The sequence below is a fragment of the Gymnoscopelus microlampas genome (assembly GCF_963454915.1).
Source record: "Gymnoscopelus microlampas genome assembly, chromosome: 16".
NCBI classification, from domain to species: Eukaryota; Metazoa; Chordata; class Actinopteri; order Myctophiformes; family Myctophidae; genus Gymnoscopelus; species Gymnoscopelus microlampas.
Window position 1 is genome coordinate 30949690 of NC_139953.1, and position 144179 is coordinate 31093868.

The following is a 144179-nucleotide window of genomic DNA, read 5'->3' on the forward strand; positions in this document are numbered from 1 at the left end:
CATCACTTGTACACCTGACTTTTAATACTTTAATACACTTAGGAAACCTGAACTTGATGTAGTTAACTTGACATAGAATAGACTGTGGCCAAAATGGCAATGGGTTTTCTACAGTATACTGTGTACAAATGTAAGCAAATGGCCTGGTAAGGGTCCATTTGCACACCGTTTCAAATGGATAAATTAACATCACTGAGGATTTTATCGTCTATGTACTTTTGCTTTTTGAGAATTTCGACAACTGTCTATGCTTGGAGAAAGATATCAAATTAAATGTGTTCCACCACCTGAATAATGGAAGAACTGCACGTGAAATTAAGTCAAACAGACGGCGTGTTCATTTATTTTACTTTTTTTTAAGACTTAGAGCAAAAGCAGGCATTTGGCGCCCGTCTCAAAGCATTAAAGAGGAACAACAACAGAAAAGAAGTTCCATCCATAATGGAACCCTTGTCACACACTACAGCTGCCAGCAGGGTTCTTCTGAGATGTTTTGGAACATTCTCTGCCTCTCTGCCTCTGTCCACACAGTAAAATCTCAGTTACAGGTCCATTTGGTGCCATTTGTCAACTCGTCAGAGTTACATTAACACTAAGGATTTCAGGGGGATGACTGGAGAAAAATAAACAGTAGTAAAGGACAGAGAAGTCAGACACCAAACCGATGTTGGAGAGTTGAAGAGGCGAGTAAACATGTATGACAAACCTCTGCCTCTGTGTACACACACACACACACACACACACACACACACACACACACACACACACACACACACACACACACACACACACACACACACACACACACACACACACTCACACACATTGTATCACAGAAAAAAGAAAATAAACACTATGAAAAGGCCTTGACGTAAAAGTCACTTGTACTTCAGAGGTGATTTAAAAGATGACAATGACTTTACTAGCTTTAGAGCCTCATATAGGGCCCTCTAAAGCCTATAGGTGCCAGGGCCGCAAAAGCCCAATTGCCCCAGGTAATGAGGTGAGTTTTAATCCTAGTTCATACCAGTTTTGCGACAAGATAAAGCTGCTGTAAGCCCGATTTATATTTCATCATACATCAAACTAGAAATCGAGGTATAAATTGATCTACAAGCTCACAATACTGGATTCACATAACAGCTAAATACCCCACCCTTTCTTTGTTTTGAACTATACCTTCATTACAGTGAAACTAGTCTAGAGACATGCCCACTCAACCACTTAAAGCCCTATATACTTTCTTGTATTATGAATAGATAAAACATTTTTTAAACGATCTACAAGCTCACAATGCATTGTGATGCAATGAAATTGTGAGCTTGTAGATAGTAGATATTTTCCCTCTCTTTAAAAAGTTTATGAAAATAAATATTTAAAATGTTCGGGGAAAAGTCCCTATAATGACATGCCCAAAATCGGTTGAATGTGGTGAAGCGTAAACATATGATGCGTATGTTTCTAATGATGTTTTCACCGTTCTCCTCATTCCCATCATCATTCCACATAGGTGACCAAAGTCACCATTTTCCCCTCAGAACATTCAACATTCCTGTTTAGAGTTCACCAGGTGCACTCGCTGCCCCCGGTTCAGAGTTCGTGCCTCTTCCTAGTCAGGAATCCCACTGCGAATGCCAACAATCACAGAAACCTTATTGTTCTGCGTGGGGAATTATTTTATGGGCCCCTAAGGGGCAGGACAGTATCAGAACAGCATCCATGGTGTGGCCGTTATGTCACAAATACTGACATAATCAACAGAAACATGTCTTTGTTTCATTATTGCCATGCTACACAGTACTAATAGTTATACTGGTAGAATGGTTTATCACAGTGTGGTAACCCTGGGATTAAATCTGAAAGTTGAGCCCTGAAGGTAGGCTACCTGTTCTATCGTCCAGTGGCTTTCAAAGTGGGGGCCCCCCCAGAGGGCGCCAGGGGGCTCAATTGCCAGTTTAACCACTTTCAACCTGGCATTCCTATATTCCTAGTATGTCATTATTATAAAAAAAAACACTAATACAGACTTAGAACAAGTACTGAATGTAGGTTTTCAACACTCTGTTATTGAGATGCCCCCCCCCCGCGCGTGCTACCTCACACACACCACACACACACACACACACACACACACACACACACACACACACCATTAATACCATAATGAAAAGAAAATTCCTGGTCTTAAACCACATTCCAGCCCTATTTTCACTGAGACTCTCTAAGCCTTTATTGTTCATAAAAATGTTTTTCTACGCCTATTTGAGTCTCAAATACTGTATGCACAGGTGGTCTCTGTAGAACTATAGAGGCTCGATTCTTCCAACCCATGGCATTCCAGTGCTTATAGAGCCCTGCGGTAGCTGGGGGATGAAATAGGATTCAGTGGGGGGTCTTCCACATCTTAATGTAGGACTATAACACTTCAATAAACATCAACAAAGTACAAAGGTGTTGAATGAGAGACGAAATGAGACCAGACCAAATGCAATGTTTGGGGTCTGAGGTCTTGCGGCAATGGGTCCTGGAATGGGAGTGCACTTTACCCACTTCCAGGGGTGGATTACAGTAACTAAATATAAAGGCTTTGTACTGTAAGTCTAGGGGGTGGATGGCCTTTGTTCCGTTCTTGAACACTTTGCCTTAGTCACTGACTCACTACAATTCACGGGCCGTTTTGATTTCCTTTGCAGTGAATGACTTGCTAACACACTATTTCCTGGCTCATTAAAGGTAGTGGTGATAATTGGACGGGTCCTCTGCACTTTGGTCTGTCATTACTACTCCGGGGTGAGTTGTGATGGTTGGAGCTTGTGATTTGAAAGGTTTGGAGCCCTGGACCTGCTTTAAACTCCTGGCAAAGAGAAAAGAGAGACATGGTCTCTGCTCTCTCAAGAACTTTCATGTCAATGGTGTCCTAGAATCTACAAGCGCCTTTGTTTTTCATTTTTCTTTTACTAGAGTAGCCAATAATTCTTTCCCCCTCATCTGCCAAATTAGTTGTTATGCCAATTCTCAAATTCTCCACACACTTATGTGTTATTGTTGCTGCTGTCCGGGAGGACGTAGCATGTCTAGAGAAATACACTGCTCCTCTTCGTTCAACACCACTCTGACCCCACTGATAGGCAGCGCCCCAGTCCGTATGAGTCACTGCGGTGATATCCCTCCCCAGTCCCCATCTGGCTTCTCTGCGTGCGTGAACACTGCCGATTTTGTTCAAATGGACACTCAGCCAAGCCAGAGGCACCACGGAGGATTCGAACCCCTAGTCTGTGTGTGGACAGGAACTTTCCCCCTGTGCCGCCCGAGTGCCCGGGGTCTAAAGGCCCTGACACACAACAAGCGTCATTGATACGAGTGTCCCTGACGCTCGTCAAGTTGGGTCAAATTGTCTCAATATTGTTTTATTTTGTATTGAGCCTCCGTACCTGCTGTGTTGTCCCTCATTGCTCCCTGTAACTTGTCTTCTGCACCAGCACAACAGTCAGAAAATAAACAGTCTACTACTGTGTAGCACTTGTCCTATAAATATATTACAGGCTGCAATTATTAATAATTTGAACTGCATCTCACCAATCCAAATTAGACGAGGAACCTACCAAAACGCACGTACACACACACACACACACACACACACACACACACACACACACACACACACACACACACACACACACACACACACACACACACACGCAAGTATGCTCAATTCACTCTCTTCTCCTCCTCTCTCTCTCTGGTTTGTGCTGTGCGTCGATGCTCAAAAATAGAACCACGCTCTGGAGATGGGTCAACAGGTTTTATCGCATCCACTTGACGCCTCCAGTGTGGCTGCAGCCATTGTAAACGATGGGTGCATTTGATGACACACACTTTGACGCTTGCAGTGTGTCAGGCCAAAGTGTCCAAAGTGCTAGTAAAAATTTTGCAGATGAAAACAACACATTTTGCTCAGTTATTTTCGCATTAGTGGTGGTAACAAGAATGAACTTGCGATGAATGGAATGATTGGCGACGAGTCATGCCCATTACCACCATAGATGGCGCTCTTGAACCTCTCTCTTATTGTGTCCGCCAGGCCGAAAGGCATGGCGAGAGAGTATGTTTTACCCCCTGTCCGTCCGTCCGTCCGTCCGTGTGTCCGTCCGCCCGTGTGTCCGTCCGTCCTGTCCGTCCGTTAGCAGCTAATCTCTGGCACCGTTGGCCCGGCCGCTGCGAAACTGTGCACGCACACTCCCTGGATGCCAATTCAGAACCTCTGCCCCAATGTTTTCAGATTGGCCTGTTATAGCGCCACCAGGAGGCAGATATGTGCAAAACACATTTATTGATATTACTCCTACAGATTTTGTCCAAACATCACACAAATTGGTATCTCTATAGTCATGTGATCAACACGGATTTATCCGATTTCCCATATTCCATCCTGATCGCCTAAGATTGGCTTCCAAAGTTTGCAGGATTGGTCCGTTTTGAACAAAATGCCTCAAATCATGAACGCAGCTTGCGATTTCCCTGAAATTTCACACGCACATTTCTATTAGGCAGAGGAAGAAATGCCACCCTTTTCACATTGGCCTGTTATAGCGCCACCAGCAGGTCTAATTTTGCAAAACACATTTTCGGAACAAAATGCCTCAAATGATGAATGCAGTGTCCGATTGCAGTGAAAAGCCCTCGAACAAATGGCACCCTTTTCACATTGGCCTATTATAGCGCCACCAGGAGGCCACAATAACGTACCTGACCTGGCGGAGACCTGTGCTCCGAGGAGCACTTTTTCTAGTTTTTGTAGAGCAACGCGTCTGTGCGACAAAGTATAAATTAGGCTGAAGTCTCTCTTTGGCAGACGGTTTCTAACCGTCGATCCATGGATCATTGCTGAAGTTGCTAACAAGGTTATACTTGGTGCTGCAGTGATCATGTACTGTATACTGTACACTTTAAGTTGGCTAAGTAAGAACTCTGTGACATGGTGTGGACTCTGTAACCTTCGTGACATGGTGCAGCCTCTGTAACCTCTGTGATGATGCTCGATCGTCACACATTCTATGCAAGACTGTGAGTCAACAGAGGGCATTTGAGGATAGTAGGCCAAACAACCAATCAATGAACAGTTAAATAGGTAGTATTAACCACTTTCAACTCGCCGTCCCTATTTTGTGTATGTCATTATTGTCCAAAATTGTGGAAAATGTATTAAAGTTGTCCAAAATAGTCAATATGGGCGGCAGTGGCTCAGGGGTAGAGTGGCCGGTAGAGTGGCCGGATGGCAACCGCAAGGTTCCCGGTTCGATCCCGGGCTCCCCCAGAGTTAGTGTCGAAGTGTCCTTAAGCAAGACACTGAACCCCTAACTGCTCCCGATGAGCAGGTTTGTGCCTTGCATGGTTTCCTCTGCCATCGGTGTGTGAATGTGTGTGTGAATGGGTGAAATGTAATGCACAATCATTGTAAAGCGCGTTGGATAAAAACTGCTACATAAATGCACCATTTACCAATCTACTGTACAAGCTCATAATGTATTGCGGCACGCTGTGAACTTGTAAATTGGCTATTTCAGCGATTTTTTTGCTATTTCCATCATACGATGAAGTATAAAATAGGGCTTAAGTGGTTAAGATACAGTATTTTGACTGAAATGTCACTACATATTCTTTATCTGGGCATCACCATGCAGTAGCTGTAGGTGTATGATTAAGGGCTCGTCTAAGAATACCGGTCTTGACAACTGAATTACTTCACTCCCGTACACGGCCCAAAGCCTGCCTGTCAATGTCAAGCTTTGTGTCTGCCTACTATTTGCTCTCTGTGTTCTTTAACCCGAGCACTCAAAGGTCTGCCCAGGATCACAGTGAGTACGGAAACATCAAGCTGAGGAAGAGAGCGCGGTGCCACATTCCTCACGTGGCCCACATCACAGGCCATGTGTGCCTTTAGTAGTGGTAAAGGCCTGTATGCATTTCCCTCATTTGTATCTCTAACCTGTCAGCCACATTTCAACCACGTATGCCCTATTTCATGCAGCGAAAATTGCGGATCTGCAAGCTCACAACGCATCGCATCGTGCCGTGTTCTGAGCTTGTAGATCGCCATTTTTTGGCGTTTTTTTTTAAAGTTCTGAAATGTCGAAAGTTTTGCACATCGAAAATAGGAACACCAGGTTGAAAGTAGTTAACTTAGTGTACATTCATACTTCTGCACATGTAACAGGCTCTTGCAGATTCCTGGCTGGAAGAAGAGTGGTGTGAGACAGCTACCAGTGAGGAATTTAATGCAAGACATGCTTGCATCAGCACAGCTGTAGCTAATCAATATGATACTGTCGTCTTGATGGTTAGTTTCATTGCCAAGTTTTCCTATCGGAAAAAAAGTCCCTTGACAACATGGATGGATAAAATTATGACTTACTAGTCAGTTACAAATAATAACAATCTTATCAATTTGAAGATGAAAAATGTACACAAGCATAGACTTTTAACAACTATTTATTGTTCTGGAAGTACGTAACAAAATAATCGCTATGGATAGAAACAGCATTTTGCATTGTACAACTAAGTAAAAATGTTTACAAACAAGCAACACTAATTGTACAAAAATAATGGTGACAATGGTACACAATAACAAAAAAGTAAAAACGATACAGAACATCCTCACGTCAGTGTGCAAACCGTTTATACAGATGGACACGCCCCCTTAATTTGGTGACGGATCCCGATAAATTATTTAAATAGCATTTATCTACACACTCATACACACAAATCAACCTCTCACAAACAGCTAGGACAAAACAGAACAATAATTTATCTGCTAAAAAGAGCATTGGACATACATAATAGAGCACAAATCATTTATATATATATAAAAAAAACTCTCCCATTGTACTGTATTTTCCACTGGGGTGGGTCATGGAGGAGGAAGTGGGGGTCTGGGATTTTAAAAGAAACATAATACTATTTACAGCTCATGTTACAGTAGCAGTAAGATGTCAATCATTTTGAAAGCTAATGAAAAAAGTACTTAGGTTGTTTTTTTGTTTGATCAAATTATATAACAGCAATGAGGTAATATTTGTACATCATAAGTATCCTTTGTTTTTCATCTCTCTCTGAAGAAAAGGCACACAGGTCACATACGTATTATACTAAGTAGACCTACCTTAGGAATCACCTAATACCTAATTTGCTTTATAGAGAAGGATATGATAGACATTGTCCAGAGCGTGCTTCTTATTTACGACACCATTATGGCTGACTGTACCTGAATTTGGGTCACTGTTCAACATGAGGTTTTGGGGGAGTCTCAGCTTTTTTTTTAAGAATTCAAATTCATTTTGCTGCCTACATTGTAGGCAAGAGTTAATAAATTACATTTATTTACATATTTTCAAATTCAAAGCCTCATACGCTGAGGGAGATGCCCCTTATTTGATGTCTGAGTCGGGGGCAGTGTTGCCAGGTCTGCTTATTATAATTTCCCCCCAAGAGTTTATTTGAAAATAGCAGATCTACAAGCTTGTTTTGTCCAAGCAACCTGGTTGCTTGTTTCTCTCACAGAATCTGGCAACACTGGTCGGGGGGAGTGTTTCAGAGGCCTCAATATAACTGGCTCTGGCTTTGTCTTGTTTAACATTTGCATGGTACCGCCATGGTTTTTCTTTCTCTGTACTGGTTTGATATGCTAAGATGGTTATTTCCATCTCACCCTGAGAATACTGTTCAGTCAACCAACATAGATCATTCTAATATCTGCCACAAAGCCAGTGATACTGGAAGCCCGGTATGTTTTCAAAAACACTTACAAGCAAATTGCCACGTTACTTTAATAATTCTGTCTCCGCCAACTCTTCTCTATTCTATCTATTCTTGCCCTGATGGGTCAAAGCAAGCAGGTTTCATGTTACATCTATGACCATTCTTCCACATACACACATACACACAAACATACACAACATAATGTTCCCTCCAATTCTTGCTCACTCCTAATGGATTCTTAAAATAGAAAAAAGGGGAAAAAAGTGTTCTGTGACAGAAAAAAGAAACAAATGTCTTATTGCTTTCTTCATCCTCCGACGCCTCAGTGCTGCGTCATTCTGTAATCTACATCCTGGTAGATTTGTAAAGCGAAAGGAATCATTTCATCAGTCTTTTCTTTGGGACGTCCATCCAGAGAGAGAGAGAGAGAGAGTGAGAGAGAGAGAGAGAGGGGGAGAGAGAGAGAGAGAGAGGGAGGCGCTTGCAAGTGCATAGTCATCTATGGGGAGCTGCTCCCGCACAGCGATGAACGAGGTCTTTCAGAGAACGAGACAGAGTGAGGAGAGCTGGGGACAGAGAGGTGTTGGGTCTCCCTGCTCATGCAAAGCAACAGGGCAAGGTTTATTTGTTTCCCTAGCTTCCCCTTCTCTCTGTAGATGGCAGGGTCAGGGAGAAGGGTGGCAGGTGGGGGGGGCTCTCTGATCCTCAACTGGCAGTCAGCCGGTTGGTGCTGTACTCCAACCAGCTTCAAGTTACCCTGAGGCTGACCACACGTGCCCATTCGCTCCATCCGTGTGCGTGCGTGCGTGCCCGCGGAAGAAAGAGTTTCGGAGATAAATCGGTCCCTGGACTTTGCATCGGAATACATCAAGTTCATACTTTATACAGAAAGGTGCATTCCTCAGAGCTTCCTGTGCAGCGCATTTATGCATCTGTGAGGACAAAAGTAGTATTAGTCAAAATATATTTTCTTTTATCATGATCTATTCTATTGATTGCCATTTTATTGACTATTTAATGGCCGGTAAAATTAGCATGTTGTTTTTGTTCACCAACTTATACAATATAAATGTAGCACAATATCAATATAAACCTATAATCCTTACCTCTGCATTCATACTTGAGGTCAGAGAAGTATACCATCTCTTGTGAGAAGACAAAAAGGCCTAGTCGCCCACCGGCGTACGTCTTGTCATAGATGCTACCAGTGTCTGCCATGATCTTCTTACCCTCGTACATCACAACTCTGTAGAAGTAAAGCACATTAAATGTTAAATTACAATAAATCCCATAACGACTTGAATAATGAGTGTGAAGTAATCTTTCTGATCTCTTCTAATCTTTTTTCCTACCACTACAAGGGACCAAAGCTAGGCTCTAGCTCACCTAATATGTCCTGTTCTCGGTCTGTGGATTAGGTGCCATCTGTAGGCGGTGAAGTCTTTCCATCCAACATTCTTAGGGTCGTGCCAGAGAGTTCGCACCTAAGGATGGGACACATGACCGGACAACGTTGATTTTACTCACTATGAATCCAACACAGTTACACTATTACAAAAACAAAACATTTTATTACACTGTGAATTAGGAAACAAAATATATATATTTCTTCCTTTAGTTTATATGACTATGCTCTGACGTCATGTCCCATATCTTACCTGTCCTGGGGTATTGCCTGTGTGCCACAGAGCATTCCTGAGGTGCTCTCCTGGGCCAGTAGTGGAGTTTACCACCTTGATGGACAAGCCAGAGTAGCCCTGTGCCTTGGTGGGCTTGTTGGACCAGTAGGTCTGAGTGATCTGCTTCCACATGACCACATAGAACCTGGAGCTGGACTGGTAGCCGAACACAAAGCCAGCGTAATCGTCGTCCCGCTCAGTATTGATGAAAAAGGTGCCACTGAAGTCCACTGCGTTGAACTCATCGTAACCTGTCGAGAGAGAACAGTGAGAAAATGACACTGTTGCTGTGGCACACTAATTTAGAAATTAAAGGTGCTGTTTGAGAGACTTTTTTGGTTGAAACTAAGTTTTTTGTTAAAAGGTTAAAGCTCTATATACTCTGATAGTAATCATTGCTACAGTAACTGGGGTCTCCCGTCTCTCCAGCTCTTTAATAAACAGAAAATCCATTTTAGGTGGGTCACCGATTGTATCCAATCAGGAGAGAGAACCCTTTTATCAGCTTGTTTCATCACTTATACCAATGATTACTATGGAAATGTAAAGCTATTTAACACACAAAAAACATGCCCTTAACATTTTTGCACCCTGTCTGGCTATGTTCATGATTTGTCAGTCAACTTGTTTTGAGTGATCAGTTTGTAATACACTAGTATCATCTGAGTAGTGAATGTTGACTGTATAATGCAAAGTATGACATATTGTTTATAGAATCAATCGCTCAGTTTATCCACTGGCTTACTTACCGACAGCGATGCCAGGGTCACAGTTAACAGTCTGGACCAGCTCTTTGCCCTGGTGGCGAACCACCCAGTTGGGGTCGATTTGGGAAGTGCCTTTGGGATCCAGCGGTACCATCTGGAACTTGCGGAAGTCCGTCTCGCTGATGTCATAGTTCTCCGGACACACATCGTAGATGTCTGGCACGTTGTCTTGGTCGAAGTCATCTTTGCAAGCATCTCCACGGCCATCACCTGTAAAATATAGCACATAATATACAGTATATTGATTAAATATATTCTCTGTCCTGGTACTGAGTTGGAGGATGTGTGCAATTTACTCCAATCCAAGTACTAAACATAAATACTTAATATAAATAATACTTAATAACCCAAGCCTGGTGATAAACTGAATCAGCTCAGGTCTAAAACTAAATTCTATTTAGGTGTTCACTAAAAACAACTGATTCGGTTATTTTCCATAACTGATTCAGTTATTTTCGGCTTAACCGCATGAACCGCAGTGTCCCTATTCTGGGGCAAACCTTCTGCGAAAATATCAGATCTACAACGCATCACACAACATGATGCGTTGTGAGCTTGTAGATCTAATATTTTCTGCAAGGGAAAAAAGAGGGGGCCTAGTAAAGACCCCTGGGGGACTTCGGTCAACAAACGCGTATGTAGAAATTTAAGTACTAAATTAAATAAGTAGCTAAGCTCCAACTCACCATCGGAGTCCAGCTGGTCAGGGTTGAAGGCGAGTCTGCAGTTGTCCTTGTCATCGGGGATGCCGTCGTTATCGTCGTCGTGGTCACAAGCATCTCCCTTGCCGTCCTTGTCGTGGTCAGCCTGGTTGGCGTTGGGGATGTAGGGGCAGTTGTCCAGGTTGTTCTGGTGGCCGTCCTCGTCGATGTCCTGGTTGCTGTCACACTTATCTCCCACGCGGTCGTCATCTGAATCCACCTGAGAGGTTGGGAGTAGAGGAGCGAACATCATCACCACCAAATGAGTTACTTTGGCATTGGTGATTAACCACTTAAACTCTCTATACTTAGTGAACTAATGCTTAGTCAATCGGCGGTCGGTTCTGTATTTGTCTACCCTTTTTTTTTCCCCTTGAGATTTTGTCACAGATGCTTTTTTTGTATATCTGCTATTTTCTGCAATTGTTCGCCCCCTGAATAGGGATGCTTAGGATTCAAGAGATACATTTCACAGCACTTGGTTCATTACAACACTGTGCTGTTCAACATGCCTTCTTGCCAACTCCTCTCCTCTTCCTGCTTTCATTTTGTTCTTAGGCCTTCCAATTATTTTCTCCTTTCTAAAGCTGCCAGTTTGTCCGAAGTATGTCGCCGTTCTTCATCTCCTGACAATCAAAAGTCCCACCACATGACTCACTGTTCCTCCTACACCAATTTGCTTGGCACTAGAAGCGTCCTTACTGCAGGTATACAGGACTACGCACTCGTCCCGTTGACATGAGGCTGGAGTTAAGTGATGGAGGGAATCAATGAGGGTGTTGCGAGGGGCATTGTCTTAATAGGGCCAAAACATTTGGACAAAATATTTCACACGTGTACTTTTCAAAGAACAAAACCCTTTGAAACAACTTGTTGAAACTACACCCCCCACCCCCTTTTTACAGAGGCCTACTGTTCCAGCATTCCTACTCTTCAGTGTACCGTGGCACAGGTGGACTGGGCCAGGCCATAGTTTGCTGATGGAGCATGCACACAGCACAGGGCCAGCCTTTTCCACAGCAATTGACCATATTCACGTGGTGGATATTTTACTCTTACGTCATACTCGGGGGCGACACACACACACACACACACACACACACACACACACACACACACACACACACACACACACACACACACCCCACAATGTCTGATTATGGTCAATAACCAGCCACGGGCCTCTTCTCGCACTCTGGCAACGTCAACTAACGTCAATGGGCCATTGAAAAGGTCCCCCGCCCCTAGCATGCCTTATTGAACTAATGTGCCCTTGGGCTTTGCACGGGATTTGCGCCCCTTCCACGTTGCGTGCTAAAGCCTAGACGGCTGCACATCAGAAATGCTCAATTTATGCTCTGTCGCGCGCCAAAAATAGCAGACCTACACGCTCACAAAGCGTTGCAGATGTGACGTGTTGTGAGCTTGCAGGTCGACGATTTTTGCTGTGCGACGCATGAATCGGGCTTAAGGCTCCCTTTCAGCTGAAAAAGAGAGGGATGCTGAGCTATAGAGAAAGGCAGAAAGATCTTAGTCGGTGGGTGAAGTGGAATGAAACGGGGAAGGGTGGAGTGTGTGTGTGTGTGTGTGTGTGTGCGTGCCTGTGTGTGTACACACCTGGTCAGGATTATGTTCCAGGGGGCAGTTATCGCACATGTCTCCAACACCGTCCAGGTCCGTGTCCCTCTGGTCAACGTTGTACACATAAGGACAGTTGTCCTTCTCATTCAGAATGCCTGACGGATAAATACATCATCTATGTTAAAACAGACACTGTTACTCAGTGGTCCCACCCACTGTTATTATAGCTTTAACACATTCAATCTGGGAACACATCTACATGTCTTCTGAATCCTAACTGGTTTCTGAAAAACTTATGTTGCTATAATATCAGTTGTGCTAAAAATATATTTGGCCTCGGACCCCCCATCTTAAAATATTTTGTTCCAGGGACCCTTCCAGAAGCAAAGATTTGAGTTACAAAATATATATATACGTAAATATATATTCAAAGATTCGAACAAAATAATGTTCACGATTTCTTTTTTAAGTAGCCCAAAGACATCTAAAATGACATGGATGCATTCCCGGATTGAATGGGTTAATTTTTACATTATTATTTTGTGAGTTTTCAGTGTGGTTTACAAAGTATGTTACATTCACCCATTCACACACTGACAACAGAAGCAACAATGCAAAGCACCACCTGCTCATGGGTTCAGTGCCTTGCTCAGGGAAACTTTGACAAGGAGCCAGGAGGAGCCGGGGGCCGAACCGGGAACCTTCTGATTCTCAGACGGCCGTCCAACCTGCTAAGGCACTGCCGCATACTGCCAACATACTGTATTTCTGTCTTAGATTTTCATATATTTCAGTTTTAGTTTGACTCATCTTAGTTCCAGGGTCAGATCGAATGATATGCAGCAATTCTTTTCCATGTCTGATTTGATCTAAAAACCAGGTAAAGTAGATAAAGTAGGTACTTCATCTGACATAATGTGAGAGTCAGTGGTCATACTGAAGAAGTTATTCAGTTTTTGATAACCCATTCACTCTTTTGGCGTTAGTTACCGTTAATAACAACACTGGTTCCAACAGACAGGGTTTGATTTGTAAAAAAGAAAACACTTAAGCTCTAGTCTACACATTCTTTGTATGACCCAAAATAACCGATCAAGCAGCAATTTGTGATGGTTTGAGATGACACAGATTTAGAAAATTTGCAAACATCAGACAGTCTACATTTCCCAAATGGAAATGCATGTATTTAATTCAGTCTGATCAGAAGCAGGGAGAAAACATATTCCCACTGGCCAGAAAAATGATCAAAAGCAGAGGTCCCCCCCCCTCCCCCAGCAAATCAACCTTGCCAACAGACAGAGACATCATCCTCACCATCTCCATCAATGTCCACAGCGCAGGCATCTCCCTCTCCGTTGTTGTCCGTGTCTGTCTGATCGGGGTTGCTGTTGTAGGGGCAGTTGTCGCACCGGTCGCCCACATCGTCGCGGTCGTAGTCGTACTGCCTGGGGTTGTAGATGAACGGGCAGTTGTCCTGTTTTCGAGGGACAAGGGTGATGAACGACAGCAAGGTTAAGTCGTTTTCTTTGGACGGTGACAGGGAACGAGGCAGATCGCTGACTTTCAGCCAGAAAGAACTAACCACTTTCACGGTTTCCGCCCCCTAACATCTTAAACCCTCTATACCAGTGGTTCTCAACCAGTGGTCAAGGGACCACCAGTGGTCCTTGAGGGGGTTCCAGGTGGTCCCCAGCAAAATGATGGAGAGTTGGTAACCAAATGGACCCTTATAGATCTTCTCTTGAGGGTGTAAAATGCATTTTACGCTCTCAAGAGTTAAATTATTCTGCAGTCTACACAATTAGAGAATAATTGTTATTTTGATCAACGTTTGCCTGTTATCTCTCCTATGGTACAAACATCAATACAGCATGGACTTGTGGACAAAATCAAATCAAACGATAACAATATATTTTAGTTTTTTGGGGTCTGAGAGTCTAAATCTCATCAAACGGTGGTCCGTGGCTCAAATGCACAATAAATAATGGACCTTGATATGAAAAGGGTTGAAAACCACTGCTCTATACTTTTACACTGAACTCTGCACTCTGATACATAGACTGGCTATTTTTGCCGAATGTACGCCCCAGAATAGGGACGCAGTGGTTTGTGTGGTTGGAATCACACCAGATGCAAATTTTTCTGATTCGGTGCTCGTCACTCGCTGTGGCTCTATTTTACAGCTTGGAGGGGGAGAATGGCGATGAAAGGGTTTCTTTATTTTTAGTCCCCCCAATGCCCCCACACACAACGCCCCCAGGGCCCAAATCTAACGGTTGGATTAGCAGGACACACTGTGGCTCCTTCAGAGTTTTACCTCTGTGCTGGAATTTGAGGTTTGGCTCAGAGCAAGGGAGAAACATTCACCTTCCTGCTGCTGCATCACCCATCCCCCCCCCCCCCCCCCCCCCCCACACACACACTTTTATGTGACATGAATGATGACTCTATAAAATGAAATTCCTGGCTTATTACCCGCTACGAAAACCTGCTACACACACACACACACACACACACACACACACACACACACACACACACACACACACACACACACACACACACACACACACACACACACACACACAATGACTAAGCCAAACCTTTATCATCACTTGACTATTTGATAGCTGCTTACCCTGTCATCAGGAATGCCATCGTTGTCATCGTCATCATCACAAGCGTCTCCAATGCCGTCCTTGTCATAGTCTTCCTGCCCTGAGTTGGGGAGGTTGGGGCAGTTGTCCTAGAGTAGAGAAAAACACCAGGTTAGATGTAACGTCACAGTCAGACATTATGACGGACATAATTTATATTCTGTAAAGCGCATTTAACCATTAACCCTCAATGACAGCTTTGGCCTGCTGGCTTAACCTTAAAGAAAACAAAGTCTGTCTCTGTCTGACTCTCCTAGACTTAACTCAGACCTAAAAGGCTCTGGAGCGAAAACCTCGCCATACCACTAACTACATAGTTACTTTACACCACTGCCACTAACTACAGTATCTACCTTCTTGCAACTATCAAATAATTGTAGTGGAGTAAAAAGTGCAATATTTGCCTCTGAGATGTAGTGTAATGGAAATACTCAAGTAAAGTAAAAGTACCTCAGAATTGTACTGAAGTACCGTACTTGAGTAAATGCACTATTGGTACCTACCTTCTTGCAGTGGTAGGTGGCGTTCTCCACGCACACCAGGTCAGCGTTAGGCCATCCGTCCAGATCGGTGTCCTCCCCACAGATGTGTCCGTTCCCGGCGTAGCCAGGCTTGCACTCGCAGCGGAACATTGGGTCAGCGAAGTGTCCCAGGTAGTTGCAGCGGGCGTTCTTGTTGCAGTCGTGGCTTCCGTCCAGGCAAGGGTTGCGGGGCGTACACACCTGGATGACGTGGGGAGGAGAGGTACGTTGAGTTGTTTGACCGATTGTTCACGGAGGGTTCAGATCCAGAGCATTCTGTTCTTGGCTCCGAGGAGTGCCCATTGATCAAAAGGTGTCAGGCACTGTGTCAGGTTTCTATCTGTCAACCATTGAATAAACTAGGCCTGGGCGATATGACTTCAAATTAGTATCACGATTATTTAAAACTTTTGTCTTGATTACGATTATTGAACGATTCTTATTTTTGAAATAGTGAAAATATCTACAAGTTCACAACATGTTGTGATGCTACGCGTTGTGATGCTTCACGCTGGGATCTTGTAGACCGGCTATTTTCGCCACCATTGTGCAACAGAGTATATATAATACAGGGTTTAAGTGGTTAATCAGACTAATCAACTTAATTGATGCACAGTGACGGCTCCATAGACAAGAAAACAAAGAAAGACAAACAGACAGACAAAACGGTACGTGCCTGTTTCTTAGCAGCAGCTTCCTCCACTCCCTTGCCGAACGGCTGGGGTCCAGAGTAGCGGGGCGGGCAGGGCAGGCAGTTGTAACCAGGGTTGGTGTTCTCACAGCGGTGAGCGCCATTGAACTCGAAGCAAGCGTCGGGGACCTCTTTACACTGTTTTTATGTATACAAAACATAGATCGCAGATGTCACAAAGTGAAAAATAAAGACCTAACAGACAAATAAACAAATGTTTTGAAAGTGTAAGAAATCTCACCTCATCAATGTCCTTGCATTTGATGCCATTGCCGGTATAGCCAGCCGGACACTTCCCACACTTCCAAGAGCCATCGGGTAAGCTGGTGCACTTGGCTCCAGCAAAGCAGGGGTTGGACAGACACCCGTCTGAAAACAAGAATATTTATGAGTGTGATATGATCTACCAAAGACTCTCAGGAAAGATAGAGATCTACTAAAGACTCTCATGAAAGACACAAAATGTCATTTAATGACATTTAAATTGCTATGTGAGACTACAGTGACTCACCGATGGGACAGGTTTTCTTATTGCAGACCTGGGTGTCCTTGGCATCACCAACACACTCTTTGCCACCATATTTGGGTCCAGGGTCATTGCACAGACGTTTACGTGTCTGGACCCCACCTCCACAGGTGACTGTGCAGCTATCCCACGGTGCCCACGGTCCCCAGTTGCCATTGACTGAGGAAGACACAAAATACGACATGATCATTTGTTATGCTGAACACGTGAATGCAGCTGGCTGGTAAACCCAGTAATATAAACTAGTGTAAATAGGTTAAATCAGTGGTTCTCGACGTGGGGTCCTTAAGGGAGTTCCAGGGGGTTCCCAGCTAAATGATTGATAGTTAGAAACCAAATGGACCCTTACAGGTCTAACTCCAAGAGTGTACAAATGGATCACTCCATTTGTTCACTCTCAGAGTTTAAATAACACTGTGCCCTGAAACTCCTTGAAATGAAAGACATTGAGGATCACTGGGTTATCACTGAGTTAAATCAGTTGAGTTAAACCTACTGGGACATGGAGATTTCTGGCACTTCTCAGTCTGCCGGCCCTCTCCCTCGCAGTCTTTGCCTCCCAGCTGGGGGGTGGGGGAGTTACAGAGGCGGATACGGGTGATGCCGCCGGCACCGCAGGTGACAGAGCAGGACGACCAGGGCGACCAGTGGCTCCAGCTGCCGTCTTGCTTGACTGGAGGTCACAAAAACAGGTCAAAGGTCAGAGATTAGAAGGCAGAGGGAACAGACTGGAAGGGCAAGTGCAAAGTGAGGTCAAATTCGGCATGTTGATTGTCATGGACTATGTGACTGGTGGATGTGAGCGGGGTTCGTGTGTTTGTACTCACAACGCTTGTCGCACTCCTGGAGGTAGCAGTCGCGGGTCTGCACAGAGGTGCCCTCGCAGTTGTTGTTGATGCGGTCGCAGGAGCGCCCGCGCTGCTGGATGCCCCGCCCACATGATACGGAACAATGGGTCCATTCAGACCAGGGGGACCAGCCGTCCTCTGCATAGTCACTCGCTAAGGGAGAGGAGGAGGGAGGAGAGAGAGAGAAAGAGACAATAAAAGAGCTATTTCAGCAAGGGAATGAAAGTCCCCCCCTCACCTCCTCCCCGAAAGCCCTAAATGAGGAGGGAAAAGCTCTTAAAGCAGAGGGCTAATGGTGTGTATTTAGCTGGGTCTCTGGGACAGAGAGAGGGTTCACTGTTGAGAGGGAGGGCAGAGACCAATGTGTTGAGAGAGCCAGTGAAGAAATAGAGAGAGCCACTGTCCTCAGAACACACAGGGATGTCCCACTGACTTACGTTTTCCTAAAGAGGAAACACATTTTGCAAACATGGCCCCGGGGCAATGTAATGACTTCAACAAGGCACCAAGGTAGCGATGAACGCGGCTCCCGCTGTTTATTTAGTTTTTTGGGAACCACCGCGGCCCAGCCCACATAGGTATGTGGAACATGTCACTTCTCCTTGCGTGGAAGATGTCTTCACTAAAAACAGCCGACCAATTTTCCATCCCACTTTAACCAATTTGGCCAATTGCAGCCATTACAACTTGAAGATTCAAAGATGTTTCAGGGCACAAAGCGCCAATGTTCCATACACATATTACCGGGATGTTATTGCAGTTAAATCATCACTAAAATCAACATGGTTTTCACTTTGGTAGAAACTATACATCTAGGGAAATAACTGTGGGTTTTCGTTTTATATGGCAAATAACATACAAATGGGTTTGAGTAAATAGAGCCGCATTTGAATGGCCCGTCTGTTTAAGAAACGTATATATCAATTCTGGATTAGATGGTCTATTCATACAGTAGCAATATAGTAGCAACCTACATAACCGCAGTTATAAGTTGCATATGGCTACATAGATTCACAGGGTAGAACAGAGGAGAGAAATGCTTTCTGTGCAGTTCTTACGTGTTCCACAGCGAGGACAACACTCTCCATCAGGCACAGTAGCGTTGGCACAGGGGATCAGGGGGCAGGAGATCTTGCGGCACACAGTAGCAGAATTCTACAGAAGTACAGAAATAAAGTTCAAGGTGGATCGTATGCTCAAACATATGGATATATACCCAGTGCAATGCTACAGGTTTACTCCATAGTGGAGGTGGAGTGGATGATGTCTCCATTTCAGCATGTCGTTTCATCGACACAGCTTTGATTATTGTGTAAACCAATTAGTGGACAATTTTAAACTTTGTACCAGGCTTAATCCATGTCCGTGCAACCAACTCGTTAAGGATTCCATTCTTTATCAGAGTTTGTCTCGGTCTCCAGTGCCAGGGAAACTAAGAAGGGGAATTTTGGCTGCAAACAGAGACCCCTGCGGACATCCACCTGCCTACTGGGTCAGGGGAGGGTGGGAAAAAGGCCAACATCCTAATAATGGATGTTAGTTTCACTTTGGAACTAAACTGGGCACTGAGCGCCAAACGGGTAACGCCTGCCTGTGAAAATCAGGTCAATAAATGTAAAACATAAATGGACCTTACACTACACCTATACCGTAGGTATTTTTCTCCTAAGCTCTTCTATCCTAGCCACTTATCTGAGCCAAGTCTTAATTATAGGCAAGAATCCTGCAAGAATCCTGCCGTGGCACTAGTCAAGTCCCTCTTGGCAACACTAGAAATGAGACAATCACTTAGCACTCGAAACGACAATAACCCTCTTTGGCTTGCTGCCAGACATTCACACTACAAGCAATTACTGGCTGGAGGAGCTGGGGGGCGGTGAGTGAGTGTCTGCAACTTAATGCATGTGTCTGTCTTTTTCTGCATGTGTGTGCACACATGCATGGTTCGATTTGGAAAAAAACAGAGGGGGGCATTCTCTGCCTGTGGTATGACAAACAGTGAACAACACAAATAGCTCACAAGCTTGTAGAATTTCTTTGATTTTGAACATGCATGTATTTAATTCAGTCTGACCAAGGATGCAAGGATTCAATTTATCCCCTACAGTGATAGAAATGATTGGCCAGAGAGGGGATATCAAAAGTAGAGGCAATGAAAATGCGAACACTGCACACGTGCATTAAAGGGTCTGCAACATGTGCAATTGTGCATGCATGTGAATTACCTGACAAGTACACTCAGTACAGTCATCAACGGTCCACTCGTCCCTGTTCTTGCGCACAATGCCGTTGTGAATGCAGACCCCGCTGTGAATGCCGATGCGGTTCTTTATCAGCTTGTTCTCATCCGTCTGGGGGGGTGGGGGGTGGGGGGACAAACAGGAAGACAGACATGAATATGGAATGAAGGACGCATGCTATCTGCATAATACATCACAGGGCCCTCTGTGTCGTCAGTGTTTACAAAACACACACAGACAGTCAGACAGACATTCAGAGAGATGGACGGACAAACAGAAAGACAGACAGACAGATGGACGGACATACAGAGAGACAAAGAGAGGGACGGACGGATGGACAGACAGACAGACAGACAGACAGACAGACAGACAGAGGGACAGAGGGACATAGGGACAGAGGGACAGATGGACAGATGGACAAACAGACAGACAGACAGAGATATGGACAGATGGATGGACGGACAGGTGTCAAGACAGACAGAGACAGAGACAGAGACAGTGTCTTACCAGTTTGCGGAGATCGTTGGACAGCTCTTTGACCACCACACCCAGTCCCTTCAGCTCCTTGAACATGCTGGCCAGGTCCTCACAGGAGAAGCCACACACCATCTGCAGATCTGGACACACACGCACACACGCACACACACACACACACACACACACACACACACACACACACACACACACACACACACACACACACACACACACACACACACACACAGTCAGCGCTTGTGGATTGTGCTTGGTTTATAGGCAGTTTATTTTTATTTACATGTGAACTTCAAAAGTAAATTATTATTGTTGTGTTCTATTTTATTTTTAGTGGTCATTTTAGTTTTACTTTTAGGCTTATTCTGGTCAGTTATATGTTACTGTTGTCTTAACTCCAGATTAGAACCAGACTGGCGGAGGAACACAGCAATACAATGTGAGTAAATGCACATGGCACAGCCTCAGCAGCAGTGTTTACCTTTAGTCTTATGGCCAGTGTACTCTGTCCTGATAGCTGAGGAGCCATTGAGATTCTCCAGGATGATGGTATCAGTCGGTATTGCTGAAAAGGACCACAACAACAAAAAGATAATGTAAGTAGTATCACATAAATTGAGCCTCAAGCAAACTCTCTCCAGGTTCATTTAAGGAATTTAAGTGCATTACGCATGACAGGAAAATTGTTACTGGTGTAGTAGTAGGGTATTACACACACCCACATTATCTTAAATCACAACGAAGGGGATTAAGGCAATGTGTTCCATCCCAGAGAATGGCACTTTGAATACATACTCAACCTAAATGTTTGCAAACTGAGTTAACCACTTAAACCCCAGCATTCGCTGAATATAGCAGATCGACAAGCTCACAACGCGACACGTTGCGTGGCATTGTGAGCTTGTCGACCTGCTATTTTCATCGAAAGCTTTCCCCACAATAACAAAAAACAGAAAATACACTAATATTGAGCCCTGAGGGACTCCAGTTACCCATATGGGCTTTAAGTGGTTAATGAGAGGTAAACACTTCCTTGGGAGGACTTCACTATAAGGCGGCTGTACACATTCCTTAACTAAGGGGATTTGGCAAAGCAGAAGGAAGCATAAATGATGCTTAAATACAAAAGAGGTTTATTGCTCATGATTATACTCACAGTTCTGGCAGCCTTTGTTGCGCAGGATGGCGTCCAGAGTGGTTCCAAAGACAAAGCGCACGTTTTGCAGCACCCCCTGCAAGCATCAGTGCTGACTTTAGCTGTGTGAGCTGCACAATACCGAACCCTCCCAAAATTACAACACAACACCAACACAGAAACCGCCGATAAATCATCACATTATGGGCGCTGCGCTGCTGCTGCTGCTGCGTATGCGCGCCTGAGGCGTCTGAACACATCTACTGTCTGTGCGCACGGCATTTCATAGGAATCTCTCTCTCACGCAATAATATCACACTTCAAAGTCATAAATCAATCCATATTCGCCTAATTGGTCTGCACTCAGGAAAAACCATCAGTGTCATCCTCATCCCTATCCCATAGTGTTAAAGGAGTAGTTCACCGCAAAAAGGACTTATTTTCTATCAATTACACACCCCATGAAGCCTAAACTTTATGGAGATTTTTGAGTCTCCCTCTGAGACTAGATTTTGATTATTATTACAAAACATACATTAACCTCTTCAGCCCTCGATCTTTCTGCATAATGAGTGGCCTACTACTTTTTTTTACCAATACTTTTGTACTTTTACTCAAGTAAACTTTGAATTCTACCAAAATGTGAGTACTTGTAACTTTCCCCACCACCACCACTGGTTCTCATCTCACCATGAATCGGTCCTTCACGGCTCCCTTGCCGATGCGGAGCTGCGCGCTCCCCGGTGTCTCCAGTGTCAGGATGCTCTGGATGGGAACGTCCAGCTCCGCGGTGTTCACCTCCTCGCACCCGGCGTACAGCTGAGCCCGGTCCTCCTGCACGAACAGCGTGATGTTCTTCCAGTGGCCCGTGGCCAGGTCCGCGTCCTCGATAGACACCACCTGCTGCTTGTTCTCCGTGGAGTAGACGATGTCCAGCGTGTTGGCCTTGCCGTTGGACACGATCTCGAAGACGGGACCCGAGCCGTCCCGCTTCTCCACGGTCAGCAGGCTGCCGCGGGTCCGCTTGAACTGCTTGAAGTTGAGCAGGAGGAGGAAGCCCCTCTCGGCGTGGATGGAGTCGATCAGGTCCCTGAAGGCTGTCTCGGGGACCGGGGGGATCAGGTCCGGGTTGAGGATCTTGTAGGCGGGGCTGTAGGGGTCGTCTCCCTTCACCAGGGTCACCCCGTGGTTCTTCTTGGGGACTTGCACCCGTTCGAACAGGTCGAACACGCTGTTGTCATCTCGGCTCTCTATGCAGCACGGATGATAAAGCAGTCAGCCTTTTGTTTGGCATGGCACTGATTGATTGAACAATGAACGTTTTCAAACCAGTGATTTATTTTGATATCCAATACGGTAACAAGTGGGCACTAGGGTCATCTGGGCACCTTTAAAATTGGTTATTTTGTCCAAAATTATTTAAAAAAAAATGTTTTTAAGGAAAGTATACATGATTAGACCATGCTTAAACATTCGACAATTGAGGTCTAATAGTTCTACATTTGCTACAAATTGCTACAAAACCTGTGTATCCAGTCATTTTGGGGCATATCAAGAAGTTGAAGGATAACTTTAAGTCTGATAATGATGCACCGTGCATGTCCACATCATGTATAGGCTACTTTACATTACTTAAGACCATAAATATATATAGAGGCAATGAAAACAGGGACGATATATATTTCTTTACATTTTGGACAAAATAGCCAATTTTACATCGAGGTTCCCAGATGTCCCTAGTGCCCACCTATCCTGTATCCAACAATATCATCTTTAAAAAATAATTAATTAAACCTATATCAAAGCTTACGTTAAAATAGCATGACTAAACTCACCTGCTACTCTTGCGCTCTCGCAGGTCCAAAGCATCAATAACAAAAATATCCCTGTCAATTTCATGATCGAACAATATGTCGGTGCCTATGATGACAGAAAATGAACAGTTGTCAATTATTCACTTGATGTCAATGTCAAAAAATAGAAATCCACTTGTGAATCAATTAGGCTGGATTTTGAAGGATTCAATAAATAAATGATGTCACAGTCACATATCTGTAGTGTATATAATAGGCTACTAGGCTATATATCATTGCTTACCCACCTGTTTAACGAAAGCAGCCGACAAAAAATATATAAAATCCACAAATATATAGAAATCCAATGATAGTCCTCGAGAATAAAGAAGAAAAAAGAAAACAATGTTTCAATGAAAAGGTCCAAATTTTCAGTGCAGTTAAATCCTAGGGGGTTTTATTTATAATATTATTGATTGGAAGTTGTCCTTGGTGTTGTTAATCGGCCGCTAAAAAGCGAAGTTTAAGCCGAAGGGACAAAGTGCTATTTAAATAGTTTCGTGAAATTCCTAAGAAGTCGTCTCGTCCAATCACATCGTGGGGAGAAAAAGGGACGAGCCTATAGCCCCGTACCTCACAGCGAGTAGGAGAAGAGAAGAGAACAGAGAAAAAAACACATTCCACGATGGGATGAGGGACCAAATTCCATTACTGGACTCATACTTTATTTATTAGACTGGCGTTTCCGGTCACTGGGCCTTTCATCACTTTTTTTTTGCGTTATGATTGTACATTTTCCATTGCTCTGATCTTTTAATAGGCATAACCTTTATTGACTTTTATGCTATTCCACATCCACTTAATTATTCACACAATATCGATTGATTGATTACTTTATTAGTTTGCCCAAAAAAAGCACAGAAAGTACAGTTCTAGACAATAGGATGCTAAAAGGATTAAAACCCAAGAAAGCACTATGGCTTGTTTCCATTGGGGTCCATGTGTATTCAATTCATCGAAACATTGCACGCTTTTACGTGGTATAGATAGGCCTGCTATAACATAGCCTATATTAGATTCGAATGGTTTCATTTAAAGTCAAACGGTGATGATTTTTTTCTTTAAATTATATCCCCCATGATGATGGAGCAGACAGGCTGAAATAGAGTTGTCTCCATGAGGATGCTCTGGTTGCCTGTTGCTATACTAGGTTTGTCCACTAGGAGCCGACGTGAGTTCACTGGTGGAGCCTGAGGCTGTGCGAGGTGTTGTTGAATGAGCACACCTGGATTTGTCATGCACACCTTCTCCTCTGCTCTGCCATGGATAGACATGTGACTGCCTTGTTGTGGAAATAGCTTTATGTAGGCTATGTCCATTACATTAAATGCTTATTCAATTTATTAACCAATTAAGACCTGAGGCCGATTCGACAAATGCCTTCTAAATCAGTAGTTCTCACACTTTCAATATTTTTCATAAATGGTAAAAAATAGCAGATGTACATGCTCGCAGTTCTGTGAGCTTGCATATCTGCTATTTTTGAATAGCCAACGCAAAAATCTAAAATGTCACAGATGATTTCCTGGTTTCATAGGGTTATTCTGTTTTTGGAATTGAATTGAACCTATTGAACCTTGAATTGAAAGTATAGGGCCAATGAAATATTACAAAATTACAAAAGATCAGTGTAGAATTTTGGAACGTAAATACTATTATGCCTTGTGACAAAAGCCATGATTGTCTTTATTTAGTCATTTTGTTAGTACTGTACATCCACTTGCAATGCATCCGTATGGGTATCTGCTATTAGCCTATACAGTTTCTTTCCTGCTGTATCTTTTTTGGTGTTTTGGTTTTTGAACCGCATGCACCCACCCATCCAGGTCAACTATCAATAACCTGGAACCATGTGGTTTTCCATCAGCGTCTGTGGATCAAGTCATCTTGTAGGGGAGCGCGATGGTCAGTGATGTCTTTTACAGAGTGTCCCCGCTGTGTCTCCACTACTCTTCTTCTGCCAGGCTCATAATACCCCCCTCTTTATCTTAATCCAGGAGAGTTATTAAAAAGGGGGATGAAAAGAAAGGGAGGGGGGCTTACTTCGAAAGCAAGTGTTCTGTCTCCTCTGCCCCTAACGCATTCTCCAAACAGACAGACAGTGTTTTGACTGACAACGGTAGAAACATCAGATGGAGATACCCCCCTTTGACGGACAAGTAATCAAGCCTCTTGCCTTTCATCATGACACTTGGCTGCTCGGAGCAGTGTAATATATCAAGTCAATGGCTAAGACAGATGTGTTTAGGACTTTTAAGGACAGTTGTTCACTATTGGCGTACACTGCATCTAGGGGGTCTGGGCTGTAGAGTCCGTGATTTGCTGGTTTGCACTCACTGACAGGTGAGTGAGGTGTCTGGCAAATCCCGGAGGGGTCCTACTTGAGGTTGGGGTTTAGGTGGCTATGCTGGTGCCTGTCGGTCTCTGGCTCAGGTCAGGACCCCTGATGGAACTTAGATGGATTGTTTAAAATATACAGTCAATGTGGCTCAGGTTTTGAGACAGTGCAAGTAAATAAATAAGTTTAGTAAGTGCTTCACATAACAAAAGTGTGAGACACAAAAACATAGAGCAATGTAATATGGGTTTAAGGTTGAATGATGTGTGTGTGTGTGTGTGTGGCTAAACAACAACACTGGCTCTTTGGCTTTTTATGATGATCTTTAATTGACCTCCACTCCTCCAGGTAAAAAACGAAAAAGAGGAAAAAAGGTTTACAGCAATATTACACTACTGTACATTAGTGTATGTAAATTTTGGCTCAGGTCTCCTACTTTGTGTGAGAGTCACTGGAGGAAGGTCTCCACGACAGAAACGTTGCTTCGATATTAAAACTTTTCTCTTGTAGTGTTCAAGTTTTGGCAGTGTGCGCGTTTCTTCTTTTATTGTTGATGTCGCCTGCTGCTCTTTGCCTACGCACCTGCTTTTACAGTATATCTTTTAATCTAGGTGTGCGAAAGCTTTTTTATACAAGTCTGACAGTCACTGAAATGATCTGCACATACAGATAAACTAAAGTAAAATACACTTGCTCACTACAACATCCACAGTGTTGATTTAACTATGAGAGTGTGAAAATAGACCCGTAAGGTCACCAATGTTTGCTCTCACTGATGACTCTCCAGAGGATAAAATCACCAGTCCCATCAAACGTGTGTGTGTGTGTGTGTGTGTGTGTGTGTGTGTGTGTGTGTGTGTGTGTGTGTGTGTGTGTGTGTGTGTGTGTGTGTGTGTGTGTGTGTGTGTGTGTGTGTGTGTGTGTGTGTGTGTGTGTGTGTGTGTGTGTGTGTGTGTGTGTGTGTGTGTCTCTCTCTCACTTTCTGTTTGTGCGTGTGTTTTGTAAATACTGTCATGGTCCCTTGTGTACCTTTGGCCAAATGACGACACAGAGAGCCCTGTGACGTGTGGGGGGCACCTTTCTTTTGTGCACAGATAGCATAACATCCCCCTGTCTGTTGTTAAGCAGTTGGCCTGGGTGATCATAGAGGTTTCCCAGCTTGTCTAAGCTCATTGAAGAGTCATGTTGGTGTTCAGTGCAGTTGTTATTCTGTATGTTAAGCCAGTGAAGATGGAGAGGAGCTGTGTGCTGAAGCCAGCCAGGATTCTAGCGCTGCACTGTCTGTGCTACTGTAGTGCTGTTCTTGGCAGGAAAAACATAAGCAATAGGATCATGAGAAAAGTCCTCTAAATACACAGACATATTTTCATACAGACACATCAAGTCCACCTGCATGCGCATGGGTATACTTGCTTGTAGTATACACTATACACGCACGCGCACACACACACACACACACACACACACACACACACACACACACACACACACACACACACGCACACACACGCACACACACGCACACACACGCACACATGCACACATGCACATCTGTGCACAGATACACACATACGTATGCATGCTTGCTGGTACAGTATGGTACAAATCTCCTTTCCTTTCCTCTCCTATCCTTCTCTGTCCCCTGTTCCTCTCTCTGAATACTCCATGCCATATGGATGCCTCTTAATGATCAGTGTGTGTAATATTTTAGGACAGCTCCTCTCGTCTGGTGCCAAGGCTCATCATCACGGACAGGTTCAGACTCAGTTACACACAGCGCATTCACGGCACTCTGGCTCATAGACATAACACACCTCTGAAAAGTCATCCATCGTTATAGTGATGGGAATCAAGTGATTCAATGGTTGGGAATCAAAGGTGGCCAGTGTGAGACATCTTCGTCATCGGGGCGGACAGGCTGTCAACTTATTCAGTTGTTGAAGTCAAAGCCAATTTTGTTTTAAGTTGGACTTGATATACAGTACATGTCTTGCTTGGAGATGGCTGAATTGGCTCTGTTGTGATTTGTCAGGTTGTATATTGCTCTGGAGAATGTGACATGACACTTCGCATATACCACCAGTTTAGTAAGGACCATCACTCAGGTAGAGGCTGGAATCACTCTCCTCTTCTTCTACTCTTCCAATGGCACAGGAGGATGCATGGATGTACAGGTGTGTGTGTGTGTGTGTGTGTGTGTGTGTGTGTGTGTGTGTGTGTGTGTGTGTGTGTGTGTGTGTGTGTGTGTGTGTGTGTGTGTGTGTGTGTGTGTGTGTGTGTGTGTGTGTGTGGGCATGCATAGTACATGCACACACACAAACCTGCCAGTGCGAAATATGTAAGACTTACTGTATGTGAATATACTTGTGTGCATATGCACTATACTGTATACCTGTGGGAGTTTCCCCAGTCACTGACAGTGGGTACATGTGCATTTGCCAGTGATCAACAGTGATAAGCAATATGCAATGCCTTCGGCTGGTGGTCCCCAGGTGCCAAGTTTATTTAAGCAATGAGCTAGAACACTCTGTCCTTCCTTATTCATGACAATGAATACCCTGCCAGGTTCTGGTGAAAAAAAAAACTTTGTTGTGGTTGTGTAATCTATCTGGTATTTTCTGGTATCTATTTGGTATTTTTCTAGTCTAGTTATCATCGTAGTTTTTAGGATCGCAGGTGTCAAATGAAAGGTTGCGTCTTATGAATAAAAAACTGTGGTTATGTTCTAACCATACCGCAGTCAGAGGAATGTGTCTTTGTTATTTGCTGGAGTGTCCCAACAGGGTGACCTTGTCTCAGGCACAAACCCCCTGCAGAGATCATTACTGTTGTACAGCTCAACAAAATACACATAAGCACACGTTTCTTTTTTGCATTTTATCCTTCTGACTGACGTATGTACATGTATCTGCATTTCTGTCAATACAAACATCAATCAATCAAAAAAGAAGCACACATAAGCCTAACCCCTGCCCCTAATTACCATTGTTATTAACCAGCACACATCATACAATCACAAATTGTTTGCCAGGCCCTCCCCAGGGCCTGGCAGAACTCCAGAGGCCAAAGTATGGCCGCACCCACTCACTTTTCAGCTATTACTAAAATTATGTTTCGAATTGGACCGAGAGTGATAAGAATGGATCTTTGAACGGGAATGTCTTGCTCTTTTAATGCATGAACTTGCTGCAGCCACATATACACTGTATTGGTGCACTCTTCACCTTTTTTAAATCAGAAAACAAATAAGCACATTCTTTTTACTCAGCTGGAGGCTACATCAGACACAGGAATCACTTTGTACATGGCATGTAAAGGGGTAGACAGTAGATGGCATTTTATATGCCATATTGAAAGATCATTTCCCGGAGGTCTGGACCCACTGTTGACCAGCTGTGTCTCTTTCAGTCAGCCCCCACTTTCCCCTCGTCCCACTAATTCCTAATAAACTACTCATTCGAGTGTTCACCCGTGACATTGCTGTGCCCGTGCCAGGGCCATTGGCTGGACTGGAGACATTTGTTGCCACAGGCTGAGCCACTCTGTGTGATTTCTAAATATCTACGTAATAGTGTCCAAGAATGTGCTCTTGATCCGGCTCCATATTCTGCCTATTAGGAGGGTTTTTTGTCTCGGTGTGCCAGCTTCTTTTCATGGGCTGCTATGGACAATGTCATTTGCATTCCAGGCCTCGGTGGGGAGGGGAGACGTTTGGTTGTTCTGAATCATCTGATATAATTGCTGCTGAGAGCGTAACTGCCGATTCTATTTAATTCTAACGAGGGCCTCTGGTGAAGTGTTTTCTCCAAATTAGGGGAATCGGTTGAACAGCCTCATATGAGCATTAGCAATATAACAGCTGTTAAAAAAACCAACAATTTAGGTGGTCATAAATCTGTTCTGAATCCTGTCCCTGGTAGCAGATCAGTAAATGTTACCATAGGTTCCTACTGGTTGTGAGTAAGACTCATTTTCCTTAAACATTAGTTTTTCAGTGGTACTTCGACTGGAACATTAGACAAAATGTTTAGATGCCAGGCTGCAGTTATGAAGCTAAAAGCTTTTTCGCCAACAAAGCACACAAAAGTAGAGATAGGTATGATAATTGCCTATTCATGATTCATAGTAGATCGGGTGCACCTTATATGTCCTTTGGGCTTTCTGGTGCGGTATAAAAACCATCAGTTCTAAAGAGTGTACTGTAATCATTACTTCACATAATATGTGAAGGCACTCATTGCTTATCTCCTAATTTCATTTTCCCCTCTGCAGAATTTGCTGAGACATCATCTGCTGGATGGATAGGGAAACCCAATATAGAACCGCTAGTGCATAATCATGCATCCCCAGCTGGCTGTGAAGATGTATTTCCTCCCAGGCTCTGCAGGACATGATGTGTTTTTAATAGTGTGTTTCCTGCCTTTTGGACTCTCCCCTTAGATAGCCAGGCACGCACGCACGCACGCACGCACACACACAGACAGACAGACAGACAGACAGACAGACAGACAGACAGACAGACAGACAGACAGACAGACAGACAGACAGACAGACTCTTGCACGAAAAGCACACACAAGCGCAAACTCATGGACACACAAACATATCTCATGTCCAATAGTTTCCCCATTCATTTGTACATAGTATTGCATCTGTAGAGAATTTCAAACAGTGGACCTCCGTTATGGCTCTGCACACATTCCTCTAGCAAACAAACACACACTGTGGTGACCTGGGGAATAGCAGTAATATACAACCGTCAAGTGGCCTTATTTGGAGATATAGAAAGGTCACCTGCCACGTTCACATTCCTGACATTGCTCCGCACCATAGATAAATATCCCTGGAGACTTGTTCCATATGCCTTCCGCTGTTTATCTGCCATGGTCTCGGACCAAAATTGCTAATGATTGCCCCTTGGCTCACTCAACACAACAACGCAGAGGCACCCGGCAACACCACTCCCTGTCCTGTGTCGTCTGTGAGAGTCTGAACTCGTCAAGGATGTTTTCCTGCAGCCGTTTCTGATTGACTTTGTGTAAAGGCCTGTCACGATGGCTAGCGGCCTTGTTTTTAGGTTTCGAGAGCCTATCAGGCTTCGAACCCTATTACATCTGTAAGAATTCATGATCTTCCGCCGTTTTTGCCAGTTCTGGCCTAACCGCGTGGTCACTTTTTATGAAATTCGGCAATATGGTAGAGGGCTATGCCAAACGGCGAAAACCCGAAACTCACAACCATTGGCCAAAGGGTGGCGCTGTAGCACTCAATTGAAATATGCCAACTTTGAACAGGTACAGCTCATGCCCTGTTCGACCTACAGCCATGAAACTTCGATACACACATGCGTCTCCTCATGCCTAACAACTTTCACTGTTTGACTTTTGACCTCTGACCTTTAGATCTCCCACCATTTCGAATTCTATGAAAAGCAGTAAAAAGCAGTAAAAAAATCACTTCTCCTGGGATTTATGAGCAATCTGTACGAAACTGTATACACATGAACTTTGGACCAATGCCGACAAACGTAACTTAGCGGATTTTCCATAAGTGAAAACGTTAAGCTTTTATAAGCCAATGAAAATTGCAGCTTTTTTTAAATTATTCATCTGCCCCTAACACATACATGCAGACTCACATTTGTTTGACACTTTGCAATATTGTAGAGGGTCCTTCCAAGTATCACTGAAACCAATCTTACTCCAATTGGTCAAAGGGGGGCGCTATAGCAATTTTTTGAAAATGCAAACTTTAAACAGGCAAAAGTCATGCCTCGTTTGGCCGACAGCCGTTAAACCTGCTTACACATGTGCCTTGACTCATGAGGAACACATGTATCACTTTGACCAGTAAGCTCTGCCCTTAGATTGTCTGCAATTTTGAGCAGTTTGAAAAACATTTAAATCCAGGATTTCTGAGCAATTTGCATGAAACTGTGTCAAATACATGTTTGAGGCCCTTTTTCACAGGTTCAGGTGTGTTGGTTCAATAGCTTGATCGCTTAATCATCTGCCTTGAAACCATAGGGTAGCCGGTTCGAATCCCACCTCAGGTAGACTTAATTAGGTTTCGAGAGCCATCAGGCTTCGAAAGCTATTACATCTCTACACTTTCACTATTATTAGGTTTCGAGAGCCTATCAGGCTTCGAACCCTATTACATCTCTACACTTTCATTAAGTTTCGAGAGCCATCAGGCTTCGAAAGCTATTACATCTCTACACTTTCACTATTATTATTATTCTTCCGCCGTTTTTGCCAGTTCTGGCCTAACCGCCTGGTCACTTCTTATGAAATTCGGCAATATGGTAGAGGGCTATGCCAAGCGGCGAAAACCCGAAACTCACAACCATTGGCCAAAGGGTGGCGCTGTAGCACTCAATTGAAAATGCCAACTTTGAACAGGTACAGCTCATGCCCTGTTCGACCTACAGCCATGAAACTTCGATACACACATGCGTCTCCTCATGCCTAACAACTTTCACTGTTTGACTTTTGACCTCTGACCTTTAGATCTCCCACCATTTCGAATTCTATGAAAAGCAGTAAAAAGCAGTAAAAAGCCTACTCCTCCTGGGATTTATGAGCAATCTGTACGAAACTGTATACACATGAACTTTGGACCAATGCCGACAGACGTAACCAAGCGGATTTTCCATAAGTGAAAACGTTAAGCTTTTATAAGCCAATGAAAATTGCAGCTTTTTTTAAATTATTCATCTGCCCCTAACACATACATGCAGACTCACATTTGTTTGACACTTTGCAATATTGTAGAGGGTCCTTCCAAGTATCACTGAAACCAATCTTACTCCAATTGGTCAAAGGGGGGCGCTATAGCAATTTTTTGAAAATGCAAACTTTAAACAGGCAAAAGCCATGCCTCGTTTGGCCGACAGCCGTTAAACCTGCTTACACATGTGCCTTGACTCATGAGGAACACATGTATCACTTTGACCAGTAAGCTCTGCCCTTAGATTGTCTGCAATTTTGAGCAGTTTGAAAAATATTTAAATCCAGGATTTCTGAGCAATTTGCATGAAACTGTGTCAAATACATGTTTGAGGCCCTTGTTCACAGGTTCAGGTGTGTTGGTTCAATAGCTTGATCGCTTAATCATCTGCCTTGAAACCATAGGGTAGCCGGTTCGAATCCCACCTCAGGTAGACTTCATTATAATTGCATTGCACACAACATGACTATATCAATGAATACATGTGCAATTGTTAAAGATGACGAGAAATGCATACTTGAAAGTAGTTATTTTCAATGTTTGACGTACTTCATTCGCGCTTTTGTTTTGTTTTGTTGGATTCTCCCTTTTCACTGTCTAAGGCTCTGTATTAGATAGCTCCACCAGTAGAGTGTGAGTCTTATGTGCCGAAGGTCCCTGGTTCGAATCCCACTTATTACAGTTCACATTTAAATTGCATTGTACAAAACATGACCCTGTTAATTCAGACATGTGCAATGTTTAGACAATAACACGAAATGCTTTTGAGAGTAGTTGTTTTTTATGTATGACATACTTTCTTGTGAAAATAGCCGATCCACAATCTCACACCTTTTTAGATAGCAACGCGTTGTGAGCTTGTAGATCGACTATTTTCCACTAGTTTCCATTCCGAAATATATTGAGCAGTTTGAAAAACATTTAAACCAAGGATTTCTGAGCAATTTGCGTGAAAGTGTGTCATGTGTGTGAACTCCCTTTTCACTAGTACAGGTCTGTTGGCCCAATGGCTTAATCATCTGCCTTGAAAACACAGGGTTCCTGGTGCGAATCCCACGTCATGTAGAATTCATTATAATTGCATTGCACACAACATGACTGTATCAATGAATGCATGTGCAATTGTTAACCAGTAAACTCCGCCCTTAGATTGTCTGCAATTTTGAGCAGTTTGAAAAACATTTAAATCCAGTATTTCTGAGCAATTTGCGTGAAAGTGTGTCATGTGTGTGAACTCCCTTTTCATCAGTTCGGGTCTGTTGGCCCAATGGCTTAATCATCTGCCTTGATACCAGAGGGTCGCCGGTTCAAATCACACCTCATGCAGACCTCAACTCAATTGCATTGCACACAACATGACTGTATCAATGAATAAACATGCAATTGTTAGTTGTTGTTGTTAGTTGTTTTTTATGTATGACATACTTTCTTGTGAAAATAGCTGATCTACAATCTCACACCGGAAGAACCTATAGGACGGAAAAACCTATAGATATCAACAGACACCATCAGGGAGGCCATATCTTTAGCTCAATGAGAAGAGAGGCAGCCTGTGAATCCATAGGTCGCTGGTTCGATCCCTGTCCCCAACAATGCGTTGAGGTGATCATCATTTGGAATTCCCCCTATTCCCATGGATTGGATCCACCCCTCTCACCTGCTCTCACTCATCACCAATCACACCTGCCACATGCACAGTACAATTTTTAGGTACTTTTACTTTACTACTCTACTCTACTCCAATTACAGCAGATGACAGCTTTAGTTACTTGTTACTTTGCAGATGTAATTATTAATACAACACCTACAGTAACCACATACAGCCGATCTACAATGTGACGCGTTATGAGCTTGTATGTATATAATAAGCAACCCATGCTGTATGATAACTTACCACATATGAAATCCAATTCTGTCTATCCAATGGCTCAGTCTGTACTGTGGCCATAGCTGAGTGGTTAGTGAGCCCACCTAGGGAGCCAGAGGCCGTGGTTGCCCCAGGTACGAATCCAGGCCAGGCCAGCAAATGTGTCGATGAAATGAAATGTGTCCCTGAGCAAGACTCTTAACCCCTAATTGCTCACAGGCCCTCATTGGAAACAAGACCGCAAGGACTTTCATGAACGGACCTGGAATTATCCTTATCCTTTACACTGTCTACCCACAAGTCTATAGGTCCCTGGTTCAAACCCCAATTTAACCGGTCCAAATATAATTTACTGAACAAAAATCATGACTTTGTTAATTAATGCATGTTCACTTCTTCTCTCTCGCTCTCTCTCTTACTGCCTCTCTTTCTCACTGCCTCTCTCTCTCTCTCTCTCTCTCTCTCTCTCTCTCTCTCTCTCTCTCCCACTCTGTCACTGTCTGTCTGTCTGCCAGTCTGCCACTCTGTCACTGTCTGTCTGTCTGCCACTCTGTCACTGTCTGTCTGTCTGTCTGTCTGTCTGTCTGCCAGTCTGCCACTCTGTCACTTTGTCACTCTGTCACAGTCTGTCTGTCTGCCAGTCTGCCACTCTGTCACTGTCTGTCTGTCTGCCAGTCTGCCACTCTGTCACTGTCTGTCTGTCTGCCAGTCTGCCACTCTGTCACAGTCTGTCTGTCTGTCTGCCAGTCTGCCACTGTCTGTCTGTCTGCCAGTCTGCCAGTCTGCCACAGTCTGTCTGTCTGCCAGTCTGCCAGTCTGCCACTCTGTCACTGTCTGTCTGTCTGCCAGTCTGCCACTCTGCCACTCTGTCACAGTCTGTCTGTTTGTCTGTCTGCCACTCTGTCACAGTCTGCCAGTCTGCCAGTCTGTCACAGTCTGCCAGTCTGCCAGTCTGCCACTCTGTCACTGTCTGTCTGTCTGTCTGTCTGTCTGCCAGTCTGCCAGTCTGCCACAGTCTGTCACAGTCTGCCAGTCTGCCAGTCTGCCACTCTGTCACAGTCTGCCAGTCTGCCAGTCTGCCACTCTGTCAAAGTCTGCCAGTCTGCCAGTCTGCCACTCTGTCACAGTCTGCCAGTCTGCCATTATTCTCGAAACCGCTCATTGCTGCTTGCAGCTATATTTTTCTTTTCTTTTTGTACGTGTGCTTTGTTTATGACCACTCCAAACTCTGACTTCACATTTTGGGAACACCCTAAATGTCACCTCTGCTATGGCCCTGCAGCTCATTCCTGAGAACATTTTGCATCATGAGTTATGAGGTTACAGCAAGAGCTAGGGAGAGAGGGATGAGAGATGGAGGCAGAGAGAGCGCGAGAGCGAGAGAGAGAAAGAGAGAGAGAAAGAGAGCGAGAGAAAGCTGAGAGTGCATTGAAGGGAGGATTGGTCCAGACCTGCACAGCTTTGAACAGCTCAGCCAAATCCAGGAACGCACAATTAGATGAGTGTCTCAAATACCGGCATTCGCTGCAACGAGAATGGGCGTGGATCAGGGCGTGGCAGTCACAAGCGAAATACAAGAAATACCCTCTCACTGGGCACTTGTTTGCACACCACCACCTCCAGGTGTTGTATTCCACACCCCTGGCACTGCATTATCGCTCATCTGAAAAAATCCCGGTGTTGTTGACATCAGGTGTAATGGTTTTACTGAAGGACATGCACCACACCTCGTTTGCTCTATAGTCTAATCTCTGTCGGATGCCCTGCCCACAGTCTGCAGTGAATTTGGCTCGAGGTGCTGTTTTTCTGCCTGGCTGGTTGAGGTAGTATTTGTGGCCCTCGGGCTGGGAGCTTTGCACGCTGGGTACCGGGGATGAGTTAGACGAGATGCCCTAAATGCCTGCTTTCAGCGGGAATTAAGTGCATGACTGAACTGTCTGTTTCTCTGACCACCTGCCATTGTGAGGATGTCAGTGATTCTCAATCTCTTAAATTTCAAGGATCCCCAGTTTGATAATGCATGATTAGATCATGAACTCCCGTTCAGTACAATTTTCTTTTTTATTTCTGGGACCCAATCTCCGCTGTAAAATCCTTGTGTTATTTTAACTCTGAGAGTATACTGGTCCATTTGGATCCATGTGTACACTCTAAGTTACAGACCTGTAAGGGTCTATTTGGTTTCTAACTATCAATCATTAGGTCAGGGGCCCCCTAGAACGATCTCAAGGACCCCTGGGGGTCCTCGTACACCACGTTGAGATCCACCAGATCTATAGATTTTCTCTCATCATCACTTGGGTTTGAAATGCAGCTATACAATAGGGCACATGTGCGTCTCTTTGGGACACTGCAGTGTTTACCAAAGGCTGGGAATATATAGATGAGAACATTTCAGTGTTCACTCACAGAAATGTTATCTCTCATCATCACTTGGGTTTGAAATGCAGCTATACAATAGGGCACATGTGCATCTCTTTGGGACACTGCAGTGTTTACCAAAGGCTGGGAATATCAAGATGAGAACGTTTCAGTGTTCGCTGCCAGAAGTCCTTTGTCTGCTAAGACTGTCTGATAAAATAGAACAGACAGAAAAGTCTGTCAGGCAGATAATCGGTCAGGTGTTTACTGAAAGCTCACATATTTGTGGTTTTCTGTTTTCTATCCTCTGCTTTTGACGTTAGTATAAAAAAGTATTTTAATACTATTTTCTTTTTCCTGACTAGACTTGTTAGCTGCTACAAAAGGACATTTCAGCATTTCCTATGGTCTATTTTACAGAAATTCGTAGATGCTTTTTGACGCGTCTATTGTGACGCCTAGGCAGCTGAAAACCAGCCGAACAAAGGCAAAGTTACTGCCACTTCTTCAACCTCTCCTACCTCCTGACCCGACATAGGGTACAGTATGTCTACACTGGGGTATTTACTGTTTTTTAAATGTATTAAACTTACCAAACCATTTATGGATGGTGGCCCATGCTGTGTATGGAAACGGAAACAGCCTGACATCACGCGGAACGTGACCACTTCTGGGGAAAGGATGCACAGTATACTGTATACGTCAGTGAGTCCGTTTTTGGAATCACAACATTCTATGACTTCCAGCGTGACTGCGGGCCTCAATAAAAACCACGATAAAGTTTGGGTGCAGGCTTAATTTGTTTTCCTCCCAGGATGCAGTGGTCCGTGCTAAATGAAAAATTACATTTCTGTCGATGCTTTGAAACGATACTCTTGACTTGTCATTTCCTTTACAAGGTATCTACACCACACTGTAAAAAGCTATCAAAAGTCTGACAATCTCTGAACCGTTCTCTCGTTATTTAAAATGATTGTTTACTGCCACCCAAGTTTTCTCCACATTTAAAACAAAGCACCACATAACCATTTCATTAAATGCAGAATTGCTTATTTTTGTTAAATTCCCCCCGTTTACTGAAGTATGACTGCATCGATATTATGATTATGTGACACGTGATGTTTTATCAGATATGTCATTTTGTCCCTTGCAGTGGACTATGGTTGATAGAAACCAGGCTATCGGAGACACTGTTGATGTGGTTGCTAGACAACAGTGGGATACAGCCTGAACCTCAGCATGATACCAAGAGCTGTTCCAGGGTTATGACCCCATAGAGAAGAGATACAAATGGAAACTGAAAGCAATTGGGAAACATTTTGACATGTTGTGCCATGGTCTCGTCTCAAGGATCATATCGAGGGTTTGGCAATGAACTCTGTCAACCTTCATGGTAAGTGCCATAGCCAACAGGGCAGTCAGATGATTGCCTATACCAGGGAGTCAGACGTTAAATGTTATGTACTGTACGTACACAGGCTCGAGAACTGTACTAGCCTTACTCCCTGTCTGTCCACCCATCCATCCTTGGAGCAAGTGAAACAGAGAGGCTATCATTGGAGTGGCTTCTGATCTCCTCTGGCTAATATTAGTGTGTGTCAATATACTGTATTAAGTAAGTACTGATGGTTGCATTTACTTAAAATCCTTTATTGAGAGAGGATATGCCTTGTAGCTCTCACAGGTCTGATGGTGCTGTCAGCTGCCCAGTTTGAGCTGTTTAACATGCTTGGGTCATCGGGATTAACTTTTCAAACAAGTTGTCGCTTTAATTTCATCTGCTCCAGCCTCCCTGAGGACACTCCATGTTTCCAAAATGGATGTGTGTTGTTGCTTTGTCTTCACGAGTAGCCTACTCACCCGACCGTGACACACTGATTTGTGACAGGGATTTACGTTTCCTGGAGGTGGGTGACAGGGCTTGAAATGCTTGTCAGATTTTGAGCAGCACGGGTGGAATGAAATTATGATTTGTCACTCATGATGTGTTTTGGTGGTTTTATTTCGTTTCACATCGACGCCGATGGAATTCCTCCATAGGAATCATTTTAACCCACTTCTTCACTTGCCTCAGTCTCTCTAATCAACTCTAGGTTTTGTTGCATGCAGATATTAAAACCACAGTTGACATAATTTGCTTAAAAGTGGCGTCTCTACAATTCTCCTTAGTAATAGTAAGACATGCAGTGTCTCCGGGCGCACCAATAAGCAGTGTTGGGAAGTGGGAAGCTAGCAGGGGATAGTGTCCTTGTTGAGGCACTAGAGATTCTTACTGGTTGATCGGGGAGGGAATCAGGGGGGAGATAGTGTGAACCTCTGTGTGCCTTACCTGGTGAAACTCCATGCTGTCAGCTACTGTTGATTTCGTCGACTAAAACTATGACGAATAATGTTTGTCGACTAAAAACGAAATAAAAACTAAGCTATGATGACTAAAACTTTGACTAAATATATTGACAATTTCGTCAACAAATAAAAACTAGACTAAAATGTTAGTGAGGGACTAGTGGAGAAGAGATCTAGTAGAACTAAAAGACAAGTCATTTTATGTTTGGTTGCACTCTGAAAATAGCAGATCGTGGTTAGCAATACAAGCTCACAACACGCGTTGTGAGCTTGTAGATCGGCTATCTTCAGCATGCAACCAAGTGTAAAATCAGCCATTACAACGCCATCAAGGCACCGCCAAACATTCATTTTAGTGAATGTATAATCTTGGGAAATCTTAATCTTATGATATTTAGTTGACTAAAACTAGTCAAACTAAAACATTTCAGATGACTAAAATATGACTAAAACTAAATGAAATTTGATTCAAAAGACTATGACTAAAACTAAATCAAAAATTTCAGTCAAAATCAACACTACTGTCAGCTGAAGAGAAGCGGCTGGCAACTCCATGTTTATAACATTTGTTTGTCTACAGTGGGGGTTGGCAGCAAGGGACCGCAGTGGATGGGGGGAATTGGCAATTAGGAAATATTGTAAAACAAAACAACTAGCACATAAATCAGGGATAAGCTGCGACCAGCTCTTATTTGCGCTTCGACAGACAGACCAACCAACCAACAGAGTGGCTTACTACAGGAGCTGCGTAGCTGCAGCTAAAAATACTCCCTGACCTCACATGAGAGGCACACATACCTGTAACAGCCTATTTTGCACTGTACACCTTGTGTTTCGCTCATTTCACATCAACCCTACAGGCCAGTCTCGCCTGTGGAGGGTCGTGAGGTCACAGTGTCAGCGCACTGTGACAAGAGGAACAAGCAAGGTGCCTAAACCCGAATACCAGAACTATAATGAGAACATGCTTATGTACCCAGCTGCTGACCCTGCAGTGGAACACCAGAGCAGAACTTGGGGCCAGAGGTGACAATCATATAGGGGAGAATGGGGGCTGGCAGGTCTGCCTGCATGGGCCACGTGACACAGAGCTATGATCGGTGGACCTGACTGAGATCAGGGCATTTAGGTGCCAAGACAGTCATCCTTACTCAGGGCTTTTATCAATTCTAGATTTTCAGGCCGCTACGCAGCCTTCAAATCCAGTCCTATATTGCGCTGATCAGAGCAATGGTCACAGAGTTATGGTAATTTGAAATGTTAGACACTGCTGTAGTGCCCCATATGTGTGCAATTACATTTTTCTTTGGTGTGACTATTGTCATGGCAGACCCGGTGTGCCTGTGGCCCCGGGGGGCCCTTAACGTGACAGGGTTTCTCAATCTTTTGTAACTCGAGGCCCACCCGGGTAAGCGTCAAGATGGTCAGGGCCCAAATACCGAAATAACACTTACATACACAATAAATATAGGGGCATTATTCTGCTTTTCAGGTGTGTATACGCTCATCTTTTTCTGACGAGGTTAGTCTATATAGATAGAACTTAGGCTGTTTTTCCAGTGCATTTGGAAGTCGGCTGCAAATCAGTGTGACAGGCCTGCAAATCACCTTTGTGAACTTGTACTTGTGTACTTATTAGCATGTACTGTATATGTGCTTGTTAAAAGCAACATTTGATTATGCTATGACAGTAGGCCTAATTCGTCTGAAAAATCGCAATTTTGTAAAACAAAATGTAAATGTCTCTATCTATACATTTTAATTAAGAGTTTAAACTATTTGGGCAGCACCTCCGCAGCCCACTGGGAGGTGCTCTGAAGGCCCACCAGTTGAGAATGGCTATTCGAGAATGAACAGGACCTGTAATCAGTATTCAGAAGGGGGTCATGGGTCAGGTGCTCCATCGTGAAACATGCATTTCAGCTTTCAGCTGTGGTGTGTTTGTTATTATCATTACAGTATTTATATGGGAGTCAATGCTACAATTACCGTTATTTGTTCAACTAATTAACTTAAACTATGTAGTACATTTTTGCTTTCAGTGTTTTATGTCTGTTTCTTCCTCTCAGCGAGAGGTTGTGTTGTGTTGACAGTTAGTCCCATGCAAACCACAAGAACAATAAAACTGTGATAACTAGACTCTTGAATATACAGTACTACAGTACTGCATGCTACAGTATATAGACCAATTGTCTCAATAAAGTTACGGTTTTATAAACCAAGAATGTTATTAAATAATGATCCTCAATCAATATGTGAACTCTGACTTTTATTCTGACCATTAAGTTGTCAGCATCTTTCTCTTTTCTATTGTTGAGTCCTGTGTTTATGAGTGCTCTCTCTCTCTCTCTCTCTCTCTCTCTCTCTCTCTCTCTGCGTGACTATTGTCGCATTGCTCAAGGAAGTCATTAGAAGTGTTGCAGGGCGGAGTGGTACTGAGCACACTTTGAACATGTAGCAAATAATGCTGCCACAAAACTCATTAATTGTTGTTGACTTCAACTGGGACTTTGTTTAACAGATTTTACAGCCATATTACGACCAGCTAGCTGCTAGCAAGTAGAGTTTCACTCCCTCGTGTGATCTCTCTCGACTTCAAAGTATTAAAATCCTATTCCAAAATTGCATTTACCAGGTGGATTAATCCAACTCGGCATCAACGTCCTTCACAAATACATATAAATCAATCCTTGTGTTTAGAAATGTTAGAGCTTGAGGCCCCTCAACAAGTGCCCTTCTTTGAAAGCAGCTGGCTGGCTTGACTCTTGTGAGATCAGCATCACTAACCTTTCTGAGATGTGCTCTTGGAGACCGCTCAGTGGAATGTGTCAGTCCCCAGAGTAGAGGTCCTAATTAACAAGTCCCTCTTTTACGACTGCAATAACTCTTGCAGGGAGAACACGATCTTGCTGCTACTACAATATATCTGCTTCATCTAACCTTGTTAGGAGAGCAGAAGTGGAACTTGGCTCTTGGTCCCCTATGCTACAGTAACTGTGCAAACACATGCATAGTAATCTAGCACAAACTGTTCCTTGCTGAATTCAGCTGATATCCACAATAACAAGAGGGACTTGTTTGGTGTGGTGATATGGGAGATGATTTGTGATATACTGTAATTAATAGCCAAGCCAGAGGATATGATTTTCACTTGGATTTGTATTTATTGACTGTATCTGAGTCTCTCCTAGAAAATGCTGATTTTTCTCTTCGACCAGACACATCTTTTTTGGGCAATCCTGTCAGAGCCTGAACAGCTCCATCCTCTGCAGTCTCATCTACGCAACAGAGCCTGAACAGTTCTATCCTCTGCTGTCTCATCTACACCGCAGTAAACAGAGCCTGAACAGTTCTATCCTTTGCTGTCCCATCTACACAAAGGTAAACAATGTCAAAACACAAGGAAAATCTTTCGAGACCTACAGTATTATGGAAATAATTCACTGCTTTGGGAGACAGTTTGCAGTAGATCAACTGCCCTGTCAGTGATAAAATAACCATGAAGAACGTTCGACATAAAGAGATGTCTGCTTTTATGCTTAGGATTCATTGCACTTCAAAAGGACTTCAAACACTGTGTGACAGTACGTCGTAGCCTTGAGGTGGTGACACATTTTGTACTTCAAACTACTAAACAGCTAAATAGCTTTACCCATGGAGAAAGTTTTTAGCACATCTACAAGCTCACAACATTGCGATGTGTTGAGCGCTAACAGATCAGCTATTTTCGGCAATTAGATTTGGTGTAGGCGGGAAAAGGAGGATACCAAGTATACACCCCTGGGGACCCCAGTCAACTATTTTTATACGGTTTAAGTGGTTATGGTCTCTCTTTCTGGGTGCCTCCTATCTAATCATAATACATAACGAGAACCTGTCTTTTCTGGACAGTAATAATAACCCCCCATTCATGCATACTGTAGTTCATTTTCTCTTTACTTCAGTTCTGGGACAAACTCCTATAAAACTTCATTCCAAAGTGACCATAAAACTCTGGCCCCTTTCGTTCCCAGGTTGCAGAAGTCTGTTGTCAATCTGAAAATTATTACATGATAGACTGTTGCCATAACAACCAGGAGTCATTCTTTGCAGCCCTCTGGCGTCTAACCAATTTATACCTCCTCCTCCACGGGGTCTTACTGAGAAATAGTGGCAAAAGAATCCCTCTTCATGGTGCTTTGGCATGGCCCCAAAAGCAGCGGAATCCTGAATGGAAATGTCTTGTGTCTGCGGTGAGCTTTATATGGCACTGCCTCTCTGCTGTGGGAGACAGCGGGGTCATGTTTGTGTGGATATCAACAGGATTTACTGCACAATAGCAGTCAAGACCTCTGCTTTGATCCTCAATGTGTGACACAGGGAGCACGTTGAATTTGTTTCTGCCTGACTCCCCGCTGCTTTTGTCATCTCTTCTTTGTGCGGGGGGGAGAAATAATTTTGAGTTGTAGCCCAAGTGAAAGGGTCATTTACTGGGATGTTTTTATGTTTCTTTTTCATTATCATGACTCCGGAACAGCTCTTAAAGTTAAAATATATCACTCCCTAGCGTAGCCTATAGTTATGTTGCAAAGAGCTCACGCTCAACAGCTTTTCCTCATAATTAGCATTTAATGCCTGTGGCAATGAGCTGTTTCATTCCTAAAGGGGCAATAATGCAACATTTCATTGTAATGCAATTGCGTACTTATGTTTGTTGATAGTAGCAACATTATCATATATTTTATTATATTATTATTTTCATTCTTAGGACACCAACAATAACTCAAATAAACATTAAGCATCAATTTTCTTTTCACAGAAACACATATTTGACTTGATGAAAATAGTTTAGTTTTTCTGCAAATGTCATAAACTTCAGGTTAAGTTGGTCAGAATATGGATTTTTTGTTCCTCTCATCTAATCCATTAATTCTACTTTCAGTGGTAGTGGAAGACAATAGAAATAAAGATTTGATAAAAATGTACATGAGCACTGCACTGTTACACATGGCTGGGTGAAGCCTTGAATGTACACTCACATGCACACCTCCTGTGGGCGTAGTTTGTCCATCTCTCTCTCTCTCTCTCTCTCTCTCTCTCTCTCTCTCTCTCTCTCTCTCTCTCTCTCTCTCTCTCTCTCGCTCGCTCTCACCTGCATTTATTTTACCCATCATCAGGTTAAAAGGAGAGTGGAAGAGTACTGCAGGACAGAGATGCAACCAAAAAGACACTGCAACAGTGTGGTGGGAACTTCTGTAGTTTCCCCTCTTTGTTTTTCTTGCTTTTCGTTTTGTTATTTTATTTTCAGGTGTGAGATCTTTGTAGTCTAGTTTTCAGTTTTTGTTTTAGTAGTTTCAGTTTCAGTTTGGTAGATTAGATTTCTTTCAGTTGTGGTAGGTTCAATTTGTTTCCATTTTGGAAGGTTTTTGGCTTGGATCTACCACCCCTTATGTTTGGTATTATATCGTTTTTCCTCTTTTGCTTTAAATAAAAGCACATTTTGCTGCTGTCTCAGTTGAGCCTGTTAAATGGAGCAGCCATAACAAGCACAGTTTATATACCCTATACCCTGGGAATCCATGCGTCCGTGAAACACACTTTGTTGTCAGCTGGGTACTAGAAACTGTACTGTAGGTGTTAATTTGCATGTTGTATAAGGCTACTGGTGATTGCATGCGCAAATGACCCTCTGAGATACCACGGATACAGCCATCAGTTTTTTTTGTTTTTAGATTGTTTTGGGGCTTTTTTAGCAGCCTTTATTTAGAGAGGGATAGGGAAAGTAGGCTGACTGGAAATGGGGAGAGAGAATGGGGGGGTGATACGCAGCAAAGGTCGTCGGGAACGGTAGTTGAACCCCGCGACACGTTGTCAGGCTGGCATTGCAGCCTAGGGTGCCTGGACCGTCACGCTACAGCCCAGGCCACATGCCATTAGTTTTGACCTTGACTTAGGCACAATATTGTACGTTTGTACATATTTGGCTAGAAGGTTGAATACTGTATTCCTCACACAAAGTACAATTTCAGTTCCTGTATTCTGTGTCATTTCATGTCATTTCACTTGCCTTTCATGCCTTACTATTGATACAGTAGCCTATAGCTCTAGTTTGTTCTACAGCCAGTCAATTTCTTATAACACATTTATACAATATCCATCCATATATAAAATGTACACATACCATTCTACACAGTAAATGGTATGTAAAAAAGTAGTATTTTTTTTCTCTGAGAGTTAAAATTGCTTATTTGTACAGGAGTTACAAATGGATAAATCAATACTAAGAAATGTACTGTGCAGACCTACATCTTATTCTCCAATGCTATCTGATGCAATTTTCTTCTTAGGGCTTTGTGAGGTGAGGTGTTTTCCCTACAAAGCAGAGATAGTAAACATCAGTATTTGCTCACAGAGCGTGACCCTCTTTCATACCAATAACATTTCTCTCCTATGACTCCCTATGGAAATAATCCTGAAATCTCACGTTTCTGCAGGTGTTTCACGCTGTCTCGATACAGATCAGATAGGGCCTTTTCCTCTTTGCTCTCCTGCATCTGGTATAGCGTAATCCCTGTGAAAGACTGAAGGAATGCCCGTTGAATCAGAAGCAATGAAGACATGCTGAGATAATATCTCTTATTATGATTATTGTTAACACAGTTCTGGGTATCATATCGGGTCATCCAGTAGCTCACAGATGAGATGCCAGTACAAAAATAGTTCATGGCTTAAACGGTATTGTTCTTCAGGCTTCACTGGCATCATCCATCATCACCCTGCGATGATGAAAATAAGGACTGGATTAATGACCATAAACCTTTAGATGATAATCGTAGTGTAGAGATTAACACATTTATTGGACTGTTTTTCTCTTTATGCATTTTTTTTACCCAGACTGACTAGTACAGGTGACCCAGTGTAAATCCGTCACTATTACATTGTCAGGTTTTTTACATTATGCTCTTCCACTGAGCCCATTCACTCGACTGCAGTCTAAATCTAAGTAAGTCTCATTTTGGTTTAAAAAGCCCCTCCAGAAAATTTGAATCAATTTACTGTATATCACACCAAGGTACCACTATATCTTGTCTGCTTTAACACTTTAAAACCTAGGTATATATTTAAATAGCCAATCTACAAGCTTGTAGATCGGCTATTTTTGGCAAATGTTTGGCACCACGCTAGGGTTCATGTGGTTAAACATCTTATATTGAGGAATGGGAAGCCAATGTTGCACTTGTACACCAGCTGTGCATGTTTGATTTGAGTGAAGCTTCTCCCTTACATTTCTTGTCTGCGGCTTTTGATCATTCAAACTGTATTCAAAACAAGGGTGCAGCTTCCTGGTCTGAAATTGAGTCCATACAGGAAGTGAGTTCAAGTGACAGTTCATATGAATGGCCTGTAGTTTCGCTGTTTTACCCCTGCTGGTGTCAGAAAGAATTTCTCTCAATGCAAGTGGGTGGGTTTTTGACGAACTTTAGACTTGATTTTTTTTACCTTAATAAACATTGTCATAAATACTATATGCTTCCAGTTGCTAGTTTAAAGTCTTCTTTCAATCATCATGATATGCGTTTTGGTAAATTATTGTCCCATTTATTTTAAAATTGATTATGCTCTAGGGGCGGGATGATTTGATTGACAAGCAACCCAACCAATAGCATTCATTTAGCGATTGATTTCCAGTTGCTTTTTTGTATTAAAGATGGCGGATTTGAAATCGTTGAAAAATAGCCTCCATTTACGGTCTGTAGAGTCTGGGGGTGTGACTTTGTCCATCTCTTTTATACAGTCTATGATTCAAAACTCATCTGTTTATCTGCTATTTTCAGTTGCACTGAAAAATATGCAGGCAGCTTTTGTCAAGTTACCCAGCTACTGTACATACATGGTGAAATAAAATACCGTAATTACTTGAAAGCTACATCATTCTGAAAGTAGTGAAGCTACCAGAAAGCTACTGAGAAATGTAGTTAAGCTTGTAGCTTAACAGCTAAGCTGGTGCCCAAGACTGGTGGCTGAAGGTGTAGTTAAAATTTTATGAACTCTTACGATATGTCTTTTCAACTGAGCCTTTTTTGTGTGGTAACGTTCACCGTTGCATGGAAATGATTAGTCAAGCCATTGTGCAATAAAATTAATTGACATTAATGCACAGAGGTTGTCATCTGTTGAGTTCAAAGCATAATAATGATTGTAAAATCTGTTCAACTTCCAGGGGCATCAAAGAAAGAAACTGCCGAGGATCAAGCTGTAAAGCCTGATGTATACTTAGTTGCGCGCCTGTGTCGTGCATCAAAAAGAGCAGATCTATAAGCTCACAACGTGTCGCATCACATTGCATTATGAGCTTGTAGATTGGCTTTTTGTGGTGCGCGACACGACGCGCAACCAAGTATAAATCAGGCGTAATCTGTTGCACATGTGGTTTTACCAGCATCCCAGGCACTGTAAGGCCTGCACTCCAGCAGCCTTTGTAGAGTTGAGCTACAGCGTGGCCAAAACAGGAACCCGACACACAAGGCTCATAAAAACTCACTACCCGTGGCTATAGTCATGGCAACAATGAAACAAAAATACTATCAGCGGCCATTTCTCACACAATGTGCCTGCTAATTTTACACTTCCACAGTACCGCTTTGACATCCTGTTGAAAGAAATCATGGTCCAAATGTCAGTGTTTTAGATGGAAATGATATATTTGAGATAATTTGAGAGGACTCGGTTTCTTTTCACTGTGTGCGTGTGTGTGTGTGTGTGTGTGTGTGTGTGTGTGTGTGTGTGTGTGTGTGTGTGTGTGTGTGTGTGTGTGTGTGTGTGTGTGTGTGTGTGTGTGTGTGTGTGTGTGTGTGTGTGTGTGTGTGTGTGAGAGACAAGGACAGGGCAGGCTAAAGTCCAAGTATTATGACACTTATTAACAATGGGGAATTCCACTTACCAGCAGAACACTCAAGGGGGGTAATAGCTGAGTCCCGGTGGGGGTTACAGATTACAGAAATAAGGACTTGCTGTGCTAAACCAGTCAGTGTTGAATCCCTGTGATTTAGTGCCATGCCTTCGGCCATATTATTGTACAGTATATATGCAGGTAAGCCTATTCCCTCCAACCTGCCATTTACACCGCAGGTGGATATAAGCCCTCCAAGTATGTGAAGTATTTGTCACAGAGATTGGGCATGTAAAGACTAAAAAATATTTAAAACAATATCAACCGAAGCTGATAAAAGAACCAAAGGCACCCCTCAAATCCTGTTTATGTATGTACAGACATGGTGACTGTACATACTGTGTGTGTGTGTGTGTGTGCGTGCGTGCGTGCGTGCGTGCGTGCGTGCGTGTGTGCGTGAGTGTGCATGAATGCACGAGTGCACATGTTTATTATTTCACAGATTCATTGCATAATGTGTTACCTCTTGCAACAGTGTGTGACTATATAGTCCAGCACTAGCTGGGATAATGTGAGTAAAATCAGGGAAACTAGAAATACTGCATCGCAGTTGTATTCCTTCGCCAACCAGTTGCCGTTTACATCCATGTCTGTCCAGACTCATATAGTATAGGTAGGTAGTGAATACTTTGAAGGAATTTAACGAATGTGTTTGTAAGGTCACAGTCACCTTGGCCTTTAACCTTTGACCACTTACTTATAATCCGTTCAAGTCCAAGATTATATTTGTGCCAAATGTCACCAAATTCCCTCAAGGCACTCCCGAGATATTGCTTTCACAAGGTTGAGACGTACAGTAACGCAAGGCAAGTTTATTTTTGTAGAGCACATTTCAACAGCAAAGGCAATTCAAACCTTAAGCAAAGGAATCACATTATAAAAGGACATTTGAATTTAGTAAAAACGAAGAAGAAACAAAAAAAAAGAACAATAAACACCTATTCAGGACACCGAGCAGTACGGACATGTGGACGGATGTATGTACGTTCATACCTACACATAATAGTGGCGGCCTTCAGTCTCGAGGGGCCATGGCACATAGTGCGCACTTGGATTAGATCAGGTGGTGCTAAGGGAGCAATGATTAGTATGGTTGTAAAGTCTCACTCACAAACGACGAGTCTCTCTGGTAGTGATTGCACTTGAATGCACTGTTGCCTGCTGAGGCTGATTGAGGTGCTTTTTGCTGTGCTCTCCTTTCTGCTGCTGCTTGACTCAGCACACTTTCACTGTGTGCACTACAATGTGTAAAAGATACAAATGAATGGCGATGGAGAATTCTCTCTTTTATGTGATGTTACAAACTGCACTCAAAACGTATCTGTTGTGCAATTTTATGTTGATGTGAAAATGTAGATGTAGCTTTTGTCAAGCTACCCAGCTAGTATGCTTAAGCTTAATTAGGCGTATTGATTCATTTGGAAAGTAAAACACCCGCCCTTGGTTCTGGTGACTCATCCTGCCCTCCTAATACTTGAGGGGCCGTGTTTTCTTGATTACTTTTTTCATTGATTTTTTTTATTGTATTTTTTGTTTTGTTTTTCCCCCAAAAATATAAAAAATGAAAAAAGTAATTGAAAACGTATTACGTATTAGAAGGACAATATCAGTCACCAGTGTTTCCGATTAATCTAACATGGTTAAAAGGAAGTTTGAAGTTAATGGGTTTGTATAGGAAGGGGGCGTGTCTGATAAAATGAATATCAAATATCTAAATACTCAATCAAGCAACTTAAAAACTGTCCGGGGTGCTCCCAAAAGCCTGAGTAGACGATGAAATGACAACATTTTTTTAAGAGAAATATCCCTTGCCTGAGTAGACGATAAAATGACAACATTTTTTTAAAGACGCACTGAAGTGACATTTTCGGTCATTTTATTTTGAAGGTTCAGCCTGAAACGTCGGCTCAACGACTCTAAACCAGAGCCTTCTATTAGAGAGTTGCGCCAATGAGGGGTCAGAAACAGCGTCGGTCACGTGGTTCATGTAGCTGGAAATAGTGACAAGGAGCCGTCGACTTCAATGCATTCCATGAACTTCCGGTTTAGGGATTTGTCACTATTCGCCAATGTATGTGTATGCAGAAGACCTGGCCCGAAGAAGTGAACGGAGTTGGCGTAACTCTCTAATGGATGGCACTGCTCTAAACCAATCAGAAGGTCCCATCCCTTCAGGCTATGGGACGTTGGATCTCAATCACTTCAGCCGTGTGCAACACGGCTAGTGTTTGTTGACAAGTGAGAGAGAGACGGCCAGTGAAGCACGTTTGCTACTACCTGGCTTATTTCTAACCTATAATGTTTTCAGATACATATTTTAGTGTGCAGATGAAGTTTAAAATGAGTAATACACTCATCTTCAATGAGATTCAAAACGGAGTATCTCTGTAATTAAAATCAGCTGTGTTTGAAGAACGTGCAGCTATGGGAATCAAACAGGTGCATGTAATCAAGATTCATTTATTTTCATGAAGGCTGAGTTATGTCATCACGCAGCACGTTTTCGTTTACAGGAAGTAATTAAGATTGGCTTTTTAGGGACTTTAGATGTAAAAATACACAAAAAGGTTTTTTTTTTTCTTTTTTTTTGGCATCTATTGTTAGGTATGCCCATATGATGACCACGGATATGCTCTAAAAGTGTGAAAAACATATTTTTCATTTCACTACACCTTTAAAGAGAAATATCCCTTTAACTATAGGCTCCATTAATCTGTCAGTTTGTTAGAGACGCCACATCAATTATCCTAATGTGTTTATTGTGTCCTGATTTTGATTGGTTATTGCCAATTGTTAGTTCACTCTGATCACAGACGCTCGTCATTTTCATTAAGCTAGTCTACCAGCTGTTACTGATTGACGGTTTTCTAGTTTTGACCTGGCTGGGAGTTTGTTTCTCTCTTCAGTTTATGTAAGACGATGCACAAAGCTGAGTGTTTGTTATTGTGGACTTCTAGGCATTGCAGTGTTTGTTTGGTGATATGTGTTTATATGCCTTGTTTGTATGTTATGAGCAAATTGTTTGTTACTTATCTTACAGTCCTTGGTTTCATATACAGTATGCATGCACAATATTTAGTTATTTACCATATTAATGTGATTTTTGTTGTATCATTGTTGTGTCTTTAGAATCAGAATCAGAATCAGAATCAGTTTTATTGTCACATCACAGGTTTACAAGGTAAAAAAGTGGGTGAAATTCGTTTTTTTTTACATCATTCCCATCGCAACGTTAATTTCCATAGAAAGAAGAGGGGGGGGGGGGGAGAAGAAGGGGGGTAAGTGGGAAGGAGATCAGACAAGAGAACAGAAAGGCCAAACAAGTTATCTACATATTTACAAGAGTACCTGAGATAAGAAACAAGCTAAGGTGCCTGAGCATAGCAGCAATGTATGTATACTGTGCATGATATACTTATGGACGTTAAGGTGCTTAGAGAAAAAAAGAGCACAATAAAAAAAGACAAAAGTCAGTGCGTTATACATGGGATTAAGGTGCAAAAGGTCAGTGCGTGTCCCTGAAGGTGGACTGACCCTGGTATAATCCTTTATTTGCATCATTCATTGTACATTATTTTGTTTACAGTCCATATCAATATAGGCCTATTCAGTAATATACATGCTGTATGTACTGTATGTTGTTTCAAACCACAGCTTTATATAAAGCTCCTCCATTCGGAAAATGTGTTTCTTCCGTGTCCTACACGGGGACGGTTACATGGCGGCTTTCCGACATGTCGCCTTTCCGACGTTAACGAACCCTATACCTAAACCTCACCCTAACCCTAACCGCACGCGGAAGCCACTAGTCGGAGTGGCGAGATGTCGGCGTGGAAGACGGTTACCCACGGGGACTGCCCATAAGTCCGACATCCCATTACTCCGACTACGTGGCTTCCGCGTGCGGTTAAGGTTAGGGTTAGGGTTAGGTATAGGGTTAGTATAGTAACCGTCGGAACAATGAGCCGTCGGAACAATAAGCCGTCGGAACAATAAGCCGTCGGAACAATGACATGGCACCTCCTACACACACCCATACTGTACATGCAACTCTAAGCTCCTTTTCGGAGTTCATTATTCTATTCTACTCATGATGGGTTCACATTTTCTGAATAGTGAAGCCACTAGCTAATAGTTTAAGATTATAAGGTTGTTTGTGCGATTTAGCTCTAACATTAATTATTTTTAAAAGGTAGGCTAAGAAGAATAGTGTTTTGTGTAGGCAGTCACAGTAAGTGACAGATACAGAAACATAGATCAAATGGTTTAATCGTAGGTTGGCTATTAGCTTTGGCCGTGGCGTGCACAAAAAAAAAAATTTTTTTTACACGTTTGTGTCAGACAGATTTTGCCTGTCTTGTCTAGATCTTGTATTTCTATGTTATGTTCTTGTTCTTGTTTTCATGGTTCTATGTTCATGTCTTCCACAGGTGTTTCTCATGTGTAATCAGCCCTTGTGTGTATATTAGTCTTGTTCCCCAATAACCTCCATCACCAGTCTTTCCACCGTTCCCCAATGAGTCCTTGTCCAGTCCTTGTTTGGTGTCACATCATGTTTAGTGTTCTATCTTGTTCATTTGTAATTGTGAAGTTTTCCCTGTTATGAAATCACCCAATCATGGGTTTTGAACTCTGCCTGCCTTGCTGTCCTGCATTTGGGTCCTCACCACACCACCAGATCGTGACAGTTTGTTGTTTTTATTTTCTTCCCCAATTTAGTAATTGCCAGTTGCCCCATGTGTGCTGTGGTCCCTGCAGCTGACAACCTACACTGTAGTCCTGTGGAGATTGTAGACCAGTGGTTCCCAAACCAAACGGTACGTGTGCCAAGGCGGAGGCACACTGGGCTATGCTGTGGAACAAGTCCAGGTAAGCATTTGGGATTTTACATTATTATTGCCATACTGAATATATACAACTATACAAAAAGTTGTGAATTTAGTTTTTGCTTTACAATATCAGTACTTTGTGCACACTCATTTCCCCATATCAGGCAACTTCTATACCATAACAAACAAATATTGTAACCACTTTCAACCTAGCCTGGATTGGAAACCAGATGAATCTGCCAGTGCAAAAAAAAATAGCCCTCGGCAGATTAGTCTGGCTCCGCTCGGTTGTGATTGGATTTCACTGCCCCCGGAGTTGTGGGGCACCAATCAGGAACCAGTATGCAAATTTGGGGCGGGTTTATCACCAGAATATTTTTTTTATCCGCCCCTTGGAAGTGCAGGTTCCACACAGAGATTCCAGGCTAATATTTACGCAGTGATATTATTCTGGCCATGCCAGGCTACTTTCAACCTACTGTAGCTATGAATTATTTGTGCTATGCCATATGCTATGGAATTTGTGCTATCAATACAGGTGTGCCTTGATATTTTGACTTGCCCATTGCCATTGGTGTGCTTTGGGCACAAAAAGATAGAAAACCACTGACAACCACATGTCTGCTCTGATACACATGGAGTCCGCATGCTCCATGTGTATCCTCTTTTCAGAGTTTCACCAGAAGAGCCTAATTCATATGAATGTCTACGCTATCTTCCCAGTTCCTCTCCCTGCTGAATGGGCGCCCTGACAAATCAGTAGGAGTCACTAGTGCAGCGACCAGGACACAGTTCTCTACCGACTTCCCACCTGACAGCACTGCCACCGCCCAAGCTGAAGGCAACACTTCTGGGAAACAAACCCGGGTCTCTGCGGTTAGTGGGTGAGTGTTTTGTCTGTACGCCCAGTTTTTTAATGCCGTCCGTTCGCTGTGGAGCTGGGTCTGCTTTTGAAGGTCATTAGAGACACTTGAGCAGCCCATTAGGATAGGGACAAAGAACGAAAGGGCGGGGGAGAGGGAAAGAACGGGAGAAAGAACAGCCGAGAACATGTGGTTCATGTATGTCCTCCAGCCACAGCTCCTTGCTGTGTGTGGATTTGCATACAGAGCGGCACATGAAAGCCACAGTGCAGACAAACACAGGACAGATGCCTCAGTGGAAACTCGAGGGTGCTGTTGTAGGAAGTGAGAGGAGAAAAAATGTGCCAGTTTGAACACCCCCAACGGTGTTTACTGGAAGGAGGTGGGAATGCAAAGAATGTCTGCTGTCTGACTTTGTCCTTGAAATGAATGGTCCTTGTAAAATGTGTCCCAGCAATAATTTTGAGACAGTGTTCATTTCACTCTGTGGACACTGGGAATTCCCATCTACAGTATCTATATTCCTTTCCATATGAAATGAAATATGTGATACATTGAGCGCATTGCTTGCATGAGACATGGACTGTAGATCAAGTAGAAAAAGTACCACACGTATACGGGCGGATGGAAAAACTCAACTTCACACTGACTGTGGCAATAAATTATACAATTTGTCACCTATGACCTGATGATTAAGGGCAGGTTCACAGGGGAGGAGTAGACAACGACTGGCTTAACCTAATACACGCTAAATCCGTATGGTTTAACCCTTGTGTTTGCCCCTGGTCTGGTCTCAAATTACCAGACCTCCATGTTTGAAACCTTAGGCTCACTGACACCTGGCAGAGCCGAGGCATGCATTGGCACTGCTTATTTTATAACTCAAACGTTAGCTGTAATCTTTAGACCAAGCAAGCACTGATAAAAGCACCCACCGACATGCATCATAAGCCAAATTAAACACTTAAAAACAATATAATTTATGATTTGCCCTTTCAAAGATTTTCAAAAATGTTCACTAACATTTTCTCGTGACATAGGGCTTAAGTGGTTAAGTATTGGTTAAGTATTGAGCAAAATGATGGGTCATGACTTGTTATGAAGGTCATGGGAAGATTGTCTGTGACATCCATCATTGTATTCCAGTCTTTTACATTAGTTGAAATGCAGTTTGTCTGCGGGGGCAGGAGAGGTCCCTTGCACCGTAAATTTTCGCTTTGCTTGTATGGCGAGCCGAACTCGTTGAACCCAAGCCTAGCTCATCTTTCCCTCGTTTGTTCAGAGTCAGACTCCCTGAAATACCTTCTGCCTCAGCTTGTAACGGGTGGCCCCCTCATACTCACTTCATATTGTCTTTAGTTTTCATAAGCCACTGTCCCCATTTGCCCCCCCTCTCCCCCGAAATTGTGCCTGGGACACAGTCTGATCTAAGAGATGTCGAAGAAGACACAACCACCAGACCTTACACATTCAAAAAGTCTGTTTTAAGCTTGACTTTAGGATTGTGTCATACATGTATTCTTTATTTTAAGATTTGTATGTTAAAACTGCAATCTGTAATATATATGTCTTACCCAGGATTCTAACTCTGGTCTCCCACACAAGCATAAAACATTCTACTGCTGATCAGGGCATATATTAGACCCTCCAGAAAAATGCGTTTATGCGATCGCAGAATTTACCGCATAATCAGCAAAATGGCGCATACTTATGCGGGGGTAACGTTTTTTCAAAAAGGCTGCATCGCATAATATGCGCATCGCATCGCATAATACGCACATCGCATCGCATAATATGCGATTTGCCTCGCATATTTCTGCATATTTCGCAACTTTTAACATATTTCGCATATGCCGCATATTGCCGCATATTGCCGCATATTTCACAACTTTCCGCATATTTCACAACTTAACGCATATTTCGCAACTTCCCGCAATTTCACCGCATAAAATTGCAAAAAAAAACGCATATTTCATCGCAAAATCAAGGATTTTAGCCCGCATAATCAAGAGTTTTAGCCCGCGTAATCAAGGAATTTTGCCCGCGTTTTTCTGGAGGGTCTAATATATTATGCTTTGAGCTTATGAACGAGTAGTGGTCCTAACCGACCACCAGATCTATATTTCTCAATAGAAGAGCAGAGAAGCCCTCTCCAACCACCACCACATTTGTGTTAGTTTAACATACTCTACCATACAGGTTGGTCAAAAATAAAATGTTATTCACTTAAAAAACTTTATGGATTGCAGCTTTAAGTTGTGTGCACATGTGAGTGATATATACAGTATCAGACTTGCATGTTATTACATCATTTGTTAGTAATGACTACAGGGGAAGCATTAACAACCAACAGGATGTTAGCCTAAGGCACAGACGGATACTGTTGTTTCCATTACTTTTAAATTAATTTTGCGGAAACCTCTGCAGTGATTGAGTTCAGCAGGGGGAATTTAGAGATTTAGTTAAGGTATAAAGAGGTTTTTCAGACTGTTGTATTTATTTGTAAATTAAACAAGGTGTGACATTGGGTCAAACTATTCAATGGCCTCAACAGCAATTCCTCTTATTTATGCTGCATGTGAAATAGAAACATCACAGCCATGGTTTAACCACTCATTCAAACTCAAGGAAAATGAACCATTATTACTTCACTATTTCCTTTTTCTGATTTTAAAGGCTTGTTCCGTGCAATCCACCATGACAGGGCGAGCGGTGCACACAGCTAATTTACAAGAGTTGGAGCACAATTAGCATCAAACCAGCTCTATGCAGCTGTAACAGTTCTCAGATGTGTCAGGGAATTTCATTACGCTGGGAACAATACTAAAGGTAAAGAGAATTGACAGAAATATGTAATAAGTTAAACAGAGAAGGATACAATGATAAAGAGGGAAGGATATTAAGGGAGAGAGAGGGAAACTAGAAGCAGAGTTTACTGTTGATGGATCTTATTTGTTATGAGTGGTAGACAGAATAAAATAAAATTGACCATCTTAGGGCAAGAGCTTTGACCCTACTGTATTCCCCCCCCCGGAATAACTCTCTTGCTTCTTGAAATTCGCAACATTCTCAAACTAATCAGGTATTGTGGAGATAAGAGGGGATTTAATTTACAAATTACATGGGATCGTAACTTTGCGATCCCCTCCTTGGCGGGACTGCCATGTAAACGGAAAGCCATTCACCAAGTTGTCTTGTTGAAGCTACATTCTCTCAAACAAACTCAGTCAGGCCCATCTTATGGATGTTTTAGACCAGCACACACAGACACAGACTGTCGGCACTTCTCCTAACCGCCTGTGAGCTCTCATTTTGGCCATGACAGCCACCATAGATGGGTTTCTCCACAAATAGGGGGCAGAAAGCAGCACTCTTCACATCAGGAACACATTTTTCTACTTTGAGATGGAGTTGTATTTGAGGTTGGGTAATGCACTGCAGCTTGATAGCTCTAGCTGACTCTAATCGCACACAGTCTAATCAGCTGTGTTTCACTCAATGCTGTTTTGCCCCCTGAATGGGTGAACACCCAGTAATGTTTGTAAACAAGAAACAAAACAAGAAACGAGAGATCTATAGGGTGCCTGGAAGTCAGCCTACTGCGTATGCTATTGCTCAAACAAAAATGGTGTAACTGTAGAATGATGCCCTGAGGCATTGAACAGAAAAAAACACAGTTTTGATCCAAAAGGTAGATTACAACATAGAGGGTTAAAGCCTCAAAGGGAAAGTCCGTAACACTATATATATATATATATATATATATATATATATATATATATATATATATATATATATATATATATACGTTGTGTGTGTCAAGTATAAATGCAATGCAATGCAAATCACAAGTCAATCATAAGTTCTCATAATGCAATCATAACGCATTATAAAGCCTATTAGAATGACTTATAAGGTCAAGTATCATACTACTTCATAATTACTGGTCACTCACTGACTTTTTCTTTTGAATACTTTTTTAAATATACTTTTTCTCATTCTGAAATAGATTACCAGAGCTTTTTATAGTTCTGACAAGTCTGTGACATGTTAAAAAAACGAAGTTTGGCAAGGATTTTGTTTTGACATGAAGTCATGAAGACACACACAGACCATTGTGTGAGTTGCGATGGGTAAAGGCAGGTGTGAAAAGGTCATTTTTCTTCACCAAACTCTTTATACTCATTTTCACCAATAGCAGGATTGAGGAAAGGGAAAGAAATTCCAGTGCACTAGCCTCCACCAGCTTTCTACTGGCCCAGGCAGGTACCCACTAAGACAGTTTCACAGCCTTAAATGATTAGCAACCCTCCCATCGCTGCTGTTAGCATCAAGTCGGAGCTGATGCTTGAGGCTCCACCATCACTCAGTCTACCAAGGCGATTAACACCGTCTACTGTACTGTCTCTCCCACAGCTCCAAATCACCGTGATGGCAGACGCTCGAGGGTTCTGACATACTGTAATCCCTATAGGTCAGCTTGACGGAACAGATGTTCAGAACACAAGTGTGAGCTGATTTAGAGGCCATAACATACACGTGAGAGGAGGTACAGTACACGCTCTCTTAATTTGAGGGGTTAAACAGTGCTATTGAGGGTAATAGGCCATTTTAGGAGGGATAGGGAATGTGAACACCCCCTCATTCACAACCTAAACATGAGTTTGATGCATAGTTCTTTGTCTGGGTGGCTGCTTTTGAGTTATGTTAGGGGATGCCTGGTGGGTCAGTAGGCTAAATTTATATGTCTACTGACCCACATTTTGTTTGAAATGTGAAAACATGCCTGTCTTCTTTCATATTTCATAACTGTGAGGAATCCTCGTTCCTACTCTCACCTTTGGTCATGAAGTGTGGGGTCATGACCGAAAAAATAAGATTGCGGATACAAGCTGCCGAAATGAGTTTTCTCAGACGGGTTGCCAGCCTCTGCCTTAGAGATAGGATGAAAAATTCAGTCACCCTCTGATCCCGGGCTCCTCCAGAGTTGCGGTCAAAGTGTCCTTGAGCAAGACGCTGAACCCCTAATTGCTCCCGATGAGCAGATTGGTGCCTTGCATGGTTTCCTCTGCCATCGGTGCACTGTATGAATGTGTGTGTGAATGGGTGAATGTAACGCACAATCTATGTTAAGTGCTTTGGATAAAAGCGCTATATAAATGCACCATTTACTATATAAATGCACCATTTACCATGCCCAAAAATGCCATGAACTAGCTGGGTTCAGTTCAGACAAAATATGAAGCTGACATTCTACCTCAGCTCGCTCTGAACAGCATCCTTAACAATCAGATTGTGGAGACTGAGCCACACCTCTAGGCCCTGTTTTCTTAAACTCAGTGTAGTATTGATATATTACGTTTGGCAAGTTGGAGTTTCTGTGTTTTCCTTGCATTTTTAAAGTTGAATTCCGTAAGTTTTATGTCCTCGCCTGATGGAGAAAGGTAATTGCTACTGTAAAACCCAGGATTTAAACCCAGGTCTCCTGCGTGGGAGACCAAACATCTTATCACTCATCCAAGAAGGAATCCCTGCTTGGCCAGGGGATATATGGTCAACCATTAGGTATCCTACTGGACACCGGGGTCAAGATTTCTCAATGGAAGAGTAGGAAGTCGACTTCCAACCTCTGCAGATGTGCTAGTTACATTGTATTAACAATACAGATAGGTTAACATAAGGGTTTATTAATTAAAATAAGTTCTGGATTGCAGCTTTAATGCCCTCTCCCCCCTTCTCCTCATTCATCCCTTGACTTCCAGGATTCTGGGGATAACCGGTTTAAGGAAACCATGCAGGGGCCAAAACAGTCTCCAAGCCGCCTGATCTGACAACTAGAGCAACATCCCATCAACTACATACTGTAAGTTGCTGCAGCCGCTGCTGCCTTTCAGACGTTTACCACTAATGACAGAGAGGGCTACCACTTTTATAATTCTGCTTGCGTTAAAGTTACAGCTTGCGTGCCTCTAGAGCATTGGATCGCCAGCTCTACATGGCTCCAGAAAAAATAGGGAAGCCACAGGAAAGTTATACGCAAACACGTTGATACGAACCAATGTATGAATGTTTTGACATGTCACTCATTTCCTTCCATTCCTTTTTTTCTTTTAACTTATTTTTGGTGCGTGGGATGTATCATTCCGTTTAAAGTTGTCGATCAAGAATTACCAGCTGTAGCTGCTGAGGTTTAAGTCTCAACTTCTGGCCTCATTTTGGTTTGCTGTGTTGTGACACAGCTGCCAGACCGCTGTGCAATTACTTCCATAAACACAAGGGTTTTAGTGATCATCTACTGCCTGAATAAGGATGGAACGTCTAAATCTAATGTGTACTATAATAGTTTGAGCATTTTTCACTATTTATACCTTCCTCTTCCATCATCTCAGAGGGAGGGATGAGCGAATTGACCAGGGTCTGTAGCGTTCTCCAGGGGCATAGAGGTCTGATTGTTGACATGTTTATCTGTGTACAGTCAAAATGTGTATTATCCATCCACGCTGTTTCGACCCCCATTGACTGTCTTTGTCATCCTCTCTCCATCACTGTCTGCGTCCAACTCTCAAAGTCAAGGACAACCCTTTCTCACCCAACTCTCCCCCTCAGTTCCTCCTCTCATGTCTCTCCCCTTCTGACAATGTGTGAGCACTGCTCAGTGGTTCTGAGATCAAAGGGCCAGTCCTTGGGTCTGGGGGTGGGGGGCAGCATTAATGTGTCTGATGATGGCGTGCCACAAGTCTGTTTACAACATGCACTCAATAACAGGAAGCCAGGAGAAATGACTTCTCCCATAATTATGTTGGGTTTCTTTTTTCCGCCTTCTTCCACATGCAGAATTCTGGGGGTAAACTAACTAGCACCGAGATCAAAGGCTGGAATGTTGAATCTCTTCATCTTATATCAAGAGAGGTTTTGCAGAGCAGTCCCAAATTATTTTTTCTTTTCATAAACCCTGTTCATGAATGTGGCCCTACGTGGTCCAAATCTGGGGTCTGCTTCTCATGGACTGAAGGAGAGGACTTCACAGCACAAAGATCAGTGTGTATAGGAGCACCCGCTAAGGCGAGTATAGGGCACGTAAACAATGTAAGCATTGATGTATATAAGCTGTTGGACAGTGTTGTGAAAATGTTGGGCAGTGTGTTGAGAGAAGCAAGCGACGTATACACACGATCGTCTAAACAGTCACACGTGACACTTATGTGTGTGGATGGATGGGTGCGCACACATTCGTGCGCCCACACATCACCTCCTCAGGCATGTGCTCCAGAGGTGCTATAATCCAAGCCTTCTCGTGTGTGTGGTCTATTAATCACTGAAACTATAACCTTTCACAGACTCAACCTGAGGATCTCCCAGAAATTTTAAGAAAGGTTTGTGATTATTGGACTATTGATCACTAATCCATCTCACAATACTAGAGCATGTTAGTACAAAATGGGGTGACAGTCTAATCTGATCGCACTTATTGATTAAGTGAGGTGTCACAGTTGAATTTGAAATTAGCATCAAACCAAGTCACTTGAGCTGAGTGACATGCTGAGAGAGACCGATTTAAGGAATTGGATCCAGCTGGTTGATATGATTAGCAGAACATGCAAGTTTTAGTGCTGAAAGAGACCGCATAATTTGTTTGGGGCTGTGGCCGTGACAATGCAGGATTATGAACCCTTTCTCCCTTTCCATGGGGTAATGCGTATTTTAAGTTTTGTCTTAAAACTGAACTATCAGCAAGAACAAAGACAGCACAGTGCCAGAGGCCTAGCCAAGACGGACAGACGCCGCTAAGGGTGAAGAACGCTGGAGCTTGGGTGCAAGTGACGCTGTGAGAAACACATATTTGCCCACATATACTGTACATGGTATGGCTGTGTCTGATAGGCTAAGCAAAATGAGCTCTGTGTTTACAGTCAAGGGCATTAACCGAAGCCATGCGAAGTACTGATAAATAAGACTAGAGGTTTGGGTGGGCATCTAGAGTTCAGGCCGCTACGCGGTCCTCACACCTACTGTACGCCGCACTGCCGATCCCTGATGTCATCGGTATATACCCAATTCCCCATATACTGTATGGGCATGCTGATATAGCCATTGATATGGGTGGGCAATATGGCAAAAATATGTTTTTTTTTCAACATTAATTTATTTTTCATGTTGGTTTTTAGGATTTTTTTATTATGATTATATATACACACACACACACACACACACACACACACACACACACACACACACACACACACACACACACACACACAGAGACAACAGGGAAAATTAACATAGGAACGAGCGTGTCTGCATATCAGTGGTCCAGTGTGACTTGTTAAGGAGGCATAGCTTTACTCAGATTGAATGCAAGGATAAACGTTTGGATATCATGAAAGAGTAATGAATGAAGTACGTTTACAGAGCTTTGCAATGTAAATGGAGAAATCCTTGGTACTGTAGAGATGACAACACTATACGGCCATGTGTGCGCGTGCTTGACATGCCACTGGCATGTGTACGCGTGCTTGAATTGCCACAGGCCACAGTCCAAAAGGCGGCAGTAGACGCTTGCAAAGGCACAGACAACATGCAAGTGAAGACACAAAAATGCGCTATATATTTTGGGTTATGAATGAACGGGCGTACATAGGAGATAATTTCAATCGTGGAGTGTGTGCATCCGCGTGCTTGATGTGTCATATGTGGTGTGGGTCTGCAAAGTAAAAAAGTCGGCAGTACACCAGCGCGCGCAGCACACGCACACACACACGGCGTGTAGAGGGGGCGAACCGTAATTTTCCACAAACAGACAGTGGGAAGACGGGAGTGGCGCAGAATAAAGTAGTAGCTATACTATTATTACAAATGTTGTGCTCAGTGAAACACATGTTATTAAATGACAAATGGTAATCATATTTGGCAGAGCATGTCTCTCTACACACACACACACACACACACATTCGCTTCCGTGGCCCACGTAGTGAAGTCCATTTTCTTCAAGGCATAATATCTGTCGTGGCGTTCCTTGCATATCTTCTGTACTTAAATTGTGACTGGGCAACTACTACTGGCTGAGTGTTGCTCTGCGGCGCGTGCTGTGCGAGTCCGGCGCGTGCGCAGTAGTTACAATCCCATCGGTGGTAAAATGAAAACCTGTAAACCTGTTTGCGCATGCGTGCCGTCTACAGGGTAAAATATGGGGAATAATGGCAAACATTTTGGGATTATGAGAAGTAGAGACACATGTAAAGGTGGAAAAGTAAATGAAGTCACGTGAGCTGCCTGAGTGACATGCTGAGAGAGACCGATTTTAGGAATTGGATCCAGCTGGTATGATTAGCAGAACATGGGAGTTTTAGTGCTGAAAGAGACCGCAGAATTTGTTTGTGGCCGTGACAAAGCAGGATTATGAACCCTTTCGCCCTTTCCATGGGGTAATGCGTATTTTAAGTTTTGTCTGAAAACGGAACTATCAACAAGAGCAAAGACAGCACAGTGCCAGAGGCCTAGCCAAGACGGACAGACGCCGCTAAGGGTGACGAACGCTGGAGCTTGGGTGCAAGGGACGCTGTGAGAAACACATATTTGCCCACATATACAGTACTGTACATAGTATGGCTGTATCTGATATGGCTAAGCGAAATTAGTTCTGTGTTTACAGTTGAGCGCATTAACCGAAGCCTTGACAAGTACTAATTATTAAGATATGCCACTGTGGCATGAATGGGGGCAGATTTGTGGCATAAATTTGGTGTGGTGCCCAAGTTTATGGAGCTTACTGGCATGCAGTGCCCGGTGTCTAGTCCGTCCAAGTATCGCAGAGGACCCGAAGGTGTGACGCGAGTCGGAAGTGGGTCGGATCAGTCTCGGAAAAATATTGATAAATCCCATATATGGAGTACCCTGATGTCATCAATATGATGTCATTGTACTGACATCATAGACTGGCCTAGACTCCATATTGTGGCATGCCTGACACAGAACTGCCTGACACAGAACTCCATATATGGGCATAAAAGGGACAGGTACAATCGGAACTCTGACAATGGGTACCTTGGGTATAGCATACATAGCTGGGCGGGGATGAATTCCCAACTTGAATCGCTCTTGACTTGCATCGTTCCTGAGAAGGCCGGTGACCAACGGGGAACAGAACTGAACGAGGGTAGTGTCTGGTTATTTTCTCATGGTTTTGGGAATAGCAGAGCTGTAGTTAGTTGTAGTTGTTGCTCAATTGTTTGGGAAATAATGGGGCTGTAATAAGGCAGCCTGTGTATTGACATTGACGATATTATGTCTGAGGTGAAGGAAATTCCAACATTGGTCAAATACATGACTAAAAGGCAGTTTAAGGGTTTAACTTTGAAGAAGGTCAGCTAATCCTTGTGGCCACGGAGGAAGCGGTTGAATTGGAAGAGAACATGACCAGACTAGACAAAAGGCTGTGGTTGGACTAGAATAGAGAAGAGAAAGGGGAAAAGGAAAGACAGGAGGAAAGGGCACGATGGGATAGAAACGAGAGGGAAGGGAAAGAGTCCATCAGGAGAGGATGTCCAGGATAAAGTTGAAGAAAACTGTTGTGGGCAAACGAACAGCCGTGCAGAAGTTTGATGAAAGTGCCATTGACTTCATCTTCTGCGGCGGGTGGTGGAGCTGGCGGATAGCTATGGTGGGACATCTGCCGGGCCAGTTAGGACCATGAAGAAACAGATGGGGTATAGGGCCAACAGAGATCGGTGCCATCCAGTGGCTGAGATTGGCTCAAGATTTCCATCAAGGGGGCCCCAGCAAGGAAGTTAATTTCCACCACAGATTGTAATACCACAGCCATGACAGAGCTTAGGTGCTTCTGGTGTTATAAGTTGGCCAGATGGGTTAGTGTCGGTGAAAGAGGGGTGGTATATGACTTCTTGCTGATTCTTGGTTATGAGGGTTTTATTTCCATTAGATCAGTTTCTGTGCAGGAATCTGCGGTTGTCAGCAAAGAAGAGCCAGTAGATGTTTCAGTTAGGCTGGACGCTGAGGCCTTAGAAGTAGCCGTAGGAGAAGAGGTTACTCCAGAGGAGGTTAGGAGCCAGAAGCCACTGTTGGCAGGGAGTCGAAGTCAGTGTGCCAAGAGAATGTGGTTCATGAGGGTGAGTCAAGTCACCTCTTCCAAGTGTGTGGCTGAGGCTGCACTGTCTATTGATTAGGGAAATGTCGCGGGCGAATTTAAACCAGGTCACATGGGCTGCCTAAGTGATGTCATGAGAGAATTTGATTTAAGGAATTGGATCGGATCCACCCCGGTCGAGATGATGAATAGAACATGGGAGTTTTAGTAGGGAAAGATTTGAGATCGAGGCAAGATTCGTTTGGGGCTGTGGTCGTGACAAAGTAGAATTATGAACCCTTTCCCTGTTCCATGGAGTAATGTGTGTTTTGTCCACGTCTAAAGCTGAACTATCAACAAGAGCAAAGGAGCATATAGCATCTGAGCCAGAGACCAGGGCTGGCCAAGAAGAACAGACGTCGCTAAGGGTGACGAACGCTGGAGCTTGGGGGGTGCAAGTGACACTGTAGGAAACAGTTATTTTCCAACATACAGTACTGTATACATACATATGCCTGTATCTGATATGCTTAAGCCTGATTTATACGCACAGCAAAGACACTTCATTTAAATTCATTTATCTGCGATGTGTTATGAGTCTAGATCAGCTGTTTTTGGTGTGCGACGTGATGCACAACCAAGTATAAATCAGGCTTAAGCTAAATGTGTTCCGACTGTGTTTACGGCCGAATGTGTTAGCCAAAGCCTAGAAAATGAGTGCTGATTATTGTCTCCGCCAGGCCGAAAGGCATGGCGAGAGAGTATGTTTTACTCCCTGTCCGTCCGTCCGTGTGTCGGTCCGTCTGCGAGCAGCTAATCTCCAACACCATTGGCTCGCTTGCTCGGAAACTGTGCACACACACTCCCTGGATGCCAATTCAGAACCTCTGCCCCGCATTTTTCACATAGCCCTGTTATAGCACCACCAGGAGGCCGATTTGTGCAAAACCCATTTACTCCTACAGATTTTATCCAAACGTCATGCAAATCGGTACACGGTATCTCTATTGTCATGTGATCAACACAGTCCTCTATCCGATTTCCCATATTCCATCCTCATTGGCTAAGGTTGGCTTCCAAAGTTTGCAGGATTGGTCCGTTTTGAACAAAATGCCTCAAATCATGAACGCAGCTTGTGATTTCCGTGAAATTTCACACGTACATTCCCACTAGGCCGAGGAAGAAATGGCACCCTTTTCACATTGGCGTGTTATAGCGCCACCAGCAGGTCTAATTTAGCAAAACACATTTTTGGAACAAAAGCCTCAAATCATGAATGCAGTGTCCGATTGCCATGAAAGGCCTAAGAAGAAATGCCACCCTTTTCACATTGGCCTATTATAGCGCCACCAGGAGGCCACAATAACATACCTGACCTGGCGGAGACCAGTGCTCCGAGGAGCACTTTTTCTAGTTAAGATAGTAATATCATATTGATTTGATCATAGTGATGTGGCTGTTACACCTGCAGGTGCATTAACCTTTACTCACCATAACCTTTAGTGTTAATAAAAATAAGTAATTTAGCAGTTTTGTGTGAGTTGTCACTTGCACAATCAATCAACATAAATGCCTGCAGGCTGGCGTTGACATTTAAAGGAGACACACCATGAATTTAAAAAAAATATTTGATATTTAATATCATATGGTGTATGTCCCTCAAACCATTTTCAAAAGGTTTGAGCCTAAATCAACACTTAGATATACTCATCCCAAGTCAATTCTCTCAGGCTTATAAAGCACTTTCACCTGCAATACCACATTGTCCTGTTTGGCACGGGGCGCTATTGAGTCAGTTTGTATGCATGTTATCTCCTGGTTCTGTGTGGAAAAAGTAAAAAAAAAAAATAGACCAATTATTTGTTTACCAATATTGAGACTGGATGCACAGGTGATTGTTTCATGCAATCAATTCTCAACCTGTTGTTTCGGGGTGCGCTGGTTTCAGCACACCCCAACCCCCTCTTGTGTGTTGGCTAGTGCTGCGCGTCCTAGCGAGACCTGACAGAATGGGTTTCATTGCACGCATACTGGTTGCACGCATACTGGTTCTTATCAGTGTGACGTCGTCTGTTAAGGGGTCTATATGAAAAAAAAATTAAAAAATTAAAAAAAAAAGGAATTGTTCCCAGACGTGACGTAGGCTGGGGGAACAAATCTGACAGACTGTTTTCAGACCAATTTACATAGAAACCACAGATAGCCTATGAAAGCCTGCATGCTCGAAGTCGGGTATTTTTTGGAACAGAAGAGAGGTGGGGGAGACCAAAAATACACAAAAATGAAGAAAAAGTTAAAATTCATGGTGTAGACCCTTTAAGACACAAAAATCACCAATTCTCCGCCATCCATTTAAAAAGATCTTACCTGGACAATGGGAAAGACTGTGAGTAGACAAACTGTTTTGGAGCATGTGCTGTTTCATTCTGTGAAGCCAGATTGTGTGGAAATAAAGTCATTGGATATGAGAAGTGCAGGACTACATCTGGAGGACAGATAGATGTGTTACTGGCTGGAGGCGATTGGTTTCATTTTCATTTCAATCACACAGGCAAAGGACTCAGATAGGCTCATGTACTCGTGCACATGCAAGTGTGCCCATTGCCCACTCACAAACAGTACAGCGGTAGCACTTCACACGAACATCCTATTAACAAGCAATTAACAGTTAATTAACAGTTAATATGTTACTTATAAGTCCTTATAAGATGCTTTTTAACCTTATTATTTGTTATTAAAGGCAATATAATATTGTTTATAATAATATAATAATTCTTAACTGTTAATTAATGCTTGTTAATAGGATGTTTGTTTGGAGTGTTACCCGGCAATAAACCCCACAAAAGTGGCACTCCGTGCATGTTAAAATGACTTGACCTAACCTAAACCTAACACTAATGCCTAATCCTATATGTAAAATCCTGAGTTGGATTTTAATTTAATTAATGAAACTATGAGAGGGTACAAATGTACACTAAAGGGTCAATTTCTGAACTCCCAGAATTAAATGAATGTGTTATACTGTATGTGTTAACCCGGCCTTAACCCCAACCTGAATATATTCCAATTGTCACCCTAACTCTAAAAATCAGGAAAATTATCCCTTTCCTCATTTGGAATAGAAAAAGATCCTCATGAGGTTGATTTCTTTTCTGGTTTCATGAACATTGTGTGAACATTTGGTCCCCAAAGAGATGATAAAACGAAAGACACACATATACAATGCTGAGCACACTCCCTCCCGAATCCGGTTGATATCCCAGGTGGAATCCCCTGCGATTGCAGTCATTCGCTGATGTCCTTAACCACGTCTGCTCCATGTTAGGCGTGTTTGATCCTCCGCCACATTTGAGCCCTTTTGTACTCTGATTACATAATGCGGGGATCAGGCATCTCATTAGGAGAGCTTGGCGTGCACGGCATAGGGGGATTACCGTTTGAATGGGGAGCCTGTGCAGGTACGCGGAGCAGGGCAGACGACTCTAAGTAAATAAACCATTAAGGGCAACGTGAGCTGACAGCGTGTCTGAAGCCTCTGTATCTGCCGCCACTTACAGGCTAACACTTGTCTCGTACCAGGCCAGGGGCCTATTCGTTTTTTTCCTCCTTGATGTCTGTTATGTTTGTGTTACACACATATATGTGTTTGCATACATGTGTGCCTTTTCATGTGCGCACACATGCACTTGTATGTTTTTGCACGTGTTTATTGCAGAGCAACGGGGCTGTTACAAGCTAAGAGCCCATTAGCGAGTGCTACAGGCACAGTCCTTGACAGTAGAATGTCACTGGAGACAGATTAGACCCCCGTCTGTCTGAGGCTAAGGGTTAGGGGCGTTAGTCTCAAGGATGCACTCAAAGGGCTGGTCCTGGAGAGGAGGGAAGAGGGGAGCTGACAACCTAATCGTCGTCTCTTGACCTTTTCACTTGCTCACAGTAAAATCCCCAGTGTTAATTTAACTCTGAGAGTGTAGTAATGTAAAACGGGCCAATTTAGTTACATTTTACACTCTCATAGTTACAATTGGATTTTGTGTGTGTGGCTGTGTGTGTGTGTGTGTGTGTGTGTGTGTGTGTGTGTGTGTGTGTGTGTGTGTGTGTGTGTGGAGTGCATGCATTCGTACCTGTCTGCATTCAGCAGTGATTGTGGCAGTGTTCTGTAGAACTAAAGACAGTGATGAGTTTTTTTTTTTTAAAACATTGCCCTAACAGAATCAGAATTGAAAGTAATGACTACATACTTACTATACAAACTATCTGTGTGTCTGAATGACACAGAAAACCAGTACAGATGCTGTCACAATGGAGGTTCTTCCTCGTGCGCGCACATGCATGCGTGTGTGTGTGCGTGCGCGCACACACACACACACACACACACACACACACACACACACACACACACACACACACACACACACACACACACACACGTCACACACACACACACACACACACACACACACACACACACACACACACCCCCTTGTGCTTCTATCCTGACTGATTTCCATTGACTACAATCATTCCATAACCTCTAACCCTAACCTGTGTACTTTTATTGTGAAGTTGTGTTGTTGCTTCTGTCTTGTCTCACCTAGCGTGGGACCATTTTAGGGTTTCTGATCCGGTCAGGCGGCCGGAACCCGCACAAACCGGAACCACGGGTGCCTGTGAGAATACATTTTAATTTTAGGGCCTACCCAATAAAACCCTTGATGCGCCGTAGTTTAGCTTGTAGAGAAATAGTTTGTTTGGTATATACATCCTTTATTCCAACTCGTATCGACTGGCGAGACTAAACTAGTAGTTATACTCGATTTAGCATTTAAATGCTAACAGGAGAAACCAAAACAAAGCGGTGCTGAAAAAACGGAATCCACACACCTGGAACCACAGGTTTTTTTCCCTTTTTTTTCCCAGTAGGGGTGACTAGACTTTCCTCCTTGGTGGAAAGTCTTATATGTCTCACCTACCCTGATTGCTAACTTGAGTCCACCGGTGTCCTGTTTGTTCCAGTCAATCATGAGCTGATTGTGGTTATGTTCACCTGTGTGATAGTTAGTCTTTGTCTATTTATACCCTCTTCATTGGTGTTCCCATGCCAGTTTGTAGGTGATGTCATGTGTTCCTGCCCTTGTGGGAGTAATGGCTCCCGGGTTGACAGATCATGTGCGCATATCCCCCCACGGATGCGTCGACCGGGTATGGACTGGTTTGTTAGTAAATCATCATTGGACTTGCCTGCCTGTGTGGTTTTGCACTTGGGTCCAACATTCTTGTCTCATATCGTGACATAACTTCACGCATCACCACTGCACCTACCTTAAATCTTTACCCTGACCTTAACCTTCTAGCTCTGACCCTAAACCGAAGTCCATCCATCTTCAACCTCTTATCAGAAGTCGGGTCACAGAGGTAGCAGTTACAGCAGTGACTTATTGCAGAGAATTCGGTCACAGCTATTGCTTTGGGTGCACAGAGTTTGGATGGCTCTCAGTAGAAACGTGAAGTGGACGTGAAGAGAGATGAGATAAAGATACAGAAGAGAACGCACACTTAAATTTAGCATTCAACATTCAACAAAGTAAGGAACCAAAGTTAGCTAAAAAGAAGGGATGAAGGAATAAAAATATTGTATAGAAACGAGAGAAGATTTGCACAAATGTCTGATGATGACCTGATGAAGTACTGTATACTGGTGGGCAAGTTTGTTGTGACAGTGACAGTGTTTACAGGATCTATACAGAACATGCACTTTAGTGACATGTTTATAGTATACAAGATTATGTAGAACAATTGTGCTGGAATTATACGAAATGTACTTAATTTAATAACTTCACTATCAGTACTTTTTCCGTACGGGGATCTTTATACTGACAGTATGTCATTTCGAATGATGCCATATTTTAGAACACTCCCTTTAAATTTTTGATAATCTATCAGATTGTTTCATTTTCCACGTCATAAAGTTGTAATCACAGAAACAGAAGCTCTGGATCATGATCAGAGCTGCAGGCGTACATATTTTCCAACCCTCTGCAACACGCTTTTGATCTTGTTAATAGTTTTATGTAACAATAAACTTTACCTTTGATTCAACTTCAGCATTGTCACTGCCATGATTTAAAACCTCAAAGCAAAGCAGCGATTAATCGCATTGGGAACTCTTTAAGAAGTGACACTGCTCCACTTTGAAATCATTCACGCCTTCGTGCGTCGTTAAAGCACTTAATGGTCTATCCAGCCATTTAGGAGAGACTGACGGGCTGGGAGCAGAATGGACCTGTTGTGTGCCTGACCTGCATGGGGAACAGAAAGAGAGAGAGAGAAACGAGAAGGGTGACGAGGGGGTGAAACGTGTCACCGAGTTCTCTCTTGCTGTCAGAGACGAGAATGGGGATTAGAAAGTGAATAGCGATTACCTCCACGTTGACCTGCCAGCCACCGTAATCAAGGAACGATGTGAGTGATGCCATGATTGGCTGAAAGGAAGAGGTCAGTGACAGTAATCCTTTGGGAAAACGTGGGACACAATGACAGGTCACACTGAAAGACTAGACTGCCACCCCTCCGTCGGGTTTCGGAGACCATGTTCAAGAGGCGAGGAAAGACTGAGCACTTCCTCTGCCCTCAACACCGTGGAACCTCGCCGTGCCGTTCCAAAGAGGCCGTCTAATCCTTCTGCCCACCATTTTGACGAGGCTGAGGGAGAGAGAGACAGAAAGAGATGGAGACATGCTGTGAGAGAAAAGGCTGCTCCCACAATATGCTGGGACTGCGGTATTAGATACAGTTAGGTCCACGAAACACACAATGGTCACTGCAATCAGAGCGGTAGAATTTAATTATTTTGTATGATGGTATCTGATGGGACCAGGCCAGGCAGCAGCTTATTCTTGACCACCCACATGATTAACTAATTACTGCTGTTGGCAATGCCAAGCTAATCACTATACCCCCACCTTTCTGTTTCAGAGGAGACGGAGGCAGATCAAACCTGTTCCTCTTAAGGCAGCTATCCATCGCACCGATATTGTCCCGACTCGCCGCGAAAGGCGTTGGAAAGCGTCTCCTGCCGACAACCTGTTGTAGATAGCGCCGTGTCGTCGGGTCGGGACTCTAGATTACCGTCGATGTACGACCGAGCAGGTTCGGTCATGTCCCAACCGGGAGAGCCGTTTATATCCGTGGGGTAGTGAAGAGGGGTGAGAGAGGGGGGGGGGGGGGGTAAAGGTTTGGTCCGAGCTGCAGTCCGAGCTGGCTCCAGTGTTGCCAGATTCTGTGAGTGAAACAAGCAACCAGGTCTATGAAAACAAGCCCAAACGAAGCGACCAGTTTCACCACTTAAGCCCTATTACATCAGCTATTTTCAAAAATAATTTAAGCAACTACACTTCAGAAACAAGCACGAACAAAAGTAACCCGCTATTACGAATATTTACAGGAAAACAAGCCCAAAGTCGCTTATAATAAGCAGACCTGGCAACACTGGCAGGATCTTGCAGACCAGCGCTGCCAGCTCTAACTCATGCGCACAACAATGTGCGCATCGGCCGACAGTCTGTGCTGAACTAAATGCCGACTGCCAGTCTATGGTAGTCTGAAGTAGTCTGTTGGGTGGAGAGTCACCTTTATACTCAAGGCTGGGTAATGTAATCTAAACAATTATTACCTGCTCAAGTGTGGATCCACCAGATCAGTCAAATGCAAGTCAATTTAAGGACCACTTAACCCATTTTCAATATTATCTTCATATTATTGGTCCTCACAATGCTCATTATAAGATGGTACCATTTCTGTTTACTTGGTCTGTGTCTCAGAGGAGGGCTGTATTTCAGAATACTACCTACCAATGTTTTTTTTATTTAATTTTGTATTTTTATTGATAAAAGAACAATAGATTGTATTTCAGTGTGCTAAATTTACATTAATAGGCTGTCGTTTCTATTAGCTTGGAATCCCCATCGGTGATTTTACTGGTAGGCAGGTTTCTGAACTGTCCATAACCCTCCAATGAGACGTGTGAGTAGACAGAAATGGTGCCGTCTTAAGGCCAATACATACTCCTTCCGGACTCGGAGAGTCTGAACATCTGGAGGTGCACAGGTTTCAAAGCAAAGTTCCGAGACTGCCTTTCCGAAGCTATAGGAATGACATAAAGTTTTTTTATATCACTTCTAGAGGGTGTGCGTTTTTTTTTTGCTAATGCTAATGATAATTGGATTTAAAATATATAATAATATTGTATCATATCGATATCGTAAGCACAATATCGTGTATCGTATCACATCCCTAATCACCTCCCTTTCCAAAGAAAAGTTTGGAAGGAGTATGTATTGCACTTTATAATGAATATTAGTGAGGACCAAATATATGAAGATAAGGATGAAAACGGGTGCTCCTTTAAATGTCATTGGTGTCACAATCTACATTGAACACACCTGTGGATTATTATACCAGGAAATGACTTGGACTTATGAGGAATCATACCAGCGAAAAACCCTTCAGGTGTACAGTTTGTGACAAAAGCTTTAGTCAAAATGCTAATCTTAAGAAACACATGTTGATACACACAGAGGAAAGCCTTTAGCGGTACACTTTGTGGCAAAAGCTTTAGTCAAAATGCTAAAGATTACTTTTTGTTGCTCTCCCCTCATGGAGCTACTTGCGGATTATACCAGGGTCAGTCCACCCTTAGGTGAACACGCACTGACCCTCTGCACCTTAATCCCCATGTATAACGCACAAACTTTTTTTGTTTTTTTTATTATTTTTTATTATTGCGCTCTTTTTTCTCTCTAAGCACCTTAGCGTCTATAAGTATATCATGCACAGTATACATACATTGCTGCTATGCTCAGGCACCTTAGTTTGTCTCTTATCTCAGGTACTTTGTAAATATGTAGATAACTTGTTTTTGGCCTTCTATTGTTCTCTTGTTGATCTCCTTCCCACTTGCCCCCTACCCCTCTTCTTCTTCTTCTCTCTCCCCACTCTTCTTTCTACGGAATCTAACGTTGCGATGGGAGTGATGTACAAAAACGAATTTCACCCACTTTTTTACCTTGTAAACCTGTGATGTGACAATAAACCTGATTCTGATTCTGATTCTGATTACATGCCTTTCCCCTCAAAACATATTTAAAACCAGAAATCTTTGTTCTTTTTTAAAGAATCTGTGATCTGAGTACTTTTACATTTTTTCTAATCAGATTACAGTGATTCAATTACATGTAATCCATTAATCTGTTTCTGCGGGTCCCGAGTGAAAGGTGCCCTTGATGTCAGGGTGGGGGGTGAAAAGGCTGTGTGTAAAGATAAGGAGAGAGTTACAAAAAAGGGGAGGAGAACAGTTATAAGAATTCAACCCATATGTATTTGAAACCAGGGGGAGGAGAGGGCAGGTTTACAAAGCAACATATTCCTCTGGACCATGGTTATTTATAGTTAACTAAAACTAAAGAAATATCAAAAACTATAGAATTGTGGGGAAAAAAATAACATTTGTCAACTGAAATAAAAATAAAAACGAGGCTTTACAAAAAACTTACAAGTGAACTAACTGAAACTTTTTTGTGTTTATACAAAACTAAATACTAACTAAAATTGTAGACAAAATGTCCAAATCATTTGCAATAATCTACGTGCAGATCTACAAGCAATCTTTCTGACCTTGTTGAGTCTTGCCCCTGACTAAACCAGACAACAGAAAAAAAAGACAAATAAAAAATTACAAACTATAATAACCTCGACATGCACCTCCAGGGCGAGTTCCATCAGTGGGCGTTGTTATGGCAACAGGGTCATTGTTGCATATAACTCCTCGGGAAATCAAGTGTGTCTCTTTGGCCAAGAATAATTTCAGTTACAGCTTCACTGCGGGGGGTCCAGTTGTCAATTAATAAACGGGTATGGTTTTCATCTTCGGGACTGTAACACACATGCGTCCACGCATGCACGTACACACTGCACGCACTCTCACGCTCACAAGCACGTGCTCACACAAACACACACATACATGTACATACATAAATATACACAGGAAAAATCTCAGTGTTAATTTATCCATTTGTAACGCCAAGAGTGTGTAACCACGTGGTTATATTTGTTCACTCTCTGTTAAATTAACACTGACGATTTCACTGTACACACAATCATGCACAAAATTGCAGTCAGCACACACACACACACACACACACACACACACACACACACACACACACACACACACACACACACACACACACACACACACACACACACACACACACACACACACACACGAACACACACTTCACCACATCCCTTGCTCTTGTGAACAAAGCAGGTCTATTGACTCCTGGGGTCATTCATTCAGGGACATCGATGGGAAGATTATATGGAGCAGCTCTTATGCTTGCTGTCCGCTGTGTTTCTGGACACAGAGGGCATTGCTTTATCCGTTTAAATGAACTTAAAGAGGGACATTGTTCTGCTGTAATCCAGCTTCAAAACAAGTGGATACAGAGCCTGCGAGAGAGGGAGAGAGAGAGAGAGAGAAAGGGGGGGGGGATATACAGTACAGTAATTTATGAACACCGTAAAAAGTTGTCTTGTGAATTTATTGTCATAGGTGTAGCTTAGAGCCTGCAATGCCCTTTGGTCGTTTAGCAGTAAGGTTACATTACATTTTAATGTGTGAAGGAATGGGGCTCATCCAGTTGCAGAGTCCAAAAGTACAGCCACAATAGCAACCGGACAGGGGACGGGACGGGGGGCATAGAGAATGAGAGGGAGGGGGAGAGGGAGGGGGTGGGGGTGGGGGTGGCTCAAGAGAGAGACTGAGAAAAAGAGAAAGTGATATACAGTATTTATAGAGCTTTCTGTGCATTACTCCTTGTTTTTCTGTGGTCACTGTAGCCATTTTCTTCTCCATTCGTGCAGCATTAACAAACCACAGAAGCCACATTTTGTGAAACCACTCCCCTACATTTTACAGTGGAGTTGGAGTTGACAGCAGCTAAATTGATTGTTGTTTAGTGAGGTCACGTGTGTGGTTGCAAAGATTTAGTTTGGACTGGCTCTCCAAGTGTAGCCAAAATTCAAAGCAGTTTGACAAAGAAAAATATGAAGGTGCTAAAAGTGTGTCCTTAATTTGCACATAATAGACGTTCACCAAACATTTGTCACATTCAAGTTACCATTGAAATGTATTGCCCTAAAAAATTATGACATAAAAATAACAAAAACAAAACAAAATGTCTTTCTCTTTTGAGGCACCACATATTTGGGTTTGTTATTGATGAGTCAAATGTTCTCTGCAGCTGAAGCCTCTTGGAACAAAGAGTCGGGACACGCTTATAGGCGTTGGTTTCAGCCATAATCCCTTACTCTTACCAACTCGGGTGAGGTGGTACCCCTGCAGCACCTGATAGCCCACTGCATTACTTGAATGCTTGACCGTTCCCAGGTGCTCGCTTACATAATGCAAGCCACAGACGCCCATCCTTTCCCTTTCACCAAACCCAGATATGCCCGGAATGGATTTTTTAATTAAGTTCTCTCTCTCTCGCTCTTTCTTCTAAATCATGGCACATGCAGATTATGCCTAGCCTGGTAAACCCTCCCTCCGGAAATCTCATTTGTAATTTATTTCAGGAGTGAAATCAAATGGAAATGAGATTTTCCGGAGGGAGGGTTTACCAGGCTAGATTATGCCTATACTTAGAAGATTTGAGGGAGAAGAGAATAAACTACAATGACAGTTTTACCTGCAGCCCCCAGAGGCCGTGCTGCTCCTTACACGCAACTGGCCAAAGGGTGACACTAGAGGAAAAGCGATGGAGTCGCTAGAATCAGCGCAGTTCATCCTTTAATCATCCTGTAATCAGGTTATGAGATATATTGCGTTAAAATGTTGGCATTTTGGCCTGAGGGTGATGCTAGAGAAAAGGTCATGGGAGCACTAGTTAGGATTATTCCTCCAGGGAGCATGCAGTATAGGTTTCATTAACGGGTTCTATGGGTGGCTGTAGAACAAAATGTACTGGGTCACCAAAATCAGTAAGGGCCATCCTCCGTGGAGCATGAATGCACTCAGCAAGTTTCATGGAAATCCACCCAATCAATTTTGCACTAGATCGGCCACTGGGTCACCAAGATCATTAGGAGTCATCCTCAATTGATCATGAAGGCGCACAGAAAATTCACCGGCTTCGGATGCTATCAATGCACTGAATGGGACATTTTTAATGTTTAATCAGACTATTGTTTGGTCTAAGTAGGTGAGATGCTGACATAACCACATTTAATCAGACTATTGATCGGTGAGATACTGACCTACCCAGGGGCAAACGCTCACCCCAAAACATGATTTACGATTCTGTGCCTATCGGTACATAACTCGGATGGCGCCAAGTCGGCTCAAGCGAACGTCGCAAAGTTCGGCACGGCAACTCGCTCGCTTTAGCTCGCTCGGTGGTGCCTGTCGTGGACCCAGTTCGCTTGAGACGGCGCGCCTCCGACTCGATCCAAAACTATACTTTATACAAAACACCTACTGAGCTTCGTCGGTAGGTCAGTATCTCACCAATCAATAGTCTGATTGATTAAACGTGGGTAGGTCAGTATGTCAGTATGTCACCAACTTAGACCAATCAATAGTCTGATTAAACGTGATAATGTCCTATTCAGTGCATTCATGAATCGAGCCAGTAGTTTTCAAGATATGTTGTATTGGACCAAAGTGGTGAGCGGACAGATGGACGGAGCGACCAAGACCATAACTGACCAACCGCTGTAAATTAACGTTGTGTTCTTACTTGATTCAGTGCTATATTTCTTGTTGGAATGGGCAAGGCCGTTCTCTTTTAGTAGTCTACAGAGGTGATTCACCTTCATACAGTACTGTATGTCGCTTTTGTTGAGATCGCATTAGTACTCTATCTCTTTCTCTCCCTCTCTTAACTAAAGCTGTGTCTGTCTTTCTGTTTATTTGTGTTGCGGGTCACGTGCACACGGGTGTCGTGATTTATCTGTGTGTGGAGGTGCGCATACACACATGCACATGATCATCATAGTTAACACTCGCTATGTGTGTGTTGTTGTTGTGTTGGTTGTTGTATGTGTATGTGTGTCTGAGGAATTGTAAAACTGCAGTGCTAAAGATAATCAATGACATCACCACCCCATACTTGGACCTGTATGTGTACCAATAGAAGCTCTTCTGTATGAACGGGCCTCATGGGCCACTTCTACATATTGTACTACACACACACACACACATACTGTACATGAGCGCACACTCGTCTCAGACGCACACACATGCGCACACAGACATGCACATGAAGCTTTATGTGTCTGTTCCTTTTGGTACAACAAATCAGGCTGTTCTCAGAGTCCACACAGGGTAGCTGAGCAAGGTATCATTCCCCTCAGGCCAGTTAAAAAAATATCCTAAATTAAAAGGTTCCTCACTAAAATAATAAAATGTAATACCCTTTTTTTTCATGGCAGCAGATACACTGTAAATTATAAATGGTCATTACGAGTTTAGTGCACTGCAGATGATTTTCTCTCTCCCTCTCCCTCTCTTTTAGGCCCCTGTTTTTTTAAGTCCCACTGCATGTCAGTATGTGATTTTGAGGGACAGTTTTATCTACAGTACAGCAGTGCGTTTCGGGCATGCACACCTTATCCTCCCGCTCGGTGATGGCAAGTCTCTCCACAGCCTCTTGGTTTTCAAGTACATGTAACATTAACCCTGTTGCCTGCGGTGGGTCTCCGAGGCAGGCGGGCTGGCTTTCCGCTTTACTCCCGTGCTATTATATCCTCCTCATTTAGGCTACTCAATAAGAGCTGAAATGTCAGAGCTAAAATGCTTTACATCAACCTTACACAAGGGTTCCATTATGAGTGGTTAATTGTTGCGTTCTCTTCAACCTGTTGTCTCCAAGGTAATTAACAAAGTTATGTAATGGCACTCTGGAGCAGAACTGCCTCCCGGGCAGCTCGTCAGTCTGCCATAGTGATTATTTTTATACCTCCACCGAGAGGAAGTGTGGTAAATGACGGGGTGCCACTCCTTTCAGTTATACATATGTTATCTCGCTTTGGCTCAATTTGTTGAGATTGAAGATTTTCGGCCCATCCATCTTCCCTAACTGACAGGCAGGATTACGTAACATACAAAAAACAGAGAGGGGAGCTGTGGACTTGAAGGGGAGAGCAGTGGAAACATCCACACATCAAAGAATCCCTCTGCAGAAAAATGTAGATGGACTCTCCCGAAAAAAGCGGTCAGTCGCTCTGTGGACAAAGGTGGGTTTTGTGCAATGAAGAAAATGTTCCATAAAGGCCCATTGAGGAGCAGATGAGGAGAATAAATATGAGCTGACTGAGAAAAGGCTTGTTGTGACGGGACAGGAGGATGTGTTTGGAACAGGAGCTCTGTGAGACGGCCAGTATGAAAATGTCCATCCTGGGAGAGCTGTGACAGGAGACACAGGAATGTTAAAAATCTGCGTGTGTGTGTGTGTGTGTGTGTGTGTGTGTGTGTGTGTGTGTGTGTGTGTGTGTGTGTGTGTGTGTGTGTGTGTGTGTGTGTGTGTGTGTGTGTGTGTGTGTGTGTGTGTGTGTGTGTGTGTGTGTGTGTGTGTGTGCGGCTGCATGGGTCGTTGGGTCGTGCATCTGTCCGCTTCACGTGTTTGTGGTTATGGACCGGGGATTTTTGGCACTAGTCTGCTGGTGGCTTAAAATGAGCCAGTATTCCAGGTGATGAATCACTAGCCAAGTTGTATTCATATTTTTTATGTTATGAATTTGGAATTGTGCTGCACTTAAAGATCCGCTATGCAGTCAGGCTTGCAAGGCACTAAACTTAACCACTTAAGCCCTACATACCTGGTACGACCAATAGCGAATATACCCATTCTATTGTAGATCGGCTATTTCAGAATTTTCTTTTAAACGTTTTGAAAATGTTTGATTATAATGACATGCCCAAAATATAGGGACTTGGCCAAAGTGGCCATTTGTCAAATACTCTGGTTATAGGTCCCATTTGCAATCAGCCTTGTACGTCTCAATTAGGTAAAAATGAAAAAAGGCCATCTCTGAACACATACTGTACGGACAATGTATGTTCGATTATAGTAGAGATCGTCAGACAATGATAACTCTCGTCAAACACAGTGTCCTTTGTTGCTACTGCAGTATCAGTCATGACATTCTCCAGAGCTTTAATTCAGTTTTCTATTTTAGTCGCAGTCGCTGATCAGTCAGCAGATTGTCACCGCTGCAGGATGCCTTCTTTGGATCACTCGTCTACGATCTATGCCAGTGAATCATCAGACTGGAATTTCCTGAGTATCGCTCTGTGTTCTTCATAGCCAAATAATGTTCAGTCAGAATGACGGAGTAGTTTCAATTGGCACAGACAGATTTGATCACTTGCAACCATAATTAACCATGTATGCAAAAGCATACACGACACACCCACACACGTACGTATGCACACACGCACCTGTGGAAATACACTCTTGCATGCACACTAACAAATGTATGCAGGTGTACACTTGTGCAGCCACGCACGCACACACGCACGCACGCATGCACGGAATTGATCAAAGACACATATGCACTGATTACCAACTCACACCAACTCTATCCCAGCCTCCATCCCAACCACAGCTCACCACAGACCAAACCAATACTATATAAGCCTCAGTGGGATCATAAAGCAGGAAACGAGGTGCTTATTTCAGCCACATGCTCCTGGTCTTCTGTTACTGCTGTAGGTATGTGAATGTGTCAATCAAGGAATTGGTGCATGCAATACTAAAGAGATGAGAGGAGAGGAGAAGCCAAGAGGAAAGAAGAAGACAGACATACTCCAGCCATACATACCTGGGGAAGACGTACAGTCACACAGTTTAGTGCTAATGACAGCAGAAGTTTTTGTAATGGCTTACAGACTATTACTGACTTTAAACCCACTCTACAGTATGAGCAGTGTGAAGGTCTCCTCCTCGCTCCGAGATAAACCCCTTCTACTCCAGATTTGAAAAGTCGGACATAAAAATTGCCTACGTCGATACACGTCTCGCTGAGAGGTATGTCACCAGCAGTGCGACGGGTGAAGCTGTGGTGACCGGCATTTCATGCATGCACGATGCCCCGATGCCCCGATGCCCCGGAAATCCCCGGAACAGCTAACCAAAGATGGACTGACATTGATGAGGATGTCATCACTCCAGTAATTGCTTAGTAGTACAGTAAGATACAAGTACAGTAAGATACATCCATAGGAAGAGTAACATCACAAAAAGACACCAACAATTATTTAAAAAGTATACAAATGTATACACACCATACAATCCTCTCAAGAAAGAGAGTAAGCATAGTTGTGACATCAGCACAAACCACAGGTAACAATAATGTAACTCTTGAGAGCGTAAAATGATCTATAAGGGGCCCATTTGGTTATCAACTCCATCATTTGGCTGGGGACCACCTGGAATCCCCTCAAGGACCACTGGTGGTCCCCGGACGACTGGTTGAGAACCACTGGGGTAAAGGAACTAGTCCTTCCTCTTGCTCACTCGCTCCTCGATCTCTGTGTGGAGTGGGTGGGAGTGGCCCGCCAGAGGAGAGGAGAGGAGAGGAGAGGAGAGGAGAGGAGAGAAAACATGAGATGAGAGCAGACAGGAGAGAAGAGGACAGGAGAGGGGCGGACAAGAGACAGGAGAGGAGGAGATGACAGGAGAGGAGAGAAGAAGAGAGGACAACTAAGCAGACACAAGGCATGTTTAGGTCAAGAGGTCAAGGCATGCAGAGGGCCAGCAGACAGAGCATGACCTACTTGGTTGACAGGAGACGCAACTTGACCTTAAGACGGATCACCATCAGGAATAGAGGCAACATTGTTCCATGAGACGAACAACACGATCGAGTGCTCAACAGACTGTTTGCCTTCATCTGCAAAACAGTTTAGTGTTAAATTTTTGCAACCGGATAAGCTCCCCTCTAACACGGTCATGTGTGTCGTCTGAACAAGTCACACATAAATTAGTGATTGATGGGAGACCTGCAACCTGAACTGTTATGTCTGCTCAGCTGCACAGAAGTATAATTCATTTACACACTCTTAACCACTTATATACTTCGTTGGCCGACGTCCCACAGGGGTCTACTGTATACTGGGCCCCCTCTTTTTTTCGCTCTACTCCATCTGTCTTCACTGAAAATAGCTGATCTACAAGCTCACAACACAACGCCTTGTATTGCAATATGTTGGGAGCTTGTAGATCGGCTATTTTTGCCGAATGTTCACCTATTATGACATGCCCGGAATAGAGACGTAAGATATTGTGGTTAAGCAGGATGCGATGAAATTCCCTTTCCTACAAACACATGAAGTTTGAGTGACAGTCTGAGATCTCATGAGAGAAACTGATTACTGGACATAGACCTAAAGTATAAAAAAACGTGAGTGTCAATTTACATTAACACAGGATTTTGCAGTAATACCATAGCCACTTACAGTGATATATATACCTTATCCCTACAGTATATACTTTGTCGTATGACGAATAGGCCTAGTTAAAAACATGGGCTATTCTAGCTATTTTTGAAAACTTGGGACAGGAAGGCCAGGGTTAACTCATTCAATGCAAGTAAATACAAAAAATATTGCCCATGGTGCTAGCGATTTTTCATTTATCTTACCTTCTTAAGTAGTCACAGAATATTTATCTTTAGTATGATCGATCCTCTGATGGTTGGTAATCACAGGGGCTTTCACTGTGCTTCTGTGACCTGTCGTTCAGTTGCTATGCGACATTGAGAACAGCATGTCTTGCCGAAAATGCTCCCCGCAGCCCCTAACCAGGAACAAGGAAGCGGATGGAGGAGGAAATCTTGGGATCACATGATCTCCTGGATCTGTGTGACTAGACGATGAAAAAGTTCACTCGTGTGATAGAGAACAGCGCCATCTGGTGCTAAACACTGAAAACACAGTTTGGACGTTGTTGACGTCAATGGCGCTCTGGGCTTTTAAAAAATTGGACGTTTCCGATGTCAATGGCACTGCACTCTCGGAACCCAGAGACAACTGAAAAGGAAAAACAGCGACCTCTGCTGTTCGTTCCTCCTCAGTTATATTCTGGGACAATGCCGACGTAGCACCAGTGCGCAAGGAAACCGGGGTTTAAGTCTGCCTTCACCGCTCCACTTCCGGGTGGTGCGACTACGTTTTTATTCCCACTAACAATATTTCTACACGGAACACTAACACCACTTCTCCCAGAGAACATGGATCGTTTTGGTTATAAGCCCACTTGTTTCTATGATGAAAGAGTAAGTTCAAATGTGAATATCTTTCCGTGGTTTTGTCTGCTCCGCGGACGCTATTGTTAAATTAGTTTCGGTTAGTTTCCAGTACGGAAGGATCGACGGACACGTGAATCCCGCCCACTACATTTGATTGGGTAAAGCGCGGCCTGCTTCCTGATCTGAAGGCACGCCCACTCGCACACAGTGTGTACACGTTCTGACGAACCTTCAGGACAGATTCCAACACAGTGCAGAATCTGTTCTTGAGAGATTAATGGTACTGTGCTTAAAACACTTCTTCAACCAGTCTACTTCACTGCCCGCTTACTGCCAAACACCCACACTTTGGACATTCTCTTGTGGTTATCCAGCAACACATCTTGACAAGGACACTGATTTGTAGAGGCAGATGAGACTATTTATTGCACGTCAGTTCCTTTGTCAACCCCCTTTTTTATTATTGTTTTATCAAAAGACCAAAGGCCTGGCAGGAAAGGGGCTATAAGTTGAGGTTTGAGGCTTGCATTCATCACATAGTGTGATTTATGGTAAAACAAATAAAAGAATAAAAAATAAATCAACAATCGAGGATGACAAACATTGTCAATAATAAACATCTGTTAACCACATGAAGGATTTTGTGGATTAGCAGGTTAATGCTGCTTGGCCTCAAAGAGTCATTGCGCAACAGCTTATTGTTTGGGGGTCAATGGTATTTGCAGGGGTCTATTAAACTTGAAGGTCTCTGGGACCAGTGTATCTGTTTGTGTAAATACGCCTGTGATGGGACTGGGAGAGAGGAAAGCAGTTGGGCAGGTCCAGTGTGTGCGCGCGCACAAGCACACACACACACACACACACACACACACACACACACACACACACACACACACACACACACACACACACACACACACACACACACACACACACACACACACACACACACACAAACACCAGCTGTTGGCACTTGTAATTAAACCACCTGTAACTTTATTACACTATAAATGTATTCATAGTGCTTAATTTCACACCGTAATGCACTTTACTGCAAGATAATTTCTTTCTAAGGTTAGAATCATTTGACAGAGCCCTGTGGATTCTTATAAAAAAACAAATGAAAGTCTGGTCCTGTGCTGTCATTGTCTCAAGGCTAGAGTGACCCTAGCCTCAGGTGGCAATGGGCGTTCGCCTCATATGCCCTTGCTGGTGCGATGTTTAGGCTGAATCCGTGGGGTTAAGTAAGTCCAGATGCTATCTGCGAATGAGGGCTCTGTCTGGAGCACTGACGAGCAGCATAGTTCAGTGGCAGCGCCGGCCCAGATAAAGCTAATAACGCAAGGCGTTGAGCAAATCACAGCAGCCCCACCGTTACAGGCTGCGGACGAGGAAATGTGATGGAATGTGTTGCTTTTCAACACTCACTCCCAGTATGATTCTATCGAAACCAAAACAGCTACCAGTTTTCATAGTCGGTGCGGGAGAGGTGAGTGCTTGCCCTTTCCCTCCCTCCCCTTCCTCCCTCTTTCTCTCTCTCTCTCTATCTCTCACTCTCTCTCTCACTCTCACTCTCTCTCGTTCCCCTCTCTCTACTGATCATATTCACATCATAATTTGAAAGAGCTCATGATCGAAGTGGATCAGAGTCCAACTGGCAGCCTAAAAGAATCGATGCGGTGCACTTTCATGGCGTCTCTATTTGGACATGTCAATTTATGTGAACAAATAAATGTTAAAAAAGAATCACTAATAGTCGCTATGCATCCCATGCCTATAATGCTTTATAAACATACTTACAATGCATTATATTATAACACTGTGTAATGATTGTTATAAGAACACATAAATACTCATAATGCTTTATAACAAAAATCATAACACATTATAGGCCTAAAGCATTTTATAATGACTTATAAGGTCAAGTATAAAAGCATTGTAATCGGCTTTTAACACTGTATAATCAGTTATAAGCACTCATAAGTACTCAAAATGCAATCATAACACATTATAAAGCCTTTCATAATTACTTATAAGGTCAAGTATCATAATACTTCATAATTACTGGTCACTCACAGACCTTTTCTTTTGGCCAGGATCATGGTGTTATTATAATTCTCATAGTTGTAATACATTATAATAATTATATAATACATTATACTCACTGTAATAATGAATTACAGTGTGATTATAAGTCACTATAAGTGGTCATTGGGTGCGAAAAAGTAAAAAAATATAGTATTCAATTTGAATTTATGCAAGAACAATACAAAAAGTTTATGCCTACACCTTCAGGAATGTAATTAATTATGTTATTTAAAGCCCAATGTGTATAGGGCATAAGTGGTTAATAATATTAATAATCCTACTATAAATGCGTGACATTTTTGTCCAGTGTCTGTAGTTCACGTATCTCAAGAACCATCCGACTGACCGACTTCAAACTCGTGTGCACGTTGCCAACGACCTGAGGGAGTGCCGTGGTTGAATAGGCGGTTGTCCAGAACCGCTATGCACATAAATGGGCATGTCTATATGCCAATATGGGCATCTATCTAATTAACGCACACAGGATAAATCAGCCACCCCCCTACACATTCAGGGAATGTTTACTTATGTAAAAGTATCAATACCACAATGTAGAAGTACTGTTACAAGTAAAAGGCCTGTGTTCAAAATGTTACTTGAGTAAAAGTACAAAAGTATTGGCATCAAAATATACTTAAAGTAAAAGTTAAAAAAAAAAAAGTACTAAAATGTTTGAAAATAGCAGATTTACAAGCTCATAATCTACAAGCTCACAACCGCTTTTCCCTCTGGAAAGCATACATCTGCTCTTCTGGGTGCCATTTGATTTCTGTGTTTACTACCACAAGTTTATGTCTGAGGCATGGCAAACAGTTTCTATAATCACCAGAAATAAAAGAGGTCTTTGATCCGAAATCCTGCTGTCATGTGTCACCTGCTGCTGAGCCCTGTCACTGCCCTCTTTACAACATAGCATTATAAAAGCAGTTTCACTCCATTCCTCATGAACCACACTGACTGCTGTGCATATCTCCAATTCAGACCTGAATGATGGAGGGAGTATTGTATACCGCCAAGGGGGAATTTACTTTCCTGCATTCACCGAGCAGATGCTTGTTCCCTGTTGAGTGCTCAGTATGGCAGCTGTTGAGGGTTAAGTGTCCTGCTCAGAGCCACTTCGACACATAGACTTGCCGGGCAGGGGGGGGGAGGGGTACCAGGGAAATTTTGGATTCTCTACCAATTAAGCTATGGCTGCCTGCCACCTGAAGGATCAGATTTATTTGACTTTTGCTTGTCTATGTAAATCATGGTGGTGGTCTGATGTGGAGGGACTGGAGACGCACACAGTTCATGTAATGTTCATATATACATAAACAGACTGGTGGCCTCTCGAGGGCTCCCAATGCGTTCAGCTTGTATATAGCCTCTAAAGCTTTGTTACGTAAACCCAATTTCCTATCCTGGCACTGGCAGGGGATTCCTTGGAAGCAGCATTGTACTCAATTTAGCTAAATTGCTGCCCTTTTTTTTCTATTGAGACTTTCCATAGCCAGTGAAGCGGGCTGTAAGGTTCATAGTGCTGTAACGCATTTTATTGGTGCACAGGGATTATTGGGCCTTCATCCTCTTGGTCCAACAGTCACCTTGAACCACCTTACAATCCTCCATTCCTCACTGGAGAAAAGACAAAAAACAAACAAAAAAACTGTTAATTACTCTTTACTTGGTAGAGAAAATGGATGGAGACCAATTTTCCTCCTTGACAATTACATTGCATAACCATGTCCCATATGCTCTTTGATTGTTCTTCATACAACTATGTATCTCTCAGGGGGACTGTTTAAGACTTTGGTGAGCAATGTGAGACATTGCTCACCTTATCTGTACAATATCAGACTTGCTTTCACCCTTAAACAGAGGCAGGTGGGCCATATATGTGTGTAATCTCGGCATCAATGTAAATAAGGGTCTCCCTCAATGATCTCTCCGAGAATCTTAAATAAAGGTTGAATGAATGACTCTTAAAACACAAAGCAACCCCCCCCCCGACTCCCAAACACACACACACACACACACACACACACACACACACACACACACACACACACACACACACACACACACACACACACACACACACACACACACACGTTTATATATAAATACACTTTTCCTCATCTGTGCAGACATGTTGCAGATCACTGCCAAGTTGGGCTGCAAATTACCCCTAAATCCTGATGCTGGAGATTGCCATATGCATTCAATCATAATATAAACACTACTGTATGGGTTAAAGGCTTCTCCCAACCAAGGATTCCTTCCTCCTCTGAATGTAGTATTTTTCTAAGATCTATAAGGACTTATCCAAAGCCAGGTTTAACAACTTAGTCGACTCATTCATTAAAATGTGTGCCTTTTGCAGAGTATTGAACTTAATCCCCCTCAAATGACTCAGAGGTTTCAAGGCTATACGTCAATCATGTGATCTAAACAATTGTGTAGAATATTGGCATGCTACAGAATACTATGCGTATGTTTGCTCACAAATCAAGATGCAGCAGAGACTGATTCGACGCAATCAACAAACTGTCGGGTCAAAAACACAAACCAAGCAACACAAAGTAAACTCATTTATCCAGTGGTGTAAAGTAACTAAGTACGTTTCCTCAAGGACTGTACTTAAGTACACTTTTGATGAGTTTTTACTTTATTGGAGTATTTCCCATTTTCAATACTTTCACTTCTACTCCACTGCATCTCAGAGGCAAATATTATACTTTTACTCCACTACAATTATTTGAAAACTTTAGTTACTTTGCAGATATACATTATTATATTATAAAACACACATTAACCACTTTAGCCCTATTTTATACATAGGATATTTGAAAATTGCAGATCTACAAGCTCACGACACGTCGCATCGCGTTTTGATGCCAATACTTTTGTACTTTTACTCAAGTAACATTTTGAACACAGGCCTTTTACTTGTAACAGAGTACTTCGACATTGTGGTTTTGATACTTTTACATACGTAAAAAAAATCAGTACTTTTTCCACTACTGCATTTATCTTTGGAGATGATTGTTATGTAACTCATCAGGTCGTGTAAATATTACATAACGAGGAGTGGGTAGAGGTTTTGGTGGACGTGCGCTGAGATGAAGCAGATGTCATTTCCTTTGGTTTTGAAAATACACTGGATTTATTCAGGGCCCATAAGCGAGTCCCACACTCTCGGCCCACAGGGGCTGTGTGTGTGTGTTCTGCATCACACCGGAGTGCCAAAGCGTTTCTCAAAAACTTGCTAACTGAGTGTGCTTTGTTGCATGCTTTTCTGTGGCCGTTCATCCATGATTTATTTAGGATAAGATGAGATATTTGCTACCTTGGACCACAGGTCCTGGGATGTATCTGGGACAAAGGAGATATTGACTGATAGCACCCAAACTGTTCTGTTCACCATCTTCATTCTTCATTCCACCCTCTCCTGAGCACCTGTGTGTTGGCCGCCTTAAATCCTCGATAAGCTCACAGCATGTTGTGTGATGAAAGATTCATATTGGGAGGTGACACTGACCGACGGAATGACTGGTCAGTGTCAGACAGCTGCTTGGAAGGATCTTTGCAGAGATGATACAATGGTATGATGGTGATAGTACAACAAACATCAAGTGCATGGGTCAAAGCCACAGTAGACGCTGACAACAGATCTAACAAATAATTAACCACTTAAACCCTTACAGTATATACTTTGACGTCCCCCGGGGGGTCTATCCTTGGCCCTACACCAAATCTCGAAACCGTTAAAAATCAGCTATTTTCATTGTATATATGTTCACCTATTATGACACATCCAGAATAGGGATGCTAGGGTTCATGCACTTAATAATCATGAATGAGTGTGAAAGTAAGGAAACTTTTTTTCTTTTGCTACTTAATCAAGTCAGTCCCTGGTGTCCTTGGCAAGAACTGTGATCGGACACATCAGCCCAAGTATCCATTGGACAGTCTATCTGAATGCTGGGTTTAACTTGACACTTGTTGGAAGGAAGGAATGGGGACATGCAACTGGGACAAATTGTGCGCTGATAGCATAATTGGATAAAAAGGAACACATTTGAAAAATAAATACTTTTGAGTCATAACTTGGCAAGACTTTGCACAAATGCAGCGCATGACCTCAGAACGTTTCTTACAGCTTTTAGCCAGGGTAAATCCATCACAGAGCAGTTCCCAGACCAGGCGACAGCTGGGGGAATGCAAACGGCAATCAGCTGGTAGTGATAGCTGACACATGTAGAAAACAGAGTTGAATTTCTCTTTGTAACGAGCAGGCGGAGAATGTCTCTTCATGTCCGTATGATTTCTAGCACTCAGTTTTTTGCATGAGAGATTTGCTGACTGATAAAAGACAGACTGTTGCTGGGGTTAGACCTGGGCCACAAAAGAGTACTGCACACATTTCTTTCTACTGGTTTGAGAAATGACATAACATAACATAATAGTAACAAGTATGGTGTTACCTTGCTACTGTACTCTACTATATCACGTCATGCTACAATGATGGAATGGCATTTTGCCGTTCTTCCATAAAACCATGTGGGCCGTAGTTGTGGGCTCGCTTCAGCAAGCACACTCATGTCCTCCTCGCTATTTATATAGTATAGCATATTAGGTATCTTCAGTTCAGTTCAGTTTATTTTTGAAATTTTTGAGTACATTTTTTGAACCCATGACCCTGTGGTTCAGAATCAAGAGCTCTATCAACTGAGCTACCCTAACACTAGAAACAAAGTACTGACATTACATGAACGTGATGGGTCATTCCCCCAAAATAATTAAAGGCACTTGGCTCATGCCCTTTACAAAAAAATAAAATCCCCCCTCTCTCACCCCCCATACACACCCCATACCCCTCCCCCTCAGGGGCCAAGTACTATAACTATAAATACTGTATATAGTTAAAAAAAAAGTTCTATGTGGACGGCAGAGTCCACACCACAACTATAACGATGTCAGTGATTAATTATATAGTTATACTTCTTGGTGTGGACAGCCCTTTAAACCTGCTTCTAGTCACACACAGCTTCTTTGTGATGGATAGCGTGATGGTTAGTCGGACACCAAGCCAGCTTTAAAACTGGCAGCTTGGAAGACATACTGTTTTCCCTCTGGGGGAAAAAAAACGGCATCTGATTCAACATCCACCGCTGCAGGACTAACGTCGATGGTGTGGCCGTAAATCTAGAAAGTTTCCCCTATGAAGGGCCTGTCTCTCCCTGGGGAAGACCTGCACGCTACTGGGTACTGGGAATTAGGAGCAGATGCCAGAGGGAACGTCAGGTACAGTACAGGCAAACCTGAGAAAACACTCATGCCCCCACCCAGAGCCTTGTTATTCAATACTTACTTACTACTGTAAACCAGAGGTTACCAAACGGTGTGCTGAGGCACGCTGGTGTGCCGTGAGACAAGTCCAGGTGTGCCTTGGTATTTTGTGACAACCACACATTATTATTGCAATTCAAAAGTTATTAAAGTAAATTATTTACTATATCACTTTGTGCACACTCATTTCCCAATACAGAGGCAAATTCTATACCCCACCCCCATTTTTATTTATTTTTTAAGCACTTTCAACCTGACATCTACATTTTGGGCATGTCATTATAGGCTAAATGTTTAAATCAAATATTTCCCCCCCGCTAATTTAATAACATTTCTTCTACGAAAATAGCCGATCTAAAAGCTCACAACACATTGCAACGTGAGCTGGTAGATTGGCTATTTGTGCTGAATGTTTGACCCAGAATATGATATACTAGGGTTTAAGTGGTTAACTATTTCCATTTAGCATGTCATTTCTTGCATTCCTCCAAACAGCTTTTTAACCCTCCATATGTACAGTAGCTTCAGCCCTCAGTAGTGACCAGACCACTGCTGAATCCATGACTCATGTATTTACGTTGAACATTTTTGTCATACTTGTCCCTCTCTGACCTCTCCCAGGCGCCCTACTCTTCCTCTGTTTGTTTGTTTTTGGACGGGGGGTTTAGTCTGTCTTCATGAAGTCGGCATGAGGAGTCTAAGGCCTTTGCTCCTATTTGCTTGTGAAGATGAGTTGTGTTTAGATGCTGCGGAGGCGGATGTAGAATCTGTTTCTTTGGTTAGGGGATGGCAATAGAGGGTTCTTTGTATGTCAGGGCTTTGAATAAGTAAGCCAAAGCTGGTAGGCCCGCTTTAAAACCCTTTTTTTAATGTTGTTGCAAGTGCTAACGACATTTCTCTGGCCAAGAAGCAGCTATGCAAATATTAGTGTGTCTGTGTTTTCCAAGCGTTTAAGATTAGATACACTTCTGATGTACTATGCTTCCGAGGTTTTCTTCTTTTTCGCTGCCCGCTGTGTTGCCAAGGTTCCACACAACAGGACTCCCTCTGAAGATTGACACGTTCCAGTGATCTGACAGAACATTCCGCTTGTAAAAAAAACGTGGAAAACGACACTTCAACAGGCACCGACTTACATCACAAAGTCGATCACTGGATATTTAGCTAATTTAAATAGAGACAAAACATGTAGATGTGATATTTTGTATAGATTATTTGTTAATTACGCAGAGGAAAGACAGAATCAACTTAAGCCAATTGATGGCTTCTCAGCGGTTAAGTGTCTTGCTCAGGGAGACACGCAGACATGGGCAGGCTGGGCAGCAAACCGGTGACATTTTGACGACTACATGACCTCTCTACCCACTTAACTTTGATTTCTTGCTGCCTTTCCTCTATCTCCTACTACTGGATATGCTAGGGTGTTGAACCACAGTTTATTTTACCGGACACAGAGCTTTACAAACGCAGTGAAGTTGTTGCAAAGCCACAGCCCTGGCACCAATGAAACAGTCAAAGGCTCCCTCAATCGCCATCCATGCCTTTGTGGCTTATTATCAAACAACTGAAACACAATATCTAGACAGCTGAAGTTGATACCTCAACGGCATTTTTAAAATCTTTTCCTAGGCCTACTCTTTTTATTGGTGTGTGGTTTGTAAGAGTTTGATGCGCCATGGCCCATGGGACATCAGTTTGGATATGCTGTAGACAGGATTCTAACTGTACAATCGTTCACCAAACCCTATATACTTCATTGACCGGAGTCCCCCAGGGCTCTATACTAGGTCTGCTCCTTATTTCCCTCTATACCAAATATCTTTGCTGAAAAATGATGGTCTGCAAGCTCACAACACGTTGCAACGCGCCTAATTTATTTACTACCTATTGTGGTGATAAAAACGATCAGCTCTCTGCCATATGATACTGCTATACGATTCACACATCTCTCCTTTACCAATATTAAATAGGTGAAGTCACAAATCACTAGTGAGCCAGAACACTAAACAAATGGATCGAGGGATGGCTACTAACTTTAGCTGGTACTAGCCAACTATCTTGCAAAGAAAACGATGCTTATATTTCTCCATTGCAATTAAGTGTGTATAACTAATTGCATTTATTTTCACATGTTTATTAAGGGGAAAATATATATATCCTTAAGCTGAAGCCATACTCCTGACCTACGGCATTTAGTGTTACATGCATGCATGCATACCTGCTGTTGCGCAAGTTTGGGAAGAAAGAAATATCATAGGGGAAGGGGGTGTGTGACTTTTTGAGGGATGATCTATGGCAAAATTACATTGACTCGTAATATAAAATGATTATAACTACATATTATAAAAAATAATTGTACGATGATAAATCCAGATATCAAAAATCTGGTGGGGCTCGCCCAGCTTGGATGGGCATGATGCCACTGGGACTAATCATTTACCGTGTGTGTGTGTGTGTGTGTGTGTGTGTGTGTGTGTGTGTGTGTGTGTGTGTGTGTGTGTGTGTGTGTGTGTGTGTGTGTGTGTGTGTGTGTGTGTGTGTGTGTGCGTGTGCGCGCGCGCGTGCGTGGTGGGTGCGCGCGCGCAGTACATGCGTGTACGCGTGCATATGTGTGCATGTAGTAGCATATATGTGCCAGTGTGCAGTGTAGCATAGATAAGAGTGTAAATAAACAGAGTGCACAGAAAATGGAGCCAGACATGGAAGGAGACTGAAGCAGTGGCTTTTGACAGAAAGGGCCCGGGCCTCCAAATATTGACCGTTACGTCAGAATTCCCAGGGTCAGACCTCACAAAACCCCAGTGCTCTCGTAAAGACCTGAAATAGCTCACTGTTGTTGGATTCCTTCACAGGTCTCTCTGTCTGTCTCCCTTCTTAGGGAAGAGGAACCAAACAATGCTGTAACTGTGTTTTGAAGACACAGAAGTGTGTGTGTGTGTGTGTGTGTGTGTGTGTGTGTGTGTGTGTGTGTGTGTGTGTGTGTGTGTGTGTGTGTGTGTGTGTGTGTGTGTGTGTGTGTGTGTGTGTGTGTGTGTACTGTACATGTATGTTTGTTTGCCATAGGGCCGATTAAAAAGTTGCACAGCCATCACTGTGACAATTTTGTGTGTGTGTGTGTGTGTTACAATCCCTAAGAAGAAAACTCTCAACTATAACATTTACATATTGCACATTAATGAAAGTGCATGTTTCACTCATGTCCCTTGAAGCGGTTGTTATATAACTCAATATCTGGAACAGGATAAAGTGGTAGTTTGGCATTCACAGGCATCAACAAATAATTACGTTTTATTGCATTGTGTTAAACAAAACATTGCGAGAGAGAGAGAGAGAGAGAGTTAAGGCAAGCAATGGCAACAACGCTTTAAACAATCATCAGTCAGAGAGAAGGAACATGACGCCCAGTGCCTGACAAATAATGTTTTTTGTTCACTTAATTGGGGAATAGAACTGCGGGCACGTCAAGTCCTGTCCCGACCACGGCTTTTCTTATTTCTGTTGGGGTATGACCCATATAACACAAACACAGCCGTTGAATTTTTTCACTGGAAAATCATTAGCAGGCTATTTGTGTTTGTTCATCCCCCAGATTATAGCTTTTTGGCAATCGGCAAGATATGCCGAACTTATTACACTGGTTAATGGAGAGGATTCTGGACGAGTTGTTTTGCCTCCAGGGGCAACATATTTCTAGGCTTTAATATCTCAGCATCTCAGGTATCTGTACTAGATGAAAGGATATAATGAGGGGTGAAGCAGCTGTGAGTCAATCTCTGACACATTCTCTTCTCACGCTGGCTATATATTGCTCAAGGCAAAACACACCCTGGCCAGCATTAAACAACAAATTGGTTGAAAATGGTTTTCATTGTTGGAATTATCTGTTAATTTTAGGCCTTTTATCCATTTTGGATTATAGGTGGAAGTTTTGAAAATGTCATTTTTAAAATCGTAACATTTTCAAAAAGTGAAAGAAGCCGATCTACAAGCTCACAACACGACGCAGTGTGATGCATTGTGAGGCTGTATATCAGCTATTTTTGCTGTGCGACACCGTCATACTATGAAGTAAAACATAGGACTTAAGTGGATTAAATTTAAATTTAGCATTATTGATTAGATATTCTTGACCATATAATAACAAAATCTCTGAACGGCATATAGAATTTAAATTCAAACTAGAAAGGTGCGCACCACAGAGTGCAGTACATCCTCCGCCTGTTGTAGATTTTAAAACAAGCTTGTAAATTAACTTTGTGTTCTTACTTGATTCAGTGCTTGAACTTTTATTTCTTGTTGGAATGGTCAGCATCTGTTGCAGGCCATTCTCTTTTAATAGCCTGTAGAGGTGAAACTCCTGGCATGTGCAGCTGTACTTCACCTTCATATGTCGCTTTTGTTGAGATCACGTTAGCTCTCTCTCTCTCTCTCTCACACTCTCACTCTCACTCTCTCTCTCTCTCTCTCTTAACTGAAGATGTGTCTGTTTATTTGAGTTGCGGGCCGCACGCACGCGGGTTGCGTGATGTACTGTATCTGTGTGTGTGGCGCATATACACGCTTGCACACATCATAGTTAACACTCGCTATGTGTGCGTTGCTGTGTTGGTCGCTGTGTGTGTGTGTCTATGTGTGTCTGAGGAATTGTAAAACTGTTGTCAAAAGTGCTTCCAAGTCTAAATGAAAGATAATCTCTGACATTTCCACCCCATTCTTGGACCGGTATGTGTCGCTGATAGAAGCTCTTCTGTATGAACAAGCCTCATGGGCCACCTCAGTATGTACACGCGTGCGCGCACACACACACACACACACACACACACACACACACACACACACACACACACACACACACACACACACACACACACACGGACAGGGGTGAAAACATCACCCCGCCTTTGGCTGACGTAGATAATTATACTTGATGGTCTATGATTTCATTGATCATTGATTAACTTAATTGTATGTAATTAAATTTGAGTTTTAAATTGAGGCAGTAACTTTTACTGTGCTACGCTCTCTCTCTCCTGGACAGGCATCACTCCTCAAAAACACTGTGGCCTTTTATAATCCCCAGAGAGAGAGAGAGAGACAGAGAGAGAGAGAGAGAGAGACTTTAGTGCAGTATGTTTTCTCACAGTTTGGACATACAATGCTTCTTCCCTAATAACAGTCCCCTGAATTCCTTAAGGCTGATTTATAACAACCGTGTCGTGTAACAGAATTGTCATATTTTCAAATGAAAGGTTTTGATGCGTTGCATCAACACATTTTTCAGTTGAAAATACATATTTTGTGTCAAACAACATGGTCCTTCATTGAAGAATAAATTAGCCTTTACTTTAGTATAAAAGATAGTTTTTCTGTCTGTTTATTATTACAGCTTTTCTTCCCTCAGCTTTTTGCAAATTTCCATGAGATGGTAAATGTTAGAGACATGACACACTCAGGGATAGTAGAAGATGTGCAAACATACAAAAATGTTCCCTGTCGCAGCCTGATGGTGGCGCTATAATTATATATTATTAATTATATAAACTATAATTAAAGTTTAAAATGTGGAACATTTTAAAGGCCATATCTCCCCGATGTGATTGAGGCATATTCTCCACACCTTTGCCAATTGGACCATAAGCTCTGCCCATAAAATCATCCAAACGATTTAGAATGTTTTTGACATTTTAACTCTTTAAATCTCCTCCCCATGCATGAACCAAGCTCTTTAAAATCTTTATTTTTCAAGTTTCATCGCAGATTTTTGATCACATCTCATAATTGGATTGAGCAATCATCAGCTAGTTGTGAGGGTGGAAACAGCACAAAATATTACCTAACCCCTTGAAAAATTAACTACTCAATGTGTGACTGTCAAATTCAAGATCAAATGCATGGTCTGAATTGGCATGTCTTTGAAATGAATTCAGTTGTTTACCTGGGAATGATCAGATTCCCCCAGAGGATAAACAAACACATTTGTTGAAAGGCAGACATTGTGCATTCGGCTCCCTTCTATTTCAGTACCTTTTGTTTTTTGGCTAGAGCCTACCTGAATCCATGCCACATGTGTGGAAACGCATTCAGCTTGATTTTATGATGAGCAATAAAAAAAGGCGACAGCCACAGACAAAAGCAACCGACAGCTGTCTAGCTTGCTGTGTGTTCACTGCCCGACTGTCCACAAAGCCGAATGGCCTCCTAAATCTCATCTGGAGCATCTGTGGATCATGTGTACACGTGCATGCATGTGCATACAGTATGTGGAAGTGTGTATGTACCATCCATGCTTCGATGCACAGTAGATGTGTGTGCACTTAAAGGGGCATTCCACTGTGAAGTGACATTAACCCCCTGAACTGATTAAGTATCCCTAATATGCTCTGCACACTAAATACGGTAGGAGTGGATGTGGTAGAGGAGGTATACAGTACGTCATAATGATGAATACCTCTACCCAAGCTCAATTTTGAAGAAATATTTTGCCATCTAGATGCCTACAAAAAAGCTAGGGAGAAATCAAGTGATTATCATGTTTGATTTTTATGACATGGCCCTGCAGTAGGCTAGCCGTGTGTGTGTGTGTGTGTGTGTGTGTGTGTGTGTGTGTGTGTGTGTGTGTGTGTGTGTGTGTGTGTGTGTGTGTGTGTGTGTGTGTGTGTGTGTGTGTGTGTGTGTGTGTGTGTGTGTGTGTGTGTGTGTGTGTGTGTGTGTGTGTGTGCGCGTGCGCGTGCGTGCGGAGCGGGTGGAGCGTGAGTGTTCTGAGCTAATCTCGCTAACCACTGGACCGATCAGCGCGACATTTCCTGAGATCCTCATGATTTGATTTTCCGGTTTTGATCAGAGCCCAAATATACAAATACTGTTTGAGAGAGCCACAGAGGGGCTTTCCCCATTATTAGTGTACTGTAACTGTTTTGTGTTAAGCTCTGTGACTCTGTATGTTAGCAATGTGCTTGTGTACACAGTAAAATCATGTGAAATAGTTTATTGCAGTACAGTGCTAGTTTGCTATGAATGTGTTGTTCACATAGACATTGCATGCTGTATGTGATTCTCTTCATGCATAGATGCATGCATCATGTCTAGGGTAACCATTATTACTGTTTCCTGAGAGGAAGAGATCATGCTAGAATGACCAGTATAGGTGATTCTTGTATGTGTGCCCCTCTCAGTGGCCTGTGAGACTGATACTCATGGGAATTAACCCAGAAGCCCTCAGAAGATGAAAGAGCGCTGTCTCAACCCTGATGATCAGACTGGCTGGCTGCTCTGTCTTTGTCCCTGTGGCGCCCTGTCATCATAGTCATCTAGCCTTACCTCAACCTGACTACAGTACCTACTGTAGTCCCTTTTGTCTGGGACCACATCCAGACATTACTTGGGGATGGTGGCTATGTCTCGGGTTGTCACCACTTTCCAACACGAAAAGAATTAAGAATCCGGGGATTGAATTCCATTTTAAAACAAAGCGTAAAACCTTCACCTTCACTTTCACAGTTTAGTATATTCATTCTTTTTTTTGTGCCGGACGAAAAGAAATACAGACATTTTAGCCAAACATTTATCCTCTCAATCAAATTATCTTGACTATTGTGCCACTTCTGTATGGTGTGTGTACTGTAGCGTAAGCCCTGAATATCACGGTGTATGGAAATCCAAGTGAAAATGACGACAACAGGATTTCCACAGAAACAAGACCCTGTTCTGTTTTTTGGTTTTTGACACAAACCTCCGCCGTCATCTCGCTCCATATTTTTGGAACCAAGGCTAGCTTAACAGCCATTTACTGTGACAGAGGGACCGTTTCATCTCTGGTTACAATTAACCGATTTTGAAAATATGGCCTAATCCTCCGGCTGGTTCTCTGTGTTATTTCTCCCCTTCTAGTTCTCTCCCCCTTCTTCTCTCAAGCCTGATTTATGTGTAGTTGTAGCCTTGTAGGCCGGTGTCCTGCACCAACAAAATCAGATCTACAAGCTTACAATGCATCGCTTTGTGAGCAGTATAAATCAGGCATCACTCTTCCACTGTAAAGGAAATCATGATGGCAGACACGTGTGCAGCACTTGCCAGTTCACACGCTGGTTTTTGTTTGGAGTGGAGTCGTAGGCCTGAAGTCAAAGCAGGTAATTTCTACTGTAAACTCTGTACAGTGGAACATTGTACTGTACTCTGTGGAAGCAAAAACATATACCTCTGCAGGCTAAATATTGCTTGTTCACTTGGAACTGATTACGTAATTCATGGATACTTTTAAAACAGCCAGCATCGGCCATCAGACATGGGGTGCATACTGTTGTCATTTGCTCTGATTAAAATGTTACATTTCAATTTCCCCCAAAAGAACCATTGCACGTGGCGGCACGCTGCATTTGCGCCACTTTCAGCGTGGCTCTTGATAATCCAGCCTTTACAGATACACATCCTCCTCTCATCGCCCCTGGAGTGAGTTTCAACTTGTGCACATTCATCATAATTTGTGTGACAGGAGGTGTACGTACTGTTCCCTTTGAACATCACTGTTTTGAGTTCAGGAAGGAGTACAGTTCCGTTATGTAACGAAAGTTCCCCTGCTAAGTAAGGATGGGTATGAGCAGGGAAAACAATAGAAATAAATACAATGTGTATGATTGCTAGAAGGCAGCACTTCAGCCCCGAAGTTCAAACGGGGAAAGAACAGAATGTTGTTCTTGTGGTTGTGAAGTAATTAGTTATGAAACACACATCGGGTTTAGGTTATTCACAGAACTATAAACAATTGAATGCGATTTCAATGGAATTGAGGAAGGAATTGATTTTCTACTTAACCACTCCCACATCAACCACAAAATCTCGGCCCTACGGAGATTTGGCAGGTACAACTAGATCAGTAAGTCTCTCTCTCTCTCTCTCTCTCTCTCTCTCTCTCTCTCTCTCTCTCTCCTCTCTCTCTCCTCTCTCTTAACACACACATGCATACCGTACACAGAGACTCTAGAGCTAGTTTCACTGAATCATTCCCAGTGGGTGCATGAGGTTGATAGGGAGTCAGCCTGTCATATTATTATGAAGGTGGCGATATTACACGTGATGTTTAAGCGTCACATCCCACAACAATTAGCTGGTGTCTGCAGTGCTGGGCCTCAGATAAACCTGGGAACTGACAATGTTTCCTGATTGTGTCAGAACACTTCCGCCTCACATTAGTGAAATAAATACACATACACCATATACACACATCAGCTCAAACACACTCTGTCAGGCAATATACAAATACATTCACCCAAACAGTCACACTTATAATTCTATTGTAGCAAGCTGGTCTAGACACAGGGAAATGGAGATGTCACACCCTGGAATGACTTAAGTCTAAAACACAGTGCAGCATGGTCGAGGTAGTTCAGAAGGTCTATACACTATGATACAGCTCTAAAATACATTTAAACTAAATGTTGCTATAGGGACATACACCTGCCTGCACTCTCAACTATGCTATTGATAGACATAAAAAACAAATCATGGATTTGTTCAGTCGACACAGTTTGACACAGTCCCTTTGAAGATGGGAATTGAAGAAGCGAAAGTGGAAATATCTTTACTAACAGTATCCTCATCAATCATGCGTTGGCGGCAGCGCTTATGTGTGCAAACAAGCTTAGATTATCATCATATTACTATGGTAGCCTACTGTATGTATTCATCATTCATCATGTACCAATTCCAACCTCAAATACTGGCTTCGACTTCCCAGCTTCTGCTGCACTGACTTACTGTACAAGCTGCCAATCACAGTGGTCTATCACCAATATTTGAGGTCAGCAGTAGGAAAAGCAATCACATACTGTAAGTCAGGGGTCTTCAACAGGGGGTCCGGGACCCCTAGGGGGTCCTCAGAGTAACTACAGGGGGGTCCGCCAAATCTTTGTGTGGTGGGGAACATTAGCACAACGCGAGGCGTTGTGAGCTTGTAGATCTGCTATTTTCGGAGCAGACCAAGTACAGAGCCAATGGTCTAGTTGACTAGATATTGAGGGTTTAAAAGCTTAACTACCTGAAAATACACATTAGCATGAATCCAACTATCTATGAAAAAGTGTAATCTGCAACACAATCCTAATATACAATAGAGAGTCGCGTGCATGCGTTGAAGACCCCTGCTGTAAGTAGTTTGTTTTCCTCGAGGTACAGTGGCTTTCATTCAAGTAGGAAGGCCTGTAGGAATCTGTCCTGAACACATTTTATTGTCACAGGCCATGATTTCTGTTACCATCAGTTCTTCTATCAGCCATGATGGAAGCACTCTTCCTTGATCACGGCCAGAGTACAGAGGCCTGAGAGGCTGATAAATCCCTGCTGGTTCATTATCAGATGGAGCCCTAATAGCTCAGAGGTTATTATTGTGTCTGAACGATAAATGCTGTGTCAAGGCATTCCATCGCTGATCGACCTAGACAGCGCCTTGTCCCAGATAGTTGGTCTTATTCACTTTTTATCCCAGCCAGGAGCTACAATTTAGTCAGGCAGCGCTGGATGACTTGGCATTTCTTACGTGGCAAAATTCTGAGTGTTAATTGAACTAAAAGTATGACCCATTTTTACACCCTCACAGTTAAATTAACACTCAGGAGTTGTTTGGCCTATATTCCTCACATTTGACATTCTCAAGGTGCGTTTTAATGGTATTTAAGTGCTAAAAAGGTAATGCTGCATGTCAATATTATTTGCTAATGTCCAAATCCACCTTGGCCTGTTTCTGTCCGTTAGGATTAGGTTAGGACTGGGGGGACAGCTGAGAGTGTGAAATGATTCGGGTCCTTCAGGAACTAAAGATTTAAAAGACGTTCATGGTTAATGTAAATGCTGCGACTGCAAAGTGGGCAGAATTCTCTAAAGCAGTCTAAACTGTTGTTACAATGGCCCTAATATGTCACAGAAGCTGGAGTAAATCACTGTATTACCGTCCAGATTGGACAAGTATGCCTTTGATCCAGGGAAATTGGAATGCTGCTTCTGAAGAGGAAAAACTGGGGACAGCAGTCACAGTCAGCACTTTGGCTGATCTGCCTAATATTGGCTTTACAGTGAGATCATAACATTTCCTACAGTATATTCCAATCGTGATGTTCTAATCAGTGCGTCACTATTGATTAAGGGAAATATGTGATTATGTCCCAATCGAATAATCATATTCCATGATTCATAGTCAGTTGATTAACCACATGAACCCTAGCGTCCCTATTCTGGGGTGAACATTCAGCGAAAATAGCAGATCATCAAAAAAAGAGATTTGGTGTAGAGGGGAAAAAGGAGGGGGACAGCTATAGACCCCTGGTGGACTATGTGGTCAATGACGTATACTGTAGGTTTTAAGTGTTTGAATTGCTGTATCTGGACAAGTATGTGGTCTACCTGTATTACTTGACATTGACTTGGCTGTTGTGAGAACTGATAATGACTGATGAGTTGCAGCTGCGAGAGATCCTCACAAACACTGAAACACATTCAAGCGCAGAGAAGCACAGAGGCGCTGAGTGCCCATGGGATTTAGGGATTGTTGACCCTTTCTTGCCATTGGAAATAGTTTACTTTGGACCCTTCCTTGTTCCTTTTGTCCGCTCCATAGACTGAACTGTAGCCAAGAGCTGGCCCCAGAGCTGTCCCCAGACGGACAAAGCATAGAGCATAAAGCTTTATAATAACCTGGAGAGGGCACAGAGAATCCCTGCCCACTCATTTCAATTAATTTGTTCACCCAGCGCACATACTACCCCCCCAGAAGTATCTCTGTTTGAGGCATTTTGAGGCCATGGATTAGAACATGCACATGTCTATGCATCTTACGTCACCATGCTTGCTTGTACACATTGTAATGGCAAGCTTACTGTACCAGAGTTGGCTACTTGACAACTTTAGCCTCAGCCAACCCTCCTGGTCAGGGTTAGGGCTAGGGAAGCAAGACGCAAAAGGTAGTTTAGTGCTAAGCCCAAAACAATACTTTCATTGGAAAAAACGTGACTTTAATGTCATGCGTGCATGCGAATAAAATAATGGATGAAATTGATGCAATCCTTGTTTCCACCCAATAGTCCACACATGGTTCTCTTCTGAAATTCTGGCCCCCAAAATGTCAAGGTCACCATGGTGGAACTCCTGCCTGTCATCGCCCTTTTAGGGACATTTCTCGTTTTGGGAAGCTTTCTGTCATTGGCATCCATCTCCTCTGGTCATAGACATGACGTAGCTAATGCCTGCCAGTGCTATGTCTATGGAAAGCTGCTCATCAATACTTCCCACTCATAGTCTAGTACAGTACATGTGGTATTCTGTTTTTTTTTATTTAAGTAAAAGTACAGCAGCTATACCAAAATGTAGAAATACTCTGTTACATGTAAAAGTCCTGCGTATTCTACATGTTTGAATTCAAAACGTTTTAAAAAGCAGCCGATCTACAAGCTCACAATGCGCTGCGATACAAGGTGGTGTGAGCTTGTAGATCAGCTGTTCTCAATAAGTGGTTGATCTATGTTTTATAATAATAATCAAAATCTACAAGTAACTAGTAAAATTCTCAAATATTCGTAGTGGAGTAAAAAAAGGACAATGTTTGCCTCTGAGATGTAGTGGAGTAGAAGTATAAAGTATCTAAAAAATGTAATACTTATGTAAAGTAAAAGTGCTTCAACATTATACTCAAGTACAGTACTTGAGTAAATGTACTTAGATACTTTCCACCACCGTCTAGTGCAGTATTCAAGACATCTGTGGACTTCTATCACAAGACGGAGGCCCCTACCCCATTCAATAAATCATACCAGCAGTGTGTGTGATTTATTTGGAATTGTCAGTGGGAAAAGTTATCCTGTTACGTAATAGTGACAACCTTTACATTTTACTCAGTGCTGTAATCTATTAGGGTAAGAGTAATCACACTTTACGCTTTTGAAGGCATAGAGGTGAAACACGTCCTGCCCGTCATGTTGCCTGCCCTGCTCTAAAATAAAGAAAAAATACCTGAAGGACATAAAGTGATGTGAATGGCATCATTCTCCTCATCATGAACTTTTTGGAGCCGTTGCACCCGGCAAGTTTGTTTTATCATTCATTTTTGATTGAGGTTGTGCTCGCATTCCTTCTAGTTTACTTATATAACCTGATTGGTTCCAGTTAAGTTTCTGCTATTCTTTCTCTAACATTCGCAATTATAGCATATCAGTAGAAAAGACCACACACCTTCAAACATAATACATTGTTTGAAGGTTAAACAACCCATGATTTGAGTTGTTTATTTATTGAATATGAAATTTATGAGGTGATCGCCAGCAGTGGTGGAAAGTAACTTACAATTATTTGTAAGTATTTGCATTCTTCAATACTTCTACTCCACTACATCTGAGAAGCAAATATTGTGCTTTTTAATCAACTACAATTATTTGATCTACAACATGGGTTTTCAACACAGGGTCTGGGATTATTATTTTTTTCATTAACCACTTGAACCCTAGCATCCCTGTTGTGGGGGGAACATTCTGCGAAAATAGCAGGTGAAGTGGTTTGAGCAGACCAAGCACGAAGCCAAAGGTCAAGTTTACTAAGTATGAGGGTTTAAGACTTTAAGTGGTTAAATGTCTGAAAATGCACATGAACATGAATCCAACATATTAATAGAAAAGATAATGTATAACAAACATCAACATTAATTCACACTGATGATAGTGCTATGAAACTATGAAATCTATGAAAAAGTTGAATTTACAACACAATTTCATACAATTTCATCTATCTTTCAGCTAAGGGGTCCTTGGCCTGTAAAATGTTGAAGATCCCTGCTCTATAAGCTTACAACGCATCGCATAGTGATGCGTTTTGAGCTTGTCGATTCAATACTTGAGTGCTTTTACTCAAGAGCAAGTGTCCTTTTAGATGTGAATGTCACCCAGCCGGCTTCGCTTAGGAAATCTGATTAGACATCGGGCCAAGCACTCTGAAGGTTTACACACAATGTCCAGCTACACAGTACAGTATGTGGATCCAAACTAAACGTGTCATAATTCCTTCCACTTTACCTGTCCAACAGTGAAGACCTATCCCCTGTCTCCGGTTCTGCCATGCTGACAGTTTAGACGGCATTACATAAGTTGAGTGTGTGTCTTATATTAGTGAAGTGATTGGGGGAGAGGGAGCGTGAGGCCAACATCTTCCAGAGAAAATCAAAAGCCCTGCGGGGCCCGTTAGTGTGTGATCCATGGGTCCTTGGGGACACTTTTCTCAGATCATGTGCATGAGGCGGGCCAGAGCACCTAAGCCTCTGTCGGTTCACACACTTATATTAGTCATCCCTGTCTCTGACCAGACAAGGGAACGTACGAAGCCCCCGGAGTGGCGCCGGGCCCCTCTTATTTCCACTATGCGAAAGAGAGGAGGAGAAAAAAAGTTGCATAATTTCTTCCGTTTGGAAACTTATTTCTGGCAAATTTACAAATCATCAACTTTTTCTCCTGCTTTTTTTTTTTTCATTCACTTCCAACTGCATCCCAAAGTCAGGCTCATTTTATGTGATTTTCCTTCGTCAGGTTATTTGCTCCTAATTTTTACGGGTTGTAGCACCTCCCGCTCACTGAACTCTGCAGTGTTAATACTGTTTAAATGAAGTCACCGTTACTCTGACTCTGGATGAAAAGTTCAGCACCCAGCTTCAACCCTCAGGGTACGGACAGACCAAAGTTTGATCCTGCCTATGCTGCGGATTCTGTCAATGCTTTTCAATGGGAACAGAGCGGAAAGCCGCGCAATGGCAGCAAAACGCTCCCTCATCAACGATTCATGAAAATGAATAAATAAATCTAAAGATATTTTGACAAAAATATTTGTATACATTTTTTTGAAAAAAAACTATAAAAGGTGAAAAAAGTATTCTCGCAAAACTAAGCTGGCTGTGTGGGGTGATTATTTCCCTTACAGTATATCCACAGTGTGGTTTTTCCAATTCGCTATGATGTCTGTCACAGGGTGAGCATATGAAAGTGCCTGTTAACTGGTGAAATCTAGCATTTGTGGTGGCCCCTATGGTGCCCCCTATGGTGTAAGTGAAATCCCTTTTGGCTCTGTCTAGAGGCCCCTCAATGTGCCAAAAATGTTGCATTTTGCTGTTGTCTTCTGCACAGGGCCTGCGTATCAGAGATGGTAGGACGTCCTCCTGCCTTCCACCCTGATTTCGCCGTCTTCATGTGTCATCATCGTCCATCTGGTGGCTGCCTTTCCTTTGAAAAACCGCCCCAGGTAAAATGCCTCCCAGCGTATTATGTGCCAGACGGGGATCTGCTGGATTTACAGACAGCTGCTGAAGGGAAGTCTGCTTGACTGGTCTGGTCCGCACTGAACACACAGAGTTATGCCCCATTTAAGATCTGTTGTACTTGTAGATCTGCAATTTTCAGTGCTTGACAACGTCGTACAACAACAACAGTATAAATCATGTTAGGAGGAGTAAGGGGACAGGGAGGAGGGATTGAGTAAGTAATATGAGAGAAGGGCATACAGTAATTATTTTTCTTTATTTTTTTATATTATACTGTACGCCTTTGGCTTGGCATCAAATGTAAATGAAGCACAGCTGCAGTGGCATTCACATTTACTACTTGTTTTTTTTAAATGCTCCAAACGATAACAATTTTAACAATTTGACTATTGCATTATGGGGACATGCAGCCTCCAAGGAGACGACTCTTGTTCTTAACAACCAAATGGCTGGCTATCACGAAACGCTACTCCTATAAGTTTTGACTTTTTGCACAAAATAACGGTCAAAACATTGGTAATCGGTGGGCTAAGACTAAGGACTAAGGACTGGTGTCGGACCTAAAAATCTGGCATTGGCCAGCGGCTATATTTACAACCTTAATGTGGTTATTTTCCAGTCAATCTGACAGTAAAAGTTACTACAGTACATCATTCTGGTACACTGTCCTTTCTGTTGATTTAGAACACCCATCACTGTACTTTACGTTACTGTAAAGCCAGGCAGCATAAATGCCCCCCCCATCCTGGGGGGGGGCATTTATGCTCAGATAATTGGCTCCGGGTCCACTGTGGGTCCGCTGTGCTGACTACCTACAGCTGACAGAGTTGGTTTTGTTCGACCAATGCTGTGGGTGGCCCAGGCAGGTCATGGTGGACGAGCATGCATGGTGGGTTGAGCTGTGTGTGTGTGTGTGTGTGTGTGTGTGGGCAAGCACCCGCAGCCGAGTAATACCACAACGGCATACAGTACAAGAGATAACATTGTAGGCCTTTTAATGTGCCAATAATGACCCACTGCTGCCCGATAAAGCATTGGGTGTACATGGGTGGGAGCCCAGTGACCACTGGCCCTCAAGACCCTCATCTTTTGTACAGTACCTTCATCAGACCGCCACCAGGACATGTCCCTCAGATGTGAAGAATCCTGCATCCTTTTTGAGCTTGGCTTCTAATGGAACTTCTCTCTCTCTCTCACTCACACACACACACACACACACACACACACACACACACACACACACACACACACACACACACACACACACACACACACACACACACACACACACACACACACACACACACACTCTCTGTGTGCATACAGTATGTGCTTGAATGCAGAATGTGTGCCTACAGTACTGTACAATGTGGCCATCCAGTTATTCTAGACACGCTATACATATTTCAACGCTATACATATTTCAGTGTTCGCTGTAACATAGTAGTTGTAATAACGTGTCAGGATGCCCCCCCCCCCTCCCCAACTTTCAACTTGGCGATCAGCTAATTCAACCGGGCAACACCGTCGTATGACTAAGAATAAAATAGGGTTTTGCAGTTAACTTCCCACGGTCGCGGCATTGGTGGATTCCACTCGTATGCCTGCCAGAGTTACATCTTACCTTACGTCTCCATGTCTCTATTCTTTGTGACACACAAAATCTGCCATTGGAGATGCACAACACAGGTGTCCCAGTGTACTTTTTCTGTCCTAATGCAAAACTATTGTTAAGTATGAAAGATGAACACGGGATGTCCAAATATTTGCTTTTCAAGCTCCCGAGACACAAAAAGGAGTCAAATGCATGCAAGAAGCACCTTTGTTTGCACCCCCAACACACTTAAGTGACATTGATTCCCTTCAAATACTAGGGCGTGACGTTACTGCAGCTAAAAGAATCAGCTGCGTGAGAACGTTACGTGAGTGTCTGTTTACCTGTTTTTGTGAGGACCCTAGGGGCTCTGCAGGAAGCTGTCTAGGAGCTGTGCAGGGCCCTTCCACTGTTCTCTTTGTTTGGGTCCTGCTGCTGCATTCATTGCGGCTTGGCCACGCCATGCATTGACAAGTCACTCGGAGGGCCCCGCGTGGGGACAGATAGACCAACAGACACTTGAAAATGTCAGAGACCGTGGAGGAGAAAGTAAACGAGCGCTGTTCCCCGTCCAGCCCCCAAAATGTGGCTCCAATTACTGTCAGGAGAATTTCCTTGTGGGGCGTGATGAACACAACCAGGGGCCTGCTGTTGTACCGGCAGTTAGACAGAGGAGGCCGTCTGACTGCCTGCTACCAAAAATCCTGCTCCCCTACGCCTTGGTGGACAGGGAGATCAAAGACGGGAGAAAGGAGGAGCAGAGGAGGAGAAGAGAGTCAGACGCTTCCCTCCCGCTTACTGTGTAAATAAAGAGGGAGCTCTATCTTCCTAAAAAGACGATTAGATAGAGGACCCCTGTGTATATCTGAGTAAACTCTACAGTTACCATAGGGATGCCTATGGAATCTTCATCACTGGCACACACAGTGTTGTGGTGAGGAATGGTGGGACTTTTGCAGATGGGTTGAGAGATGTGATCTCATAGGGTGCTAAAAGTGTTTGTTTTGTTTGTCTAGTTTGGCTATTTACACAATCTAAATATTTTCATTTTGTACTACATGGTAATAAGGTTCTCAATGCAGTACACTATAATAATAATAATAATAATGTTATTTTTTTTACAACTCTGAAATAATTCCTATTGCCAATGACCACAAATGTGTACAGTATTTAATGATTATGCTATTAATACGATTGTGTATTTATATTTATTTTCCCAACATCAGTGAATGTGATTCAGACCTGCCGGTTATTTAGCTTAGCTCTTAAAGAAGTAACACAGTTAGTCAAATTGTTATAGCTGGAGCTTTGGCAGTTTTGTCTTGTTTTTCTTTCTCACTATTTTTTTCTTTTTTTTAATTGGTTACAGAAAATATATGTATTTATTTTTTACAGCTGCTCAGAAAGAACATTTCATCACCTGTCATAACCGCGCAATTACCTGACGTCAACCATTCCTAGGATTAAAACAAACAGAAAGAAAAAACAAAAACACCCACATTGCCACTAACAAGCCTTCTGGGGAATTCAGCGTTGTACAAATCTTTTTATCTTGTCCCTACATGAGTCTAAATGTGTCCTACATATGTGCTGGTTAGTATCTGTGGATGTACAGCATCCGCATTAAGTCTTGGCTTGCCACCAAGTGCAGTTCAGAGGAAGAGCCGTTCGTTACAAGCTGACAGCAGCTATTAAAGGTTATCAGATACTTTGTAAAGAAACAGCACAGTAATATCCTGAGTGTTAATTCATTTATCCACTTAAGCCTGACTCCATCATACGCCGAATATAGACGATCTGAAAACAAGCAACGCGCTGTGACCTTCTAGATATGCTATTTTTCTACGAAATATCGCCATACAACGTTTATGAATTAAGCATATAAGCCTTGGCTATTTTTGAGAATTATTGCCTATAATGACTTTCCCAAAATAGTTGTGTCAATGTGGATAATTAATTGAAATATATTAAATTTAAAACAAGTACCTTCTTGTCGTATGTTAGGTAAAGCAGGCCTGCAGGATAAGTAACTCAAGCATACTGTGTCTGTGTGTGTGTGTGTGTGTGTGTGTGTGTGTGTGTGTGTGTGTGTGTGTGTGTGTGTGTGTGTGTGTGTGTGTGTGTGTGTGTGTGTGTGTGTGTGTGTGTGTGTGTGTGCGCGCGCGCGCACGTTATGAGGATTTTGTCACTGGTTACTGTAGCTACACTTTAAAAGTTCGCCTACACATTTCACATTCCCTGTAATTTTGGTGGCCATGGTCACTGTTTCTCTTGCTTAACCACATAAGCCTAAAGGCTTATTTACTGTACATTGTTGTACCATGGGTAGCGAAAATAGCTGCTCTACAAGCTCACAGCATGTCACAGTGCGTCGTGCCGTGATGCGTTGTGGTTAATTTATACACCGTTGTATGACAAATTACAAATAGTCTTCACTGTAACACTAAGCCTGTGTCTCATTTAACAGACTGAACTCTCATGTAATCTTTATTCCCATGACAGGCAGAAAAATGACAGACTGTAGTTTGTTACTCATCGGTTCTTTTATATTGTCATCTCTGTTCTGGACAAACTGATGACTCAGCTTGGCCTGAGATGTTTCTTCTGTCCTTAAATGCTTTTGTTTCAAAACATTCTTAATTTGATGTAGGTTTTAGTAGCCTGAGGGATGGAAAATCTTACTTTAAACTTGCTTTTTATATCAACTGGATGTCCTCAGAGCACCTCTGAACGTCTGCTACCACTTTATTTGTTTAGAATTTTTCTTGTAACTCCTGTAAGTACAGTACCATGGCTCAGGCCTTCGATACATCTTACATCAAGAGGGGGGGGGGTATGTTTGTTTAGCTTAGTTACATTAAATGTGATGTATTACTGCTGCAGTTTTGATACATCAGAGTCAGAATTAACTTTATTGTCACTCACATCACACGATTGCAGGTGTAAAAGAGAATAATAAATGAAGTAATAATAATAATTTAAAAAATGGTGCAAACTCTCAACATTTGCAGTTACAAGGAAGAGTTAGAATAGAGAAATACATTTTTTTGAAGAAACAAACAAAAAAGAAGTCAAATAACAGGAAGGCGCATAATCAAATCAAATAAACAATATATATAAGATGCATGCTTACAAAATACCTATGGATAAATAGCAATACAGAGGGCAGAAATTCTTCTTATGTGGGAGGAAAACATCCAGCTGATAAATAGCAGCAGGTTCATGTGCATGGTTAAAGTGGCAAGGTTAAAGAAAAACAAAGCAATATGTATCGAGTCACCATCTCCATCTGTTGTGCATGCATGATTTCAAAGTCATCACAAATACATACAGTACAGTAACATGTGTGGGAAAGTATCCTGGGTCCAGTCAAATACATAGAGGATGTGTTATTAATATTGAATGTAACCTTCACACCACTGCTTATCTTGGACTATTGCCAGTATTCTGCATCACAGTATGATATTTGAAGTGCTGTTTAGCCCATTTAGACCTGAGACTGATTTTAAAAACGCCTTCTAAATCCTAACTAAGTTTTCAGAAAAACTTCAATTTATTTTTTTCCTTTAAAAAAAAAAATCCTCTTGCTATACTATATATAGCAACATAAAAAATGACATACAGTACTGTAGATGCTTTCCCGGTTTTGAAGGTATAACAATTTATAGGCTTTCCTGGTCTTAATGGGTTATGGAAATCTCTATCAGATGGTCTGCTGGCAACAAAGTATGAGGTTGTTGTTTATAAACAATGTATGTTATGAAGCAATGCATCTTAGCTTTTAATTTTTCCCTTTTTTTCATTTTCTGCCCACTATGGGTGGCAATGCTGGTTGGTTCAAACCACTTTGGGTGTAAAGAGCAGCACAGCCAGCAAAGCTTAGACTTGATAATACTAATGTGGTTTTAGAGTACGTATAAGAAACTTAAAATTATGATTATTCCAACTCAGAGAAATTTAAAAAATGTTTTTCCTTTCAGGTCTCTATACTAGAAGGCCCCCTCCTTTTCCCCAAATGGCTTCGCCCCAGAATAGGGACACTACTAATGTTCATGTGGTTAAGTGCTTCCCACATCTACCTACAGTTAGTTATACGTTTTTAACAAAGAGCATGTGGTCACAAAAAAATCGCTGTGGTGGCAGTTGCACGTTTTATGGAATACACATAATGTAAACTTACCACCTGGAGTCTAGACAACTTTATACAAAGATAGTGATAATTACTTGGCTGGGACATTAGGCAAGGCACGTTTATTTGTATAGCACATTTATAGTTACAGTGCAGCGCAATCATTTTTTATTCCCACTTTAATGTTATTTCCACATTTTATGTTCAGCACTTATTGTCTCCGCCAGGCCGAAGGCATGGCGAGAGAGTATGTTTTACCCTCCGTCCGTCCGTCCGTCCGTCCGTGTGTGTGTCCGTCCGTGTGTGTGTGTGTCCGTCCTGTCTGTGTGTTAGCAGCTAATCTCCGGCACCATTGGCCCGGTCGCTCCGAAACTGTGCACACACACTCCCTGGATGCCAATTCAGAACCTCTGCCCAATTTTCTCACATGGGCCTGTTATAGCGCCACCAGGAGGCCGATTTGTGCAAAACTCATTTTTTTACATTACTCCTACAGATTTTATCCAAACGTCATGCAAATCGGTACACTGTATCTCTATAGTCATGTGATCAACACGGATCTGTCCGATTTCCCATATTCTATCCTCATTGCCTATGGTTGGCTTCCAAAGTTTGCAGGATTGGTCCGTTTTGAACAAAAAGCCTCAAACTATGCACGCAGCTTGCGATTTTCGTGAAATTTCACACGCACATTCCCACTAGGCCGAGGAAGAAATGCCACCCTTTTCACATTGGCCTGTTATAGCACCACCAGCAGGTCTAATTTAGCAAAACACATTTTTGGAACAAAATGGCTCAAATCATGAATGCAGTGTCTGATTGCCGTGAAAGACCTAAGAATAAATGGCACCCTTTTCACATTGGCCTATTATAGCGCCACCAGGAGGCCAGAATAACGTACCTGACCTGGCGGAGACCTGTGCTCCGAGGAGCACTTTTTTTTTTGCTCCGAGGAGCACTTTTTCTAGTTGCATCTGATATATAACTTGCGCTATATAGATAAAGTTTGAAAAGGAAGTTTGTTCCAGATATGTGGTGCCTAAAAACTGAATGCTGCTTCTCCACATCTAGTCCCAGATGACCTGAGACTGGATGGTTTATAATGTAGCATAAGATAAGACAGGGAGCCGGTGTAAAGATCAGAAAAGTGGAGTGATATGATCCACAGTAAGGACTTAAACAGTAGTAATCTGAAGCTGATTGTTTTTTTTAGGGAAACCGGTAAAGACACAGTTAGTTAGTCGAGTCTGTGAAGATGAAAGAATGGACAGGTTTTTCCATATCCCGCTGAGACAGTCCTTCCAAGCCTTGATATAATGTATTCTTAAGGTGATAGTAGGCTGGCTTTGTAATTGTCTTAATGTTGAAATTCAGGCCTGAGTCCATGACTACATCAAGATTTCTGCCTAGTTACTTACATTACCAATATATGTTCAGTGCATCATCTATGCTCCTTGCACCCGATTTGTGTTATAACTCACTTAGCTAAAGAACTTGTGTGGAATAGCCCTTTGGTATAAACTCACTCCAAAGTTGAGTTACCTCTGCTTCTCCACTTAAATTGGATATTTTAAATGGTGCAGTGGATATTGGATAAGACCATGCATACTTAACTTTTGCTGTCATGTGGTGCTGGTGAGTGGTGTGTTCATGGTATGAGCCCAGACTGCCGAAAAGTGTATCCAAGTGCCTGCCAGTGGCCAGTTGACCACTTGTTTATACCAGCATTCTGGGAATGATTTCCTCTTTCATTGTGTTTTCTTTTATTCCTTCCATCCTGTGATAATGTACAATAGGGTAAAGCCCTGTGGTACAAAGTCAAGCTTATGAATGAGACATATTTGTTACCTAACTTCATGAAGGGCGTGATTACATAAAGCAGTGACATAGGGCTTGAAATCTGTATTCACTACACAGTCAGATTGGACCAATGAACTATGATCAGACCACTTATTTTTATGTCCTTACTTCTTTTACTAAGAGCTGCTTTTCACTGTTGGCTACTAATTGGTCAGTGGGGCTCTTTTACAACTTCCCCAGATGTGGGGCTTTAGTGTCTCAGGAGATAGAGTGGCCATCTGGAAGTTACCGGTTCAGTCCCTGGCTCCTTGTATAGAAGTGTCCTTGAGCAAGACAATGCGCCTGATTCACTAAGCTGTTTACGCCCATATGTTGTACGTACCGGCATTTACGAAAATTCCTGTGTCTGATCCTGTGCCTCTATCTTTTTCTGTCGGTGAATTTTTCAAACTCACGACTGCTCGGAGGCGGACTTATTCATGGGGCCAAAGCTTGCGTATACAGTATGTCATTAGAATGCCTTATTCTTCATGCAAAATCAATTACAATAGTGCCAAACCTCAAAATATGTATGTGCCCAACATTGTCAACACACATATGTCAAACGATCTTTGTATGCATATTATAGACATGATGCAAATTCAGTTGACGCATTTAGGGCTAAATTATAAGGCGTCTTTGCCTTTTTTGCAAATGTGGCCACAGTTTCGCCTATTGGACTTTCATGCCAACTCCAATGTCACGCTATTAATTTATAATAATGACCATCACATGAACGCAGTCTTACATTGATGAGGATACAGTATGGATGAAATCTAACTGTGTCCATTACTCCATTTCCAATTGCGATGTAGGAGTCGGACAGTGGAGGGTTTGTCCAAAGGCAAATTCCCCTCAGTAATCAATAAAGAAAGCTCTGATAAAAATGAGCGGATATTGGCGGATTCCAGCATCATCTTTTTACCTCGGTAAAGGTGAGTGAGTAGAAAGGGCTTATATAATATCCATTCCAAGTTTTATTAGCCTTTGGTCGTGAGGTTAAACTTTGTAAATTAACTTCTTATTCTCATTGATAGCTTCATTTTTCCTAGTAAATACCGGTCCATATCTATCGGTCAGATAATAATTAATTACATCAATAAACGGAGGAAGGAAACGTGTTATAATAGTATTTGGGTTTATTCCAGAGAAGAGATCTTACAAGCGTTGGACATGCATAGTTCCAGATATATTCTTCTGACGTTAAAACAGAGATACAGAGTAATTATACACATAGCGCGGGGTAACGCCTTTCGTCATCACGTCAGACCTAAGTCATGGCTTGAATGGCTCAGTTTCCTGGGCAACCAAGGTTGGGGTATCGAGGTTAACCTGCTATCTAATATTGTTGACATACTGTACCAGAAGGAGCCCATCAGACCAAAACACTGTTGCAGGCTGCCAGAGAGGCACTGACACTTTTAACCATAACACATACAAATGGAAAATGGTACACTTTAGATCCATAAGAAAATGGTACAAAATCATACCTATCACTCATTACACGAGAGAGTTGGCTATTACTTCATTAACGTTCGCTTGTGCTGATCTACAAGTTGTCAAGGGGGTGTGTCCCGCCGCGTTGTAAGCATGTAGATCTGTGCATCTTGAGGAGTAGTGACATCATAGGACATTTTTGGTTGCCTTTTATGGGGCGGGGAGGAATGCAAATGATTCTCCACGCAAAAGCGCTGCTGACTGCCAGACAAAAATGAGGAGCACCTGCGATACACACATATCAGGGAATCACACACACGTTTGTGAATCGCACGTCAGTTTGTGCTTAGAGAAAATACACCCTCCTTTAGTCACTTTATTTAAACGTTATTTTACGACCAGCTTAGTGAATCAGGGCCATTGAACCCCTAACTGCTCCCGATGAAAATGTAATGCACATTGTAAAGGCGTTATAGAAATACAGACCATGCTAAACTGAATGCGTGCACTGAATCATGGCAAACTGTTTTGCCCCGATATCATCTTACTTCATAGAAACTAGTGGAGGAGATGTGAAACCTGAACAAATATATTTGTACAGTATATGTGCAAAAATGATTTTCACAAAGTAGCAGTAACAACTAGCAGATACTAGAAATGCAGACCTACATTACTTCTGCATCTCAGGAGACATTACTCCTGCATCTCTCCCTCTGTCCGTGGGAGAGACCGCTTCTGCTCCCTGTTCTGTATCCTCATGAGAACATATATTTCTTTTGATACTCCGCTATCAGCCAGGATTTCAAACAGAAGCAGGACGCCTGTTTTTTCACTAAACAGATGTAAGACCCCCCCCCCCCCACCCCACACACGCACGCACGCACGCACGCACGCACGCACGCACACACACACACACACACACACACACACACACACACACACACACACACACACACACACACACACACACACACACACACACACACACACACACACACACACACACACACACACACACACACACACACACACTGTATGGTATACATCATCCTGATACAGGCAGACATGTGTCTTTAACTTAAATTACGTTCTCCCCCAGCCACTCACTGATGTCATGAGTAGGAACCTTTGTAAAAGACCGAGTTGCTCTAAAAGTAGTAGTCTAGTCATTCCATTCATAGCGGTCCCCTGTGTACCTGCTGGTATGTATGGCCCACTCAGAGCCAAGATGGTCAAACATTCCCCTTGGGTGGAATGATATCACTGATTATCATGCCGCTAATCGGTGCTCGCCTGTCTGGCGCTCTTTTTAAGCTAGATGCTTTCGGAGGCCTTGGCCTCCCTCCATATCATCACCCCTTGTCCTCATGTGCCACCCGCATGCCAGTCTGCTCCACTGCGGGATGATGTCATGAGAGAGACTCGCTGTAGGAGGTCTGAACTCGCAACACTAATACACAACAAGCTTGTGTGCTGTGACGGTTTGAAGAGCATTGACAACAGTCAGGCATGCTGTGTATCTGAGTTGGTGTGTGTCCGTGTGAGGCAAAACAAACAAATGAATAAATACGTGTAAGTGAAAAATTCCTTTCACCCAAAGGCTAGACTTTGAACAAATATAGAAAACCAATCACATGTGAAAACCACTGTGAATATAATAAACCATCAACAACAACAGTCAGCTCACTGACTTTGTTAAACTTGCATTCTGTTATTCAATACCAGTGTTTATTAATGGTTAGATGAAGGCACAGCGTGGGAGATGTCTGGGCTTGTGCAGAAGACATTAACAACAACTTTGTAGAGGATGACGCGGACCATTTAGCCATTTAGAGGAACCGCAGGGCCAGAATGAGGACTTTATAGCGTGGCCTGAAAATGTGCCTACTACAGTCAAATATGCACAACGTGATGCAGACTGTAAACAATTGCATTTATTGCATGCTCGCCCACAGACTCAGCACATTGGACCCCCTCGAAAATACCTGACCAAACTGACATTGTTGTGTGTCTGCTTGTTTACATCTCACATGCAGTTATTCCATTCTCGAGCCATTGGCACAGTATGGGACAGTGACTGGTTTGTGACATCTTAAATGAGCGCATCATTCAGAAATGACTGTTGTGTTCTAGATCTGAAGTGGCCCATGTAGAGGCTGAACAACAATAAAAAATCACAACTGCAGCCTCATTAACGAGGCATCCTTCCGGAACCATAAGTAGTGTAATAACTGTTCTGCTTTGAAGGAGGACTTTTGATATGAATACTGTTTCATTTCTGTCTCCAAACAACTCACTCAAATGTTCAGCACTGAATGGAGGGTGCTTGTGGTAAGCAATAAGCATCCATACCACTCATGGTGTGACACATATAAAATAAAGGGTAACATGATATCCCCCACTCCCCATTCCTATAGCAAACAACTTAATTAAACAACAATAAGACAATAAAGGCATGCTGGGAAGTCCCTCCATTGTCTAATGCACACCCTGGGACGCTACAGTAGTAAACAAATGTTTTAGACTTGGCTCTGGTATGTGGGCCCTGGCCCACTGACCTATGAGGACCCTGTGCCAGCACCTATAATCACTCTTGCCCAGAACAGTTCTTGCCAGCCACCACAGCCAGCACACCAACACCAATTGGAAGCTAGAAGTTTTCCACCACTCTTAATCTAAATGCTTTCAGATGAAAGGTACTCTGACGTAGGCAGGCAGCTCTCTGACACGCGTCAATTTCAAATACACGCACTGGTCTGAAAGCGTTTTCCATCTTGCTGCAGCGGCCCGGACTAATTATGGCACAATAGTTTAATTCTTATTTTTTTATTCAAGGCTTTTCAGAAAATCAATTCCCACCCACAGTGGAGCTTGCCGAGTGTTTGGTTGACCCAAGTGAAACAGAGCCTTTTTATTAATCAACTGGGATGGGGATTATTTGATCAACCCGTGAATCGGGATGGGTATGATGAAATTATGAAAATTCCACAGCCCTTCACTTTCCATACACAAATCATTGTGAGTTATTGCTTTGTGCCACTCGTCAGCCATGTGAAAGCCCTGCTTGTTTTCTTTTGACCCCTTTAATAAGCTCCATCAATATTAACCCCAGCTATGGCAGATTCGTGCATGAGTGTGGCAATAATTTTGAGACAGCTTGGACCGATTACCCGCATGCTTTCTCTGCATCAGCATTTTGTTCATTGTCTTAATGATTCACACACATTGTCTGGTTTCTCAGTCACGCACAAAAAGGTATAAAATAAAGTAAACGTTTGTCATGTTAATAATTAGCACTTAACATGGTATAAGTGGGGCAAGTTGTGTGGACACACTAGGATGTTTTGGCTGGCTCAAAAACTAGGCATTATGCCTCTGGAAAAGACAAACTCTGAAACACAAACTTGTGCACTGTCGGCAGTGTGTTAGGATCATACCCGGGTAGGGGGGGACAATAGTTTTTTGTCCGCCCGCTGTAGCTGGACAGTCACACTATGTTGCTCTGCCACCTCCCGCAGCTCTGCTCTGTGAGCATTCCAGGCATTCTCCAAGACATTCTCCATTCTGACAAGAAGATAGAGGCATGGGCTCACGCACGCACACATACACACACTCACTCACGCACTCACACACAGATGGCATGCAGTACATGCACACGCACACACACACACACACACACACACACACACACACACACACACACACACACACACACACACACACACCGCATACAGTACATGCACGCACGCGCAAATGCATGAACACTCGCACGCGCAAATGCATGAACACTCGCATACACAGATAGACCCCTCACCATCACCACCACGTTGCCAAGTCATTATGTAATTGATGTCTTCCTCTCTGTCCTGCAGCCCGCCCACAGTTTGATGCAACTAACGCTCTTCTCATACCACAGCCCTACCCACCCCCCGCCCCATCCCATCCATATAAGGACAAGGCACACACGGTCCTGCTAAAGGGAAGCTGGCGTTTCCCACGGAGGTCACTGAGCTGAGACGGCGTATACCCAGAGGACCTTGATCAAGGCCTGACATTTTTCTCTCGCTCTCTCTCTAAACTCTTCCAATGAGGGGTCTCTCTAAGTCCTCCTCGTTTCAGTCAAATAGTCACATCGTTGTAGAAAATTAAGCATTGCTTGCCTCGGAAGACACCAAACAACCCGCCCCTTCTCTCTACCCTTCATTCATTTGTTTCTCTCTCTTGCGCTCTCTCTCTCCCCCGCTGTCTCTCCGCTGCTTCCTGTCTATGAGGTCATCAAATAAAAATGTTTCATAAACAAGTTTTCATCAGTTCCCTTTTAAGCCAGGTACAAAGACGCTGACTTGACTGATTACCCTGAAAAATATGATACATTAAGTGTATCTGGTACGTCCCTGCCTCCCCTTTTCATCATCATTCTATTTGTGCTTTTCCAGGAGCCTTCCAAAGAACCCAGCGATGCAGGCACATTCATTCACTCTGTCCTCTTGACCGTTTACTCCATCTCTGTGCCCGCTGTGGGGCTTCCAATAACCTCTCGCTCCATATCATTGTCTCAGTGTCTCACCATTAACCTGAAGTCTCTCTTGGCGTTTCTGTTTATTTCTCTGTTTATCTTTTTATGGTCGCTATGTTTGAGAAGGAAATGGCAGTGTCTTCTTGTTTCACCTGTGATTGCCATAAGGGAGCATTCTGTTTAGCTCAATGGACCTACAGTGAACATTTTGTGCCAAAGTCCTAACTAGATAAAATTGAACAAAAAATGTATTGTACACTACAGTGTAGAGGAGAGGAATCCACCTAAAGTTTGTGTAGTCGATCAGTCATAGTTAAGGTCTTACATTCCTGACAGCTGGTTTACAAACTACCATGAACGTGGACACCATTCAAAGTAAAAGGGTGACCAAAGGGTGAAGATCATGGCGGCTGTGTCCATTGAGGTCAATGGAGAAGTGGCGCCACAGTATATTCAGTTCCTCAAGCTATATAGAATGACTAAATGGTCGTCCACATCAAACACTAAACTAAAACTATATATTGTTTGCATGTCATCGTTATAGTTGTGGTGTGGACCCTGCCATCCACTTGAGTTGGACTTCTTTTTTATATAATCTCATTATAGTTATAATGCGGTATGAGCTTTTGGATATGCTATTTTTGCCAAATGTTCACCCCAGATTATGGATGGTATAAGGCTTCATGTGGGTAAGCATAGCAGTGGTCCCCACACTGGCAACATTTATATCATTGCCTATTTTGGCATCTGCAGTATTTTCTCTGTGACAACAATCAAACAATGCTATGCACATAGCCTCGGGCATATCTGTCACATCTGGTGAGAAATGGTTTAACTCTTGATTGTTTCCATGGAAGCATTTTTTGGGGGGACAACGTTTTTGCTTTGATTTCTCCGAAAGTTAATAAGCCAAGTGAGGCATGACAACGATAGCATCTAAATCCACCCACTTACATGCCTGGAGAGAGGGAACAAATTCAATATATAACCAAATCCAATGTAAACCCATACGAGTCACGACACAGTTTAAATTGATGAATCCTGTGCGTGCGTGCGTGCCCGTGCGTGCCCGTGCGTTTGTGCGTGCGTGCGTGCGTGCCCACACACGTGTGTGCCTGAGTACATTTCTCAGCATTTCTTCCAGGTACAATTGGATTTCCTTGGTTAGTACTGTGGTCATGGAGTCATATTACACACATTTCATACAACAATCAATTTGCTCTCCAAAAAACGTTTGTATAATTTAGTAACATTTTGACCAGAAAATGTTGAAACATGTCACGGTACCCCATTCATTTTGTATTTGTGTTTGTGGTGTTTAATATTTTACTGTTGTAGTATTTGGCCTTGCTCTTGACAGTTCTTAAGCCCAAACAATACCCTGATTAGTAATTAATGCCTATAAAAACAGGATTCAAAGGGTATTCCTGTATAAATGGCTCCCAACTTGGCCCACGAACCCTCTATCGTAAACTAATACTTACCTGTAGTTGACCGGGGTCGGCGCTGAACTAGCTCCGGTCTTTTTTTCCCCTCTACAACAAATCTCTTCACAGACAATTTCCGACCAAAGCTCACAAGGTGTTGCGATGCGATCCATTGTGAGCTTGTAGATTGACTATTTTTGCCGACTGTTCCCCCCAAAATAGGGATGCTAGGGTTCAAGTTGTTACGGACAAAAACTAGGTACTCCATGATCCAGCATTCTCCCATACTGTTGGTTAGAAGATCATATGCTGTTTACAGTCATCCTGTTGCTGTCATGGGGCCAGTGGCCGCCCCGGAGTTCCATCTACAGTACTATAGGTGAATTCCAGGAACTGGGAGCCTCTAGCTCCATATTGTTTTTATTAGCAGTAAAGCCTTTTATAGTCCTCCGAGAGACAACCCTGCTTTAGCAGGATTCTCTCTACTTTAATCAGGAAATAAAACATTAGCCTGGCAACAGGGACGTGGGTTGTGTGTTCGTTATATGCCATACTCGACATCAGTGAGGAGGTTGAGGGGTTCATAAATGCGTCTGAGCTGGCACAAGACAGACCTATACTGTAGCTGTAGCATATACAGTACTGTATCAGATTATGCAGAGATCCAGACAAATATACTGTATTACATGCCTGTGAGGTTTAATTATGCTCATTAGTAATAATAAGTAATCTTCCCTATGTGGCCTGATTTTGAATGATGCCAGATAAGTTTAAAACGGGCACAACAGAAACGTTTAAATTATATGAATTATTATTATTTCAAAAAGTGGTTTTGGGTTGCCTTGGAAAGGCATTGACATCAGTGATTGTGCTAGAGAGGAACAGCCAGGCTTTTAAAATTTCTCGTAAATACCACAATGTACCACCGGACCTGTTTACGTCAGATGCCAACTGCATGGCTTGGTAACCTTAATGGTACCTCACTAAAACGTGAATGTTTTATTCGAGGCTGAATGGGGGACCAGTTGGCCACGAATAGTTTCAAGCCTGTGATCATTGCACTCCACGGGCTTCGGATCAGCAGTTTCAGCCTGGCATTCTGAGAAGTGTCTCACCACCGCTAAGTAATTCCTCCGCTTTTATAAGTCAAAGCCTGTGTTTTTGGCCATCAAGGGACACACTGTGCCGTGTGAGCCTGCCCTCGCTTGGCTCAATCTGCTCTCTAACACCTTTTTTCCCTCCCTGTGAGGGAAGGGTCACCTACAGTGCCTCTCGTGTTCCTTTGCCCTTTGAAGCACCACGATTTTGACGAGGAGACTTCAGGAGGAATGGTGTTTTCCGCATGTTAAGAACATTTCAAAGGAAGGGCGGCAAGGGAGTGATCAAAGTGAGTTTGTGGGCACATCATGGACCCCGCCGCACCCTGCCCCCCCTCGCCCCTCCCAGCACTATAAACCAGAGAGGAAGATGTTTTGGTGGTTCTTTCTTTAGAACTTTCTCTCCTCTGTTTTTTCAGTTGCCCGTGCCTGATCTACGTTAACGACGCAGCACCGATTGACCATGTTCACACGATGGCCATTTTGTTCTGCTTTATCTTAGTCACACTCTGAAAATAGCCAAACTACAAGCTCACAGCATACATATAAATCGGAGATTATGTCATATTGAGTATGACTAAGAGTAAGAGCAAAATGGACGCTGTGTTAACATGGTCATTTATGACACCTGCTCACCGCCCTAGCTCCTCTCTATTGATAATAAAGTCAGGGGGCTTTCCTTGGGAATCTGCCCAGGATGGCTCTCCAACCCTGCCTTTTGAACACACATCAGGATCCCATTAGGAAGCCTGCAACATTATGAAGTCCCTCCCATCCCATTCATATTGTCTTGAGAGGAAAATGAAGAGTGCAGGGGCTGTAATCCAGGAGCTGTAGAGTAGGACAGAACAGATGCATGGGATTCCTCAGGCCTAAAGATGTTTGAACTCTGACACGTGGAGAAGCTTGGAGATGATGGGAAGAATTGAGGAACGTTAAGGCCAGAGAGATTGCTGGAGAGCGGTTATGACGGTTGTGGCGATAGTCATGAAAGGCTTTTCTCAATGCTTTCCCTGTGGTAATATTAGACTCGACTACGTTTCAAACTTTGGCTGACCTGATGATGGAAACCATTCATCTCCATCTTAAGAACTTAAACTCCTTATACTTTGTTGTATGTCAAATAGCGAAAATTGCCGATCTGCTATTTTTGGAGAAAGTTTGCCTATTTTTGCTGAATGTTCAACTGTTTTTGCCAAATGTTCATCTATTATGACATGCCAAGAATAGCAGGGTAGGGTTCATGTGGTTAGTGTAGAAGTGGGCTTTTCTGTCTGGATCCGACACTTCAAGTGAATGATTCTGTCACGCACGGTCCGCTCCTCAGCCCTTGGACTTTGACTGTGTTGTTTAGTTTTTGGACTTTTAATCTTGTATTCCTGTTCTGTTTGGTTTTGGTCTTCTAGTTCTGTGTAGTTTGTTGCCTTGCTGTTCTGTATCTTATTTTGTTGTATCGTTCCTAGTGTTTCCTGTCTGCCTAGTTGCTGTTTACCTGCCTTGTCTCACCTCCCTGTGATTATTTAGTTATCTCCACCTGTGTCCTGTTAGTCCCTCTGCCACTTGTGTCTTGGTTGTATTTTGAGTTCACCTGTGTCCTGTTAATCCCTGTGTCTATTTAAAGGGGCTACACCATGAATTTTAACTTTTTCTTCATTTTTGTGTGTTTTTGGTCTCCCCCACCTCTCTTCTGTTCCAACAAATACCCAACTTCGAGCATGCAGGCTTTCATAGGCTATCTGTGGTTTTTATGTAAATTGGTCTGACAGTCTGTCAGATTTGTTCCCCCTGCTTACGTCACGTCTGGGAACAATTCCTCCCGTTTTTCAGTTCCAAACACAAAAAAAAAAGTTTTTTTATTTTTATTTATTCCACACAGAACCAGGAGATAACATGCATACGAACTGGCTCAATAGCGCCCCGTGCCAAACAGGACAATGTGGTATTGCAGGTGAAAGTGCTTTATAAGCCAGAGAGTTAGTTGGAATGAGTATATCTGAGGCTTGATTTAGGCTCAAACCTTTTGAAAAACGTTTGAGGGACATAAACAATATGATATTAAATATTATTATTATTTTTTAAATTCATGGTGTAGCTCCTTTAAACCATCTGTTTCCTTGTATTTGTGTTGGTCTGTAGACCTATGTCGTGTGAGTTCTGATTTCTGTTATTCAATCTACCTGCTTTGTTAAATAAACGTTTTGAAAAGCATTGGCAGAATCCCCCCTCATAGGCAGAATTAAAGTTTGGCGCACCCTGGGTTTCCTTTTCCATAAACTACACATCCATGTTATCCAGTCTTTCTTGTAATTAGGGTTGCCAACCGTCCCGTATTAGCCGGGACGCCCCGTATTTGAGCCAAAAGGGGCGTGTCCCGTATGGGACTTTGTTTGTCCCGGACTCCGGTGTAAAGGGAAAAATAAAAAATATATTTCTGTTTGCGCACAATGCAGTGTGTCTGGCTACGTGTTTGTGTGCTGTATGCGAAGGGCGCTTGGACCGCTCAGTTGACAGGGCAGGCACAGTGCTCGCACGCGTGCGTGTGTGAGATTTTCTCCGGTGGGCGCGGCTCCCCCAAAATAATGAAATCACATAACCCTAACCCAACCCTAACCCTAACCCTAAAACCGAAATAAAGTAACAAAAAAAGTAACTTTATCCGCGGGAAGGAGGGTAGCGCGCGTGCATGTGTCCCGTTTCCCCAGTTCTGGATGTTGGCAACCCTACTTGTAATGCATTCACTCTATTGGAAGTTGCTTATAATTCTTCCCAGTTTGCACATTACTTTGGTTGAAAAATATAATTTCCGGGGGAAATATGTACAACGGAAGTCCCGCCCCTATGGACACACTCTGCTTTAGGTCGTGACCAGGCTTTTCTTTTCGCAGATATAAGGCTGGGAACGAGGCTAGGGTCTGACTGAGTTAACATACTGTATGAAGGAAAGCACCGGAGGAGCTCAGACTGTTTAAATGCCTTTTTTTATTAGTAAAGGTGCAAAAAGTACAAACACGGCAGACGTTTCAATGTCACTGCATCTTCGTCAGAGTCATGACTCTGATAGAAGCTGTGACACCAAAACGGGGGCAGAGGGTATCTGTCCGGGATGATTGATTTGTTCACCTGGCATAAATCCACACAAATGCAGAGTACCCCGTTGTTTTCTTTGCAACCTCCAGGTTCGAGATCCAAGGTGCTACATTTATTGGCTTGGTGATGCTCTCTTCCAGTAGGGAGGTGAGCTCAGCCGAAGGTGAGTGGCAGGCACGTGAGGGGCTGAATGAAAGGCGCCACAGGGTCAGCTAGGGGTGAGTGAGTGCTGTCAAGCAGCTTAGGCCATCAAACAGGGCTGGCCACATTATAGCCCTTCCACTACTGTTCCTTATATATTGAAATCTTTTATTAGGAATAACCCCTTGAGATTCAGGATCTCGTTTTCGAGGGGGTCCTTATAGAGAAGCCCAGCTCTTTGAAGAGGTCCACATCTAGTAAGCTGGCTCCCCGCCGTGGCCCATTAAAGTGGAAGGAGGGTAGGTACTGTACCTTGTACAATATTGGACAGGCATTTGGACGTTTGCATACCCCCGCAGGCTTGTGGATGGAGGTCCTAGTGGGACATGCCAAAGTAATTTCTTGTTTGTGGCCAGATTGAGGAGTGATGCTGCAGCTGCAGTATTCCCGATGAGTGCCACACTAACTTCCTCCCACTGTACTGTGCATGTTTTAAATGATACTTGTGTGGAACGGACATTACTCATTTCTGTGCTGTCAGAACTGGATTGGGGGAGCCTGTGTTGTGGTGGCACATTGGTTGGGGATGAATGGCAGACTTTAGCAAAATGATTCAAATTAGAACAAAATCAGGCTCCATTAACAGTCTGTCCAGAGTATTGTGCCTTCTATCAGTAGTTCGTCTCAGATCATAGTTGCAGGCTCGAGCAAGCTTGTGCAGATCAGCCACAAAAGCGTGTACTGACTCACTGGGTCCTTGGTGACTTTTTTCTATAATCTATATCGCCTTAGCAGGACTCGTTGTTTGCCAGAGAAATGGTTTGTCAGCAACGTGACTGCAGCATCGAACATCCATGTGCACATGTGCCACATATGGAGCTAGTAATCCACGGACAGAACATATGGGGACTTGGTTGTAGAGCCTGATGGCTACTGGCACAAAGGACTGTCCAAGTTGCTTTGTGGTGTGCAAAGCAGGGCTGAGTCTGTGGCTGAATGTGCTCCTCATCCCCGCTAGCTCATCATAGAGGGGATGAGAGAGGTTCATCAGGATAATGTCCAGCTTCCTCCTCATCCTCCCCTCTGGAACTCCCTCCAGATTGTCCAGTTTAACTCTAAAAGTACAAAAAAAATAATACTAAAAGTACATTCCTTTCCCTATGGGCCAGTCTATTTAACATTTTTCACCAACAACAATCCCTCCAAAGTGGATCAATTCAAGAATGTATTTCAGTAAATAGCCTTTGCTTTTATGGGGGGATGAAAAAACACACTGGTGACAACGGCATGTGTTGTGTCAGCCTGGCTGCATGTGATAAAGGTTAGCCATTGTTCCTCCAACAGCAATAATTACCATCAATAAGAAATTGATGAACAGATTCCAGATGTTGAATTAAACACTCCCAGCTTTTCCGTACTGTTTGATTCACATGTTGGGTCTGCCATTTTGCAACCTCACATTGTCATCCCTGCTCAGCATCTCCTGCGCACAGGGGACCGTGGCATTCCTGCATAGTCATAACAGGGGATGGTGTGTGCATTCGACTGATAACAGATGCTCAGCTGTGGAGGGGCTGAGAGAGTCTCAAGATTTCAGAAATTAGATGCTGCGATGAAATACACGTCGTCCCCGCTCTCTTCCGTCTGAATTGTCTCAGCTGCATAAGGTACTTGTGTCAGACCGTATTGTCAGACCGTATTAACGTTCATCGTGTCTGATTGTACGTGGCAGGCCACCCTATGTGTCTGTGGTGTCCTTGTGATGACTCCTCGCTGAACATTTGGCATCAAGGGCTGTCATCATTAAACATCAGCACGCTGTCAGTTCAGTCAGACACGCTTGTCAAGATGAGAATAATTTATTGCAATGACATTGCATTGTATTTGGTGGTGTGGCTCTGCTCCTGTGTTGCTCCAGAACAATCTGTGCAAGCATGACACAGAACAAGATCGCAAACCTCCCCTGAAGCAGAGCCTAAATACACAGTACACAATTGACACAAACTTCTCATAGGGAGGGAAACCTACAGATACACAGAAATTAAAAGAACATGATGAAATACAACGCGAGGTACTGTAGGTGTGAGGGCCGCGTAATGGCCCTCACATCTAGTAAATACTAGTTCCATATGCGGGGATGTGAGCACTCAAAACATTTACATACTTTGGGTTATGCCCTGTGTATTGATTCTGAATATTTAGAGATTCAAAACTCATTTGGCGAAATATAACAGCCGTGTGTTCCTATGACTCATCTCTGCCTAGCTCCGACAGTTAAACACACACACACACACACACACACACACACACACACACACACACACACACACACACACACGGTGCAGATGAGCTGCACCTTCGTTCCCATTCGTCTCATTTCTCAACTTCAAAATACTTGAAATAATGTACTTTCTGGAATATCTGAGCTGCATCGCTCACCAACGCTCAGCTCTGTTGTATCAATGAGGAAACGATGTCAACGCTATTAGCACCAGGGGTTACGTTGTCTCGTGCTGGTGTGTGTGTAAGCCATATCAAAGACAAAAATAGCAAGATGCCATCTCCGGTTTACTTCCCATATCTGTGTGAAGTGGGCGGATGCCTTTTTAGGAGACCAGAAGCAGGTTGGAGTCTATTAATTCTAATGGAAGAGTGAACGTGAACCCAGCTCCTGAACCATTCTTTAGCCCCATGGTCACTGAACTAAATATTGGACCCGATCGTCACAAGCCACACAATATTCCCAAGATTTGCATACAATTTGACAAATCAGAAGAAAATCTACTTTATTAGCGACCTTTCTCTGTCCCAGCAACACACTCCCGCGGGATTTAGCACCAGTAAACATAGGACGTTTGCGAGATTTGCCGTCAGACGCCGGCGGCCACTTGTAGGAGTGTACCATTTTGCCTCTAGTGGCTCCAATTGGGATGGCATAGCTTCCTAAATTAACCATCTTTGGCCATATGTAGCCAGCGTCCCATGGCCTGCGGGGCTGTAACCATGACGACAGATCCCACAGCCCAAACTCCCAATCTCCGGTGTTTACACAAAAACAGCAGTAATAAACAGCAAATATTTTGGGAAAGTGCAAAACGGGCTTCCTCAGTGTCTGCATGTGCTAATACTCAATGCCCGTGTGCAAGTTGAGATCAATTGCTCAACCCACTGAGGAGAACCATGCAGGACAGAGAGTGGGAAGGACCGAGGTCCTTATTCATAATCGTTGCTGTCTGGCAGAAACCAGCTAACTCAATTTTTCCGCTTTTGCATTTTTTTCCATAAATCAATGCTATTGAACCCGCTGTGTGTTGATTCAAAAAGTATTGAACCAATGAAAAGTATTAAAAAGTGCTTCTGACAAAACCAGCTAACTCCTTTCGATCCTCAAACTTTCTGCTAAACCAGCTAAGTCCAGCAAAGGGGGGTGGAGTTAGCTCGTTTGGCTGACTCCTAGGCTCCACCCCCTTTTGACCTCTGACCTCATTGTGAGCTTGGAGGTCTATTTAGCTGTTCTTATCAATGACGAACAAAACCTCCTAACTCCACTTTTTGTTTTGTTTTTGTCATTTCCTGAAAAAATTTAGTTAGCTGGTTGCTGCCGGACTGCAGAGATATAATACAAATTTAAACCTGAGCCAAATGAGCAAAAAAACAAATCCGTAATGAAGCACTGGAAGGTTCAGTCAAAAAAAAATCCACATTTTGAATATGTAATGCATGTAATTGTTCATAATATGCTATGCTCCAAATTTGCAGAGAGTGTGCTTTATGTAAGATTATACAAACCTTTGTGAGAATACGTTGAGTACTTGAACAGAGTACTTGCTCCAAGGTGCTTTCAACTTTCCCTGCTAGCAGGGCATGTACTGAATATTTTCTGGCAATACATAAATGGGGATATTTTTTTACGTTTCACAGCTGGCTCCCATGAAGTTGAAATCACCTGAGCCCACACCATCTACTCTCGACCTGCATTTACATTTACATTTACAGTACAGGCCCTGAATGAGATGGGGCCCACTCCATGTATCCACTTTGCTTACATATTCTCATTCAGCTACACCGGTCCAGACGGGCCATATACAGTTTAATTGCTCCCGAGCACCTGAGTGAAATCTACTAGTCTGAAATGTGGCTTTACTTTATTTAGCGTCCCGTCGATAAGGACAGAGCGATCATTGTGAGAGTGAAATCCTGCTTTGCAATCTCAACTGGAAATAGGTGTTTACTTAAAATAGTTGCAGAAGGTTAGCAAAATACCTTCCATGACCAGCAAAGGGAGGGCCTGTGCAATCTGGCTGGAAAAGCTGCTGAGTCTGTGAGAGAGAGTTTAACCACGTACTGTAGCGCTAGCCCTGTGTAAGACAGAGCTGATAGTGTATGATTCTTGCTGAAAAACATCTCTCTATGCCGGCGTTGGGTTTGGGTGACCCTAGCCTAGACCCCAGCCGTACTGGGACATTCATATTCATACGTTTTGTATTCATTACATCTGTGCAACAAACTAGTTTTGTAACTTTAAAGGACTTGAAATGACTTAAACCATGAATATCAAATGACGACATAATTTCAAGGCCAAGTTATCATGAATGTGCTCAGAGGGATGCTACAGTAAATGCTATAATCCTATAATACAGGGCTAAACTTTGACCTTGAACTGTGACATTGAACTTTGACAGATTTAAGGGTGTCCTGACCCTTACCCCCAGCTCATCTGCTAAATTCATCCATACTGGATTAAATCTGAGTTATTGCTATGAAAGGCGATCAAACTGATACCAGCAATTACAATACACTACTCCGCTGGGTGTGGATGTAACTCGATTATGGCCTTTTCCCAACAGATCTTCAATGCATGACACTGACTAAAATGGACTGAGGTGAGCTGAAGAGAGCATTTAACCCATGGATTAAATAATTCTTTCATACAGTGCAACCTTCCACAAATCATCAGTGAAAATATTTCCAGTGTCAAGTAATCCACGCTTTTTCACACACTTGAGGGGAAGGGGGTGGATTGGGGACGAGGTTAAAGAAGGGTGGATGTAGGGATGGAGACTGCTGGCTTTCTGATGTTTACAAGAGAACTGGGGTTCCCCGTGCAGTCACGCAAGAGCAGTCCTTTCTCACACGTGAGCCACTCCCCGTCTGTCACAAGATTACAGATCATTACATTCTCTATTCAGAGAAAGGGGCAAGAGAAGGGGAGGCCGGAGATACAGTCCAGAGAGAGAAAGACCAAGAGGAAGAATGTGTTACACACCGGGAAGAGGTTAAGAGACAGACAGTAATAAATAGTATTACATGTAGTAGTTGTAAATGTGTATCAATGAGAGGGCAATTAGTGGGCAATTAACTGTGATTTGAGTTATTGTCTCCACTAGGCCGGAACGGCCGGGGGTGGGAGATTATGTTTTCGCTCCATCCGTGTGTCCCTCTGTGTGTCCATGTGTGTCTGTTTGTCTGTACAGCTGATTGCTCATTAAAGGTAGGGTAAGTGATATGTTTTTGGTATTTTTTCGTTTTTTGTTAAAAAGGTTAAAGTACTATATTGTGATAGTAATCATTGCTACAGAGCGTTTGTTCGGTCACAGGGGTCTCTCCAGCTCTTTAGTAAACAGAATATATGTACATTTTCAGGTAGGTGACACAATTTAAGCCAATCAGGAGAGAGTACTGAAAATGTATTTTCTGTTTAATAAAGAGCTGGCGAGACTCCTTTTACTGAACAAACACTCTATAGCAATGAGTACTATCAGAATATAGAGCTATTTAACATGTATTTTAACCAAAGTAAATCACTTACCTTACCTTTTAACTAATGTTGCCATTTTCATCTCTTAAAAATCCATTCAATTCATCCCATATATAAGCAAGGGATAATTAATGTGATTAGACCCTGACATGAAGTGGAGGTGTCTTTAAGGCCTGGCAGAGATATTCACTCAGAGGAGCTAATTTTTCTAGTTTGATCCCTGTAGCTAATAATGCAGTTGCCTGTTTTAGAGAGTTGTTAACTCTAGGTCCAGTGTCCTGTGTGGACTTTCTGTTAACCCAACATGCCCTTGCTGCCTCAATGCAGTGTGTTTTGGCTCCGTCGTCTTGACTCGTTGCCCACATCCGGTGGCAGTTCCTACAGTGTGGTGCCAACATCCAATGGTCAGAGCTGTGATCCGTATGGAGGTCCGGACCTCCGGTTCCAGCCTAAGTAGACTCGGCCCTGCCAGGTATGGCTTGATAAAAATGGGTGACTGTCTCTTTCAGAACCTGGTCAGAACCTCCAGTATACTCTCCGTCCTGGAGATAGAAAACAAGTTGCTTGTGGGCGGTCTGCCTGGGTTTGGATCCAGCACAGAAAAGCAAAGTACGAATTGAGTTTCCACACAGATGTTTGGGGCTTTTGACTGTTTTCCTATGTACATAGCAAGGGTTTGATATGTAAAACAAAAAACATTTTCTTAACCACTTTTACAACATAGGTCTACTGTAAAAAAAATAAAAAAAATAAGAAGAAGCAAAAATAGCCGACCCACAAGCCCATAATGTGTCGTGTATACTGTAGATCTACTATTTACAAATGTTTGGAAATACAAACGTCAAATTTGGTAAAATGTGGACACATTTGGAAAAAATGCCCAAAATGGGGTTCATGTGGTTAACATATCGGTATACAGTACATTATCTCTATAGTCATGTGATCTAGATGGATCTGTCCGATTATTCATATTCCATCAACATTGCTGGCCCACAATAACCTACCTGACCTGGCTTAGACCTGTGCTCCGAGGAGCACTTTTTCTAGTTAAATTATGTTATCAAACATATCAGTCTACATTTCCCAAAATCAAATGCAGGTATTTCATTTAGTCTGACCAGAAGAGGGGTATATCAAGGCATTGATCCCCCACCATGCCACGAGAAAACCTGCATATAACTCAACGGAAGCTATTAACCAGCGTTGTGTGAGCTTCACGTAAACAAACTTTCGCCTGACACAAACAGAGCCATTCAACAAGACTAATTCCTTCTTGCGTCTCCTCTAGCCATTATCATGCAGACAAAATTCCCAGTATCCCTTTGCCGTATTTTCCTTTCTGTACTTTCTCCCTTCCTGTCTTCTCTTCTTAACTCCCTTTGCCTTTTTCTTTTAAGGGTAGCACTTGTTGGCCAGCTCTTTATTTATATTTCACCACCATGAAAGCAAGGGCTAAATTCATAGATAAGGGATACGTTCTGTGTTCACAGCTGCCCCATGCTGAAGCTATTGACTTAAGTACTTTTCCTGTCAGGAAAATGGGTAAAAGATGATAATGTAACAGCAGTAAGTGATGCAGCCTTGAAGAGACAGTCACATGCTGTGACACGTTGAGGGGTAGTGGCCCGAACATCTAGAGTTGGGGCTGATTTGCGACCCTCACACCTACTTTTCACCACCGACCCGACTGATATGCCCATATATGGAGATCTCTGTATCTGTCAGTCCCTGTCCATTTGATGCCTATATATAGAGATATATAGAGATCTATGTATATGTCAGTCCATGTCCCTTTTATGCCTGTATGGAGATCTCTGCATCTGTCAGTCCATGTCCCTTTTATGCCCATTTATGGAGATCCCTGATGTCATTGGCATATGCCCTGTATATGGGCATGGTGATATGCTTATTCATGGAGATCTCTGTATCTGTCAGTCCTTGTTCCTTTTGTGCCCATATATGGAGCTGACTGATTTGTTTGCGCCTAATGCCATGACGACACATTGAGGTTAGACAACACACTCCATATTTGGGCGTAGCCGCACTCCTTATGTTATGGCCGAGTCATGGGGACATGAGCGTGATGGCAGAGGTCCACCGCCCTTAAGCAAATTTTAATATAGGATTGTTCAGTTCAAATCAATTCAGTTCAAAATTTGAATAGTTATTTAGATTTAACAAACACAATATATCATAAACTGCATGAAACATTACCCATATATGTGTGTAAATAATTAAGAGAGTGCAAGAATATAGATAGATATGGAATCTGTAGAAAACACGTATGAGTGCAAAATACATGCAAAGTTACATCGACATCAAAAGGTACAGCACTGTATTGTGTCGATTTGAAAATGTATTTATGAAATCCCACTAATAATCACATTTGTAATCAGATATTAACTGCTTTTCAAAATGCACTGTGCAAGTTTGAGTTAGTAAATACAGATTGAAGTACAACGACCTTCTTAAAAATGTTTGAGCAATTTATGTATGTTTAGATATACTTTTCATTCTGACCACGTTTCCACAAACAACAACATAAATATGATTTGTAGACACAGTGACACCGTTCAAAATAACTGGCATACGTTTTGGAGATTACTTAATGCAAGTGGGACATTGCCAGTTCAAATAAGTCATGATTCTCTCATATTTGTTTTTTTGACATGCTTTTTGCTCAGATGAAGATGCATTGATCTCTAGTGTCTAATTATGTGAGGACAGGCTGATCTGTCCCATCGCTGATAAACAATTTTCTGGCGCTCAGGGAGTATCTTCATTTGGCCAAATTACTGAAAGTCTCTAACTTGCGTCATTTTAAGTACAGGACATGACTACGGGCTTTCCAATAAACAAGTATTCGGAAATATTGCCAATATTTGTCAAAGAGCAAATACTGTAGAGGGGTCTTTGCGTCATATCATCTCCAATAACAACTTGTATTGACAGTCCATAGGTGTTATTTTTATTTACTCATTTTCTAGTTATTTAACAAATTCCCCTCATGAACTGGTTGAGTGTTCTCCAGCAACTGAGTGGCAACTAACCCTATACATAGTTGGCCCTATGTGCTGCAGTCTGGGGAATACAGGTCCACTGTAGCAAGCTGTTGACCCCGGTCTCCTCCGCCTACATCCCCCTGACGGACAGTGCGGCTCCCCTGCAGGTGTGCATCAGCCTCATAAAGGGATGTCTGTACGAACGTCATGTTTGCCCTCTGCCCGTTTCATCATTAAGGGCCTCGGGATGAGAAAATAAGCGCTGTGGGGGAAAGTGGCCAGGCTTCTAGGTTTACCAAATTATGAAGCACCTTTCATGATTGAGGGATGCCCCCCCCCCTCTCTCTCTCTCTCTCTCTCTCTCTCTCTCTCTCTCCACTTCCTGCCAAACACACAGCTGTCTGTTTGAGACGGAGAGTGCTCGTGGTCGCTCCCCGTCCTGGCTCACTGCCCTGTGTCCGTGCACTCCTCCTGGACATCCTGATATGTGTGCCACTAACGGTAAACACACTAGTTTTCTGTCTTCAACACCTCCCCATGGCCTGATGTCCCTTTTTACCCCCCCCCACCCCCACCCCCCTGGAATGTTTTTCCACTAGGCTTGGTTCGGAGGCAAAATAAACCATCTACCAGTGCACGGTACCCACTTCCTCTCACATCTTCTTCCGTTTTGGGTATGATTCCGGCGAGCAAGGTTGAGGAAGAGGAGGGGACCCGAGGAAGAGTGCAGTGCCCCCCCACAAGCGATTTTAAGCCAAAGGAAATGCCGTGGAGAGACTGTTCAGATGTCTCATACTTTCCTTGGGTGTTGCTGTTCCCCTCCCTGCACTCACAGAATGGTGTCTTTGTCAGGGAGGGTTCAACTCTCCCTGAGCTAGAAACGCTTCAGCTGGGAATCAGTCAAATGGTTTTTGCCCCCCAAACCCCCACACACGCGCGAAGGTGGTCACCTCAACCTCTGTTTTGCTGAAGTCTGTTTCAGAAACGCTTTTGAACATCCTACTAATTATCCCCTCCATGCATGTGTTTTCCTAGTTTAACAGGAAGGAAATTTATGTCGATTGCATTTACCTGCTCAGGTCACTCTTGCTGATTTCAAAGGGAATTGCTTTTTAAGATCTTTGTGCATTAGAAATTGGAAAAAAAAACACACCAAGAGGTGAAAGCATGGTTAGGAATGGGGGAGGGATTAGTCATTGCCAAACTTATTTCACCACTATATTTATTTACTTGAAGAGACAGGTTTTTCAGTATTTCTTTGGTCACAAGGCTTTGGCTGCACTGCGCTGTTCTGTTCATTTTGGATACATCTCACCTCTGTTCTTTCTCTAGGCTTGGAGCAGGTTCTCTGAAGTGTGTGAAAAAAAGGGGTCCATTTTATTTCTATCGCTGCCATTATTGAAATTTGGAAAAACTATTTATTTATGCCTTCGTGGTTCAGGTAGAGGTCATGACGAACTATGTATAGAGACACTGCTTGGGGGGTTTTCCTCGGATAACTTTTTGTTGTTGTTTACCTTTCCCCCAGTGCTGCTGGGAATTTTTTTTTACAAGCGGCATCAGCTTTGGTTTTATACCATCGTCCAAACAAAATAGGAAAGAGATGCTGCTGTGTGAGATGTTGAGCGATCAAATGAAAAGCTGTGTTAAATGCCACAAGTAAAATAGTTGCTTAACAACTCTTTCCTGAGCAGAACTTGTGCATTGAAAGAATATTATTGCTCATTATTTTTCTTTTCTTTTTATAGAACCTTCTATAAGACCTGCACAGCAATGATAATTCATTAGCATGTAATATCCGCTGACAGGCTTTACCGCTGACTTTCCAGCAGGGCTGCATAGCGCCCCCTGGACTCCTGAGTTACATAGCAAGCCCTCCCAAAAGTCAGGGTCCACATGGGCAGGTGGGAATGCCGTGTGAATCATCACGTTTCTAGACGTCCCGAGATAGTCATCAAAAAAGCAATGACGCTGGGGCCACAAGCCTTGGGGCCTGGGAGTCTCAGAGGGCCTCAAGGGGCACATCATATCCCTGAACTACGGCTAGCTGGGGTCAATTTACCAGCCAGCAGTACTACAGTATAGACGAGGGCCCATCAGATAAGATGTCCCAGGACATTCCTGAGTTGTTGCCCCTCTCCTCTAGGGCTTTTGTGGGGATTCATCCGTAACGTCGGGGGGAAACGTGTCCTCCGGAATGAGATTTTCAATGGGATCCGGGACACTGGCTAAACCTGGAAGAGTTCAGGTGGTTATGAGAAGGTTCCCAGTTCGATCCCCGGCTACCCATCGTTTTATGCCGAAGTGTCCTTGAGCAAGATATACACCGAACCCGTACCTGCTCTCGATGAGCAGGTTGGTGCCTTGCATGGTTGCTTCCACCATCGGCGTCTGAATGGGTGTGAGAATGGGTGAATGTAACGCATATGTAAAGCGCTTTGTATAAAGGCATCATAGAAATGTAGACCATTTCCTGCTTTATTTGTGCGGTTAAAAAAGTTTACCTATTAGTTCTACCCAGATGTCAACAAGAAGAAGTGAACTGCCATTTACATCAATGTTGCCTTCCGTTCAATATACGGTAGGTCATGCAGAATTAAGTGCCAAATCAGTTACCAAAAAAAAAAAGCTGTGTTCAAACCCCTTTCCTTTTTTCCCCTTTATCGTTTTCCTGTAACACTCTTGGATGTAAGTGGCACGTTGGCAGGAGTCTTCCTCCGCGTCTGGATCAGCGGGTTCATGGCATGTCTGCTGTCTGGCCTCTCCCCGTCCCCTGAGCCCCACCGCTACGGGCTGCATAAGAGTATCTTTGTGATATGTGCATGCATGGAACAGGCTGATACTGTGCCGCACTAACAGCACGTCTAGTCTGGTAGCCATCTCTCAACCCTGTGTGCTTGCGTTGGTGCGAGCATGCGTACTTGCATGTGTGTATGTATACATTTGTCTGTCTGTCTGTCTGTCTGTCTGTCTGTCTGTCTGTCTGTCTGTCTGTCTGTCTGTCTGATGGTGTCTGTCTGTCTATCTGTCTGTCTGTCTCTCACTCATTCATTCACTCTCTCTCTCTCTCTCTCTCTCTCTCTTTCTCTCTCTCTCTCTCTTCCCCTCTCACACACTCTCTCTCTCTCTCTTCCTCTCTCTCTCTTTCTTCCTTTCTCTTTCTCTCTCTTTCTTCCTTTCTCTCTCTCTCTCTACTTTGCCATTTTTGTCACTGGAGGAGAGAAGAGAGAGGACATTATTGAAAAAGTCCTCTGCACTGTGAGTCATATATACTGGACAATCTAGAATTACTGTCACAAAGTGGACAAATGTCAACATTTGTGCTCCAACTGGGCAATGGCGTACGTGCTTTCATCTCGGTTCCAGCTGTCCACTGCGTGTCAGTGGCTCCGCATCTGCCAAACACCAGCGTTTGTTGTCTGTTATTCCCCAACACACAGAAAAAGAAAGCTCTGTAACAGCTGCATTGCAGTGTTGGTTGAAAACAAAGGGGCGCAGATGTCTGAACGGATCTTGATAATTTTCGCCTTTTTTTGCGGTTCAATCCCCAGACAATGGTTCCGCCGGTTCCAGGGGTTGCAGGGGCATGGTCTGTGGTCGGTGTCAGAAGTGGGTCTCAAAGTGATTTGTTTTCAGAGCTATATCCTGCCTCTTCTGTTCTGGACGGTCATTAAGGAACTTCCTTCCATTCCTGAGTGACAGATTACATGTTAATGGATTGAGATATTTAGTGTTTTCTGGAAAAAGTAGATGGAGATCAGAGGCACATTCCATTTCATCACTCCTTTGTCCAAAGGCTAGGGAATGTCACTCGTAATTAAAGCAGCACTTACATTTCTCAGTTGACAGTCAAAAGAAGTTGGTGTTACTGTGTGTGTGTGTACCAGTGATGGGACTACTGTAAAGCAACTACTTTTTGCGGTGTGATGTAACTAGTTACTTTTTCCCATATCAGTAATACATTATAGTTGCTGACATTTTAATGGCCACGTTACTCGTTACTTTATGTGAGACGAGCCAACAACTTCAGAGGATTAAAGGTTCATTATGATCTGATTTCTACTCTCACACTAGCCATATCTGTGACTTCCCCCTCCCCCCCGCTCGCCACAGCTGCGGGCAGTGGGGCTACTCGCTCTGTGTTCAAACTCTTGTTTATAGGGGACGATCGGCACAGTCAATTCATACCTTTTTCTGTATTGTCAAATCAAAAAAGGAAAGGTATAATCCCGCTACAGATGCCTGTAGTTCCGACCTCCTGGAAAAAAGTTGGTGGGTTGAATGGGTTGAAACAACCTTTTAAACCAGGTTGTTTGCCAGCCTGCCACTCCATATTGAATATAGATGCACGTTCATGACCGGGAACACGCATGCACTGCACGTTCGTCAACATGGAGGCGGATTCAAGATCACGTTGACCCAGTCAAGTCAAGAGCCAGGCAGAACTAAAATGACATGGTTTCAATGTTGTTGTTGAAGACATTATTCTTATCTACTAGTTTTCATCATAGTGAGCTATAATAGGTGAAAGTTGAGAGCTGTTACCATGAACATGTATACATACATTTTGAAGCAAAATAAATAATTAAAACGCAAAAGTAACTGAAGTAAAGTTACTTTTAAAATGTAGTAACTAGTAAAGTAACTTTTTGAGAGCAGTAATTAGTAACTATAACTAGTTACTTTTTAACTAAGTAACGCTCCCAACACTCGTGTGTACATACTGTACATACAGTATACTGTACATACATTTACATGTGATGCGACGCCTTGTGGGCTTGTAGACATTGTTCATGTCATGAAGTATACATCAAGCTAAGTCAGGGGTTAAAATCATCCTCATTTTCCACGTGATAGTGGCAATGCTTGCACAAAAGACAACTAGGATGGCCAGCATGCCCGGGTTATGAAAGAATGACTGGCATGTTCTTTCCTGATGAGAAGTCTATTGATGTAGCATTTCTTTTGATGCCTGCGTTCGGAATGTTGTCTTTTAGTGAAGCTGTAAGGAGGACAAAGGATTTATTTCTACATTCCGACACAGAACTTGTATCTCAGTGCACAAGGTCATACTTAATGCCACACGTGAGTCTTTGAAAACCGTGGTGAATTGTTCCATCTGTCCATCATCATGCCTAAAAGAGCTGTTGAAATATCACTTCAATCTTTGTGCGTAAGGATTTAAATGCTTACAGGAGGCAGCCTTTTTCAATACCAAATCATTTTAAAAGGCAAATGGTATTGTTTAGTTGTTAAACAGAGAGATTACAGATGCGTGTAATATTTATGTCAGAGGAGCACACTAAACTGAAACAGCTCTGGTCAGCTTGCTGAAAAGCGATGGTTTAAGATGGGAAGCTTGGATCAGTGAATGCCTCGCCACCACATATGAACTTCACCATGGAATTTCATCATACCTGCAGGCACATCTGCCCCAATGTTTACACAAACATACTGTACAACATAACCTAAAGTAAACTATCCTCACAATCCATCCTTTAGTGATATTGTTCATTGACTTAATTCACAAATGTATCAGACCAAACAAAGAGTATGTCTGCTACCTGTTCTGTCATACAGTAGGTAAACCCCTCTTGCCCCCTATGTGTCCTCTCTATGCCCTTCATTTGCACATCTGTCCCTTCTCTCCCCCTCTGGCGTTCACGCAAGGCCTCAACCCGTGAGTGTCAGGCCGTGTGTTCATCAGCAGCTCCTGGGAGCGAGGAGACTGATCCCTGTTGACACGTGAGGTAATCAGCGGATGAGAGACGCCCGTCTAATGTGTTGCTGAGACACGGGTTGCAGGCCCCATGGCTGATATTCACTCCTTCCGGTGCCACGCTACCCGGCGAGAGCTGTGCCTTGGACTGTGTTTGGAGATGGGGTCGAACAGAGGTAGTGCAGGGGTGGATCCCTGGGTGCTGCGAAGAGCCAGGTTCCTTTGTGTTGCAAGGGGTCTTCAATGTTTTTCAGGCCAAGGACCCCCTAGCTGTGAGAGAGATTTTATACAATATAGATCCATATATATCAATATATCAATATATATCAATATAGGATCCCTCTATATTGTATAAAATTGTGTTTGAGATTGAACCTTTTTAATTTTTACTTGCTCTGCTCTTTTTTCCATCTACAGCACCAAATCTCTTTGCCAAAAAGAGCCGATCTACAAGCTCACAACGCCTCGCAGCGCCTCGCAGACTTGTAGATCTGCTATTTTTGGCTAAAGTTCTCCTCAGAAAAGGGATGCTAGGGTTCAAGTGATTAATGTAAAAAAAAAAAAAAACGGACCCCCTGTTGAAGACCCCTGTTGTAAGCAGATTAGTGCGCTGTCATGTCATTGCTATACACTTCCATCCAGCTGCGGATTTAAGCATGTGTTTCATACGCCGCAAGTCACCTATACTGTGAGTGATTTCTCTCCTTGTCCTATGCGTTACAGTGGACAGACAAATAAGTCTTCACACAAATGTCACTATGGTTCACATTCACTCTAGTTTACATTAAGGTAATTGCTCAGTGAGTGTACAATATGGATATACTGTATAAGTCCTGCAATCTAAAAAATACCCAGGATCAGTCCTCAAACAGTGGGTCAATGTCCAAAATAGCTTCCGAAACGACAGAAATTTGTAAAAGTATCCCATGAGGGCAACCTATCACATTTTGGTCCTTGGCTGGAAACACAGGAGAATCCCTGCCCATAATGGCAGCAGCTGTGTGATGGAAAATATGATCTTCTTTGTGACCTGAACTGAAATGATCCTATGTTTAACTCACGCCTTAAAACAAGGTGGAATGGATTATGAACCACTGTGCCCTCCAACACTGTCTCCTGTCCATTCAAATATGATGAGAACAAGGCATGAAGTGCCAAAGCGTGGATGTAGCCAAGAAGCTTGTATGTCATCACAAGGTATCCTATAGGCTACATTCATACGTTGGAACAGTATTTTTTAAACAGGTGTTGATCTAATTCACAGAAAGTTAAAAAAAAGAAACACATTATCCAATAGGGTTGTGGGAAAGTAGTCATGCATTGCAGGCAATTATTTTGATGGAGGGACTGCATTTTCCACAGTAATTACAACGATACAGTGACTCGGTAATGTAATCTGAACACAGAGACCTTTCACTTTCTCTTTTGGATGCCTCTGAAAGGAGAACACATATATTTTACCCCGGCACCTGGAAAGCCCTACAGTAAAATATGAATGTATAAGTCAAAAAATTGGAGAAACAGAGCTCAGCACTCTCCTCAGGCCAAACCCCTGCTTCCATTTGCCAATGACGTCTGGGCCCCCGACAACGCATCAACGGCATCTTTGTAGGAGAGCAATGCAGTAGAATCAACTCTTTGATTTGGCCCATTTCATGTGCAGCATGTCGTACGGTATGGTCGGTGTTCCTACCGTACATGTCGGTGCTCGGCAGTCCTGCGAGCGGGAGGACCCCACGAGCTGTCTGCGAGGTCAAAGTGCCTGTGAACAAGTTGAGCCACTGTCAAACGTGGCGACTTCTTGCATCGTGACACGCCAGCATTCCGACTAGGCCAAGTCTTAGAGGGGGCCAGATATTTCTGGAGGGGGATGGGGGGGGGGGGGCACAGAATGGTTCAGAAGAGGGAGGGCGGATGGGCTTGCATTAGGAGTGTGTCTCAGCCAAGTGAACCATCCCCTCCAAAAACAATATTGAACAAGAAGGTCAGGTTTGACATGCTACTGGCCTGGGTTCAGACTGGGGGAGCAGCTCGGCCTCGGACCCAGGGAGCACAAGTTTAATGTAATCAAAATTAACCTTTGCTTAGAGACGCCAGGGCTCTCCAACTCCCACTCCTGGTTAAATCATCAGCTAAGCATTACCAGATTGTTAAAGTGTGTTAGTGTAATACAGTGTACTCTCACTTAGACAGGTTGTGTGGACCCCTTTGTGATGTAATCTCTCGCCCTAAATCAACCATCATTAAATAATAGCGCATGACGAGGCACACTTGAGCAGTGGTTCGAGGCACGCTGGTGTGCTGCCTGATTTTATGACAACCACACATTACTACTGCAATATACAGTATACAACTATACAAGAAGTTGTTAAGATATGATGTTTTTAATTGACTTAATCAGTACTTTTCTCAATTAAGAGGCATATTCTATTTATTTTATTTTTTAAAACACTTTCAATCTGGCTCTGGCTTCCCTTTTGGTTATGTTCTTATAGATGGCAATTTTAAATGTATGTATTAAAAAAAGAAAATCTTCCCACACATTTTTACCGAAAATAGACACTCTACAAGCGCTCAGGGGTAGAGTGGCCAGGTAGAGTGAACTGGAAAACCGCAAGGTTCCCAGTTCGATCCCGGGCTGGGGCGCTCCCCTAGAGTTAGTGTCGAAGTGTCCTTGAGCAAGACGCTGAACCCCTAATTGCTCCCGATGAGCAGGTTTGTGCCTTGCATGGTTTCCTCCGCCATCGGTGTATGAATGGGTTAATGGCACAATCAATGTAAAGCACTTTGGATAAAAGCGCAATATAAATGCACCATTTACCATTTTACCATTTACAAGCTCATGTGTTGTATTGCGAGGCTTTGTGAGCTCGTAGATCAGCTAGTTTTGCTATGAATACAGGTGTGCCTTTAGATTTTGGCTTGATGTGCACAAAAAGCCACTGGCTTAGGGTCATGCAGAGGAGCTTCCTGAGCGCTTGGTCAGATACATCTTCATACATTCAGTCAGGGGTATACCAAATTAAATAGTAGTATGCATATTTATAGCATTATGTCAGCATGCCTCCTGTTTGTGATCTTAACAAGGTTGGTGGTTGATGGCCATTGCTATGTGTTGTTGCATTTAACTAGTTATTTCAACCACCTCTTTGAGCTCCCTGTGAGCCTGAGAGAAAGAGAGAAAAAAAGAGCAGATGGGCACAGAAATGTTTCCTTATTAAGCTGTACCTGGGTGCGCTCAAGTATTTATGAGGCTTATCATCCAGTGATGGCCAGGTTATGCACCTTGTGGAGTTGACTCTTTTATTTTTGTATTTGTGAAGTTATACTTGTCATTGCAATAGCAGCCAATGCTATAGACCCCTTAACAGACGACGTCACACTGATAAGAACCAGTATGCGTGCAACCAGTATGCGCACAATGAAACCCATTCTATCAGGTCTTGCTAGGACGCGCCTCACTAGCCAACACACAAGAGGGGGTTGGGGTGTGCTGAAACCAGCGCACCCCGAAACAACAGGTTGGGAATTGATTGCGTGAAACAATCACCTGTGCGTCCAGTCTCAATGTTAGTAAACAAATAATTGGTCTATAGGGATGATGGCATCATACAAGCTTACACATTATGATTCTTATTATTCATATGACAACTGATAATTGGTTGAATATTGAGTCCAGGGGGAACGTTCCATGTTCATGGATGTCTGTTATGTGCTGTTCCATGGTGGGAGATTGTATAATCGTCTTTGGAGGACACAGAATCACATCTGAATATTACCTGTTAATCTTAGACTTAAGTCCTAGGCTGAAGACGTTATGCAAGCTAGCAGTTAGTCACTCCATATATGGGAATAAAAGGGACAGAGACACACAAACGGGTACAACGGGTACTCTGACAACAGGTACAACGAGTATTGCATAAACCGGGTGGGGCATGCATTTCCAAGTAGCGTCGTTCCCGCACATAGCATTAAAATGGGCAGGAGAGGTAGGAAAACTAAGTGGGTTCACTGAAAAGACAGCAAGAAATGTTAATACAAGTGACGATAAATTATGAGAATCCCCTTGTCAATGACAAGTCCCCAGATAATGTATATTTACAGTAAATGTGTGGCAGAGTCCCAATCCTTCACATTTCCTGCAAACGCCATGAACAGCATATGAATCGCATCCAGTGTTTCATCACATACGTACTGTACAGCATGTGAGGCCTTGCAGTCTTCAGATCTGGGTCAGTGCTGTCTCAGGGGCTCATATCTCACTCTCTCATATTTACTAACTGCTGTAAAACGCTGTGGCACGTGTGGGTCTGCGAGCGCACACTGCCACACTGCCCTCCTCCACAGAGGTCGTCGTGATGTCTGGACGGGCCGTTGAGAGGAAATGCCTCCAAAACTGGCCTCTTTTCCTTGCTGGCATCTGCCAAAGATCACCTGGGTCTGTTTGGGTCTTCTGTTATCGGGGCTGGGGGGGGGGGGGGGGGGGTGTAGTGGATCACCGGGTGAGTGAGGGAGTGAGCAGCCTCCTATAGCCCCCCATACACTGTAGCATACAATAACACGAGGGCCTGGTGTCTGCTCCACAAACACACTCACTCACTTCCTCACTTGCACTCAGCTCAGCTGTAGCAGCTTG

The 144179-nt window shown here is 43.0% G+C and overlaps 1 protein-coding gene and 1 long non-coding RNA gene across 2 annotated transcripts; one reads left to right on the top strand and one right to left on the bottom strand.

The window, feature by feature from the left end:
* Positions 1-6473: 6473 nt before the first annotated feature.
* thbs1b (thrombospondin 1b) lies at positions 6474-23909 on the bottom strand. The gene is made up of 23 exons (XM_084081732.1): positions 23695-23909; positions 23429-23513; positions 22284-22843; positions 21615-21690; positions 20940-21023; positions 20474-20583; positions 19952-20077; positions 18785-18881; positions 17706-17879; positions 17375-17551; positions 16864-17037; positions 16594-16721; positions 16338-16490; positions 15644-15862; positions 15122-15229; positions 13798-13957; positions 12520-12638; positions 10888-11122; positions 10184-10411; positions 9414-9685; positions 9142-9239; positions 8862-9001; positions 6474-8687 (listed from the first exon to the last, which is right to left on the bottom strand). The coding sequence occupies exons 2-23, from the start codon at positions 23490-23492 to the stop codon at positions 8680-8682; spliced, it is 3510 nt and encodes a 1169-aa protein (XP_083937858.1). The 5' UTR covers positions 23493-23513; positions 23695-23909; the 3' UTR covers positions 6474-8679.
* A 29761-nt stretch (positions 23910-53670) lies between these two features.
* Positions 53671-105778, top strand: LOC311063451. The gene is made up of 3 exons (XR_014602591.1): positions 53671-53730; positions 59472-59572; positions 105664-105778. It is a non-coding gene; the product is annotated as an uncharacterized lncRNA (long non-coding RNA).
* Positions 105779-144179: the final 38401 nt, after the last annotated feature.

What these genes read in the sequence shown, in the direction of transcription:
- thbs1b (XM_084081732.1), bottom strand. Translation starts at nt 23,492, where the DNA reads ATGAAATTGACAGGGATATTTTTGTTATTGATGCTTTGGACCTGCGAG. An exon ending in TTGTCCTCGCTGTGGAACAC is followed by an intron (nt 17,880 to 18,784) that starts GTAAGAACTGCA and finishes CCTCTCCCTTAG; the next exon opens with CGAGTGACTATGCAGAGGAC. An exon ending in TAAGAAAACCTGTCCCATCG is followed by an intron (nt 16,722 to 16,863) that starts GTGAGTCACTGT and finishes TCTTGTTTTCAG; the next exon opens with ACGGGTGTCTGTCCAACCCC.